The sequence below is a fragment of the Schistocerca serialis genome, chromosome 12 (assembly GCF_023864345.2).
Source record: "Schistocerca serialis cubense isolate TAMUIC-IGC-003099 chromosome 12, iqSchSeri2.2, whole genome shotgun sequence".
NCBI lineage: Eukaryota > Metazoa > Arthropoda > Insecta > Orthoptera > Acrididae > Schistocerca > Schistocerca serialis.
In genome coordinates this window covers 46,830,446-46,974,624 of record NC_064649.1, presented here as the reverse complement: position 1 = coordinate 46,974,624, position 144,179 = coordinate 46,830,446, and positions in this window count along the sequence as shown.

Here is a 144,179-nt window from a genome sequence, read left to right as displayed (position 1 = left end):
GTTTCTGAGAGTAATGCGTCCAATGTGAAGATTTTCAGTTACGTCGATACGAAAACAATGTAGGAAACGTTATGTTTTCTGCGGTTTTTACTACGAATTACCACTTCTCGCATTTTCTCGTGTAATGTGGCTGCCAGAGTTCGGTTCATGCAAAATCGTAAGGTCCTAGGTCAACTACAAGGCAGCAAAAGCAGCCAAAAACTGAATTTTCAAAAACTAAAACTTGAATTTCTGTGCCTCTTTCTTGGTGACTGCAACAACTTAGAAGCTTCTACTTCGTACAGAGTGGTGCGACCGCAAACGTCATCACGCGGCGTTAGTTGCCAGACGACAAATGTAAACGTTTCTGAGAGTAATGCGTCCAATGTGAAGATTTTCAGTTACGTCGATACGAAAACAATGTAGAAAACGTTATGTTTTCTGCGGTTTTTACTACGAATTACCACTTCTCGCTTTTTCTCGTGTAATGCGGCTGCCAGAGTTCGGTTCATGCAAAATCTTAAGGTCCTAGGTCAACTACAAGGCAGCAAAAGCAGCCAAAAACTGAATTTTCAAAAACTGAAACTTGAATTTCTGTGCCTCTTTCTTGGTGACTGCAACATCTTAGAAGCTTCTACTTCGTACAGAGTGGTGCGACCGCAAACGTCATCTCGCGGCATTAGTCGCCAGACGATAAATGTAAACGTTTCTGAGAGTAATGCGTCCAATGTGAAGATTTTCAGTTACGTCGATACGAAAACAATGTAGAAAACGTTATGTTTTCTGCGGTTTTTACTACGAATTACCACTTCTCGCTTTTTCTCGTGTAATGTGGCTGCCAGAGTTCGGTTCATGCAAAATCTTAAGGTCCTAGGTCAACTACAAGGCAGCAAAAGCAGCCAAAAACTGAATTTTCAAAAACTAAAACTTGAATTTCTGTGCCTCTTTCTTGGTGACTGCAACAACTTAGAAGCTTCTACTTCGTACAGAGTGGTGCGACCGCAAACGTCATCACGCGGCATTAGTTGCCAGACGATAAATGTAAACGTTTCTGAGAGTAATGCGTCCAATGTGAAGATTTTCAGTTACGTCGATACAAAAACAATGTAGAAAACGTTATGTTTTCTGCGGTTTTTACTACGAATTACCACTACTCGCTTTTTCTCGTGTAATTTGGCTGCCAGAGTTCGGTTCATGCAAAATCTTAAGGTCCTAGGTCAACTACAAGGCAGCAAAAGCAGCCAAAAACTGAATTTTCAAAAACTAAAACTTGAATTTCTGTGCCTCTTTCTTGATGACTGCAACAACTTAGAAGCTTCTACTTCGTACAGAGTGGTGCGACCGCAAACGTCATCACGCGGCGTTAGTTGCCAGACGATAAATGTAAACGTTTCTGAGAGTAATGCGTCCAATGTGAAGATTTTCAGTTACGTCGATACGAAAACAATGTAGAAAACGTTATGTTTTCTGCGGTTTTTACTACGAATTACCACTTCTCGCTTTTTCTCGTGTAATGTGGCTGCCAGAGTTCGGTTCATGCAAAATCTTAAGGTCCTAGGTCAACTACAAGGCAGCTAAAGCAGCCAAAAACTGAATTTTCAAAAACTAAAACTTGAATTTCTGTGCCTCTTTCTTGGTGACTGCAACAACTTAGAAGCTTCTACTTCGTACAGAGTTGTGCGACCGCAAACGTCATCACGCGGCATTAGTTGCCAGACGATAAATGTAAACGTTTCTGAGAGTAATGCGTCCAATGTGAAGATTTTCAGTTACGTCGATACCAAAACAATGTAGCAAACGTTATGTTTTCTGCGGTTTTTACTACGAATTACCACTTCTCGCTTTTTCTCGTGTAATGTGGCTGCCAGAGTTCGGTTCATGCAAAATCTTAAGGTCCTAGGTCAACTACAAGGCAGCAAAAGCAGCAAAAAACTGAATTTTCAAAAACTGAAACTTGAATTTCTGTGCCTCTTTCTTGGTGACTGCAACAACTTAGAAGCTTCTACTTCGTACAGAGTGTTGCGACCGCAAACGTCATCACGCGGCATTAGTCGCCAGACGATAAATGTAAACGTTTCTGAGAGTAATGCGTCCAATGTAAAGATTTTCAGTTACGTTGATACGAAAACAATGTAGAAAACGTTATGGTTTCTGCGGTTTTTACTACGAATTACCAGTTCTCGCTTTTTCTCGTGTAATGTGGCTGCCAGAGTTCGGTTCATGCAAAATCTTAAGGTCCTAGGTCAACTACAAGGCAGCAAAAGCAGCCAAAAACTGAATTTTCAAAAACTAAAACTTGAATTTCTGAGTCTCTTTCTTGGTGACAGCAACAACTTAGAAGCTTCTACTTCGTACAGAGTGGTGCGACCGCAAACGTCATCACGCGGCATTAGTTGCCAGACGATAAATGTAAACGTTTCTGAGAGTAATGCGTCCAATGTGAAGATTTTCAGTTACGTCGATACGAAAACAATGTAGAAAACGTTATGTTTTCTGCGGTTTTTACTACGAATTACCACTTCTCGCTTTTTCTCGTGTAATGTAGCTGCCAGAGTTCGGTTCATGCAAAATCTTAAGGTCCTAGGTCAACTACAAGGCAGCAAAAGCAGCCAAAAACTGAATTTTCAAAAACTAAAACTTGAATTTCTGTGCCTCTTTCTTGGTGACTGCAACAACTTAGAAGCTTCTACTTCGTACAGAGTGGTGCGACCGCAAACGTCATCACGCGGCATTAGTTGCCAGACGATTAATGTAAACGTTTCTGAGAGTAATGCGTCCAATGTGAAGATTTTCAGTTACGTCGATACGAAAACAATGTAGAAAACGTTATGTTTTCAGCGGTTTTTACTACGAATTACCACTTCTCGCTTTTTCTCGTGTAATGTGGCTGCCAGAGTTCGGTTCATGCAGACTCTTAAGGTCCTAGGTCAACTACAAGGCAGCAAAAGCAGCCAAAAACTGAATTTTCAAAAACTAAAACTTGAATTTCTGTGCCTCTTTCTTGGTGACTGCAACAACTTAGAAGCTTCTACTTCGTACAGGGTGGTGCGACCGCAAACGTCATCACGCGGCATTAGTTGCCAGACGATAAATGTAAACGTTTCTGAGAGTAATGCGTCCAATGTGAAGATTTTCAGTTACGTCGATACGAAAACAATGTAGAAAACGTTATGTTTTCTGCGGTTTTTACTACGAATTACCACTTCTCGCTTTTTCTCGTGTAATGTGGCTGCCAGAGTTCGGATCATGCAAAATCTTAAGGTCCTAGGTCAACTACAAGGCAGCAAAAGCAGCCAAATACTGAATTTCCAAAAACTAAAACTTGAATTTCTGTGCCTCTTTCTTGGTGACTGCAACAACTTAGAAGCTTCTACATCGTACAGAGTGGTGCGACCGCAAACGTCATCACGCGGCATTAGTTGCCAGACGATAAATGTAAACGTTTCTGAGAGTAATGCGTCCAATGTAAAGATTTTCAGTTACGTCGATACGAAAACAATGTAGAAAACGTTATGTTTTCTGCGGTTTTTACTACGAATTACCACTTCTCGCTTTTTCTCGTGTAATGTGGCTGCCAGAGTTCGGTTCATGCAGAATCTTAAGGTCCTAGGTCAACTACAAGGCAGCAAAAGCAGCCAAAAACTGAATTTTCAAAAACTAAAACTTGAATTTCTGTGCCTCTTTCTTGGTGACTGCAACAACTTAGAAGCTTCTACTTCGTACAGAGTGGTGCGACCGCAAACGTCATCACGCGGCATTAGTTGCCAGACGATAAATGTAAACGTTTCTGAGAGTAATGCGTCCAATGTGAAGATTTTCAGTTACGTCGATACGAAAACAATGTAGAAAACTTTATGTTTTCTGCGGTTTTTACTACGAATTACCACTTCTCGCTGTTTCTCGTGTAATGTGGCTGCCAGAGTTCGGTTCATGCAGAATCTTAAGGTCCTAGGTCAACTACAAGGCAGCAAAAGCAGCCAAAAACTGAATTTTCAAAAACTAAAACTTGAATTTCTGTGCCTCTTTCTTGGTGACTGCAACAACTTAGAAGCTTCTACTTCGTACAGAGTTGTGCGACCGCAAACGTCATCACGCGGCATTAGTTGCCAGACGATAAATGTAAACGTTTCTGAGAGTAATGCGTCCAATGTGAAGATTTTCAGTTACGTCGATACCAAAACAATGTAGCAAACGTTATGTTTTCTGCGGTTTTTACTACGAATTACCACTTCTCGCTTTTTCTCGTGTAATGTGGCTGCCAGAGTTCGGTTCATGCAAAATCTTAAGGTCCTAGGTCAACTACAAGGCAGCAAAAGCAGCCAAAAACTGAATTTTCAAAAACTGAAACTTGAATTTCTGTGCCTCTTTCTTGGTGACTGCAACAACTTAGAAGCTTCTACTTCGTACAGAGTGTTGCGCCCGCTAACGTCATCACGCGGCATTAGTCGCCAGACGATAAATGTAAACGTTTCTGAGAGTAATGCGTCCAATGTGAAGATTTTCAGTTAGGTCGATACGAAAACAATGTAGAAAACGTTATGTTTTCTGCTGTTTTTACTACGAATTACCACTTCTCGCTTTTTCTCGTGTAATGTGGCTGCCAGAGTTCGGTTCATGCAAAATCTTGAGGTCCTAGGTCAACTACAAGGCAGCAATAGCAGCCAAAAACTAAATTTTCGAAAACTAAAACTTGAATTTCTGTGCCTCTTTCTTGGTGACTGCAACAACTTAGAAGCTTCTACTTCGTACAGAGTGGTGCGACCGCAAACGTCATCACTCGGCATTAGTTGCCAGACGATAAATGTAAACGTTTCTGAGAGTAATGCGTCCAATGTGAAGATTTTCAGTTACGTCGATACAAAAACAATGTAGAAAACGTTATGTTTTCTGCGGTTTTTACTACGAATTACCACTACTCGCTTTTTCTCGTGTAATGTGGCTGCCAGAGTTCGGTTCATGCAAAATCTCAAGGTCCTAGGTCAACTACAAGGCAGCAAAAGCAGCCAAAAACTGAATTTTCAAAAACTAAAACTTGAATATCTGTGCCTCTTTCTTGGTGACTGCAACAACTTAGAAGCTTCTACTTCGTACAGAGTGGTGCGACCGCAAACGTCATCACGCGGCATTAGTTGCCAGACGATAAATGTAAACGTTTCTGAGAGTAATGCGTCCAATGTGAAGATTTTCAATTACGTCGATACGAAAACAATGTAGAAAACGTTATGTTTTCTGCGGTTTTTACTACGAATTACCACTTCTCGCTTTTTCTCGTGTAATGTGGCTGCCAGAGTTCGGTTCATGCAAAATCGTAAGGTCCTAGGTCAACTACAAGGCAGCAAAAGCAGCCAAAAACTGAATTTTCAAAAACTAAAACTTGAATTTCTGTGCCTCTTTCTTGGTGACTGCAACAACTTAGAAGCTTCTACTTCGTACTGAGTGGTGCGACCGCAAACGTCATCACGCGGCATTAGTTGCCAGAAGATAAATGTAAACGTTTCTGAGAGTAATGCGTCCAATGTGAAGATTTTCAGTTACGTCGATACGAAAACAATGTAGAAAACGTTATGTTTTCTGCGGTTTTTACTACTAATTACCACTACTCGCTTCTTCTCGTGTAATGTGGCTGCCAGAGTTCGGTTCATGCAAAATCTTTAGGTCCTAGGTCAACTACAAGGCAGCAAAAGCAGCCGAAAACTGAATTTTCAAAAACTAAAACTTGAATTTCTGTGCCTCTTTCTTGATGACTGCAACAACTTAGAAGCTTCTACTTCGTACAGAGTGGTGCGACCGCAAACGTCATCACGCGGCGTTAGTTGCCAGACGATAAATGTAAACGTTTCTGAGAGTAATGCGTCCAATGTGAAGATTTTCAGTTACGTTGATACGAAAACAATGTAGAATACGTTATGTTTTCTGCGGTTTTTACTACGAATTACCACTTCTCGCTTTTTCTCGTGTAATGTGGCTGCCAGAGTTCGGTTCATGCAAAATCTTAAGGTCCTAGGTCAACTACAAGGCAGCTAAAGCAGCCAAAAACTGAATTTTCAAAAACTAAAACTTGAATTTCTGTGCCTCTTTCTTGGTGACTGCAACAACTTAGAAGCTTCTACTTCGTACAGAGTGGTGCGACCGCAAATGTCATCACGCGGCATTAGTTGCCAGTCGATAAATGTAAACGTTTCTGAGAGTAATGCGTCCAATGTGAAGATTTTCAGTTACGTCGATACGAAAACAATGTAGGAAACGTTATGTTTTCTGCGGTTTTTACTACGAATTACCACTTCTCGCATTTTCTCGTGTAATGTGGCTGCCAGAGTTCGGTTCATGCAAAATCGTAAGGTCCTAGGTCAACTACAAGGCAGCAAAAGCAGCCAAAAACTGAATTTTCAAAAACTAAAACTTGAATTTCTGTGCCTCTTTCTTGGTGACTGCAACAACTTAGAAGCTTCTACTTCGTACAGAGTGGTGCGACCGCAAACGTCATCACGCGGCGTTAGTTGCCAGACGACAAATGTAAACGTTTCTGAGAGTAATGCGTCCAATGTGAAGATTTTCAGTTACGTCGATACGAAAACAATGTAGAAAACGTTATGTTTTCTGCGGTTTTTACTACGAATTACCACTTCTCGCTTTTTCTCGTGTAATGCGGCTGCCAGAGTTCGGTTCATGCAAAATCTTAAGGTCCTAGGTCAACTACAAGGCAGCAAAAGCAGCCAAAAACTGAATTTTCAAAAACTGAAACTTGAATTTCTGTGCCTCTTTCTTGGTGACTGCAACATCTTAGAAGCTTCTACTTCGTACAGAGTGGTGCGACCGCAAACGTCATCTCGCGGCATTAGTCGCCAGACGATAAATGTAAATGTTTCTGAGAGTAATGCGTCCAATGTGAAGATTTTCAGTTACGTCGATACGAAAACAATGTAGAAAACGTTATGTTTTCTGCGGTTTTTACTACGAATTACCACTTCTCGCTTTTTCTCGTGTAATGTGGCTGCCAGAGTTCGGTTCATGCAAAATCTTAAGGTCCTAGGTCAACTACAAGGCAGCAAAAGCAGCCAAAAACTGAATTTTCAAAAACTAAAACTTGAATTTCTGTGCCTCTTTCTTGGTGACTGCAACAACTTAGAAGCTTCTACTTCGTACAGAGTGGTGCGACCGCAAACGTCATCACGCGGCATTAGTTGCCAGACGATAAATGTAAACGTTTCTGAGAGTAATGCGTCCAATGTGAAGATTTTCAGTTACGTCGATACAAAAACAATGTAGAAAACGTTATGTTTTCTGCGGTTTTTACTACGAATTACCACTACTCGCTTTTTCTCGTGTAATGTGGCTGCCAGAGTTCGGTTCATGCAAAATCTTAAGGTCCTAGGTCAACTACAAGGCAGCAAAAGCAGCCAAAAACTGAATTTTCAAAAACTAAAACTTGAATTTCTGTGCCTCTTTCTTGATGACTGCAACAACTTAGAAGCTTCTACTTCGTACAGAGTGGTGCGACCGCAAACGTCATCACGCGGCGTTAGTTGCCAGACGATAAATGTAAACGTTTCTGAGAGTAATGCGTCCAATGTGAAGATTTTCAGTTACGTCGATACGAAAACAATGTAGAAAACGTTATGTTTTCTGCGGTTTTTACTACGAATTACCACTTCTCGCTTTTTCTCGTGTAATGTGGCTGCCAGAGTTCGGTTCATGCAAAATCTTAAGGTCCTAGGTCAACTACAAGGCAGCTAAAGCAGCCAAAAACTGAATTTTCAAAAACTAAAACTTGAATTTCTGTGCCTCTTTCTTGGTGACTGCAACAACTTAGAAGCTTCTACTTCGTACAGAGTTGTGCGACCGCAAACGTCATCACGCGGCATTAGTTGCCAGACGATAAATGTAAACGTTTCTGAGAGTAATGCGTCCAATGTGAAGATTTTCAGTTACGACGATACCAAAACAATGTAGCAAACGTTATGTTTTCTGCGGTTTTTACTACGAATTACCACTTCTCGCTTTTTCTCGTGTAATGTGGCTGCCAGAGTTCGGTTCATGCAAAATCTTAAGGTCCTAGGTCAACTACAAGGCAGCAAAAGCAGCAAAAAACTGAATTTTCAAAAACTGAAACTTGAATTTCTGTGCCTCTTTCTTGGTGACTGCAACAACTTAGAAGCTTCTACTTCGTACAGAGTGTTGCGACCGCAAACGTCATCACGCGGCATTAGTCGCCAGACGATAAATGTAAACGTTTCTGAGAGTAATGCGTCCAATGTAAAGATTTTCAGTTACGTTGATACGAAAACAATGTAGAAAACGTTATGGTTTCTGCGGTTTTTACTACGAATTACCACTTCTCGCTTTTTCTCGTGTAATGTGGCTGCCAGAGTTCGGTTCATGCAAAATCTTAAGGTCCTAGGTCAACTACAAGGCAGCAAAAGCAGCCAAAAACTGAATTTTCAAAAACTAAAACTTGAATTTCTGTGCCTCTTTCTTGGTGACTGCAACAACTTAGAAGCTTCTACTTCGTACAGAGTGGTGCGACCGCAAACGTCATCACGCGGCATTAGTTGCCAGACGATAAATGTAAACGTTTCTGAGAGTAATGCGTCCAATGTGAAGATTTTCAATTACGTCGATACGAAAACAATGTAGAAAACGTTATGTTTTCTGCGGTTTTTACTACGAATTACCACTTCTCGCTTTTTCTCGTGTAATGTGGCTGCCAGAGTTCGGTTCATGCAAAATCGTAAGGTCCTAGGTCAACTACAAGGCAGCAAAAGCAGCCAAAAACAGAATTTTCAAAAACTAAAACTTGAATTTCTGTGCCTCTTTCTTGGTGACTGCAACAACTTAGAAGCTTCTACTTCGTACTGAGTGGTGCGACCGCAAACGTCATCACGCGGCATTAGTTGCCAGAAGATAAATGTAAACGTTTCTGAGAGTAATGCGTCCAATGTGAAGATTTTCAGTTACGTCGATACGAAAACAATGTAGAAAACGTTATGTTTTCTGCGGTTTTTACTACTAATTACCACTACTCGCTTCTTCTCGTGTAATGTGGCTGCCAGAGTTCGGTTCATGCAAAATCTTTAGGTCCTAGGTCAACTACAAGGCAGCAAAAGCAGCCGAAAACTGAATTTTCAAAAACTAAAACTTGAATTTCTGTGCCTCTTTCTTGATGACTGCAACAACTTAGAAGCTTCTACTTCGTACAGAGTGGTGCGACCGCAAACGTCATCACGCGGCGTTAGTTGCCAGACGATAAATGTAAACGTTTCTGAGAGTAATGCGTCCAATGTGAAGATTTTCAGTTACGTCGATACGAAAACAATGTAGAATACGTTATGTTTTCTGCGGTTTTTACTACGAATTACCACTTCTCGCTTTTTCTCGTGTAATGTGGCTGCCAGAGTTCGGTTCATGCAAAATCTTAAGGTCCTAGGTCAACTACAAGGCAGCTAAAGCAGCCAAAAACTGAATTTTCAAAAACTAAAACTTGAATTTCTGTGCCTCTTTCTTGGTGACTGCAACAACTTAGAAGCTTCTACTTCGTACAGAGTGGTGCGACCGCAAATGTCATCACGCGGCATTAGTTGCCAGACGATAAATGTAAACGTTTCTGAGAGTAATGCGTCCAATGTGAAGATTTTCAGTTACGTCGATACGAAAACAATGTAGGAAACGTTATGTTTTCTGCGGTTTTTACTACGAATTACCACTTCTCGCATTTTCTCGTGTAATGTGGCTGCCAGAGTTCGGTTCATGCAAAATCGTAAGGTCCTAGGTCAACTACAAGGCAGCAAAAGCAGCCAAAAACTGAATTTTCAAAAACTAAAACTTGAATTTCTGTGCCTCTTTCTTGGTGACTGCAACAACTTAGAAGCTTCTACTTCGTACAGAGTGGTGCGACCGCAAACGTCATCACGCGGCGTTAGTTGCCAGACGACAAATGTAAACGTTTCTGAGAGTAATGCGTCCAATGTGAAGATTTTCAGTTACGTCGATACGAAAACAATGTAGAAAACGTTATGTTTTCTGCGGTTTTTACTACGAATTACCACTTCTCGCTTTTTCTCGTGTAATGCGGCTGCCAGAGTTCGGTTCATGCAAAATCTTAAGGTCCTAGGTCAACTACAAGGCAGCAAAAGCAGCCAAAAACTGAATTTTCAAAAACTGAAACTTGAATTTCTGTGCCTCTTTCTTGGTGACTGCAACATCTTAGAAGCTTCTACTTCGTACAGAGTGGTGCGACCGCAAACGTCATCACGCGGCATTAGTCGCCAGACGATAAATGTAAACGTTTCTGAGAGTAATGCGTCCAATGTGAAGATTTTCAGTTACGTCGATACGAAAACAATGTAGAAAACGTTATGTTTTCTGCGGTTTTTACTACTAATTACCACTTCTCGCTTTTTCTCGTGTAATGTGGCTGCCAGAGTTCGGTTCATGCAAAATCTTAAGGTCCTAGGTCAACTACAAGGCAGCAAAAGCAGCCAAAAACTGAATTTTCAAAAACTAAAACTTGAATTTCTGTGCCTCTTTCTTGGTGACTGCAACAACTTAGAAGCTTCTACTTCGTACAGAGTGGTGCGACCGCAAACGTCATCACGCGACATTAGTTGCCAGACGATAAATGTAAACGTTTCTGAGAGTAATGCGTCCAATGTGAAGATTTTCAGTTACGTCGATACAAAAACAATGTAGAAAACGTTATGTTTTCTGCGGTTTTTACTACGAATTACCACTACTCGCTTTTTCTCGTGTAATGTGGCTGCCAGAGTTCGGTTCATGCAAAATCTTGAGGTCCTAGGTCAACTACAAGGCAGCAAAAGCAGCCAAAAACTGAATTTTCAAAAACTGAAACTTGAATTTCTGTGCCTCTTTCTTGATGACTGCAACAACTTAGAAGCTTCTACTTCGTACAGAGTGGTGCGACCGCAAACGTCATCACGCGGCGTTAGTTGCCAGACGATAAATGTAAACGTTTCTGAGAGTAATGCGTCCAATGTGAAGATTTTCAGTTACGTCGATACGAAAACAATGTAGAAAACGTTATGTTTTCTGCGGTTTTTACTACGAATTACCACTTCTCGCTTTTTCTCGTGTAATGTGGCTGCCAGAGTTCGGTTCATGCAAAATCTTAAGGTCCTAGGTCAACTACAAGGCAGCTAAAGCAGCCAAAAACTGAATTTTCAAAAACTAAAACTTGAATTTCTGTGCCTCTTTCTTGGTGACTGCAACAACTTAGAAGCTTCTACTTCGTACAGAGTGGTGCGACCGCAAATGTCATCACGCGGCATTAGTTGCCAGACGATAAATGTAAACGTTTCTGAGAGTAATGCGTCCAATGTGAAGATTTTCAGTTACGTCGATACGAAAACAATGTAGAAAACGTTATGTTTTCTGCGGTTTTTACTACGAATTACCACTTCTCGCTTTTTCTCGTGTAATGTGGCTGCCAGAGTTCGGTTCATGCAAAATCGTAAGGTCCTAGGTCAACTACAAGGCAGCAAAAGCAGCCAAAAACAGAAATTTTCAAAAACTAAAACTTGAATTTCTGTGCCTCTTTCTTGGTGACTGCAACAACTTAGAAGCTTCTACTTCGTACTGAGTGGTGCGACCGCAAACGTCATCACGCGGCATTAGTTGCCAGAAGATAAATGTAAACGTTTCTGACAGTAATGCGTCCAATGTGAAGATTTTCAGTTACGTCGATACGAAAACAATGTAGAAAACGTTATGTTTTCTGCGGTTTTTACTACGAATTACCACTTCTCGCTTTTTCTCGTGTAATGTGGCTGCCAGAGTTCGGTTCATGCAGAATCCTAAGGTCCTAGGTCAACTACAAGGCAGCAAAAGCAATCAAAAACTGAATTTTCAAAAACTAAAACTTGAATTTCTGTGCCTCTTTCTTGGTGACTGCAACAACTTAGAAGCTTCTACATCGTACAGAGTGGTGCGACCGCAAACGTCATCACGCGGCATTAGTTGCCAGACGATAAATGTAAACGTTTCTGAGAGTAATGCGTCCAATGTGAAGATTTTCAGTTACGTCGATACAAAAACAATGTAGAAAACGTTATGTTTTCTGCGGTTTTTACTACGAATTACCACTTCTCGCTTTTTCTCGTGTAATGTGGCTGCCAGAGTTCGGTTCATGCAAAATCTTAAGGTCCTAGGTCAACTACAAGGCAGCAAAAGCAGCCAAAAACTGAATTTTCAAAAACTAAATCTTGAATTTCTGTGCCTCTTTCTTGATGACGGAAACAACTTAGAAGCTTCTACTTCGTACAGAGTGGTGCGACCGCAAACGTCATCACGCGGCGTTAGTTGCCAGACGATAAATGTAAACGTTTCTGAGAGTAATGCGTCCAATGTGAAGATTTTCAGTTACGTCGATACGAAAACAATGTAGAAAACGTTATGTTTTCTGCGGTTTTTACTACGAATTACCACTTCTCGCTTTTTCTCGTGTAATGTGGCAGCCAGAGTTCGGTTCATGCAAAATCGTAATGTCCTAGGTCAACTACAAGGCAGCAAAAGCAGCCAAAAACAGAAATTTTCAAAAACTAAAACTTGAATTTCTGTGCCTCTTTCTTGGTGACTGCAACAACTTAGAAGCTTCTACTTCGTACTGAGTGGTGCGACCGCAAACGTCATTACGCGGCATTAGTTGCCAGAAGATAAATGTAAACGTTTCTGAGAGTAATGCGTCCAATGTGAAGATTTTCAGTTACGTCGATACGAAAACAATGTAGAAAACGTTATGTTTTCTGCGGTTTTTACTACGAATTACCACTTCTCGCTTTTTCTCGTGTAATGTGGCTGCCAGAGTTCGGTTCATGCAGAATCTTAAGGTCCTAGGTCAACTACAAGGCAGCAAAAGCAATCAAAAACTGAATTTCCAAAAACTAAAACTTGAATTTCTGTGCCTCTTTCTTGGTGACTGCAACAACTTAGAAGCTTCTACTTCGTACAGAGTGGTGCGACCGCAAACGTCATCACGCGGCATTAGTTGCCAGACGACAAATGTAAACGTTTCTGAGAGTAATGCGTCCAATGTGAAGATTTTCAGTTACGTCGATACCGAAACAATGTAGAAAACGTTATGTTTTCTGCGGTTTTTACTACGAATTACCACTTCTCGCTTTTTCTCGTGTAATGTGGCTACCAGAGTTCGGTTCATGCAAAATCTTAAGGTCCTAGGTCAACTACAAGGCAGCAAAAGCAGCCAAAAACTGTATTTTCAAAAACTGGAACTTGAATTTCTGTGCCTCTTTCTTGGTGACTGCAAGATCTTAGAAGCTTCTACTTCGTACAGAGTGGTGCGACCGCAAACGTCATCACGCGGCATTAGTCGCCAGACGATAAATGTAAACGTTTCTGAGAGTAATGCGTCCAATGTGAAGATTTTCAGTTACGTCGATACGAAAACAATGTAGAAAACGTTATGTTTTCTGCGGTTTTTACTACGAATTACCACTTCTCGCTTTTTCTCGTGTAATGTGGCTGCCAGAGTTGGGTTCATGCAAAATCTTAAGGTCCTAGGTCAACTACAAGGCAGCAAAAGCAGCCAAAAACTGAATTTTCAAAAACTAAAACTTGAATTTCTGTGCCTCTTTCTTGGTGACTGCAACAACTTAGAAGCTTCTACTTCGTACAGAGTGGTGCGACCGCAAACGTCATCACGCGGCATTAGTTGCCAGACGATAAATGTAAACGTTTCTGAGAGTAATGCGTCCAATGTGAAGATTTTCAGTTACGTCGATACAAAAACAATGTAGAAAACGTTATGTTTTCTGCGGTTTTTACTACGAATTACCACTACTCGCTTTTTCTCGTGTAATGTGGCTGCCAGAGTTCGGTTCATGCAAAATCTTAAGGTCCTAGGTCAACTACAAGGCAGCAAAAGCAGCCAAAAACTGAATTTTCAAAAACTAAAACTTGAATTTCTGTGCCTCTTTCTTGATGACTGCAACAACTTAGAAGCTTCTACTTCGTACAGAGTGGTGCGACCGCAAACGTCATCACGCGGCGTTAGTTGCCAGACGATAAATGTAAACGTTTCTGAGAGTAATGCGTCCAATGTGAAGATTTTCAGTTACGTCGATACGAAAACAATGTAGAAAACGTTATGTTTTCTGCGGTTTTTACTACGAATTACCACTTCTCGCTTCTTCTCGTGCAATGTGGCTGCGAGAGTTCGGTTCATGCAAAATCTTGAGGTCCTAGGTCAACTACAAGGCAGCAAAAGCAGCCAAAACCTGAATTTTCGAAAACTAAAACTTGAATTTCTGTGCCTCTTTCTTGGTGACTGCAACAACTTAGAAGCTTCTACTTCGTACAGAGTGTTTCGACCGCAAACGTCATCACGCGGCATTAGTTGCCAGACGATAAATTTAAACGTTTCTGAGAGTAATGCGTCCAATGTGAAGATTTTCAGTTACGTCGATACGAAAACAATGTAGAAAACGTTATGTTTTCTGCGGTTTTTACTACGAATCACCACTTCTCGCTTCTTCTCGTGCAATGTGGCTGCGAGAGTTCGGTTCATGCAAAATCTTGAGGTCCTAGGTCAACTACAAGGCAGCAAAAGCAGCCAAAAACTGAATTTTCGAAAACTAAAACTTGAATTTCTGTGCCTCTTTCTTGGTGACTGCAACAACTTAGAAGCTTCTACTTCGTACAGAGTGGTTCGACCGCAAACGTCATCACGCGGCATTAGTTGCCAGACGATAAATTTAAACGTTTCTGAGAGTAATGCGTCCAATGTGAAGATTTTCAGTTACGTCGATACGAAAACAATGTAGAAAACGTTATGTTTTCTGCGGTTTTTAGTACGAATTAACACTTCTCGCTTTTTCTCGTGTAATGTGGCTGCCAGAGTTCGGTTCATGCAAAATCTTAAGGTCCTAGGTCAACTACAAGGCAGCAGAAGCAGCCAAAAACTGAATTTTCAAAAACTAAAACTTGAATTTCTGTGCCTCTTTCTTGGTGACTGCAACAACTTAGAAGCTTCTACTTCGTACAGAGTGGTGCGATCGCAAACGTCATCACGCGGCATTAGTTGCCAGACGATAAATGTAAACGTTTCTGAGAGTAATGCGTCCAATGTGAAGATTTTCAGTTACGTCGATACCGAAACAATGTAGAAAACGTTATGTTTTCTGCGGTTTTTACTACGAATTACCACTTCTCGCTTTTTCTCGTGTAATGTGGCTGCCAGAGTTCGGTTCATGCAAAATCTTAAGGTCCTAGGTCAACTACAAGGCAGCAAAAGCAGCCAAAAACTGAATTTTCAAAAACTGGAACTTGAATTTCTGTGCCTCTTTCTTGGTGACTGCAACATCTTAGAAGCTTCTACTTCGTACAGAGTGGTGCGACCGCAAACGTCATCACGCGGCATTAGTCGCCAGACGATAAATGTAAACGTTTCTGAGAGTAATGCGTCCAATGTGAAGATTTTCAGTTACGTCGATACGAAAACAATGTAGAAAACGTTATGTTTTCTGCGGTTTTTACTACGAATTACCACTTCTCGCTTTTTATCGTGTAATGTGGCTGCCAGAGTTGGGTTCATGCAAAATCTTAAGGTCCTAGGTCAACTACAAGGCAGCAAAAGCAGCCAAAAACTGAATTTTCAAAAACTAAAACTTGAATTTCTGTGCCTCTTTCTTGGTAACTGCAACAACTTAGAAGCTTCTACTTCGTACAGAGTGGTGCGACCGCAAACGTCATCACGCGGCATTAGTTGCCAGACGATAAATGTAAACGTTTCTGAGAGTAATGCGTCCAATGTGAAGATTTTCAGTTACGTCGATAAGAAAACAACGTAGAAAACGTTATGTTTTCTGCTGTTTTTACTACGAATTACCACTTCTCGCTTTTTCTCGTGTAATGTGGCTGCCAGAGTTCGGTTCATGCAAAATCTTAAGGTCCTAGGTCAACTACAAGGCAGCAAAAGCAGCCAAAAACTGAATTTTCAAGAACTAAAACTTGAATTTCTGTGCCTCTTTCTTGGTGACTGCAACAATTTAGCAGCTTCTACTTCGTACTGAGTGGTGCGACCGCAAACGTCATCACGCGGCATTAGTTGCCAGACGATAAATGTAAACGTTTCTGAGAGTAATGCGTCCAATGTGAAGATTTTCAGTTACGTCGATACGAAAACAATGTAGAAAACGATATGTTTTCTGCGGTTTTTACTACGAATTACCACTTCTCGCTTTTTCTCGTGTAATGTGGCTGCCAGAGTTCGGTTCATGCAGAATCTTAAGGTCCTAGGTCAACTACAAGGCAGCAAAAGCAACAAAAACCGAATTTTCAAAAACTAAAACTTGAATTTCTGTGCCTCTTTCTTGGTGACTGCAACAACTTAGAAGCTTCTACTTCGTACAGAGTGGTGCGACCGCAAACGTCATCACGCGGCATTAGTTGCCAGACGATAAATGTAAACATTTCTGAGAGTAATGCGTCCAATGTGAAGATTTTCAGTTACGTCGATACGAAAACAATGTAGAAAACGTAATGTTTTCTGCGGTTTTTACTACGAATTACCACTTCTCGCTTTTTCTCGTGTAATGTGGCTGCCAGAGTTCGGTTCATGCAAAATGTTAAGGTCCTAGGTCAACTACAAGGCAGCAAAAGCAGCCAAAAACTGAATTTACAAAAACTGAAACTTGAATTTCTGTGCCTCTTTCTTGGTGACTGCAACAACTTAGAAGCTTCTACTTCGTACAGAGTGGTGCGACCGCAAACGTCATCACGCGGCATTAGTCGCCAGACGATAAATGTAAACGATTCTAAGAGTAATGCGTCCAATGTGAAGATTTTCAGTTACGTCGATACGAAAACAATGTAGAAAACGTTATGTTTTCTGCGGTTTTTACTACGAATTACCACTTCTCGCTTTTTCTCGTGTAATGCGGCTGCCAGAGTTCGGTTCATGCAAAATCTTGAGGTCCTAGGTCAACTACAAGGCAGCAAAAGCAGCCAAAAACTGAATTTTCGAAAACTAAAACTTGAATTTCTGTGCCTCTTTCTTGGTGACTGCAACAACTTAGAAGCTTCCACTTCGTATAGAGTGCTGCGATCGCAAACGTCATCACGCGGCATTAGTTGCCAGACGATAAATGTAAACGTTTCTGAGAGTAATGCGTTCAATGTGAAGATTTTCAGTTACGTCGATACGAAAACAATGTAGAAAACGTTATGTTTTCTGCGGTTTTTACTACGAATTACGACTTCTCGCTTTTTCTCGTGTAATGTGGCTGCCATAGTTCGGTTCATGCAAAATCGTAAGGTCCTGGGTCAAATACAAGGCAGCAAAAGCAGCCAAAAATGAATTTTCAAAAACAAAAACTTGAATTTCTGTGCCTCTTTCTTGGTGACTGCAACAACTTAGAAGCTTCTACTTCGTACAGAGTGGTGCGACCGCAAACGTCATCACGCGGCATTAGTTGCCAGACGATAAATGTAAACGTTTCTGAGAGTAATGCGTCCAATGTGAAGATTTTCAGTTACGTCATTTCGATAACAAATGTTGAAAACGTTGTGTTTTCTGCGGTTTTTACTACGAATTTCCACTTCTCGCTTTTTCTCGTGTAATGTGGCTGCCAGAGTTCGGTTCATGCGAAATCTTAAGGTCCTAGGTCAACTACAAGGAAGCAAAAGCTGCCAAAAACTGAATTTTCAAAAACAAAAACTTGAATTTCTGTGCCTCTTTCTTGGTGACTGCAACAACTTAGAAGCTTCTACATCGTACAGAGTGGTGCGACCGCAAACGTCATCACGCTGCATTAGTTGCCAGACGATAAATGTAAACGTTTCTGAGAGTAATGCGTCCAATGTGAAGATTTTCAGTTACGTCGATACGAAAACAATGTAGAAAACGTTATGTTTTCTGCGGTTTTTACTACGAATTACCACTTCTCGCTTTTTCTCGTGTAATGTGGCTGCCAGAGTTCGGTTCATGCAAAATCTTAAGGTCCTAGGTCAACTAAAAGGCAGCAAAAGCAGCCAAAAACTGAATTTTCAAAAACTAAAACTTGAATTTCTGTGCCTCTTTCTTGGTGACTGCAACAACTTAGAAGCTTCTACTTCGTACAGAGTGATGCGACCGCAAACGTCATCACGCGGCATTAGTTGCCAGACGATAAATGTAAACGTTTCTGAGAGTAATGCGTCCAATGTGAAGATTTTCAGTTACGTCGATACGAAAACAATGTAGAAAACGTTATGTTTTCTGCGGTTTTTACTACTAATTACCAGTTCTCGCTTTTTCTCGTGTAATGTGGCTGCCAGAGTTCGGTTCATGCAAAATCTTAAGGTCCTGGGTCAACTACAAGGCAGCAAAAGCAGCCAAAAACTGAATTTTCAAAAACTAAAACTTGAATTTCTGTGCCTCTTTCTTGGTGACTGCAACAACTTAGAAGCTTCTACTTCGTACAGAGTGGTGCGACCGCAAACGTCATCACGCGGCATTAGTTGCCAGACGATAAATGTAAACGTTTCTGAGAGTAATGCGTCCAATGTGAAGATTTTCAGTTACGTCATTCCGAAAACAAATGTTGAAAACGTTATGTTTTCTGCGGTTTTTACTACGAATTACCACTTCTCGCTTTTTCTCGTGTAATGTGGCTGCCAGAATTCGGTTCATGCAAAATCTTAAGGTCCTAGGTCAACTACAAGGCATCCAAAGCAGCCAAAAACTGAATTTTCAAAAACAAAAACTTGATTTTCTGTGCCTCTTTCTTGGTGACTGCAACAACTTAGAAGCTTCTACTTCGTACAGAGTGGTGCGACCGCAAACGTCATCACGCGGCATTAGTTGCCAGACGATAAATGTAAACGTTTCTGAGAGTAATGCGTCCAATGTGAAGATTTTCAGTTACGTCGATACGAAAACAATGTAGAAAACGTTATGTTTTCTGCGGTTTTTACTACGAATTACCACTTCTCGCTTTTTCTCGTGTAATGTGGCTGCCAGAGTTCCGTTCATGCAAAATCTTAAGGTCCTAAGTCAACTACAAGCCAGCAAAAGCAGCCAAAAACTGAATTTACAAAAACTAAAACTTGAATTTCTGTGCCTCTTTCTTGGTGACTGCAACAACTTAGAAGCTTCTACTTCGTACAGAGTGGTGCGACCGCAAACGTCATCACGCGGCATTAGTTGCCAGACGATAAATGTAAACGTTTCTGAGAGTAATGCGTCCAATGTGAAGATTTTCAGTTACGTCATTTCGATAACAAATGTTGAAAACGTTATGTTTTCTGCGGTTTTTACTACGAATTTCCACTTCTCGCTTTTTCTCGTGTAATGTGGCTGCCAGAGTTCGGTTCATGCAAAATCTTAAGGTCCTAGGTCAACTACAAGGAAGCAAAAGCTGCCAAAAACTGAATTTTCAAAAACAAAAACTTGAATTTCTGTGCCTCTTTCTTGGTGACTGCAACAACTTAGAAGCTTCTACATCGTACAGAGTGGTGCGACCGCAAACGTCATCACGCGGCATTAGTTGCCAGACGATAAATGTAAACGTTTCTGAGAGTAATGCGTCCAATGTGAAGATTTTCAGTTACGTCGATACGAAAACAATGTAGAAAACGTTATGTTTTCTGCGGTTTTTACTACGAATTACCACTTCTCGCTTTTTCTCGTGTAATGTGGCTGCCAGAGTTCGGTTCATGCAAAATCTTAAGGTCCTAGGTCAACTACAAGGCAGCAAAAGCAGCCAAAACCTGAATTTTCAAAAACAAAAACTTGGATTTCTGTGCCTCTTTCTTGGTGACTGCAACAACTTAGAAGCTTCTACTTCGTACAGAGTGGTGCGACCGCAAACGTCATCACGCGGCATTAGTTGCCAGACGATAAATGTAAACGTTTCTGAGAGTAATGCGTCCAATGTGAAGATTTTCAGTTACGTCGATACGAAAACAATGTAGAAAACGTTATGTTTTCTGCGGTTTTTACTACGAATTACCACTTCTCGCTTTTTCTCGTGTAATGTGGCTGCCAGAGTTCGGTTTATGCAAAATCTTAAGGTCCTAGGTCAACTACAAGGCAGCAAAAGCAGCCAAAAACTGAATTTTCAAAAACTAAAACTTGAATTTCTGTGCCTCTTTCTTGGTGACTGCAACAACTTAGAAGCTTCTACTTCGTACAGGGTGGTTCGACCGCAAACGTCATCACGCGGCATTAGTTGCCAGACGATAAATTTAAACGTTTCTGAGAGTAATGCGTCCAATGTGAAGATTTTCAGTTACGTCGATACGAAAACAATGTAGAAAACGTTATGTTTTCTGCGGTTTTTACTACGAATTACCACTTCTCGCTTTTTCTCGTGTAATAGGGCTGCCAGAGTTCGGTTCATGCAAAATCTTAAGGTCTTAGGTCAACCACAAGGCAGCAAAAGCAGACAAAAACTGAATTTTCAAAAACTAAAACTTGAATTTCTGTGCCTCTTTCTTGGTGACTGCAACAACTTAGAAGCTTCTACTTCGTACAGAGTGGTGCGACCGCAAACGTCATCACGCGGCATTAGTTGCCAGACGATAAATGTAAACGTTTCTGAGAGTAATGCGTCCAATGTGAAGATTTTCAGTTACGTCATTTCGAAAACAAATGTTGAAAACGTTATTTTTTCTGCGGTTTTTACTACGAATTACCACTTCTCGCTTTTTCTCGTGTAATGTGGCTGCCAGAGTTCGGTTCATGCAAAATCATAAGGTCCTAGGTCAACTACAAGGCAGCAAAAGCAGCCAAAAACTGAATTTTCAAAAACTAAAACTTGAATTTCTGTGCCTCTTTCTTGGTGACTGCAACAACTTAGAAGCTTCTACTTCGTACAGAGTGGTGCGACCGCAAACGTCATCACGCGGCATTAGTTGCCAGACGATAAATGTAAACGTTTCTGAGAGTAATGCGTCCAATGTGAAGATTTTCAGTTACGTCGATACGAAAACAATGTAGAAAACGTTATGTTTTCTGCGGTTTTTACTACGAATTACCACTTCTCGCTTTTTCTCGTGTAATGTGGCTGCCAGAGTTCGGTTTATGCAAAATCTTAAGGTCCTAGGTCAACTACAAGGCAGCAAAAGCAGCCAAAAACTGAATTTTCAAAAACTAAAACTTGAATTTCTGTGCCTCTTTCTTGGTGACTGCAACAACTTAGAAGCTTCTACTTCGTACAGGGTGGTTCGACCGCAAACTTCATCACGCGGCATTAGTTGCCAGACGATAAATTTAAACGTTTCTGAGAGTAATGCGTCCAATGTGAAGATTTTCAGTTACGTCGATACGAAAACAATGTAGAAAACGTTATGTTTTCTGCGGTTTTTACTACGAATTACCACTTCTCGCTTTTTCTCGTGTAATAGGGCTGCCAGAGTTCGGTTCATGCAAAATCTTAAGGTCTTAGGTCAACCACAAGGCAGCAAAAGCAGACAAAAACTGAATTTTCAAAAACTAAAACTTGAATTTCTGTGCCTCTTTCTTGGTGACTGCAACAACTTAGAAGCTTCTACTTCGTACAGAGTGGTGCGACCGCAAACGTCATCACGCGGCATTAGTTGCCAGACGATAAATGTAAACGTTTCTGAGAGTAATGCGTCCAATGTGAAGATTTTCAGTTACGTCGATACCAAAACAATGTAGAAAACGTTATGTTTTCTGCGGTTTTTACTACGAATTACCACTTCTCGCTTTTTCTCGTGTAATGTGGCTGCCAGAGTTCGGTTCATGCAAAATCTTAAGGTCCTAGGTCAACTACAAGGCAGCAAAAGCAGCCAAAAACTGAATTTTCAAAAACTAAAACTTGAATTTCTGTGCCTCTTTCTTGGTGACTGCAACAACTTAGAAGCTTCTACTTCGTACAGAGTGGTGCGACCGCAAACGTCATCACGCGGCATTAGTTGCCAGACGATAAATGTAAACGTTTCTGAGAGTAATGCGTCCAATGTGAAGATTTTCAGTTACGTCATTTCGAAAACAAATGTTGACAACGTTATGTTTTCTGCGGTTTTTACTACGAATTACCACTTCTCGCTTTTTCTCGTGTAATGTGGCTGCCAGAGTTCGGTTCATGCAAAATCTTAAGGTCCTAGGTCAACTACAAGGCAGCAAAAGCAGCCAAAAATTGAATTTTCAAAAACTAAAACTTGAATTTCTGTGCCTCTTTCTTGGTGACTGCAACAACTTAGAAGCTTCTACTTCGTACAGAGTGGTGCGACCGCAAACGTCATCACGCGGCATTAGTTGAGAGACGATAAATGTAAACTTTTCTGAGAGTAATGCGTCCAAAGTGAAGATTTTCAGTTACGTCATTTCGGAAACAAATGTAGAAAACGTAATGTTTTCTGCGGTTTTTACTACGAATTACCACTTCTCGCTTTTTCTCGTGTAATGTGGCTGCCAGAGTTCGGTTCATGCAAAATCTTAAGGTCCTAGGTCAACTACAAGGTAGCAAAAGCGGCCAAAAACTGAATTTTCAAAAACTAAAACTTGAATTTCTGTGCCTCTTTCTTGGTGACTGCAACAACTTAGAAGCTTCTACTTCGTACAGAGTGGTGCGACCGCAAACGTCATCACGCGGCATTAGTTGCCAGACGATAAATGTAAACGTTTCTGAGAGTAATGCGTCCAATGTGAAGATTTTCAGGTACGTCATTTCGAAAACAAATGTTGAACACGTTATGTTTTCTGCGGTTTTTACTACGAATTACCACTTCTCGCTTTTTCTCGTGTAATGTGGCTGCCAGAGTTCGGTTCATGCAAAATCTTAAGGTCCTAGGTCAACTACAAGGCAGCAAAAGCAGCCAAAAACTGAATTTTCAAAAACTAAAACTTGAATTTCTCTGCCTCTTTCTTGGTGACTGCAACAACTTAGAAGCTTCTACTTCGTACAGAGTGGTGCGACCGCAAACGTCATCACGCGGCATTAGTTGCCATACGATAAATGTAAACTTTTCTGAGAGTAATGCGTCCAATGTGAAGATTTTCAGTTTCGTCGATACGAAAACAATGCAGAAACCGTTATGTTTTCTGCGGTTTTTACTACGAATTACCACTTCTCGCTTTTCTCGTGTAATGTGGCTGCCAGAGTTCGGTTCATGCAAAATCTTAAGGTCCTAGGTCAACTACAAGGCAGCAAAAGCAGCCAAAAACTGAATTTTCAAAAACTAAAACTTGAATTTCTGTGCCTCTTTCTTGGTGACTGCAACAACTTAGAAGCTTCTACTTCGTACAGAGTGGTGCGACCGCAAACGTCATCACGCGGCATTAGTTGCCAGACGATAAATGTAAACGTTTCTGAGAGTAATGCGTCCAAAGTGAAGATTTTCAGTTACGTCATTTCGAAAACAAATGATGAAAACGTAATGTTTTCTGAGGTTTTTACTACGAATTACCACTTCTCGCTTTTTCTCGTGTAATGTGGCTGCCAGAGTTCGGTTCATGCAAAATCTTAAGGTCCTAGGTCAACTACAAGGCAGCAAAAGCAGCCAAAAACTGAATTTTCAAAAACTAAAACTTGAATTTCTGTGCCTCTTTCTTGGTGACTGCAACAACTTAGAAGCTTCTACTTCGTACAGAGTGGTGCGACCGCAAACGTCATCACGCGGCATTAGTTGCCAGACGATAAATGTAAACGTTTCTGAGAGTAATGCGTCCACTGTGAAGATTTTCAGTTACGTCGATACGAAAACAATGTAGAAAACGTTATGTTTTCTGCGGTTTTTACTACGAATTACCACTTCTCGCTTTTCTCGTGTAATGTGGCTGCCAGAGTTCGGTTCATGCAAAATCGTAAGGTCCTAGGTCAACTACAAGGCAGCAAAAGCAGCCAAAAAGCGAATTTTCAAAAACTAAAACTTGAATTTCTGTGCCTCTTTCTTGGTGACTGCAACAACTTAGAAGCTTCTACTTCGTACAGAGTGGTGCGACCGCAATCGTCATCACGCGGCATTAGTTGCCAGACGATAAATGTAAACGTTTCTGAGAGTAATGCGTCCAATGTGAAGATTTTCAGTTACGTCGATACCAAAACAATGTAGAAAACGTTATGTTTTCTGCGGTTTTTACCACGAATTACCACTTCGCGCTTTTTCTCGTGTAATGTGGCTGCCAGAGTTCGGTTCACGCAAAATCTTAAGGTCCTAGGTCAACTACAAGGCTGCAAAAGCAGCCAAAAACTGAATTTTCAAAAACTAAAACTTGAATTTCTGTGCCTCTTTCTTGGTGACTGCAACAACTTAGAAGCTTCTACTTCGTACAGAGTGGTGCGACCGCAAACGTCATCACGCAGCATTAGTTGCCAGACGATAAATGTAAACGTTTCTGAGAGTAATGCGTCCAATGTGAAGATTTTCAGTTACGTCGATACGAAAACAATGTAGAAAACGTTATGTTTTCTGCGGGTTTTACTACGAATTACCACTTCTCGCTTTTTCTCGTGTAATGTGGCTGCCAGAGTTCGGTTCATGCAAAATCTTAAGGTCCTAGGTCAACTACAAGGCAGCAAAAGCAGCCAAAAACTGAATTTTCAAAAACTAAAACTTGAATTTCTGTGCCTCTTTCTTGGTGACTGCAACAACTTAGAAGCTTCTACTTCGTACAGAGTGGTGCGACCGCAAACGTCATCACGCGGCATTAGTTGCCAGACGATAAATGTAAACGTTTCTGAGAGTAATGCGTCCAATGTGAAGGTTTTCAGTTACGTCGATACGAAAACAATGTAGAGAACGTTATGTTTTCTGCGGTTTTTACTACGAATTACCACTTCTCGCTTTTTCTCGTGTAATGTGGCTGCCAGAGTTCGGTTCATGCAAAATCTTAAGGTCCTAGGTCAACTACAAGGCAGCAAAAGCAGCCAAAAACTGAATTTTCAAAAACTAAAACTTGAATTTCTGTGCCTCTTTCTTGGTGACTGCAACAACTTAGAAGCTTCTACTTCGTACAGAGTGGTGCGACCGCAAACGTCATCACGCGGCATTAGTTGCCAGCCGATAAATGTAAACGTTTCTGAGAGTAATGCGTCCAATGTGAAGATTTTCAGTTACGTCATTTCGAAAACAAATGTTAAAAACATTATGTTTTCTGCGGTTTTTACTACGAATTACCACTTATCGCTTTTTCTCGTGTAATGTGGCTGCCAGAGTTCGGTTCATGCAAAATCTTAAGGTCCTAGGTCAACTACAAGGCAGCAAAAGCAGCCAAAAACTGAATTTTCAAAAACAAAAACTTGAATTTCTGTGCCTATTTCTTGGTGACTGCAACAACTTAGAAGCTTCTACTTCGTACAGAGTGGTGCGACCGCAAACGTCATCACGCGGCATTAGTTGCCAGACGATAAATGTAAACGTTTCTGAGAGTAATGCGTCCAATGTGAAGATTTTCAGTTACGTCAATACGAAAACAATGTAGAAAACGTTATGTTTTCTGCGGTTTTGCTACGAATTACCACTTCTCGCTTTTTCTCGTGTAATGTGGCTGCCAGAGTTCGGTTGATGCAAAATCTTAAGGTCCTAGGTCAACTCCAAGGCAGCAAAAGCAGCCAAAAACTGAATTTTCAAAAACTAAAACTTGAATTACTGTGCCTCTTTCTTGGTGACTGCAACAACTTAGAAGCTTCTACTTCGTACAGAGTGGTGCGACCGCAAACGTCATCACGCGGCATTAGTTGCCAGACGATAAATGTAAACGTTTCTGACAGTAATGCGTCCAATGTGAAGATTTTCAGTTACGTCGATACGAAAACAATGTAGAAAACGTTATGTTTTCTGCGGTTTTTACTACGAATTACCACTTCTCGCTTTTTCTCGTGTAATGTGGCTGCCAGAGTTCGGTTCATGCAAAATCTTAAGGTCCTAGGTCAACTACAAGGCAGCAAAAGCAGCCAAAAACTGAATTTTCAAAAACTGAAACTTGAATTTCTGTGCCACTTTCTTGGTGACTGCAACAACTTAGAAGCTTCTACTTCGTACAGAGTGGTGCGACCGCAAACGTCATCACGCGGCATTAGTTGAGAGACGATAAATGTAAACTTTTCTGAGAGTAATGCGTCCAAAGTGAAGATTTTCAGTTACGTCATTTCGGAAACAAATGTAGAAAACGTAATGTTTTCTGCGGTTTTTACTACGAATTACCACTTCTCGCTTTTTCTCGTGTAATGTGGCTGCCAGAGTTCGGTTCATGCAAAATCTTAAGGTCCTAGGTCAACTACAAGGTAGCAAAAGCGGCCAAAAACTGAATTTTCAAAAACTAAAACTTGAATTTCTGTGCCTCTTTCTTGGTGACTGCAACAACTTAGAAGCTTCTACTTCGTACAGAGTGGTGCGACCGCAAACGTCATCACGCGGCATTAGTTGCCAGACGATAAATGTAAACGTTTCTGAGAGTAATGCGTCCAATGTGAAGATTTTCAGGTACGTCATTTCGAAAACAAATGTTGAACACGTTATGTTTTCTGCGGTTTTTACTACGAATTACCACTTCTCGCTTTTTCTCGTGTAATGTGGCTGCCAGAGTTCGGTTCATGCAAAATCTTAAGGTCCTAGGTCAACTACAAGGCAGCAAAAGCAGCCAAAAACTGAATTTTCAAAAACTAAAACTTGAATTTCTCTGCCTCTTTCTTGGTGACTGCAACAACTTAGAAGCTTCTACTTCGTACAGAGTGGTGCGACCGCAAACGTCATCACGCGGCATTAGTTGCCATACGATAAATGTAAACTTTTCTGAGAGTAATGCGTCCAATGTGAAGATTTTCAGTTTCGTCGATACGAAAACAATGCAGAAACCGTTATGTTTTCTGCGGTTTTTACTACGAATTACCACTTCTCGCTTTTCTCGTGTAATGTGGCTGCCAGAGTTCGGTTCATGCAAAATCTTAAGGTCCTAGGTCAACTACAAGGCAGCAAAAGCAGCCAAAAACTGAATTTTCAAAAACTAAAACTTGAATTTCTGTGCCTCTTTCTTGGTGACTGCAACAACTTAGAAGCTTCTACTTCGTACAGAGTGGTGCGACCGCAAACGTCATCACGCGGCATTAGTTGCCAGACGATAAATGTAAACGTTTCTGAGAGTAATGCGTCCAAAGTGAAGATTTTCAGTTACGTCATTTCGAAAACAAATGATGAAAACGTAATGTTTTCTGAGGTTTTTACTACGAATTACCACTTCTCGCTTTTTCTCGTGTAATGTGGCTGCCAGAGTTCGGTTCATGCAAAATCTTAAGGTCCTAGGTCAACTACAAGGCAGCAAAAGCAGCCAAAAACTGAATTTTCAAAAACTAAAACTTGAATTTCTGTGCCTCTTTCTTGGTGACTGCAACAACTTAGAAGCTTCTACTTCGTACAGAGTGGTGCGACCGCAAACGTCATCACGCGGCATTAGTTGCCAGACGATAAATGTAAACGTTTCTGAGAGTAATGCGTCCACTGTGAAGATTTTCAGTTACGTCGATACGAAAACAATGTAGAAAACGTTATGTTTTCTGCGGTTTTTACTACGAATTACCACTTCTCGCTTTTCTCGTGTAATGTGGCTGCCAGAGTTCGGTTCATGCAAAATCGTAAGGTCCTAGGTCAACTACAAGGCAGCAAAAGCAGCCAAAAAGCGAATTTTCAAAAACTAAAACTTGAATTTCTGTGCCTCTTTCTTGGTGACTGCAACAACTTAGAAGCTTCTACTTCGTACAGAGTGGTGCGACCGCAATCGTCATCACGCGGCATTAGTTGCCAGACGATAAATGTAAACGTTTCTGAGAGTAATGCGTCCAATGTGAAGATTTTCAGTTACGTCGATACCAAAACAATGTAGAAAACGTTATGTTTTCTGCGGTTTTTACCACGAATTACCACTTCGCGCTTTTTCTCGTGTAATGTGGCTGCCAGAGTTCGGTTCACGCAAAATCTTAAGGTCCTAGGTCAACTACAAGGCTGCAAAAGCAGCCAAAAACTGAATTTTCAAAAACTAAAACTTGAATTTCTGTGCCTCTTTCTTGGTGACTGCAACAACTTAGAAGCTTCTACTTCGTACAGAGTGGTGCGACCGCAAACGTCATCACGCAGCATTAGTTGCCAGACGATAAATGTAAACGTTTCTGAGAGTAATGCGTCCAATGTGAAGATTTTCAGTTACGTCGATACGAAAACAATGTAGAAAACGTTATGTTTTCTGCGGGTTTTACTACGAATTACCACTTCTCGCTTTTTCTCGTGTAATGTGGCTGCCAGAGTTCGGTTCATGCAAAATCTTAAGGTCCTAGGTCAACTACAAGGCAGCAAAAGCAGCCAAAAACTGAATTTTCAAAAACTAAAACTTGAATTTCTGTGCCTCTTTCTTGGTGACTGCAACAACTTAGAAGCTTCTACTTCGTACAGAGTGGTGCGACCGCAAACGTCATCACGCGGCATTAGTTGCCAGACGATAAATGTAAACGTTTCTGAGAGTAATGCGTCCAATGTGAAGGTTTTCAGTTACGTCGATACGAAAACAATGTAGAGAACGTTATGTTTTCTGCGGTTTTTACTACGAATTACCACTTCTCGCTTTTTCTCGTGTAATGTGGCTGCCAGAGTTCGGTTCATGCAAAATCTTAAGGTCCTAGGTCAACTACAAGGCAGCAAAAGCAGCCAAAAACTGAATTTTCAAAAACTAAAACTTGAATTTCTGTGCCTCTTTCTTGGTGACTGCAACAACTTAGAAGCTTCTACTTCGTACAGAGTGGTGCGACCGCAAACGTCATCACGCGGCATTAGTTGCCAGCCGATAAATGTAAACGTTTCTGAGAGTAATGCGTCCAATGTGAAGATTTTCAGTTACGTCATTTCGAAAACAAATGTTAAAAACATTATGTTTTCTGCGGTTTTTACTACGAATTACCACTTATCGCTTTTTCTCGTGTAATGTGGCTGCCAGAGTTCGGTTCATGCAAAATCTTAAGGTCCTAGGTCAACTACAAGGCAGCAAAAGCAGCCAAAAACTGAATTTTCAAAAACAAAAACTTGAATTTCTGTGCCTATTTCTTGGTGACTGCAACAACTTAGAAGCTTCTACTTCGTACAGAGTGGTGCGACCGCAAACGTCATCACGCGGCATTAGTTGCCAGACGATAAATGTAAACGTTTCTGAGAGTAATGCGTCCAATGTGAAGATTTTCAGTTACGTCAATACGAAAACAATGTAGAAAACGTTATGTTTTCTGCGGTTTTGCTACGAATTACCACTTCTCGCTTTTTCTCGTGTAATGTGGCTGCCAGAGTTCGGTTGATGCAAAATCTTAAGGTCCTAGGTCAACTCCAAGGCAGCAAAAGCAGCCAAAAACTGAATTTTCAAAAACTAAAACTTGAATTACTGTGCCTCTTTCTTGGTGACTGCAACAACTTAGAAGCTTCTACTTCGTACAGAGTGGTGCGACCGCAAACGTCATCACGCGGCATTAGTTGCCAGACGATAAATGTAAACGTTTCTGACAGTAATGCGTCCAATGTGAAGATTTTCAGTTACGTCGATACGAAAACAATGTAGAAAACGTTATGTTTTCTGCGGTTTTTACTACGAATTACCACTTCTCGCTTTTTCTCGTGTAATGTGGCTGCCAGAGTTCGGTTCATGCAAAATCTTAAGGTCCTAGGTCAACTACAAGGCAGCAAAAGCAGCCAAAAACTGAATTTTCAAAAACTGAAACTTGAATTTCTGTGCCACTTTCTTGGTGACTGCAACAACTTAGAAGCTTCTACTTCGTACAGAGTGGTGCGACCGCAAACGTCATCACGCGGCATTAGTTGCCAGACGATAAATGTAAACGTTTCTGAGAGTAATGCGTCCAATGTGAAGATTTTCAGTTACGTCGATACGAAAACAATGTAGAAAACGTTATGTTTTCTGCGGTTTTTACTACGAATTACTACTTCTCGCTTTTTCTCGTGTAATGTGGCTGCCAGATTTCGGTTCATGCAAAATCTTAAGGTCCTAGATCAACTACAAGGCAGCAAAAGCAGCCAAAAACTGAATTTTCAAAAACAAAAACGTGAATTTCTGTGCCTCTTTCTTGGTGACTGCAACAACTTAGAAGCTTCTACTTCGTACAGAGTGGTGCGACCGCAAACGTCATCACGCGGCATTAGTTGCCAGACGATAAATGTAAACGTTTCTGAGAGTAATGCGTCCAATGTGAAGATTTTCAGTTACGTCGATACGAAAACAATGTAGAAAACGTTATGTTTTCTGCGGTTTTTACTACGAATTACCACTTCTCGCTTTTTCTCGTGTAATGTGGCTGCCAGAGTTCGGTTCATGCAAAATCTTAAGGTCCTAGGTCAACTACAAGGCAGCAAAAGCAGCCAAAAACTGAATTTTCAAAAACTAAAACTTGAATTTCTGTGCCTCTTTCTTGGTGACTGCAACAACTTAGAAGCTTCTACTTCGTACAGAGTGGTGCGACCGCAAACGTCATCACGCGGCATTAGTTGCCAGACGATAAATGTAAACGTTTCTGAGAGTAATGCGTCCAATGTGAAGATTTTCAGTTACGTCGATACGAAAACAATGTAGAAAACGTTATGTTTTCTGCGGTTTTTACTACGAATTACCACTTCTCGCTTTTTCTCGTGTAATGTGGCTGATAGAGTTCGGTTCATGCAAAATCTTAAGGTCCTAGGTCAACTACAAGGCAGCAAAAGCAGCCAAAAACTGAATTTTCAAAAACTAAAACTTGAATTTCTGTGCCTCTTTCTTGGTGACTGCAACAACTTAGAAGCTTCTACTTCGTACAGAGTGGTGCGACCGCAAACGTCATCACGCGGCATTAGTTGCCAGACGATAAATGTAAACGTTTCTGAGAGTAATGCGTCCAATGTGAAGATTTTCAGTTACGTCGATACGAAAACAATGTAGAAAACGTTATGTTTTCTGCGGTTTTTACTACGAATTACCACTTCTCGCTTTTTCTCGTGTAATGTGGCTGATAGAGTTCGGTTCATGCAAAATCTAAAGGTCCTAGGTCGACTACAAGGCAGCAAAAGCAGACAAAAACGGAATTTTCAAAAACAAAAACTTGAATTTCTGTGCCTCTTTCTTGGTGACTGCAACAACTTAGAAGCTTCTACTTCGTACAGAGTGGTGCGACCGCAAACGTCATCACGCGGCATTAGTTGCCAGACGATAAATGTAAACGTTTCTGAGAGTAATGCGTCCAATGTGAAGATTTTCAGTTACGTCATTTCGAAAACAAATGTTGAAAACGTTATGTTTTCTGCGGTTTTTACTACGAATTACCACTTCTCGCTTTTTCTCGTGTAATGTGGCTGCCAGAGTTCGGTTCATGGAAAATCTTAAGGTCCTACGTCAACTACAAGGCAGCAAAAGCAGCCAAAAACTGAATTTTCAAAAACTAAAACTTGAATTTCTGTGCCTCCTTCTTGGTGACTGCAACAACTTAGAAGCTTCTACTTCGTACAGAGTGGTGCGACCGCAAACGTCATCACGCGGCATTAGTTGCCAGACGATAAATGTAAACGTTTCTGAGAGTAATGAGTCCAATGTGAAGATTTTCAGTTACGTCGATACGAAAACAATGTAGAAAACGTTATGTTTTCTGCGGTTTTTACTATGAATTACCACTTCTCCCTTTTTCTCGTGTAATGTGGCTGCCAGAGTTCGGTTCATGCAAAATCTTAAGGTCCTAGGTCAACTACAAGGCAGCAAAAGCAGCCAAAAACTGAATTTTCAAAAACAAAAACTTGAATTTCTGTGCCTCTTTCTTGGTGACTGCAACAACTTAGAAGCTTCTACTTCGTACAGAGTGGTGCGACCGCAAACGTCATCACGCGGCATTAGTTGCCAGACGATAAATGTAAACGTTTCTGAGAGTAATGCGTCCAATGTGAAGATTTTCAGTTACGTCGATACGAAAACAATGTAGAAAACGTTATGTTTTCTGCGGTTTTTACTACGAATTACCACTTCTCGCTTTTTCTCGTGTAATGTGGCTGCCAGAGTTCGGTTCATGCAAAATCTTAAGGTCCTAGGTCAACTACAAGGCAGCAAAAGCAGCCAAAAACTGAATTTTCAAAAACTAAAACTTGAATTTCTGTGCCTCTTTCTTGGTGACTGCAACAACTTAGAAGCTTCTACTTCGTAGAGTGGTGCGACCGCAAACGTCATCACGCGGCATTAGTTGCCAGACGATAAATGTAAACGTTTCTGAGAGTAATGCGTCCAATGTGAAGATTTTCAGTTACGTCGATACGAAAACAATGTAGAAAACGTTATGTTTTCTGCGGTTTTTACTACGAATTACCACGTCTCGCTTTTTCTCGTGTAATGTGGCTGCCAGAGTTCGGTTCACGCAAAATCTTAAGGTCCTAGGTCAACTACAAGGCAGCAAAAGCAGCCAAAAACTGAATTTTCAAAAACTAAAACTTGAATTTCTGTGCCTCTTTCTTGGTGACTGCAACAACTTAGAAGCTTCTACTTCGTACAGAGTGGTGCGACCGCAAACGTCATCACGCGGCATTAGTTGCCAGCCGATAAATGTAAACGTTTCTGAGAGTAATGCGTCCAATGTGAAGATTTTCAGTTACGTCGATACGAAAACAATGTAGAAAACGTTATGTTTTCTGCGGGTTTTACTACGAATTACCACTTCTCGCTTTTTCTCGTGTCATGTGGCTGCCAGAGTTCGGTTCATGCAAAATCTTAAGGTCCTAGGACAACTACAAGGCAGCAAAAGCAGCCAAAAACTGAATTTTCAAAAACTAAAACTTGAATTTCTGTGCCTCTTTCTTGGTGACTGCAACAACTTAGAAGCTTCTACTTCGTACAGAGTGGTGCGACCGCAAACGTCATCACGCGGCATTAGTTGCCAGACGATAAATGTAAACGTTTCTGAGAGTAATGCGTCCAATGTGAAGGTTTTCAGTTACGTCGATACGAAAACAATGTAGAGAACGTTATGTTTTCTGCGGTTTTTACTACGAATTACCACTTCTCGCTTTTTCTCGTGTAATGTGGCTGATAGAGTTCGGTTCATGCAAAATCTTAAGGTCCTAGGTCAACTACAAGGCAGCAAAAGCAGCCAAAAACTGAATTTTCAAAAACTAAAACTTGAATTTCTGTGCCTCTTTCTTGGTGACTGCAACAACTTAGAAGCTTCTACTTCGTACAGAGTGGTGCGACCGCAAACGTCATCACGCGGCATTAGTTGCCAGACGATAAATGTAAACGTTCCTGAGAGTAATGCGTCCAATGTGAAGATTTTCAGTTACGTCGATACGAAAACAATGTAGAAAACGTTATGTTTTCTGCGGTTTTTACTACGAATTACCACTTCTCGCTTTTTCTCGTGTAATGTGGCTGCCAGATTTCGGTTCATGCAAAATCTTAAGGTCCTAGATCAACTACAAGGCAGCAAAAGCAGCCAAAAACTGAATTTTCAAAAACAAAAACGTGAATTTCTGTGCCTCTTTCTTGGTGACTGCAACAACTTAGAAGCTTCTACTTCGTACAGAGTGGTGCGACCGCAAACGTCATCACGCGGCATTAGTTGCCAGACGATAAATGTAAACGTTTCTGAGAGTAATGCGTCCAATGTGAAGATTTTCAGTTACGTCGATACGAAAACAATGTAGAAAACGTTATGTTTTCTGCGGTTTTTACTACGAATTACCACTTCTCGCTTTTTCTCGTGTAATGTGGCTGCCAGAGTTCGGTTCATGCAAAATCTTAAGGTCCTAGGTCAACTACAAGGCAGCAAAAGCAGCCAAAAACTGAATTTTCAAAAACTAAAACTTGAATTTCTGTGCCTCTTTCTTGGTGACTGCAACAACTTAGAAGCTTCTACTTCGTACAGAGTGGTGCGACCGCAAACGTCATCACGCGGCATTAGTTGCCAGACGATAAATGTAAACGTTTCTGAGAGTAATGCGTCCAATGTGAAGATTTTCAGTTACGTCGATACGAAAACAATGTAGAAAACGTTATGTTTTCTGCGGTTTTTACTACGAATTACCACTTCTCGCTTTTTCTCGTGTAATGTGGCTGATAGAGTTCGGTTCATGCAAAATCTTAAGGTCCTAGGTCAACTACAAGGCAGCAAAAGCAGCCAAAAACTGAATTTTCAAAAACTAAAACTTGAATTTCTGTGCCTCTTTCTTGGTGACTGCAACAACTTAGAAGCTTCTACTTCGTACAGAGTGGTGCGACCGCAAACGTCATCACGCGGCATTAGTTGCCAGACGATAAATGTAAACGTTTCTGAGAGTAATGCGTCCAATGTGAAGATTTTCAGTTACGTCGATACGAAAACAATGTAGAAAACGTTATGTTTTCTGCGGTTTTTACTACGAATTACCACTTCTCGCTTTTTCTCGTGTAATGTGGCTGATAGAGTTCGGTTCATGCAAAATCTAAAGGTCCTAGGTCGACTACAAGGCAGCAAAAGCAGCCAAAAACTGAATTTTCAAAAACTAAAACTTGAATTTCTGTGCCTCTTTCTTGGTGACTGCAACAACTTAGAAGCTTCTACTTCGTACAGAGTGGTGCGACCGCAAACGTCATCACGCGGCATTAGTTGCCAGACGATAAATGTAAACGTTTCTGAGAGTAATGCGTCCAATGTGAAGATTTTCAGTTACGTCATTTCGAAAACAAATGTTGAAAACGTTATGTTTTCTGCGGTTTTTACTACGAATTACCACTTCTCGCTTTTTCTCGTGTAATGTGGCTGCCAGAGTTCGGTTCATGGAAAATCTTAAGGTCCTACGTCAACTACAAGGCAGCAAAAGCAGCCAAAAACTGAATTTTCAAAAACTAAAACTTGAATTTCTGTGCCTCCTTCTTGGTGACTGCAACAACTTAGAAGCTTCTACTTCGTACAGAGTGGTGCGACCGCAAACGTCATCACGCGGCATTAGTTGCCAGACGATAAATGTAAACGTTTCTGAGAGTAATGAGTCCAATGTGAAGATTTTCAGTTACGTCGATACGAAAACAATGTAGAAAACGTTATGTTTTCTGCGGTTTTTACTATGAATTACCACTTCTCCCTTTTTCTCGTGTAATGTGGCTGCCAGAGTTCGGTTCATGCAAAATCTTAAGGTCCTAGGTCAACTACAAGGCAGCAAAAGCAGCCAAAAACTGAATTTTCAAAAACAAAAACTTGAATTTCTGTGCCTCTTTCTTGGTGACTGCAACAACTTAGAAGCTTCTACTTCGTACAGAGTGGTGCGACCGCAAACGTCATCACGCGGCATTAGTTGCCAGACGATAAATGTAAACGTTTCTGAGAGTAATGCGTCCAATGTGAAGATTTTCAGTTACGTCGATACGAAAACAATGTAGAAAACGTTATGTTTTCTGCGGTTTTTACTACGAATTACCACTTCTCGCTTTTTCTCGTGTAATGTGGCTGCCAGAGTTCGGTTCATGCAAAATCTTAAGGTCCTAGGTCAACTACAAGGCAGCAAAAGCAGCCAAAAACTGAATTTTCAAAAACTAAAACTTGAATTTCTGTGCCTCTTTCTTGGTGACTGCAACAACTTAGAAGCTTCTACTTCGTAGAGTGGTGCGACCGCAAACGTCATCACGCGGCATTAGTTGCCAGACGATAAATGTAAACGTTTCTGAGAGTAATGCGTCCAATGTGAAGATTTTCAGTTACGTCGATACGAAAACAATGTAGAAAACGTTATGTTTTCTGCGGTTTTTACAACGAATTACCACGTCTCGCTTTTTCTCGTGTAATGTGGCTGCCAGAGTTCGGTTCACGCAAAATCTTAAGGTCCTAGGTCAACTACAAGGCAGCAAAAGCAGCCAAAAACTGAATTTTCAAAAACTAAAACTTGAATTTCTGTGCCTCTTTCTTGGTGACTGCAACAACTTAGAAGCTTCTACTTCGTACAGAGTGGTGCGACCGCAAACGTCATCACGCGGCATTAGTTGCCAGACGATAAATGTAAACGTTTCTGAGAGTAATGCGTCCAATGTGAAGATTTTCAGTTACGTCGATACGAAAACAATGTAGAAAACGTTATGTTTTCTGCGGGTTTTACTACGAATTACCACTTCTCGCTTTTTCTCGTGTCATGTGGCTGCCAGAGTTCGGTTCATGCAAAATCTTAAGGTCCTAGGACAACTACAAGGCAGCAAAAGCAGCCAAAAACTGAATTTTCAAAAACTAAAACTTGAATTTCTGTGCCTCTTTCTTGGTGACTGCAACAACTTAGAAGCTTCTACTTCGTACAGAGTGGTGCGACCGCAAACGTCATCACGCGGCATTAGTTGCCAGACGATAAATGTAAACGTTTCTGAGAGTAATGCGTCCAATGTGAAGGTTTTCAGTTACGTCGATACGAAAACAATGTAGAGAACGTTATGTTTTCTGCGGTTTTTACTACGAATTACCACTTCTCGCTTTTTCTCGTGTAATGTGGCTGATAGAGTTCGGTTCATGCAAAATCTTAAGGTCCTAGGTCAACTACAAGGCAGCAAAAGCAGCCAAAAACTGAATTTTCAAAAACTAAAACTTGAATTTCTGTGCCTCTTTCTTGGTGACTGCAACAACTTAGAAGCTTCTACTTCGTACAGAGTGGTGCGACCGCAAACGTCATCACGCGGCATTAGTTGCCAGACGATAAATGTAAACGTTTCTGAGAGTAATGCGTCCAATGTGAAGATTTTCAGTTACGTCGATACGAAAACAATGTAGAAAACGTTATGTTTTCTGCGGTTTTTACTGCGAATTACCACTTCTCGCTTTTTCTCGTGTAATGTGGCTGATAGAGTTCGGTTCATGCAAAATCTTAAGGTCCTAGGTCGACTACAAGGCAGCAAAAGCAGCCAAAAACTGAATTTTCAAAAACTAAAACTTGAATTTCTGTGCCTCTTTCTTGGTGACTGCAACAACTTAGAAGCTTCTACTTCGTACAGAGTGGTGCGACCGCAAACGTCATCACGCGGCATTAGTTGCCAGACGATAAATGTAAACGTTTCTGAGAGTAGTGCGTCCAATGTGAAGGTTTTCAGTTACGTCGATACGAAAACAATGTAGAGAACGTTATGTTTTATGCGGTTTTTACTACGAATTACCACTTCTCGCTTTTTCTCGTGTAATGTGGCTGCCAGAGTTCGGTTCATGCAAAATCTTAAGGTCCTAGGTCAACTACAAGGCAGCAAAAGCAGCCAAAAACTGAATTTTCAAAAACAAAAACTGGAATTTCTGTGCCTCTTTCTTGGTGACTGCAACAACTTAGAGGCTTCTACTTCGTACAGAGTGGTGCGACCGCAAACGTCACCACGCGGCATTAGTTGCCAGACGATAAATGTAAACGTTTCTGAGAGTAATGCGTCCAATGTGAAGATTTTCAGTTACGTCATTTCGAAAACAAATGTTAAAAACGTTATGTTTTCTGCGGTTTTTACTACGAATTACCACTTCTCGCTTTTTCTCGTGTAATGTGGCTGCCAGAGTTCGGTTCATGCAAAATCTTAAGGTCCTAGGTCTACTACAAGGCAGCAAAAGCAGCCAAAAACTGAATTTTCAAAAACAAAAACTTGAATTTCTGTGCCTCTTTCTTGGTGACTGCAACAACTTAGAAGCTTCTACTTCGTACAGAGTGGTGCGACCGCAAACGTCATCACGCGGCATTAGTTGCCAGACGATAAATGTAAACGTTTCTGAGAGTAATGAGTCCAATGTGAAGATTTTCAGTTACGTCGATACGAAAACAATGTAGAAAACGTTATGTTTTCTGCGGTTTTTACTATGAATTACCACTTCTCGCTTTTTCTCGTGTAATGTGGCTGCCAGAGTTCGGTTCATGCAAAATCTTAAGGTCCTAGGTCAACTACAAGGCAGCAAAAGCAGCCAAAAACTGAATTTTCAAAAACAAAAACTTGAATTTCTGTGCCTCTTTCTTGGTGACTGCAACAACTTAGAAGCTTCTACTTCGTACAGAGTGGTGCGACCGCAAACGTCATCACGCGGCATTAGTTGCCAGACGATAAATGTAAACGTTTCTGAGAGTAATGCGTCCAATGTGAAGATTTTCAGTTACGTCGATACGAAAACAATGTAGAAAACGTTATGTTTTCTGCGGTTTTTACTACGAATTACCACTTCTCGCTTTTTCTCGTGTAATGTGGCTGCCAGAGTTCGGTTCATGCAAAATCTTAAGGTCCTAGGTCAACTACAAGGCAGCAAAAGCAGCCAAAAACTGAATTTTCAAAAACTAAAACTTGAATTTCTGTGCCTCTTTCTTGGTGACTGCAACAACTTAGAAGCTTCTACTTCGTACAGAGTGGTGCGACCGCAAACGTCATCACGCGGCATTAGTTGCCAGACGATAAATGTAAACGTTTCTGGGAGTAATGCGTCCAATGTGAAGATTTTCAGTTACGTCGATACGAAAACAATGTAGAAAACGTTATGTTTTCTGCGGTTTTTACTACGAATTACCACTTCTCGCTTTTTCTCGTGTAATGTGGCTGCCAGAGTTCGGTTCACGCAAAATCTTAAGGTCCTAGGTCAACTACAAGGCAGCAAAAGCAGCCAAAAACTGAATTTTCAAAAACTAAAACTTGAATTTCTGTGCCTCTTTCTTGGTGACTGCAACAACTTAGAAGCTTCTACTTCGTACAGAGTGGTGCGACCGCAAATGTCATCACGCGGCATTAGTTGCCAGACGATAAATGTAAACGTTTCTGAGAGTAATGCGTCCAATGTGAAGATTTTCAGTTACGTCGATACGAAAACAATGTAGAAAACGTTATGTTTTCTGCGGTTTTTACTACGAATTACCACTTCTCGCTTTTTCTCGTGTAATGTGGCTGCCAGAGTTCGGTTCATGCAAAATCTTAAGGTCCTAGGTCAACTACAAGGCAGCAAAAGCAGCCAAAAACTGAATTTTCAAAAACTAAAACTTGAATTTCTGTGCCTCTTTCTTGGTGAGTGCAACAACTTAGAAGCTTCTACTTCGTACAGAGTGGTGCGACCGCAAACTTCATCACGCGGCATTAGTTGCCAGACGATAAATGTAAACGTTTCTGAGAGTAATGCGTCCAAAGTGAAGATTTTCAGTTACGTCGATACGAAAACAATGTAGAAAACGTTATGTTTTCTGCGGTTTTTACTACGAATTACCACTTCTCGCTTTTTCTCGTGTAATGTGGCTGCCAGAGTTCGGTTCATGCAAAATCTTAAGGTCCTAGGTCAACTACAAGGCAGCAAAAGCAGCCAAAAACTGAATTTTCAAAAACAAAAACTTGAATTTCTGTGCCTCTTTCTTGGTGACTGCAACAACTTAGAAGCTTCTACTTCGTACAGAGTGGTGCGACCGCAAACGTCGTCACGCGGCATTAGTTGCCAGACGATAAATGTAAACGTTTCTGAGAGTAATGCGTCCAATGTGAAGATTTTCAGTTACGTCGATACGAAAACAATGTAGAAAACGTTATGTTTTCTGCGGTTTTTACTACGAATTACCACTTCTCTCTTTTTCTCGTGTAATGAGGCTGCCAGAGTTCGGTTCATGCAAAATCTTAAGGTCCTAGGTCAACTACAAGGCAGCAAAAGCAGCCAAAAACTGAATTTTCAAAAACTAAAACTTGAATTTCTGTGCCTCTTTCTTGGTGACTGCAACAACTTAGAAGCTTCTACTTCGTACAGAGTGGTGCGACCGCAAACGTCATCACGCGGCATTAGTTGCCAGACGATAAATGTAAACGTTTCTAAGAGTAATGCGTCCAATGTGAAGATTTTCAGTTACGTCATTTCGAAAACAAATGATGAAAACGTTATGTTTTCTGCGGTTTTTACTACGAATTACCACTTCTCGCTTTTTCTCGTGTAATGTGGCTGCCAGAGTTCGGTTCATGCAAAATCTTAAGGTCCTAGGTCAACTACAAGGCAGCAAAAGCAGCCAAAAACTGAATTTTCAAAAACTAAAACTTGAATTTCTGTGCCTCTTTCTTGGTGACTGCAACAGCTTAGAAGCTTCTACTTCGTACAGAGTGGTGCGACCGCAAACGTCATCACGCGGCATTAGTTGCCAGACGATAAATGTAAACGTTTCTGAGAGTAATGCGTCCAATGTGAAGATTTTCAGTTACGTCGATACGAAAACAATGTAGAAAACGTTATGTTTTCTGCGGTTTTTACTACGAATTACCACTTCTCGCTTTTTCTCGTGTAATGTGGCTGATAGAGTTCGGTTCATGCAAAATCTTAAGGTCCTAGGTCAACTACAAGGCAGCAAAAGCAGCCAAAAACTGAATTTTCAAAAACTAAAACTCGAATTTCTGTGCCTCTTTCTTGGTGACTGCAACAACTTAGAAGCTTCTACTTCGTACAGAGTGGTGCGACCGCAAACGTCATCACGCTGCATTAGTTGCCAGACGATAAATGTAAACGTTTCTGAGAGTAATGCGTCCAATGTGAAGATTTTCAGTTACGTCATTTCGAAAACAAATGTGGAAAACGTTATGTTTTCTGCGGTTTTTACTACGAATTACCACTTCTCGCTTTTTCTCGTGTAATGTGGCTGCCAGAGTTCGGTTCATGCAAAATCTTAAGGTCCTAGGTCAACTACAAGGCAGCAAAAGCAGCCAAAAACTGAATTTTCAAAAACTAAAACTTGAATTTCTGTGCCTCTTTCTTGGTGACTGCAACAACTTAGAAGCTTCTACTTCGTACAGAGTGGTGCGACCGCAAACGTCATCACGCGGCATTAGTTGCCAGACGATAAATGTAAACGTTTCTGAGAGTAATGCGTCCAATGTGAAGATTTTCAGTTACGTCGATACGAAAACAATGTAGAAAACGTTATGTTTTCTGCGGTTTTTACTACGAATTACCACTTCTCGCTTTTTCTCGTGTAATGCGGCTGCCAGAGTTCGGTTCATGCAAACTCGTAAGGTCCTAGGTCAATTACAAGGCAGCAAAAGCAGCCAAAAACTGAATTTTCAAAAACAAAAACTTGAATTTCTGTGCCTCTTTCTTAGTGACTGCAACAACTTAGAAGCTTCTACCTCGTACAGAGTGGTGCGACCGCAAACGTCATCACGCGGCATTAGTTGCCAGACGATAAATATAAACTTTTCTGAGAGTAATGCGCCCAATGTGAAGATTTTCAGTTACGTCGATACGAAAACAATGTAGAAAACGTTATGTTTTCTGCGGTTTTTACTACGAATTACCACTTCTCGCTTTTTCTCGTGTAATGTGGCTGCCAGAGTTCGGTTCATGCAAAATCTTAAGGTCCTAGGTCAACTACAAGGCAGCAAAAGCAGCCAAAAACTGAATTTTCAAAAACAAAAACTTGAATTTCTGTGCCTCTTTCTTGGTGACTGCAACAACTTAGAAGCTTCTACTTCGTACAGAGTGGTGCGACCGTAAATGTCATCACGCGGCATTAGTTGCCAGACGATAAATGTAAACGTTTCTGAGAGTAATGCGTCCAATGTGAAGGTTTTCAGTTACGTCGGTACGAAAACAATGTAGAGAACGTTATGTTTTCTGCGGTTTTTACTACGAATTACCACTTCTTGCTTTTTCTCGTGTAATGTGGCTGCCAGAGTTCGGTTCATGCAAAATCTTAAGGTCCTAGGTCAACTACAAGGCAGCAAAAGCAGCCAAAAACTGAATTTTCAAAAACTAAAACTTGAATTTCTGTGCCTCTTTCTTGGTGACTGCAACAACTTAGAAGCTTCTACTTCGTACAGAGTGGTGCAACCGCAAACGTCATCACGCGGCATTAGTTGCCAGACGATAAATGTAAACGTTTCTGAGATTAATGAGTCCAATGTGAAGATTTTCAGTTACGTCGATACGAAAACAATGTAGAAAACGTTATGTTTTCTGCGGTTTTTACTATGAATTACCACTTCTCCCTTTTTCTCGTGTAATGCGGCTGCCAGAGTTCGGTTCATGCAAAATCTTAAGGTCCTAGGTCAACTACAAGGCAGCAAAAGCAGCCAAAAACTGAATTTTCAAAAACTAAAACTTGAATTTCTGTGCCTCTTTCTTGGTGACTGCAACAACTTAGAAGCTTCTACTTCGTACAGAGTGGTGCGACCGCAAACGTCATCACGCGGCATTAGTTGCCAGCCGATAAATGTAAACGTTTCTGAGAGTAATGCGTCCAATGTGAAGATTTTCAGTTACGTCGATACGAAAACAATGTAGAAAACGTTATGTTTTCTGCGGTTTTTACTACGAATTACCACTTCTCGCTTTTTCTCGTGTAATGTGGCTGCCAGAGTTCGGTTCATGCAAAATCTTAAGGTCCTAGGTCAACTACAAGGCAGCAAAAGCAGCCAAAAACTGAATTTTCAAAAACTAAAACTTGAATGTCTGTGCCTCTTTCTTGGTGACTGCAACAACTTAGCAGCTTCTACTTCGTACAGAGTGGTGCGACCGCAAACGTCATCACGCGGCATTAGTTGCCAGACGATAAATGTAAACGTTTCTGAGAGTAATGCGTCCAATGTGAAGATTTTCAGTTACGTCGATACGAAAACAATGTAGAAAACGTTATGTTTTCTGCGGTTTTTACTACGAATTACCACTTCTCGCTTTTTCTCGTGTAATGTGGCTGCCAGAGTTCGGTTCATGCAAAATCTTAAGGTCCTAGGTCAACTACAAGGCAGCAAAAGCAGCCAAAAACTGAATTTTCAAAAACAAAAACTTGAATTTCTGTGCCTCTTTCTTGGTGACTGCAACAACTTAGAAGCTTCTACTTCGTACAGAGTGGTGCGACCGTAAATGTCATCACGCGGCATTAGTTGCCAGACGGTAAATGTAAACGTTTCTGAGAGTAATGCGTCCAATGTGAAGGTTTTCAGTTACGTCGATACGAAAACAATGTAGAGAACGTTATGTTTTCTGCGGTTTTTACTACGAATTACCACTTCTTGCTTTTTCTCGTGTAATGTGGCTGCCAGAGTTCGGTTCATGCAAAATCTTAAGGTCCTAGGTCAACTACAAGGCAGCAAAAGCAGCCAAAAACTGAATTTTCAAAAACTAAAACTTGAATTTCTGTGCCTCTTTCTTGGTGACTGCAACAACTTAGAAGCTTCTACTTCGTACAGAGTGGTGCTACCGCAAACGTCATCACGCTGCATTAGTTGCCAGACGATAAATGTAAACGTTTCCGAGAGTAATGCGTCCAATGTGAAGATTTTCAGTTACGTCGACACGAAAACAAATGATGAAAACGATATGTTTTCTGCGGTTTTTACTACGAATTACCACTTCTCGCTTTTTCTCGTGTAATGTGGCTGCCAGAGTTCGGTTCTTGCAAAATCTTAAGGTCCTAGGTCAACTACAAGGCAGCAAAAGCAGCCAAAAACTGAATTTTCAAAAACAAAAACTTGAATTTCTGTGCCTCTTTCTCGGTGACTGCAACAACTTAGAAGCTTCTACTTCGTACAGAGTGGTGTGACCGCAAACGTCATCACGCGGCATTAGTTGCCAGACGATAAATGTAAACGTTTCTGAGAGTAATGCGTCCAATGTGAAGATTTTCAGTTACGTCGATACGAAAACAATGTAGAAAACGTTATGTTTTCTGCGGTTTTTACTATGAGTTACCACTTCTCGCTTTTTCTCGTGTAATGTGGCTGCCAGAGTTCGGTTCATGCAAAATCTTAAGGTCCTAGGTCAACTACAAGGCAGCAAAAGCAGCCAAAAACTGAATTTTCAAAAACTAAAACTTGAATGTCTGTGCCTCTTTCTTGGTGACTGCAACAACTTAGCAGCTTCTACTTCGTACAGAGTGGTGCGACCGCAAACGTCATCACGCGGCATTAGTTGCCAGACGATAAATGTAAACGTTTCTGAGAGTAATGCGTCCAATGTGAAGATTTTCAGTTACGTCGATACGAAAACAATGTAGAAAACGTTATGTTTTCTGCGGTTTTTACTACGAATTACCACTTCTCGCTTTTTCTCGTGTAATGTGGCTGCCAGAGTTCGGTTCATGCAAAATCTTAAGGTCCTAGGTCAACTACAAGGCAGCAAAAGCAGCCAAAAACTGAATTTTCAAAAACAAAAACTTGAATTTCTGTGCCTCTTTCTTGGTGACTGCAACAACTTAGAAGCTTCTACTTCGTACAGAGTGGTGCGACCGTAAATGTCATCACGCGGCATTAGTTGCCAGACGGTAAATGTAAACGTTTCTGAGAGTAATGCGTCCAATGTGAAGGTTTTCAGTTACGTCGATACGAAAACAATGTAGAGAACGTTATGTTTTCTGCGGTTTTTACTACGAATTACCACTTCTTGCTTTTTCTCGTGTAATGTGGCTGCCAGAGTTCGGTTCATGCAAAATCTTAAGGTCCTAGGTCAACTACAAGGCAGCAAAAGCAGCCAAAAACTGAATTTTCAAAAACTAAAACTTGAATTTCTGTGCCTCTTTCTTGGTGACTGCAACAACTTAGAAGCTTCTACTTCGTACAGAGTGGTGCTACCGCAAACGTCATCACGCTGCATTAGTTGCCAGACGATAAATGTAAACGTTTCCGAGAGTAATGCGTCCAATGTGAAGATTTTCAGTTACGTCGACACGAAAACAAATGATGAAAACGATATGTTTTCTGCGGTTTTTACTACGAATTACCACTTCTCGCTTTTTCTCGTGTAATGTGGCTGCCAGAGTTCGGTTCATGCAAAATCTTAAGGTCCTAGGTCAACTACAAGGCAGCAAAAGCAGCCAAAAACTGAATTTTCAAAAACAAAAACTTGAATTTCTGTGCCTCTTTCTCGGTGACTGCAACAACTTAGAAGCTTCTACTTCGTACAGAGTGGTGTGACCGCAAACGTCATCACGCGGCATTAGTTGCCAGACGATAAATGTAAACGTTTCTGAGAGTAATGCGTCCAATGTGAAGATTTTCAGTTACGTCGATACGAAAACAATGTAGAAAACGTTATGTTTTCTGCGGTTTTTACTATGAGTTACCACTTCTCGCTTTTTCTCGTGTAATGTGGCTGCCAGAGTTCGGTTCATGCAAAATCTTAAGGTCCTAGGTCAACTACAAGGCAGCAAAAGCAGCCAAAAACTGAATTTTCAAAAACTAAAACTTGAATGTCTGTGCCTCTTTCTTGGTGACTGCTACAACTTAGCAGCTTCTACTTCGTACAGAGTGGTGCGACCGCAAACATCATCTCGCTGCATTAGTTGCCAGACGATAAATGTAAACGTTTCTGAGAGTAATGCGTCCAATGTGAAGATTTTCAGTTACGTCGATACGAAAACAATGTAGAAAACGTTATGTTTTCTGCGGTTTTTAGTACGAAATACCACTTCTCGCTTTTTCTCGTGTAATGTGGCTGCCAGAGTTCGGTTCATGCAAAATCTTAAGGTCCTAGGTCAACTACAAGGCAGCAAAAGCAGCCAAAAACTGAATTTTCAAAAACTAAAACTTGAATTTCTGTGCCTCTTTCTTGGTGACTGCAACAACTTAGAAGCTTCTACTTCGTACAGAGTGGTGCGACCGCAAACGTCATCACGCGGCATTAGTTGCCAGCCGATAAATGTAAACGTTTCTGAGAGTAATGCGTCCAATGTGAAGATATTCAGTTACGTCGATACGAAAACAATGTAGAAAACGTTATGTTTTCTGCGGTTTTTACTACGAATTACCACTTCTCGCTTTTTCTCGTGTAATGTGGCTGCCAGAGTTCGGTTCATGCAAAATCTTAAGGTCCTAGGTCAACTACAAGGCAGCAAAAGTAGCCAAAAACTGAATTTTCAAAAACTAAAACTTGAATGTCTGTGCCTCTTTCTTGGTGACTGCAACAACTTAGCAGCTCCTACTTCGTACAGAGTGGTGCGACCGCAAACGTCATCACGCGGCATTAGTTGCCAGACGATAAATGTAAACGTTTCTGAGAGTAATGCGTCCAATGTGAAGATTTTCAGTTACGTCATTTCGAAAACAAATGTTGAAAACGTTATGTTTTCTGCGGTTTTTACTACGAATTACCACTTCTCGCTTTTTCTCGTGTAATGTGGCTGCCAGAGTTCGGTTCATGCAAAATCTTAAGGTCCTAGGTCAACTACAAGGCAGCAAAAGCAGCCAAAAACTGAATTTTCAAAAACTAAAACTTGAATTTCTGTGCCTCTTTCTTGGTGACTGCAGCAACTTAGAAGCTTCTACTTCGTACAGAGTGGTGCGACCGCAAACGTCATCACGCGGCATTAGTTGAGAGACGATAAATGTAAACTTTTCTGAGAGTAATGCGTCCAATGTGAAGATTTTCAGTTACGTCGATACGAAAACAATGTAGAAAACGTTATGTTTTCTGCGGTTTTTACTACGAATTACCACTTCTCGCTTTTTCTCGTGTAATGTGGCTGCCAGAGTTCGGTTCATGCAAAATCTTAAGGTCCTAGGTCAACTACAAGGCAGCAAAAGCAGCCAAAAACTGAATTTTCAAAAACTAAAACTTGAATTTCTGTGCCTCTTTCTTGGTGACTGCAACAACTTAGAAGCTTCTACTTCGTACAGAGTGGTGCGACCGCAAACGTCATCACGCGGCATTAGTTGCCAGACGATAAATGTAAACGTTTCTGAGAGTAATGCGTCCAATGTGAAGATTTTCAGTTACGTCGATACGAAAACAATGTAGAAAATGTTATGTTTTCTGCGGTTTTTACTACGAATTACCACTTCCCGCTTTTTCTCGTGTAATGTGGCTGCCAGAGTTCGGTTCATGCAAAATCTTAAGGTCCTAGGTCAACTACAAGGCAGCAAAAGCAGCCAAAAACTGAATTTTCAAAAACAAAAACTTGAATTTCTGTGCCTCTATCCTGGTGACTGCAACAACTTAGAAGCTTCTACTTCGTACAGAGTGGTGCGACCGTAAATGTCATCACGCGGCATTAGTTGCCAGACGGTAAATGTAAACGTTTCTGAGAGTAATGCGTCCAATGTGAAGGTTTTCAGTTACGTCGATACGAAAACAGTGTAGAGAACGTTATGTTTTCTGCGGTTTTTACTACGAATTACCACTTCTTGCTTTTTCTCGTGTAATGTGGCTGCCAGAGTTCGGTTCATGCAAAATCTTAAGGTCCTAGGTCAACTACAAGGCAGCAAAAGCAGCCAAAAACTGAATTTTCAAAAACTAAAACTTGAATTTCTGTGCCTCTTTCTTGGTGACTGCAACAACTTAGAAGCTTCTACTTCGTACAGAGTGGTGCGACCGCAAACGTCATCACGCTGCATTAGTTGCCAGACGATAAATGTAAACGTTTCCGAGAGTAATGCGTCCAATGTGAAGATTTTCAGTTACGTCGATACGAAAACAAATGATGAAAACGTTATGTTTTCTGCGGTTTTTACTACGAATTACCACTTCTCGCTTTTTCTCGTGTAATGTGGCTGCCAGAGTTCGGTTCATGCAAAATCTTAAGGTCCTAGGTCAACTACAAGGCAGCAAAAGCAGCCAAAAACTGAATTTTCAAAAACAAAAACTTGAATTTCTGTGCCTCTTTCTCGGTGACTGCAACAACTTAGAAGCTTCTACTTCGTACAGAGTGGTGTGACCGCAAACGTCATCACGCGGCATTAGTTGCCAGACGATAAATGTAAACGTTTCTGAGAGTAATGCGTCCAATGTGAAGATTTTCAGTTACGTCGATACGAAAACAATGTAGAAAACGTTATGTTTTCTGCAGTTTTTACTACGAGTTACCACTTCTCGCTTTTTCTCGTGTAATGTGGCTGCCAGAGTTCGGTTCATGCAAAATCTTAAGGTCCTAGGTCCACTACAAGGCATCAAAAGCAGCCAAAAACTGAATTTTCAAAAACTAAAACTTGAATGTCTGTGCCTCTTTCTTGGTGACTGCTACAACTTAGCAGCTTCTACTTCGTACAGAGTGGTGCGACCGCAAACATCATCTCGCTGCATTAGTTGCCAGACGATAAATGTAAACGTTTCTGAGAGTAATGCGTCCAATGTGAAGATTTTCAGTTACGTCGATACGAAAACAATGTAGAGAACGTTATGTTTTCTGCGGTTTTTACTACGAATTACCACTTTTCGCTTTTTCTCGTGTAATGTGGCTGCCAGAGTTCGATTCATGCAAAATCTTAAGGTCCTAGGTCAACTACAAGGCAGCAAAAGCAGCCAAAAACTGAATTTTCAAAAACTAAAACTTGAATTTCTGTGCCTCTTTCTTGGTGACTGCAACAACTTAGAAGCTTCTACTTCGTACAGAGTGGTGCGACCGCAAACTTCATCACGCGGCATTAGTTGCCAGACGATAAATGTAAACGTTTCTGAGAGTAATGCGTCCAATGTGAAGATTTTCAGATACGTCATTTCGAAAACAAATGTTGAAAACGTTATGTTTTCTGCGGTTTTTACTACGAATTACCACTTCTCGCTTTTTCTCGTGTAATGTGGCTGCCAGAGTTCGGTTCATGCTAAATCTTAAGGTCCTAGGTCAACTACAAGGCAGCAAAAGCAGCCAAAAACTGAATTTTCAAAAACAAAAACTTGAATTTCTGTGCCTCTTTCTTGGTGACTGCAACAACTTAGAAGCTTCTACTTCGTACAGAGTGGTGCGACCGCAAACGTCATCACGCGGCATTAGTTGCCAGACGATAAATGTAAACGTTTCTGAGAGTAATGCGTCCAATGTGCAGATTTTCAGTTACGTCGATACGAAAACAATGTAGAAAACGTTATGTTTTCTGCGGTTTTTACTACGAATTACCACTTCTCGCTTTTTCTCGTGTAATGTGGCTGCCAGAATTTGGTTCATGCAAAATCTTAAGGTCCTAGGTCAACTACAAGGCAGCAAAAGCAGCCAAACACTGAATTTTCATAAACTAATACTTGAATTTCTGTGCCTCTTTCTTGGTGACTGCAACAACTTAGAAGCTTCTACTTCGTACAGAGTGGTGCGACCGCAAACGTCATCACGCTGCATTAGTTGCCAGACGGTAAATGTAAACGTTTCTGAGAGTAATGCGTCCAATGTGAAGATTTTCAGTTACGTCATTTCGAAAACAAATGTTGAAAACGTTATGTTTTCTGCGGTTTTTACTACGAATTACCACTTCTCGCTTTTTCTCGTGTAATGTGGCTGCCAGAGTTCGGTTCATGCAAAATCTTAAGGTCCTAGGTCAACTACAAGGCAGCAAAAGCAGCCAAAAACTGAATTTTCAAAAACTAAAACTTGAATTTCTGTGCCTCTTTCCTGGTGACTGCAACAACTTAGAAGCTTCTACTTCGTACAGAGTGGTGCGACCGCAAACGTCATCACGCGGCATTAGTTGCCAGACGATAAATGTAAACGTTTCTGAGAGTAATGCGTCCAATGTGAAGATTCTCAGTTACGTCATTTCGAAAACAAATGTTGAAAACGTTATGGTTTCTGCGGTTTTTACTACGAATTACCACTTCTCGCTTTTTCTCGTGTAATGTGGCTGCCAGAGTTCGGTTGATGCAAAATCTTAAGGTCCTAGGTCAACTACAAGGCAGCAAAAGCAGCCAAAAACTGAATTTTCAAAAACTAAAACTTGAATTTCTGTGCCTCTTTCTTGGTGACTACAACAACTTAGAAGCTTCTACTTCGTACAGAGTGGTGCGACCGCAAACGTCATCACGCTGCATTAGTTGCCAGACGATAAATGTAAACGTTTCTGAGAGTAATGCGTCCAATGTGAAGATTTTCAGTTACGTCATTTCGAAAACAATGTAGAAAACGTTATGTTTTCTGCGGTTTTTACTACGAATTACCACTTCTCGCTTTTTCTCGTGTAATGTGGCTGCCAGAGTTCGGTTCATGCAAAATCTTAAGGTCCTAGGTCAACTACAAGGCAGCAAAAGCAGCCAAAAACTGAATTTTCAAAAACAAAAACCTGAATTTCTGTGCCTCTTTCTCGGTGACTGCAACAACTTAGAAGCTTCTACTTCGTACAGAGTGGTATGACCGCAAACGTCATCACGCGGCATTAGTTGCCAGACGATAAATGTAAACGTTTCTGAGAGTAATGCGTCCAATGTGAAGATTTTCAGTTACGTCGATACGAAAACAATGTAGAAAACGTTATGTTTTCTGCGGTTTTTACTACGAGTTACCACTTCTCGCTTTTTCTCGTGTAATGTGGCTGCCAGAGTTCGGTTCATTCAAAATCTTAAGGTCCTAGGTCAACTACAAAGCAGCAAAAGCAGCCAAAAACTGAATTTCCAAAAACTAAAACTTGAATTTCTGTGCCTCTTTCTTGATGACTGCAACAACTTAGAAGCTTCTACTTCGTACAGAGTGGAGCGACCGCAAACGTCATCACGCGGCATTAGTTGCCAGACGATAAATGTAAACGTTTCTGAGAGTAATGCGTCCAATGTGCAGATTTTCAGTTACGTCGATACGAAAACAATGTAGAAAACGTTATGTTTTCTGCGGTTTTTACTACGAATTACCACTTCTCGCTTTTTCTCGTGTAATGTGGCTGCCAGAATTTGGTTCATGCAAAATCTTAAGGTCCTAGGTCAACTACAAGGCAGCAAAAGCAGCCAAAAACTGAATTTTCAAAAACTAATACTTGAATTTCTGTGCCTCTTTCTTGGTGACTGCAACAACTTAGAAGCTTCTACTTCATACAGAGTGGTGCGACCGCAAACGTCATCACGCTGCATTAGTTGCCAGACGATAAATGTAAACGTTTCTGAGAGTAATGCGTCCAATGTGAAGATTTTCAGTTACGTCATTTCGAAAACAAATGTTGAAAACGTTATGTTTTCTGCGGTTTTTACTACGAATTACCACTTCTCGCTTTTTCTCGTGTAATGTGGCTGCCAGAGTTCGGTTCATGCAAAATCTTAAGGTCCTAGGTCAACTACAAGGCAGCAAAAGCAGCCAAAAACTGAATTTTCAAAAACTAAAACTTGAATTTCTGTGCCTCTTTCCTGGTGACTGCAACAACTTAGAAGCTTCTACTTCGTACAGAGTGGTGCGACCGCAAACGTCATCACGCGGCATTAGTTGCCAGACGATAAATGTAAACGTTTCTGAGAGTAATGCGTCCAATGTGAAGATTCTCAGTTACGTCATTTCGAAAACAAATGTTGAAAACGTTATGGTTTCTGCGGTTTTTACTACGAATTACCACTTCTCGCTTTTTCTCGTGTAATGTGGCTGCCAGAGTTCGGTTGATGCAAAATCTTAAGGTCCTAGGTCAACTACAAGGCAGCAAAAGCAGCCAAAAACTGAATTTTCAAAAACTAAAACTTGAATTTCTGTGCCTCTTTCTTGGTGACTACAACAACTTAGAAGCTTCTACTTCGTACAGAGTGGTGCGACCGCAAACGTCATCACGCTGCATTAGTTGCCAGACGATAAATGTAAACGTTTCTGAGAGTAATGCGTCCAATGTGAAGATTTTCAGTTACGTCATTTCGAAAACAATGTAGAAAACGTTATGTTTTCTGCGGTTTTTACTACGAATTACCACTTCTCGCTTTTTCTCGTGTATTGTGGCTGCCAGAGTTCGGTTCATGCAAAATCTTAAGGTCCTAGGTCAACTACAAGGCAGCAAAAGCATCCAAAAACTAAATTTTCAAAAACTAAAACTTGAATTTCTGTGCCTCTTTCTTGGTGACTGCAACAACTTAGAAGCTTCTACTTCGTACAGAGTGGTGCGACCGCAAACGTCATCACGCTGCATTAGTTGCCAGACGATAAATGAAAACGTTTCTGAGAGTAATGCGTCCAATGTGAAGATTTTCAGTTACGTCATTTCGCAAACAAATGTTGAAAACGTTATGTTTTCTGCGGTTTTTACTACGAATTACCACTTCTCGCTTTTTCTCGTGTAATGTGGCTGCCAGAGTTCGGTTCATGCAAAATCTTAAGGTCCTAGGTCAACTACAAGGCAGCAAAAGCAGCCAAAAACTGAATTTTCAAAAACTAAAACTTGAATTTCTGTGCCTCTTTCTTGGTGACTGCAACAACTTAGAAGCTTCTACTTCGTACAGAGTTGTGCGACCGCAAACGTCATCACGCTGCATTAGTTGCCAGACGATAAATGTAAACGTTTCTGAGAGTAATGCGTCCAATGTGAAGATTTTCAGTTACGTCATTTCGAAAACAATGTAGAAAACGTTATGTTTTCTGCGGTTTTTACTACGAATTACCACTTCTCGCTTTTTCTCGTGTAATGTGGCTGCCAGAGTTCGGTTCATGCAAAATCTTAAGGTCCTAGGTCAACTACAAGGCAGCAAAAGCAGCCAAAAACTGAATTTTCAAAAACTAAAACTTGAATTTCTGTGCCTCTTTCTTGGTGACTGCAACAACTTAGAAGCTTCTACTTCGTACAGAGTGGTGCGACCGCAAACGTCATCACGCGGCATTAGTTGCCAGACGATAAATGTAAACGTTTCTGAGAGTAATGCGTCCAATGTGAAGATTTTCAGTTACGTCGATACGAAAACAATGTAGAAAATGTTATGTTTTCTGCGGTTTTTACTACGAATTACCACTTCCCGCTTTTTCTCGTGTAATGTGGCTGCCAGAGTTCGGTTCATGCAAAATCTTAAGGTCCTAGGTCAACTACAAGGCAGCAAAAGCAGCCAAAAACTGAATTTTCAAAAACAAAAACTTGAATTTCTGTGCCTCTATCCTGGTGACTGCAACAACTTAGAAGCTTCTACTTCGTACAGAGTGGTGCGACCGTAAATGTCATCACGCGGCATTAGTTGCCAGACGGTAAATGTAAACGTTTCTGAGAGTAATGCGTCCAATGTGAAGGTTTTCAGTTACGTCGATACGAAAACAGTGTAGAGAACGTTATGTTTTCTGCGGTTTTTACTACGAATTACCACTTCTTGCTTTTTCTCGTGTAATGTGGCTGCCAGAGTTCGGTTCATGCAAAATCTTAAGGTCCTAGGTCAACTACAAGGCAGCAAAAGCAGCCAAAAACTGAATTTTCAAAAACTAAAACTTGAATTTCTGTGCCTCTTTCTTGGTGACTGCAACAACTTAGAAGCTTCTACTTCGTACAGAGTGGTGCGACCGCAAACGTCATCACGCTGCATTAGTTGCCAGACGATAAATGTAAACGTTTCCGAGAGTAATGCGTCCAATGTGAAGATTTTCAGTTACGTCGATACGAAAACAAATGATGAAAACGTTATGTTTTCTGCGGTTTTTACTACGAATTACCACTTCTCGCTTTTTCTCGTGTAATGTGGCTGCCAGAGTTCGGTTCATGCAAAATCTTAAGGTCCTAGGTCAACTACAAGGCAGCAAAAGCAGCCAAAAACTGAATTTTCAAAAACAAAAACTTGAATTTCTGTGCCTCTTTCTCGGTGACTGCAACAACTTAGAAGCTTCTACTTCGTACAGAGTGGTGTGACCGCAAACGTCATCACGCGGCATTAGTTGCCAGACGATAAATGTAAACGTTTCTGAGAGTAATGCGTCCAATGTGAAGATTTTCAGTTACGTCGATACGAAAACAATGTAGAAAACGTTATGTTTTCTGCAGTTTTTACTACGAGTTACCACTTCTCGCTTTTTCTCGTGTAATGTGGCTGCCAGAGTTCGGTTCATGCAAAATCTTAAGGTCCTAGGTCCACTACAAGGCATCAAAAGCAGCCAAAAACTGAATTTTCAAAAACTAAAACTTGAATGTCTGTGCCTCTTTCTTGGTGACTGCTACAACTTAGCAGCTTCTACTTCGTACAGAGTGGTGCGACCGCAAACATCATCTCGCTGCATTAGTTGCCAGACGATAAATGTAAACGTTTCTGAGAGTAATGCGTCCAATGTGAAGATTTTCAGTTACGTCGATACGAAAACAATGTAGAGAACGTTATGTTTTCTGCGGTTTTTACTACGAATTACCACTTTTCGCTTTTTCTCGTGTAATGTGGCTGCCAGAGTTCGATTCATGCAAAATCTTAAGGTCCTAGGTCAACTACAAGGCAGCAAAAGCAGCCAAAAACTGAATTTTCAAAAACTAAAACTTGAATTTCTGTGCCTCTTTCTTGGTGACTGCAACAACTTAGAAGCTTCTACTTCGTACAGAGTGGTGCGACCGCAAACTTCATCACGCGGCATTAGTTGCCAGACGATAAATGTAAACGTTTCTGAGAGTAATGCGTCCAATGTGAAGATTTTCAGATACGTCATTTCGAAAACAAATGTTGAAAACGTTATGTTTTCTGCGGTTTTTACTACGAATTACCACTTCTCGCTTTTTCTCGTGTAATGTGGCTGCCAGAGTTCGGTTCATGCTAAATCTTAAGGTCCTAGGTCAACTACAAGGCAGCAAAAGCAGCCAAAAACTGAATTTTCAAAAACAAAAACTTGAATTTCTGTGCCTCTTTCTTGGTGACTGCAACAACTTAGAAGCTTCTACTTCGTACAGAGTGGTGCGACCGCAAACGTCATCACGCGGCATTAGTTGCCAGACGATAAATGTAAACGTTTCTGAGAGTAATGCGTCCAATGTGCAGATTTTCAGTTACGTCGATACGAAAACAATGTAGAAAACGTTATGTTTTCTGCGGTTTTTACTACGAATTACCACTTCTCGCTTTTTCTCGTGTAATGTGGCTGCCAGAATTTGGTTCATGCAAAATCTTAAGGTCCTAGGTCAACTACAAGGCAGCAAAAGCAGCCAAACACTGAATTTTCATAAACTAATACTTGAATTTCTGTGCCTCTTTCTTGGTGACTGCAACAACTTAGAAGCTTCTACTTCGTACAGAGTGGTGCGACCGCAAACGTCATCACGCTGCATTAGTTGCCAGACGGTAAATGTAAACGTTTCTGAGAGTAATGCGTCCAATGTGAAGATTTTCAGTTACGTCATTTCGAAAACAAATGTTGAAAACGTTATGTTTTCTGCGGTTTTTACTACGAATTACCACTTCTCGCTTTTTCTCGTGTAATGTGGCTGCCAGAGTTCGGTTCATGCAAAATCTTAAGGTCCTAGGTCAACTACAAGGCAGCAAAAGCAGCCAAAAACTGAATTTTCAAAAACTAAAACTTGAATTTCTGTGCCTCTTTCCTGGTGACTGCAACAACTTAGAAGCTTCTACTTCGTACAGAGTGGTGCGACCGCAAACGTCATCACGCGGCATTAGTTGCCAGACGATAAATGTAAACGTTTCTGAGAGTAATGCGTCCAATGTGAAGATTCTCAGTTACGTCATTTCGAAAACAAATGTTGAAAACGTTATGGTTTCTGCGGTTTTTACTACGAATTACCACTTCTCGCTTTTTCTCGTGTAATGTGGCTGCCAGAGTTCGGTTGATGCAAAATCTTAAGGTCCTAGGTCAACTACAAGGCAGCAAAAGCAGCCAAAAACTGAATTTTCAAAAACTAAAACTTGAATTTCTGTGCCTCTTTCTTGGTGACTACAACAACTTAGAAGCTTCTACTTCGTACAGAGTGGTGCGACCGCAAACGTCATCACGCTGCATTAGTTGCCAGACGATAAATGTAAACGTTTCTGAGAGTAATGCGTCCAATGTGAAGATTTTCAGTTACGTCATTTCGAAAACAATGTAGAAAACGTTATGTTTTCTGCGGTTTTTACTACGAATTACCACTTCTCGCTTTTTCTCGTGTAATGTGGCTGCCAGAGTTCGGTTCATGCAAAATCTTAAGGTCCTAGGTCAACTACAAGGCAGCAAAAGCAGCCAAAAACTGAATTTTCAAAAACAAAAACTTGAATTTCTGTGCCTCTTTCTTGGTGACTGCAACAACTTAGAAGCTTCTACTTCGTACAGAGTGGTGCGACCGTAAATGTCATCACGCGGCATTAGTTGCCAGACGGTAAATGTAAACGTTTCTGAGAGTAATGCGTCCAATGTGAAGGTTTTCAGTTACGTCGATACGAAAACAATGTAGAGAACGTTATGTTTTCTGCGGTTTTTACTACGAATTACCACTTCTTGCTTTTTCTCGTGTAATGTGGCTGCCAGAGTTCGGTTCATGCAAAATCTTAAGGTCCTAGGTCAACTACAAGGCAGCAAAAGCAGCCAAAAACTGAATTTTCAAAAACTAAAACTTGAATTTCTGTGCCTCTTTCTTGGTGACTGCAACAACTTAGAAGCTTCTACTTCGTACAGAGTGGTGCTACCGCAAACGTCATCACGCTGCATTAGTTGCCAGACGATAAATGTAAACGTTTCCGAGAGTAATGCGTCCAATGTGAAGATTTTCAGTTACGTCGACACGAAAACAAATGATGAAAACGTTATGTTTTCTGCGGTTTTTACTACGAATTACCACTTCTCGCTTTTTCTCGTGTAATGTGGCTGCCAGAGTTCGGTTCATGCAAAATCTTAAGGTCCTAGGTCAACTACAAGGCAGCAAAAGCAGCCAAAAACTGAATTTTCAAAAACAAAAACCTGAATTTCTGTGCCTCTTTCTCGGTGACTGCAACAACTTAGAAGCTTCTACTTCGTACAGAGTGGTATGACCGCAAACGTCATCACGCGGCATTAGTTGCCAGACGATAAATGTAAACGTTTCTGAGAGTAATGCGTCCAATGTGAAGATTTTCAGTTACGTCGATACGAAAACAATGTAGAAAACGTTATGTTTTCTGCGGTTTTTACTACGAGTTACCACTTCTCGCTTTTTCTCGTGTAATGTGGCTGCCAGAGTTCGGTTCATTCAAAATCTTAAGGTCCTAGGTCAACTACAAAGCAGCAAAAGCAGCCAAAAACTGAATTTCCAAAAACTAAAACTTGAATTTCTGTGCCTCTTTCTTGATGACTGCAACAACTTAGAAGCTTCTACTTCGTACAGAGTGGAGCGACCGCAAACGTCATCACGCGGCATTAGTTGCCAGACGATAAATGTAAACGTTTCTGAGAGTAATGCGTCCAATGTGCAGATTTTCAGTTACGTCGATACGAAAACAATGTAGAAAACGTTATGTTTTCTGCGGTTTTTACTACGAATTACCACTTCTCGCTTTTTCTCGTGTAATGTGGCTGCCAGAATTTGGTTCATGCAAAATCTTAAGGTCCTAGGTCAACTACAAGGCAGCAAAAGCAGCCAAAAACTGAATTTTCAAAAACTAATACTTGAATTTCTGTGCCTCTTTCTTGGTGACTGCAACAACTTAGAAGCTTCTACTTCATACAGAGTGGTGCGACCGCAAACGTCATCACGCTGCATTAGTTGCCAGACGATAAATGTAAACGTTTCTGAGAGTAATGCGTCCAATGTGAAGATTTTCAGTTACGTCATTTCGAAAACAAATGTTGAAAACGTTATGTTTTCTGCGGTTTTTACTACGAATTACCACTTCTCGCTTTTTCTCGTGTAATGTGGCTGCCAGAGTTCGGTTCATGCAAAATCTTAAGGTCCTAGGTCAACTACAAGGCAGCAAAAGCAGCCAAAAACTGAATTTTCAAAAACTAAAACTTGAATTTCTGTGCCTCTTTCCTGGTGACTGCAACAACTTAGAAGCTTCTACTTCGTACAGAGTGGTGCGACCGCAAACGTCATCACGCGGCATTAGTTGCCAGACGATAAATGTAAACGTTTCTGAGAGTAATGCGTCCAATGTGAAGATTCTCAGTTACGTCATTTCGAAAACAAATGTTGAAAACGTTATGGTTTCTGCGGTTTTTACTACGAATTACCACTTCTCGCTTTTTCTCGTGTAATGTGGCTGCCAGAGTTCGGTTGATGCAAAATCTTAAGGTCCTAGGTCAACTACAAGGCAGCAAAAGCAGCCAAAAACTGAATTTTCAAAAACTAAAACTTGAATTTCTGTGCCTCTTTCTTGGTGACTACAACAACTTAGAAGCTTCTACTTCGTACAGAGTGGTGCGACCGCAAACGTCATCACGCTGCATTAGTTGCCAGACGATAAATGTAAACGTTTCTGAGAGTAATGCGTCCAATGTGAAGATTTTCAGTTACGTCATTTCGAAAACAATGTAGAAAACGTTATGTTTTCTGCGGTTTTTACTACGAATTACCACTTCTCGCTTTTTCTCGTGTATTGTGGCTGCCAGAGTTCGGTTCATGCAAAATCTTAAGGTCCTAGGTCAACTACAAGGCAGCAAAAGCATCCAAAAACTAAATTTTCAAAAACTAAAACTTGAATTTCTGTGCCTCTTTCTTGGTGACTGCAACAACTTAGAAGCTTCTACTTCGTACAGAGTGGTGCGACCGCAAACGTCATCACGCTGCATTAGTTGCCAGACGATAAATGAAAACGTTTCTGAGAGTAATGCGTCCAATGTGAAGATTTTCAGTTACGTCATTTCGCAAACAAATGTTGAAAACGTTATGTTTTCTGCGGTTTTTACTACGAATTACCACTTCTCGCTTTTTCTCGTGTAATGTGGCTGCCAGAGTTCGGTTCATGCAAAATCTTAAGGTCCTAGGTCAACTACAAGGCAGCAAAAGCAGCCAAAAACTGAATTTTCAAAAACTAAAACTTGAATTTCTGTGCCTCTTTCTTGGTGACTGCAACAACTTAGAAGCTTCTACTTCGTACAGAGTTGTGCGACCGCAAACGTCATCACGCTGCATTAGTTGCCAGACGATAAATGTAAACGTTTCTGAGAGTAATGCGTCCAATGTGAAGATTTTCAGTTACGTCATTTCGAAAACAATGTAGAAAACGTTATGTTTTCTGCGGTTTTTACTACGAATTACCACTTCTCGCTTTTTCTCGTGTAATGTGGCTGCCAGAGTTTGGTTCATGCAAAATCTTAAGGTCCTAGGTCAACTACAAGGCAGCAAAAGCATCCAAAAACTAAATTTTCAAAAACTAAATCTTGAATTTCTGTGCCTCTTTCTTGGTGACTGCAACAACTTAGAAGCTTCTACTTCGTACAGAGTGGTGCGACCGCAAACGTCATCACGCTGCATTAGTTGCCAGACGATAAATGTAAACGTTTCTGAGAGTAATGCGTCCAACGTGAAGATTTTCGGTTACGTCGATACGAAAACAATGTAGAAAACGTTATGTTTTCTGCGGTTTTTACTACGAATTACCACTTCTCGCTTTTTCTCGTGTAATGTGGCTGCTAGAGTTCGGTTCATGCAAAATCTTAAGGTCCTAGGTCAACTACAAGGCAGCAAAAGCAACCAAAAACTGAATTTTCAAAAACTAAAACTTGAATTTCTGTGCCTCTTTCTTGGTGACTGCAACAACTTAGAAGCTTCTACTTCGTACAGAGTGGTGCGACCGCAAACGTCATTACGCGGCATTAGTTGCCAGACGATAAATGTAAACGTTTCTGAGAGTAATGCGTCCAATGTGAAGATTTTCAGTTACGTCATTTCGAAAACAACTGTTGCAAACGTTATGGTTTCTGCGGTTTTTACTACGAATTACCACTTCTCGCTTTTTCTCGTGTAATGCGGCTGCCAGAGTTCGGTTCATGCAAAATCTTAAGGTCCTAGGTCAACTACAAGGCAGCAAAAGCAGCCAAAAACTGAATTTTCAAAAACTAAAACTTGAATTTCTGTGCCTCTTTCTTGGTGACTGCAACAACTTAGAAGCTTCTACTTCGTACAGAGTGGTGCGACCGCAAACGTCATCACGCTGCATTAGTTGCCAGACGATAAATGTAAACGTTTCTGAGAGTAATGCGTCCAATGTGAAGATTTTCAGTTACGTCATTTCGAAAACAATGTAGAAAACGTTATGTTTTTTGCAGTTTTTACTACGAATTACCAATTCTCGCTTTTTCTCGTGTAATGTGGCTGCCAGAGTTCGGTTCATGCAAAATCTTAAGGTCCTAGGTCAACTACAAGGCAGTAAATGCAGCCAAAAACTGAATTTTCAAAAACTAAAACTTGAATTTCTGTGCCTCTTTCTTGGTGACTGCAACAACTTAGAAGCTTCTACTTCGTACAGAGTGGTGCGACCGCAAACGTCATCACGCTGCATTAGTTGCCAGACGATAAATGTAAACGTTTCTGAGAGTAATTTGTCCAATGTGAAGATTTTCAGTTACGTCGATACGAAAACAATGTAGAAAACGTTATGTTTTCTGCGGTTTTTACTACGAATTACCACTTCTCGCTTTTGCTCGTGTAACGTGGCTGCCAGAGTTCGGTTCATGCAAAATCTTAAGGTCCTAGGTCAATTACAAGGCAGCAAAAGCAGCCAAAAACTGAATTTTCAAGAACTAAAACTTGAATTTCTGTGCCTCTTTCTTGGTGACTGCAACAACTTAGAAGCTTCTACTTCGTACAGAGTGGTGCGACCGCAAACGTCATCACGCTGCATTAGTTGCCAGACGATAAATGTAAACGTTTCTGAGAGTAATGCGTCCAATGAGAAGATTTTCAGTTACGTCGATACGAAAACAATGTAGAAAACGTTATGTTTTCTGCGGTTTTTACTACGAATTACCACTTCTCGCTTTTTCTCGTGTAATGTGGCTGCCAGAGTTCGGTTCATGCAAAATCTTAAGGTCCTAGGTCAACTACAAGGCAGCAAAAGCAGCCAAAAACTGAATTTTCAAAAACTAAAACTTGTATTTCTGTGCCTCTTTCTTGGTGACTGCAACAACTTAGAAGCTTCTACTTCGTACAGAGTGGTGCGTCCGCAAACGTCATCACGCTGCATTAGTTGCCAGTCGATAAATGTAAACGTTTCTGAGAGTAATGCGTCCAATGTGAAGATTTTCAGTTACGTCATTTCGAAAACAAATGTATAAAACGTTATGTTTTCTGCGGTTTTTACTACGAATTACCACTTCTCGCTTTTTCTCGTGTAATGTGGCTGCCAGAGTTCGGTTCATGCAAAATCTTAAGGTCCTAGGTCAACTACAAGGCAGCAAAAGCAGCCAAAAACTGAATTTTCAAAAACTAAAACTTGAATTTCTGTGCCTCTTTCTTGGTGACTGCAACAACTTAGAAGCTTCTACTTCGTACAGAGTGGAGCGACCGCAAACGTCATCACGCTGCATTAGTTGCCAGACGATAAATGTAAACGTTTCTGAGAGTAATGCGTCCAATGTGAAGATTTTCAGTTACGTCATTTCGAAAACAAATGTTGAAAACGTTATGTTTTCTGCGGTTTTTACTACGAATTACCACTTCTCGCTTTTTCTCATGTAATGTGGCTGCCAGAGTTCGGTTCATGCAAAATCTTAAGGTCCTAGGTCAACTACAAGGCAGCAAAAGCAGCCAAAAACTGAATTTTCAAAAAGTAAAACTTGAATTTCTGTGCCTCTTTCTTGGTGACTGCAACAACTTAGAAGCTTCTACTTCGTACAGAGTGGTGCGACCGCAAACGTCATCACGCTGCATTAGTTGCCAGACGATAAATGTAAACGTTTCTGAGAGTAATGCGTCCAATGTGAAGATTTTCAGTTACGTCATTTCGAAAACAAATGTTGAAAACTTTATGTTTTCTGCGGTTTTTAGTAGGAATTACCACTTCTCGCTTTTTCTCGTGTAATGTGCCTGCCAGAGTTCGGTTCATGCAAAATCTTAAGGTCCTAGGTCAACTACAAGGCAGCAAAAGCAACCAAAAACTGAATTTTCAAAAACTAAAACTTGAATTTCTGTGCCTCTTTCTTGGTGACTGCAACAACTTAGAAGCTTCTACTTCGTACAGAGTGGTGCGACCGCAAACGTCATCACGTGGCATTAGTTGCCAGACGATAAATGTAAACGTTTCTGAGAGTAATGCGTCTAATGTGAAGATTTTCAGTTACGTCGATACGAAAACAATGTAGAAAACGTTATGTTTTCTGCGGTTTTTACTACGAATTACCACTTCTCGCTTTTTCTCGTGTAATGTGGCTGCCAGAGTTCGGTTCATGCAAAATCTTAAGGTCCTAGGTCAACTACAAGGCAGCAAAAGCAGCCAAAAACTGAATTTTCAAAAACTAAAACTTGAATTTCTGTGCCTCTTTCTTGGTGACTGCAACAACTTAGAAGCTTCTACTTCGTACAGAGTGGTGCGACCGCAAACGTCATCACGCTGCATTAGTTGCCAGACGATAAATGTAAACGTTTCTGAGAGTAATGCGTCCAATGTGAAGATTTTCAGTTACGTCGATACGAAAACAAATATTGAAAACGTTATGTTTTCTCCGGTTTTTACTACGAATTACCACTTCTCGCTTTTTCTCGTGTAATGTGGCTGCCAGAGTTCGGTTCGTGCAAAGTCTTAAGGTCCTAGGTCAACTACAAGGCAGCAAAAGCAGCCAAAAACTGAATTTTCAAAAACTAAAACTTGAATTTCTGTGCCTCTTTCTTGGTGACTGCAACAACTTAGAAGCTTCTACTTCGTACAGAGTGGTGCGACCGCAAACGTCATCACGCTGCATTAGTTGCCAGACGATAAATGTAAACGTTTCTGAGAGTAATGCGTCCAATGTGAAGATTTTCAGTTACGTCGATACGAAAACAATGTAGAAAACGTTATGTTTTCTGCGGTTTTTACTACGAATTACCACTTCTCGCTTTTTCTCGTGTAATGTGGCTGCCAGAGTTCGGTTCATGCAAAATCTTAAGGTCCTAGGTCAACTACAAGGCAGCAAAAGCAGCCAAAAACTGAAATTTCAAAAACTAAAACTTGAATTTCTGTGCCTCTTTCTTGGTGACTGCAACAACTTAGAAGCTTCTACTTCGTACAGAGTGGTGCGACCGCAAACGTCATCACGCTGCGTTAGTTGCCAGACGGTAAATGTGAACGTTTCTGAGAGTAATGCGTCCAATGTGAAGATTTTCAGTTACGTCATTTCGAAAACAAATGTTGAAAACGTTATGTTTTCTGCGGTTTTTACTACGAATTACCAGTTCTCGCTTTTTCTCGTGTAATGTGGCTGCCAGAGTTCGGTTCATGCAAAATCTTAAGGTCCTAGGTCAACTACAAGGCAGCAAAAGCAGCCAAAAACTGAATTTTCAAAAACTAAAACTTGAATTTCTGTGCCTCTTTCTTGGTGACTGCAACAACTTAGAAGCTTCTACTTCGTACAGAGTGGTGCGACCGCAAACGTCATCACGCTGCATTAGTTGCCAGACGATAAATGTAAACGTTTCTGAGAGTAATGCGTCCAATGTGAAGATTTTCAGTTACGTCATTTGGAAAACAATGTAGAAAACGTTATGTTTTCTGCGGTTTTTACTACGAATTACCACTTCTCGCTTTTTCTCGTGTAATGTGGCTGCCAGAGTTCGGTTCATGCAAAATCTTCAGGTCCTAGGTCAACTACAAGGCAGCAAAAGCAGCCAAAAACTGAATTTTCAAAAACTAAAACATGAATTTCTGTGCCTCTTTCTTGGTGACTGCAACAACTTAGAAGCTTCTACTTCGTACAGAGTGGTGCGACCGCAAACGTCATCACGCTGCATTAGCTGCCAGACGATAAATGTAAACGTTTCTGAGAGTAATGCGTCCAATGTGAAGATTTTCAGTTACGTCATTTCGAAAACAATGTAGAAAACGTTATGTTTTCTGCGGTTTTTACTACGAATTACCACTTCTCGCTTTTTCTCGTGTATTGTGGCTGCCAGAGTTAGGTTCATGCAAAATCTTAAGGTCCTAGGTCAACTACAAGGCAGCAAAAGCAGCCAAAAACTGAATTTTCAAAAACTAAAACTTGAATTTCTGTGCCTCTTTCTTGGTGACTGCAACAACTTAGAAGCTTCTACTTCGTACAGAGTGGTGCGACCGCAAACGTCATCACGCTGCATTAGTTGCCAGACGATAAATGTAAACGTTTCTGAGAGTAATGCGTCCAATGTGAAGATTTTCAGTTTCGTCATTTCGAAAACAATGTAGAAAACGTTATGTTTTCTGCGGTTTTTACTACGAATTACCACTTCTCGCTTTTTCTCGTGTAATGTGGCTGCCAGAGTTCGGTTCATGCAAAATCTTAAGGTCCTAGGTCAACTACAAGGCAGCAAAAGCAACCAAAAACTGAATTTTCAAAAACTAAAACTTGAATTTCTGTGCCTCTTTCTTGGTGACTGCAACAACTTAGAAGCTTCTACTTCGCACAGAGTGGTGCGACCGCAAACGTCATCACGCGGCATTAGTTGCCAGAAGATAAATGTAAACGTTTCTGAGAGTAATGCGTCCAATGTGAAGATTTTCAGTTACGTCATTTCGAAAACAACTGTTGAAAACGTTATGGTTTCTGCGGTTTTTACTACGAATTACCACTTCTCGCTTTTTCTCGTGTAATGTGGCTGCCAGAGTTCGGTTCATGCAAAATCTTCAGGTCCTAGGTCAACTACAAGGCAGCAAAAGCAGCCAAAAACTGAATTTTCAAAAACTAAAACATGAATTTCTGTGCCTCTTTCTTGGTGACTGCAACAACTTAGAAGCTTCTACTTCGTACAGAGTGGTGCGACCGCAACCGTCATCACGCTGCATTAGCTGCCAGACGATAAATGTAAACGTTTCTGAGAGAATGCGTCCAATGTGAAGATTTTCAGTTACGTCATTTCGAAAACAATGTAGAAAACGTTATGTTTTCTGCGGTTTTTACTACGAATTACCACTTCTCGCTTTTTCTCGTGTATTGTGGCTGCCAGAGTTAGGTTCATGCAAAATCTTAAGGTCCTAGGTCAACTACAAGGCAGCAAAAGCATCCTAAAACTAAATTTTCAAAAACTAAAACTTGAATTTCTGTGCCTCTTTCTTGGTGACTGCAACAACTTAGAAGCTTCTACTTCGTACAGAGTGGTGCGACCGCAAACGTCATCACGCTGCATTAGTTGCCAGACGATAAATGTAAACGTTTCTGAGAGTAATGCGTCCAATGTGAAGATTTTCAGTGACGTCGATACGAAAACAATGTAGAAAACGTTATGTTTTCTGCGGTTTTTACTACGAATTACCACTTCTCGCTTTTTCTCGTGTAATGTGGCTGCCAGAGTTCGGTTCATGCAAAATCTTAAGGTCCTAGGTCAACTACAAGGCAGCAAAAGCAGCCAAAAACTGAATTTTCAAAAACTAAAACTTGAATTTCTGTGCCTCTTTCTTGGTGACTGCAACAACTTAGAAGCTTCTACTTCGTACAGAGTGGTGCGACCGCAAACGTCATCACGCTGCGTTAGTTGCCAGACGATAAATGTGAACGTTTCTGAGAGTAATGCGTCGATTGTGAAGATTTTCAGTTACGTCATTTCGAAAACAAATGTTGAAAACGTTATGTTTTCTGCGGTTTTTACTACGAATTACCAGTTCTCGCTTTTTCTCGTGTAATGTGGCTGCCAGAGTTCGGTTCATGCAAAATCTTAAGGTCCTAGGTCAACTACAAGGCAGCAAAAGCAGCCAAAAACTGAATTTTCAAAAACTAAAACTTGAATTTCTGTGCCTCTTTCTTGGTGACTGCAACAACTTAGAAGCTTCTACTTCGTACAGAGTGGTGCGACCGCAAACGTCATCACGCTGCATTAGTTGCCAGACGATAAATGTAAACGTTTCTGAGAGTAATGCGTCCAATGTGAAGATTTTCAGTTACGTCATTTCGAAAACAATGTAGAAAACGTTATGTTTTCTGCGGTTTTTACTACGAATTACCACTTCTCGCTTTTTCTCGTGTAATGTGGCTGCCAGAGTTCGGTTCATGCAAAATCTTAAGGTCCTAGGTCAACTACAAGGCAGCAAAAGCAACCAAAAACTGAATTTTCAAAAACTAAAACTTGAATTTCTGTGCCTCTTTCTTGGTGACTGCAACAACTTAGAAGCTTCTACTTCGTACAGAGTGGTGCGACCGCAAACGTCATCACGCGGCATTAGTTGCCAGACGATAAATGTAAACGTTTCTGAGAGTAATGCGTCCAATGTGAAGATTTTCAGTTACGTCATTTCGAAAACAACTGTTGAAAACGTTATGGTTTCTGCGGTTTTTACTACGAATTACCACTTCTCGCTTTTTCTCGTGTAATGTGGCTGCCAGAGTTCGGTTCATGCAAAATCTTCAGGTCCTAGGTCAACTACAAGGCAGCAAAAGCAGCCAAAAACTGAATTTTCAAAAACTAAAACATGAATTTCTGTGCCTCTTTCTTGGTGACTGCAACAACTTAGAAGCTTCTACTTCGTACAGAGTGGTGCGACCGCAAACGTCATCACGCTGCATTAGCTGCCAGACGATAAATGTAAACGTTTCTGAGAGTAATGCGTCCAATGTGAAGATTTTCAGTTACGTCATTTCGAAAACAATGTAGAAAACGTTATGTTTTCTGCGGTTTTTACTACGAATTACCACTTCTCGCTTTTTCTCGTGTATTGTGGCTGCCAGAGTTAGGTTCATGCAAAATCTTAAGGTCCTAGGTCAACTACAAGGCAGCAAAAGCACCCAAAAACTGAATTTTCAAAAACTAAAACTTGAATTTCTGTGCCTCTTTCTTGGTGACTGCAACAACTTAGAAGCTTCTACTTCGTACAGAGTGGTGCGACCGCAAACGTCATCACGCTGCATTAGTTGCCAGACGATAAATGTAAACGTTTCTGAGAGTAATGCGTCCAATGTGAAGATTTTCAGTTTCGTCATTTCGAAAACAATGTAGAAAACGTTATGTTTTCTGCGGTTTTTACTACGAATTACCACTTCTCGCTTTTTCTCGTGTAATGTTGCTGCCAGAGTTCGGTTCATGCAAAATCTTAAGGTCCTAGGTCAACTACAAGGCAGCAAAAGCAACCAAAAACTGAATTTTCAAAAACTAAGACTTGAATTTCTGTGCCTCTTTCTTGGTGACTGCAACAACTTAGAAGCTTCTACTTCGCACAGAGTGGTGCGACCGCAAACGTCATCACGCGGCATTAGTTGCCAGACGATAAATGTAAACGTTTCTGAGAGTAATGCGTCCAATGTGAAGATTTTCAGTTACGTCATTTCGAAAACAACTGTTGAAAACGTTATGGTTTCTGCGGTTTTTACTACGAATTACCACTTCTCGCTTTTTCTCGTGTAATGTGGCTGCCAGAGTTCGGTTCATGCAAAATCTTCAGGTCCTAGGTCAACTACAAGGCAGCAAAAGCAGCCAAAAACTGAATTTTCAAAAACTAAAACATGAATTTCTGTGCCTCTTTCTTGGTGACTGCAACAACTTAGAAGCTTCTACTTCGTACAGAGTGGTGCGACCGCAAACGTCATCACGCTGCATTAGTTGCCAGACGATAAATGTAAACGTTTCTGAAAGTAATGCGTCCAATGTGAAGATTTTCAGTTACGTCATTTCGAAAACAAATGTTGAAAACGTTATTTTTTCTGCGGTTTTTACAACGAATTACCACTTCTCGCTTTTTTTCGTGTAATGTGGCTGCCAGAGTTCGGTTCATGCAAAATCTTAAGGTCCTAGGTCAACTACAAGGCAGCTAAAGCAGCCAAAAACTGAATTTTCAAAAACTAAAACTTGAATTTCTGTGCCTTTTTCTTGGTGACTGCAACAACTTAGAAGCTTCTACTTCGTACAGAGTGGTGCGACCGCAAACGTCATCACGCTGCATTAGTTGCCAGACGATAAATGTAAACGTTTCTGAGAGTAATGCGTCCAATGTGAAGATTTTCAGTTACGTCATTTCGAAAACAATGTAGAAAACGTTATGTTTTCTGCGGTTTTTACTACGAATTACCACTTCTCGCTTTTTCTCGTGTATTGTGGCTGCCAGAGTTCGGTTCATGCAAAATCATAAGGTCCTAGGTCAACTACAAGGCAGCAAAAGCAACCAAAAACTGAACTTTCGAAAACTAAAACTTGAATTTCTGTGCCTCTTTCTTGGTGACTGCAACAACTTAGAAGCTTCTACTTCGTACAGAGTGGTGCGACCGCAAACGTCATCACGCTGCATTAGTTGCCAGACGATAAATGTAAACGTTTCTGAGAGTAATGCGTCCAATGTGAAGATTTTCAGTTACGTCATTTCGAAAACAAATGTTGAAAACGTTATGTTTTCTGCGGTTTTTACTACGAATTACCACTTCTCGCTTTTTCTCGTGTAATGTGGCTGCCAGAGTTCGGTTCATGCAAAATCTTAAGGTCCTAGGTCAACTACAAGGCAGCAAAAGCAGCCAAAAAATGAATTTTCAAAAACTAAAACTTGAATTTCTGTGCCTCTTTCTTGGTGACTGCAACAACTTAGAAGCTTCTACTTCGTACAGAGTGGTGCGACCGCAAACGTCATCACGCTGCATTAGTTGCCAGACGATAAATGTAAACGTTTCTGAGAGTAATGCGTCCAATGTGAAGATTTTCAGTTACGTCATCTCGAAAACAAATGTTGAAAACGTTATGTTTTCTGCGGTTTTTACTACGAATTACCACTTCTCGCTTTTTCTCGTGTAATGTGGCTGCCAGAGTTCGGTTCATGCAAAATCTTAAGGTCCTAGGTCAACTACAAGGCAGCAAAAGCAGCCAAAAACTGAATTTTCAAAACCTAAAACTTGAATTTCTGTGCCTCTTTCTTGGTGACTGCACCAACTTAGAAGCTTCTACTTCGTACAGAGTGGTGCGACCGCAAACGTCATCACGCTGCATTAGTTGCCAGACGATAAATGTAAACGTTTCTGAGAGTAATGCTTCCAATGTGAAGATTTTCAGGAACGTCATTTCGAAAACAAATGTTGAAAACGTTATGTTTTCTGCGGTTTTTACTACGAAATACCACTTCTCGCTTTTTCTCGTGTAATGTGGCTGCCAGAGTTCGGTTCATGCAAAATCTTAGGGTCCTAGGTCAACTACAAGGCAGCAAAAGCAGCCAAAAACTGAATTTTCAAAAATTAAAAGTTGAATTTCTGTGCCTCTTTCTTGGTGACTGCAACAACTTAGAAGCTTCTACTTCGTACAGAGTGGTGCGACCGCAAACGTCATCACGCTGCATTAATTGCCAGACGATAAATGTAAACGTTTCTGAGAGTAATGCGTCCAATGTGAAGATTTTCAGTTATGTCGATACGAAAACAATGTAGAAAACATTATGTTTTCTGCGGTTTTTACTACGAATTACCACTTCTCGCTTTTTCTCGTGTAATGTTGCTGCCAGAGTTCGGTTCATGCAAAATCTTAAGGTCCTAGGTCAACTACAAGGCAGCAAAAGCAGCCAAAAACTGAATTTTCAAAAACTAAAACTTGAATTTCTGTGCCTCTTTCTTGGTGACTGCAACAACTTAGAAGCTTCTACTTCGTACAGAGTGGTGCGACCGCAAACTTAATCACGCTGCATTAGTTGCCAGACGATAAATGTAAACGTTTCTGAGAGTAATGCGTCCAATGTGAAGATTTTCAGTTACGTCATTTCGAAAACAAATGTTTAAAACGTTATGTTTTCTGCGATTTTTACTACGAATTACCACTTCTCGCTTTTTCTCGTGTAATGTGGCTGCCAGAGTTCGGTTCATGCAAAATCTTAAGGTCCTACGTCAACTACAAGGCAGCAAAAGCAGCCAAAAACTGAATTGTCAAAAACTAAAACTTGAATTTCTGTGCCTCTTTCTTGGTGACTGCAACAACTTAGAAGCTTCTACTTCGTACAGAGTGGTGCGACCGCAAACGTCATTACGCTGCATTAGTTGCCAGACGATAAATGTAAAGGTTTCTGAGAGTAATGCGTCCAATGTGCAGATTTTCAGTTACGTCATTTCGAAAACAATGTAGAAAACGTTATGTTTTCTGCGGTTTTTACCACGAATTAAGACTTCTCGCTTTTTCTCGTGTAATGTGGCTGCCAGAGTTCGGTTCATGCAAAATCTTAAGGTCCTAGGTCAACTACAAGGCAGCAAAAGCAGCCAAAAACTGAATTTTCAAAAACTAAAACTTGAATTTCTGTGCCTCTTTCTTGGTGACTGCAACAACTTAGAAGCTTCTACTTCGTACAGAATGGTGCGACCGCAAACTTCATCACGCTGCATTAGTTGCCAGACGATAAATGTAAACGTTTCTGAGAGTAATGCGTCCAATTTGAAGATTTTCAGTTACGTCATTTCGAAAACAAATGTTGAAAACGTTATGTTTTCTGCGGTTTTCACTACGAATTACCACTTCTCGCTTTTCCTCGCGTAATGTGGCTGCCAGAGTTCGGTTCATGCAAAATCTTAAGGTCCTAGGTCAACTACAAGGCAGCAAAAGCAGCCAAAAACTGAATTTTCAAAAACTAAAACTTGAATTTCTGTGCCTCTTTCTTGGTGACTGCAACAACTTAGAAGCTTCTACTTCGTACGGAGTGGTGCGACCGCAAACGTCATCACGCTGCATTAGTTGCCAGACGACAAATGTAAACGTTTCTGAGAGTAATGCGTCCAATGTGCAGATTTTCAGTTACGTCATTTCGAAAACAATGTAGAAAACGTTATGTTTTCTGCGGTTTTTACTACGAATTACCACTTCTCGCTTTTTCTCGTGTAATCTGGCTGCCAGAGTTCGCTTCATGCAAAGTCTTAAGGTCCTAGGTCAACTACAAGGCAGCAAAAGCAGCCAAGAACTGAATTTTCAAAAACTAAAACTTGAATTTCTGTGCCTCTTTCTTGGTGACTGCAACAACTTAGAAGCTTCTACTTCGTACAGAGTGGTGCGACCGCAAACGTCATCACGCGGCATTAGTTGCCAGACGATAAATGTAAACGTTTCTGAGAGTAATGCGTCCAATGTGAAGATTTTCAGTTACGTCATTTCGAAAACAAATGTTGAAAACGTTATGTTTCCTGCGGTTTTTACTACGAATTACCACTTCTCGCTTTTTCTCGTGTAATGTGGCTGCCAGAGTTCGGTTCATGCAAAAGCCTAAGGTCTTCGGTCAACTACAAGGCAGCAAAAGCAGCCAAAAACTGAATTTTCAAAAACTAAAACTTGAATTTCTGTGCCTCTTTCTTGGTGACTGCAACAACTTAGAAGCTTCTACTTCGTACAGAGTGGTGCGACCGCAAACGTCATCACGCTGCATTGGTTGCCAGACGATAAATGTAAACGTTTCTGAGAGTAATGCGTCCAATGTGAAGATTTTCAGTTACGTCATTTCGAAAACAAATGTTGAAAACGTTATGTTTTCTGCGGTTTTTACTACGAATTACCACTTCTCGCTTTTTCTCGTGTAATGTGGCTGCCAGAGTTCGGTTCATGCAAAATCTTAAGGTCCTAGGTCAACTACAAGGCAGCAAAAGCAGCCAAAAACTGAATTTTTAAAAACTAAAACTTGAATTTCTGTGCCTCTTTCTTGGTGACTGCAACAACTTAGAAGCTTCTACTTCGTACAGAGTGGTGCGACCGCAAACGTCATCACGCTGCATTAGTTGCCAGACGATAAATGTAAACGTTTCTGAGAGTAATGCGTCCAATGTGAAGATTTTCAGTTACGTCATTTCGAAAACAAATGTTGAAAACGTTATGTTTTCTGCGGGTTTTACTACGAATTACCACTTCTCGCTTTTTCTCGTGTAATGTGGCTGCCAGAGTTCGGTTGATGCAAAATCTTAAGGTCCTAGGTCAACTACAAGGCAGCAAAAGCAGCCAAAAACTGAATTTTCAAAAACTAAAACTTGAATTTCTGTGCCTCTTTCTTGGTGACTGCAACAACTTAGAAGCTTCTACTTCGTACAGAGTGGTGCGACCGCAAACGTCATCACGCTGCATTTGTTGCCAGACGATAAATGTAAACGTTTCTGAGAGTAATGCGTCCAATGTGAAGATTTTCAGTTACGTCATTTCGAAAACAAATGTTGAAAACGTTATGTTTTCTGCGGTTCTTACTACGAATTACCACTTCTCGCTTTTTCTCGTGTAATGTGGCTGCCAGAGTTCGGTTCATGCAAAAGCCTAAGGTCTTAGGTCAACTACAAGGCAGCAAAAGCAGCCAAAAACTGAATTTTCAAAAACTAAAACTTGAATTTCTGTGCCTCTTTCTTGGTGACTGCAACAACTTAGAAGCTTCTACTTCGTACAGAGTGGTGCGACCGCAAACGTCATCACGCTGCATTAGTTGCCAGACGATAAATGTAAACGTTTCTGAGAGTAATGCGTCCAATGTGAAGATTTTCAGTTACGTCATTTCGAAAACAAATGTTGAAAACGTTATGTTTTCTGCGGTTTTTACTACGAATTACCACTTCTCGCTTATTCTCGTGTAATGTGGCTGCCAGAGTTCGGTTCATGCAAAATCTTAAGGTCCTAGGTCAACTACAAGGCAGCAAAAGCAGCCAAAAACTGAATTTTTAAAAACTAAAACTTGAATTTCTGTGCCTCTTTCTTGGTGACTGCAACAACTTAGAAGCTTCTACGTCGTACAGAGTGGTGCGACCGCAAACGACATCACGCTGCATTAGTTGCCAGACGATAAATGTAAACGTTTCTGAGAGTAATGCGTCCAATGTGAAGATTTTCAGTTACGTCATTTCGAAAACAAATGTTGAAAACGTTATGTTTTCTGCGGTTTTTACTACGAAATACCACTTCTCGCTTTTTCTCGTGTAATGTGGCTGCCAGAGTTCGGTTCATGCAAAATCTTAGGGTCCTAGGTCAACTACAAGGCAGCAAAAGCAGCCAAAAACTGAATTTTCAAAAATTAAAAGTTGAATTTCTGTGCCTCTTTCTTGGTGACTGCAACAACTTAGAAGCTTCTACTTCGTACAGAGTGGTGCGACCGCAAACGTCATCACGCTGCATTAATTGCCAGACGATAAATGTAAACGTTTCTGAGAGTAATGCGTCCAATGTGAAGATTTTCAGTTATGTCGATACGAAAACAATGTTGAAAACATTATGTTTTCTGCGGTTTTTACTACGAATTACCACTTCTCGCTTTTTCTCGTGTAATGTTGCTGCCAGAGTTCGGTTCATGCAAAATCTTAAGGTCCTAGGTCAACTACAAGGCAGCAAAAGCAGCCAAAAACTGAATTTTCAAAAACTAAAACTTGAATTTCTGTGCCTCTTTCTTGGTGACTGCAACAACTTAGAAGCTTCTACTTCGTACAGAGTGGTGCGACCGCAAACTTAATCACGCTGCATTAGTTGCCAGACGATAAATGTAAACGTTTCTGAGAGTAATGCGTCCAATGTGAAGATTTTCAGTTACGTCATTTCGAAAACAAATGTTTAAAACGTTATGTTTTCTGCGATTTTTACAACGAATTACCACTTCTCGCTTTTTCTCGTGTAATGTGGCTGCCAGAGTTCGGTTCATGCAAAATCTTAAGGTCCTACGTCAACTACAAGGCAGCAAAAGCAGCCAAAAACTGAATTGTCAAAAACTAAAACTTGAATTTCTGTGCCTCTTTCTTGGTGACTGCAACAACTTAGAAGCTTCTACTTCGTACAGAGTGGTGCGACCGCAAACGTCATTACGCTGCATTAGTTGCCAGACGATAAATGTAAAGGTTTCTGAGAGTAATGCGTCCAATGTGCAGATTTTCAGTTACGTCATTTCGAAAACAATGTAGAAAACGTTATGTTTTCTGCGGTTTTTACCACGAATTAAGACTTCTCGCTTTTTCTCGTGTAATGTGGCTGCCAGAGTTCGGTTCATGCAAAATCTTAAGGTCCTAGGTCAACTACAAGGCAGCAAAAGCAGCCAAAAACTGAATTTTCAAAAACTAAAACTTGAATTTCTGTGCCTCTTTCTTGGTGACTGCAACAACTTAGAAGCTTCTACTTCGTACAGAATGGTGCGACCGCAAACTTCATCACGCTGCATTAGTTGCCAGACGATAAATGTAAACGTTTCTGAGAGTAATGCGTCCAATTTGAAGATTTTCAGTTACGTCATTTCGAAAACAAATGTTGAAAACGTTATGTTTTCTGCGGTTTTCACTACGAATTACCACTTCTCGCTTTTCCTCGCGTAATGTGGCTGCCAGAGTTCGGTTCATGCAAAATCTTAAGGTCCTAGGTCAACTACAAGGCAGCAAAAGCAGCCAAAAACTGAATTTTCAAAAACTAAAACTTGAATTTCTGTGCCTCTTTCTTGGTGACTGCAACAACTTAGAAGCTTCTACTTCGTACGGAGTGGTGCGACCGCAAACGTCATCACGCTGCATTAGTTGCCAGACGACAAATGTAAACGTTTCTGAGAGTAATGCGTCCAATGTGCAGATTTTCAGTTACGTCATTTCGAAAACAATGTAGAAAACGTTATGTTTTCTGCGGTTTTTACTACGAATTACCACTTCTCGCTTTTTCTCGTGTAATGTGGCTGCCAGAGTTCGCTTCATGCAAAGTCTTAAGGTCCTAGGTCAACTACAAGGCAGCAAAAGCAGCCAAGAACTGAATTTTCAAAAACTAAAACTTGAATTTCTGTGCCTCTTTCTTGGTGACTGCAACAACTTAGAAGCTTCTACTTCGTACAGAGTGGTGCGACCGCAAACGTCATCACGCGGCATTAGTTGCCAGACGATAAATGTAAACGTTTCTGAGAGTAATGCGTCCAATGTGAAGATTTTCAGTTACGTCATTTCGAAAACAAATGTTGAAAACGTTATGTTTCCTGCGGTTTTTACTACGAATTACCACTTCTCGCTTTTTCTCGTGTAATGTGGCTGCCAGAGTTCGGTTCATGCAAAAGCCTAAGGTCTTCGGTCAACTACAAGGCAGCAAAAGCAGCCAAAAACTGAATTTTCAAAAACTAAAACTTGAATTTCTGTGCCTCTTTCTTGGTGACTGCAACAACTTAGAAGCTTCTACTTCGTACAGAGTGGTGCGACCGCAAACGTCATCACGCTGCATTGGTTGCCAGACGATAAATGTAAACGTTTCTGAGAGTAATGCGTCCAATGTGAAGATTTTCAGTTACGTCATTTCGAAAACAAATGTTGAAAACGTTATGTTTTCTGCGGTTTTTACTACGAATTACCACTTCTCGCTTTTTCTCGTGTAATGTGGCTGCCAGAGTTCGGTTCATGCAAAATCTTAAGGTCCTAGGTCAACTACAAGGCAGCAAAAGCAGCCAAAAACTGAATTTTTAAAAACTAAAACTTGAATTTCTGTGCCTCTTTCTTGGTGACTGCAACAACTTAGAAGCTTCTACTTCGTACAGAGTGGTGCGACCGCAAACGTCATCACGCTGCATTGGTTGCCAGACGATAAATGTAAACGTTTCTGAGAGTAATGCGTCCAATGTGAAGATTTTCAGTTACGTCATTTCGAAAACAAATGTTGAAAACGTTATGTTTTCTGCGGTTTTTACTACGAATTACCACTTCTCGCTTTTTCTCGTGTAATGTGGCTGCCAGAGTTCGGTTCATGCAAAATCTTAAGGTCCTAGGTCAACTACAAGGCAGCAAAAGCAGCCAAAAACTGAATTTTTAAAAACTAAAACTTGAATTTCTGTGCCTCTTTCTTGGTGACTGCAACAACTTAGAAGCTTCTACTTCGTACAGAGTGGTGCGACCGCAAACGTCATCACGCTGCATTAGTTGCCAGACGATAAATGTAAACGTTTCTGAGAGTAATGCGTCCAATGTGAAGATTTTCAGTTACGTCATTTCGAAAACAAATGTTGAAAACGTTATGTTTTCTGCGGGTTTTACTACGAATTACCACTTCTCGCTTTTTCTCGTGTAATGTGGCTGCCAGAGTTCGGTTGATGCAAAATCTTAAGGTCCTAGGTCAACTACAAGGCAGCAAAAGCAGCCAAAAACTGAATTTTCAAAAACTAAAACTTGAATTTCTGTGCCTCTTTCTTGGTGACTGCAACAACTTAGAAGCTTCTACTTCGTACAGAGTGGTGCGACCGCAAACGTCATCACGCTGCATTTGTTGCCAGACGATAAATGTAAACGTTTCTGAGAGTAATGCGTCCAATGTGAAGATTTTCAGTTACGTCATTTCGAAAACAAATGTTGAAAACGTTATGTTTTCTGCGGTTCTTACTACGAATTACCACTTCTCGCTTTTTCTCGTGTAATGTGGCTGCCAGAGTTCGGTTCATGCAAAAGCCTAAGGTCTTAGGTCAACTACAAGGCAGCAAAAGCAGCCAAAAACTGAATTTTCAAAAACTAAAACTTGAATTTCTGTGCCTCTTTCTTGGTGACTGCAACAACTTAGAAGCTTCTACTTCGTACAGAGTGGTGCGACCGCAAACGTCATCACGCTGCATTAGTTGCCAGACGATAAATGTAAACGTTTCTGAGAGTAATGCGTCCAATGTGAAGATTTTCAGTTACGTCATTTCGAAAACAAATGTTGAAAACGTTATGTTTTCTGCGGTTTTAATACGAATTACCACTTCTCGCTTATTCTCGTGTAATGTGGCTGCCAGAGTTCGGTTCATGCAAAATCTTAAGGTCCTAGGTCAACTACAAGGCAGCAAAAGCAGCCAAAAACTGAATTTTTAAAAACTAAAACTTGAATTTCTGTGCCTCTTTCTTGGTGACTGCAACAACTTAGAAGCTTCTACGTCGTACAGAGTGGTGCGACCGCAAACGACATCACGCTGCATTAGTTGCCAGACGATAAATGTAAACGTTTCTGAGAGTAATGCGTCCAATGTGAAGATTTTCAGTTACGTCATTTCGAAAACAAATGTTGAAAACGTTATGTTTTCTGCGGTTTTTACTACGAAATACCACTTCTCGCTTTTTCTCGTGTAATGTGGCTGCCAGAGTTCGGTTCATGCAAAATCTTAGGGTCCTAGGTCAACTACAAGGCAGCAAAAGCAGCCAAAAACTGAATTTTCAAAAATTAAAAGTTGAATTTCTGTGCCTCTTTCTTGGTGACTGCAACAACTTAGAAGCTTCTACTTCGTACAGAGTGGTGCGACCGCAAACGTCATCACGCTGCATTAATTGCCAGACGATAAATGTAAACGTTTCTGAGAGTAATGCGTCCAATGTGAAGATTTTCAGTTATGTCGATACGAAAACAATGTAGAAAACATTATGTTTTCTGCGGTTTTTACTACGAATTACCACTTCTCGCTTTTTCTCGTGTAATGTTGCTGCCAGAGTTCGGTTCATGCAAAATCTTAAGGTCCTAGGTCAACTACAAGGCAGCAAAAGCAGCCAAAAACTGAATTTTCAAAAACTAAAACTTGAATTTCTGTGCCTCTTTCTTGGTGACTGCAACAACTTAGAAGCTTCTACTTCGTACAGAGTGGTGCGACCGCAAACTTAATCACGCTGCATTAGTTGCCAGACGATAAATGTAAACGTTTCTGAGAGTAATGCGTCCAATGTGAAGATTTTCAGTTACGTCATTTCGAAAACAAATGTTTAAAACGTTATGTTTTCTGCGATTTTTACTACGAATTACCACTTCTCGCTTTTTCTCGTGTAATGTGGCTGCCAGAGTTCGGTTCATGCAAAATCTTAAGGTCCTACGTCAACTACAAGGCAGCAAAAGCAGCCAAAAACTGAATTGTCAAAAACTAAAACTTGAATTTCTGTGCCTCTTTCTTGGTGACTGCAACAACTTAGAAGCTTCTACTTCGTACAGAGTGGTGCGACCGCAAACGTCATTACGCTGCATTAGTTGCCAGACGATAAATGTAAAGGTTTCTGAGAGTAATGCGTCCAATGTGCAGATTTTCAGTTACGTCATTTCGAAAACAATGTAGAAAACGTTATGTTTTCTGCGGTTTTTACCACGAATTAAGACTTCTCGCTTTTTCTCGTGTAATGTGGCTGCCAGAGTTCGGTTCATGCAAAATCTTAAGGTCCTAGGTCAACTACAAGGCAGCAAAAGCAGCCAAAAACTGAATTTTCAAAAACTAAAACTTGAATTTCTGTGCCTCTTTCTTGGTGACTGCAACAACTTAGAAGCTTCTACTTCGTACAGAATGGTGCGACCGCAAACTTCATCACGCTGCATTAGTTGCCAGACGATAAATGTAAACGTTTCTGAGAGTAATGCGTCCAATTTGAAGATTTTCAGTTACGTCATTTCGAAAACAAATGTTGAAAACGTTATGTTTTCTGCGGTTTTCACTACGAATTACCACTTCTCGCTTTTCCTCGCGTAATGTGGCTGCCAGAGTTCGGTTCATGCAAAATCTTAAGGTCCTAGGTCAACTACAAGGCAGCAAAAGCAGCCAAAAACTGAATTTTCAAAAACTAAAACTTGAATTTCTGTGCCTCTTTCTTGGTGACTGCAACAACTTAGAAGCTTCTACTTCGTACGGAGTGGTGCGACCGCAAACGTCATCACGCTGCATTAGTTGCCAGACGACAAATGTAAACGTTTCTGAGAGTAATGCGTCCAATGTGCAGATTTTCAGTTACGTCATTTCGAAAACAATGTAGAAAACGTTATGTTTTCTGCGGTTTTTACTACGAATTACCACTTCTCGCTTTTTCTCGTGTAATGTGGCTGCCAGAGTTCGCTTCATGCAAAGTCTTAAGGTCCTAGGTCAACTACAAGGCAGCAAAAGCAGCCAAGAACTGAATTTTCAAAAACTAAAACTTGAATTTCTGTGCCTCTTTCTTGGTGACTGCAACAACTTAGAAGCTTCTACTTCGTACAGAGTGGTGCGACCGCAAACGTCATCACGCGGCATTAGTTGCCAGACGATAAATGTAAACGTTTCTGAGAGTAATGCGTCCAATGTGAAGATTTTCAGTTACGTCATTTCGAAAACAAATGTTGAAAACGTTATGTTTCCTGCGGTTTTTACTACGAATTACCACTTCTCGCTTTTTCTCGTGTAATGTGGCTGCCAGAGTTCGGTTCATGCAAAAGCCTAAGGTCTTCGGTCAACTACAAGGCAGCAAAAGCAGCCAAAAACTGAATTTTCAAAAACTAAAACTTGAATTTCTGTGCCTCTTTCTTGGTGACTGCAACAACTTAGAAGCTTCTACTTCGTACAGAGTGGTGCGACCGCAAACGTCATCACGCTGCATTGGTTGCCAGACGATAAATGTAAACGTTTCTGAGAGTAATGCGTCCAATGTGAAGATTTTCAGTTACGTCATTTCGAAAACAAATGTTGAAAACGTTATGTTTTCTGCGGTTTTTACTACGAATTACCACTTCTCGCTTTTTCTCGTGTAATGTGGCTGCCAGAGTTCGGTTCATGCAAAATCTTAAGGTCCTAGGTCAACTACAAGGCAGCAAAAGCAGCCAAAAACTGAATTTTTAAAAACTAAAACTTGAATTTCTGTGCCTCTTTCTTGGTGACTGCAACAACTTAGAAGCTTCTACTTCGTACAGAGTGGTGCGACCGCAAACGTCATCACGCTGCATTAGTTGCCAGACGATAAATGTAAACGTTTCTGAGAGTAATGCGTCCAATGTGAAGATTTTCAGTTACGTCATTTCGAAAACAAATGTTGAAAACGTTATGTTTTCTGCGGGTTTTACTACGAATTACCACTTCTCGCTTTTTCTCGTGTAATGTGGCTGCCAGAGTTCGGTTGATGCAAAATCTTAAGGTCCTAGGTCAACTACAAGGCAGCAAAAGCAGCCAAAAACTGAATTTTCAAAAACTAAAACTTGAATTTCTGTGCCTCTTTCTTGGTGACTGCAACAACTTAGAAGCTTCTACTTCGTACAGAGTGGTGCGACCGCAAACGTCATCACGCTGCATTTGTTGCCAGACGATAAATGTAAACGTTTCTGAGAGTAATGCGTCCAATGTGAAGATTTTCAGTTACGTCATTTCGAAAACAAATGTTGAAAACGTTATGTTTTCTGCGGTTCTTACTACGAATTACCACTTCTCGCTTTTTCTCGTGTAATGTGGCTGCCAGAGTTCGGTTCATGCAAAAGCCTAAGGTCTTAGGTCAACTACAAGGCAGCAAAAGCAGCCAAAAACTGAATTTTCAAAAACTAAAACTTGAATTTCTGTGCCTCTTTCTTGGTGACTGCAACAACTTAGAAGCTTCTACTTCGTACAGAGTGGTGCGACCGCAAACGTCATCACGCTGCATTAGTTGCCAGACGATAAATGTAAACGTTTCTGAGAGTAATGCGTCCAATGTGAAGATTTTCAGTTACGTCATTTCGAAAACAAATGTTGAAAACGTTATGTTTTCTGCGGTTTTTACTACGAATTACCACTTCTCGCTTATTCTCGTCTAATGTGGCTGCCAGAGTTCGGTTCATGCAAAATCTTAAGGTCCTAGGTCAACTACAAGGCAGCAAAAGCAGCCAAAAACTGAATTTTTAAAAACTAAAACTTGAATTTCTGTGCCTCTTTCTTGGTGACTGCAACAACTTAGAAGCTTCTACTTCGTACAGAGTGGTGCGACCGCAAACGACATCACGCTGCATTAGTTGCCAGACGATAAATGTAAACGTTTCTGAGAGTAATGCGTCCAATGTGAAGATTTTCAGTTACGTCATTTCGAAAACAAATGTTGAAAACGTTATGTTTTCTGCGGTTTTTACTACGAATTACCACTTCTCGCTTTTTCTCGTGTAATGTGGCTGCCAGAGTTCGGTTGATGCAAAATCTTAAGGTCCTAGGTCAACTACAAGGCAGCAAAAGCAGCCAAAAACTGAATTTTCAAAAACTAAAACTTGAATTTCTGTGCCTCTTTCTTGGTGACTGCAACAACTTAGAAGCTTCTACTTCGTACAGAGTGGTGCGACCGCAAACGTCATCACGCTGCATTCGTTGCCAGACGATAAATGTAAACGTTTCTGAGAGTAATGCGTCCAATGTGAAGATTTTCAGTTACGTCATTTCGAAAACAAATGTTGAAAACGTTATGTTTTCTGCGGTTTTTACTACGAATTACCACTCCTCGCTTTTTCTCGTGTAATGTGGCTCCCAGAGTTCGGTTCATGCAAAATCTTAAGGTCCTAGGTCAACTACAAGGCAGCAAAAGCAGCCAAAAACTGAATTTTCAAAAACTAAAACTTGAATTTCTGTGCTCCTTTCTTGGTGACTGCAACAACTTAGAAGCTTCTACTTCGTACAGAGTGGTGCGACCGAAAACGTCATTACGCTGCATTAGTTGCCAGACGATAAATGTGAACGTTTCTGAGAGTAATGCGTCCAATGTGAAGATTTTCAGTTACGTCATTTCGAAAACAAATGTTGAAAACGTTATGTTTTCTGCGGTTTTTACTACGAATTACCACTTCTCGCTTTTTATCGTGTAATGTGGCTGCCAGAGTTCGGTTCATGCAAAATCTTAAGGTCCTAGGTCAACTACAAGGCAGCAAAAGCAGCCAAAAACTGAATTTTCAAAAACTAAAACTTGAATGTCTGTGCCTCTTTCTTGGTGACTGCAACAACTTAGAAGCTTCTACTTCGTACAGAGTGGTGCGACCACAAACGTCATCACGCGGCATTAGTTGCCAGACGATAAATGTAAACGTTTCTGAGAGTAATGCGTCCAATGTGAGGATTTTCAGTTACGTCATTTCGAAAACAAATGTTGAAAACGTTATGGTTTCTGCGGTTTTTACTACGAATTACCACTTCTCGCTTTTTCTCGTGTAATGTGGCTGCCAGAGTTCGGTTCATGCAAAATCTTAAGGTCCTAGGACAACTACAAGGCAGCAAAAGCAGCCAAAAACTGAATTTTCAAAAACTAAAACTTGAATATCTGTGCCTCTTTCTTGGTGACTGCAACAACTTAGAAGCTTCTACTTCGTACAGAGTGGTGCGACCGCAAACGTCATCACGCTGCATTAGTTGCCAGACGATAAATGTAAACGTTTCTGAGAGCAATGCGTCCAATGTGAAGATTTTCAGTTACGTCATTTCGAAAACAATGTAGAAAACGTTATGTTTTCTGCGGTTTTTACTACGAATTACCACTTCTCGCTTTTTCTCTTGTATTGTGGCTGCCAGAGTTCGGTTCATGCAAAATCTTAAGGTCCTAGGTCAACTACAAGGCAGCAAAAGCATCCAAAAACGAAATTTTCAAAAACTAAAACTTGAATTTCTGTGCCTCTTTCTTGGTGACTGCAACAACTTAGAAGCTTCTACTTCGTACAGAGTGGTGCGACCGCAAACGTCATCACGCTGCATTCGTTGCCAGACGATAAATGTAAACGTTTCTGAGAGTAATGCGTCCAATGTGAAGATTTTCAGTTACGTCATTTCGAAAACAAATGTTGAAAACGTTATGTTTTCTGCGGTTTTTACTACGAATTACCACTCCTCGCTTTTTCTCGTGTAATGTGGCTGCCAGAGTTCGGTTCATGCAAAATCTTAAGGTCCTAGGTCAACTACAAGGCAGCAAAAGCAGCCAAAAACTGAATTTTCAAAAACTAAAACTTGAATTTCTGTGCCCCTTTCTTGGTGACTGCAACAACTTAGAAGCTTCTACTTCGTACAGAGTGGTGCGACCGAAAACGTCATCACGCTGCATTAGTTGCCAGACGATAAATGTAAACGTTTCTGAGAGTAATGCGTCCAATGCGAAGATTTTCAGTTACGTCATTTCGAAAACAAATGTTGAAAACGTTATGTTTTCTGCGGTTTTTACTACGAATTACCACTTATCGTTTTCTCTCGTGTAATGTGGCTGCCAGAGTTCGGTTCATGCAAAATCTTAAGGTCCTAGGTCAACTACAAGGCAGCAAAAGCATCCAAAAACTGAATTTTCAAAAATTAAAACTTGAATTTCTGTGCCTCTTTCTTGGTGACTGCAACAACTTAGAAGCTTCTACTTCGTACAGAGTGGTGCGACCGCAAACGTCATCACGCTGCATTAGTTGCCAGACGATAAATGTAAACGTTTCTGAAAGTAATGCGTCCAATGTGAAGATTTTCAGTTACGTCATTTCGAAAACAAATGTTGAAAACGTTATTTTTTCTGCGGTTTTTACAACGAATTACCACTTCTCGCTTTTTTTCGTGTAATGTGGCTGCCAGAGTTCGGTTCATGCAAAATCTTAAGGTCCTAGGTCAACTACAAGGCAGCTAAAGCAGCCAAAAACTGAATTTTCAAAAACTAAAACTTGAATTTCTGTGCCTTTTTCTTGGTGACTGCAACAACTTAGAAGCTTCTACTTCGTACAGAGTGGTGCGACCGCAAACGTCATCACGCTGCATTAGTTGCCAGACGATAAATGTAAACGTTTCTGAGAGTAATGCGTCCAATGTGAAGATTTTCAGTTACGTCATTTCGAAAACAATGTAGAAAACGTTATGTTTTCTGCGGTTTTTACTACGAATTACCACTTCTCGCTTTTTCTCGTGTATTGTGGCTGCCAGAGTTCGGTTCATGCAAAATCTTAAGGTCCTAGGTCAACTACAAGGCAGCAAAAGCAACCAAAAACTGAACTTTCGAAAACTAAAACTTGAATTTCTGTGCCTCTTTCTTGGTGACTGCAACAACTTAGAAGCTTCTACTTCGTACAGAGTGGTGCGACCGCAAACGTCATCACGCTGCATTAGTTGCCAGACGATAAATGTAAACGTTTCTGAGAGTAATGCGTCCAATGTGAAGATTTTCAGTTACGTCATTTCGAAAACAAATGTTGAAAACGTTATGTTTTCTGCGGTTTTTACTACGAATTACCACTTCTCGCTTTTTCTCGTGTAATGTGGCTGCCAGAGTTCGGTTCATGCAAAATCTTAAGGTCCTAGGTCAACTACAAGGCAGCAAAAGCAGCCAAAAACTGAATTTTCAAAAACTAAAACTTGAATTTCTGTGCCTCTTTCTTGGTGACTGCAACAACTTAGAAGCTTCTACTTCGTACAGAGTGGTGCGACCGCAAACGTCATCACGCTGCATTAGTTGCCAGACGATAAATGTAAACGTTTCTGAGAGTAATGCGTCCAATGTGAAGATTTTCAGTTACGTCATTTCGAAAACAAATGTTGAAAACGTTATGTTTTCTGCGGTTTTTACTACGAATTACCACTTCTCGCTTTTTCTCGTGTAATGTGGCTGCCAGAGTTCGGTTCATGCAAAATCTTAAGGTCCTAGGTCAACTACAAGGCAGCAAAAGCAGCCAAAAACTGAATTTTCAAAAACTAAAACTTGAATTTCTGTGCCTCTTTCTTGGTGACTGCAACAACTTAGAAGCTTCTACTTCGTACAGAGTGGTGCGACCGCAAACGTCATCACGCTGCATTAGTTGCCAGACGATAAATGTAAACGTTTCTGAGAGTAATGCGTCCAATGTGAAGATTGTCAGGAACGTCATTTCGAAAACAAATGTTGAAAACGTTATGTTTTCTGCGGTTTTTACTACGAATTACCACTTCTCGCTTTTTCTCGTGTAATGTGGCTGCCAGAGTTCGGTTCATGCAAAATCTTAGGGTCCTAGGTCAACTACAAGGCAGCAAAAGCAGCCAAAAACTGAATTTTCAAAAATTAAAAGTTGAATTTCTGTGCCTCTTTCTTGGTGACTGCAACAACTTAGAAGCTTCTACTTCGTACAGAGTGGTGCGACCGCAAACGTCATCACGCTGCATTAATTGCCAGACGATAAATGTAAACGTTTCTGAGAGTAATGCGTCCAATGTGAAGATTTTCAGTTATGTCGATACGAAAACAATGTAGAAAACATTATGTTTTCTGCGGTTTTTACTACGAATTACCACTTCTCGCTTTTTCTCGTGTAATGTTGCTGCCAGAGTTCGGTTCATGCAAAATCTTAAGGTCCTAGGTCAACTACAAGGCAGCAAAAGCAGCCAAAAACTGAATTTTCAAAAACTAAAACTTGAATTTCTGTGCCTCTTTCTTGGTGACTGCAACAACTTAGAAGCTTCTACTTCGTACAGAGTGGTGCGACCGCAAACTTAATCACGCTGCATTAGTTGCCAGACGATAAATGTAAACGTTTCTGAGAGTAATGCGTCCAATGTGAAGATTTTCAGTTACGTCATTTCGAAAACAAATGTTTAAAACGTTATGTTTTCTGCGATTTTTACTACGAATTACCACTTCTCGCTTTTTCTCGTGTAATGTGGCTGCCAGAGTTCGGTTCATGCAAAATCTTAAGGTCCTACGTCAACTACAAGGCAGCAAAAGCAGCCAAAAACTGAATTTTCAAAAACTAAAACTTGAATTTCTGTGCCTCTTTCTTGGTGACTGCAACAACTTAGAAGCTTCTACTTCGTACAGAGTGGTGCGACCGCAAACGTCATTACGCTGCATTAGTTGCCAGACGATAAATGTAAAGGTTTCTGAGAGTAATGCGTCCAATGTGCAGATTTTCAGTTACGTCATTTCGAAAACAATGTAGAAAACGTTATGTTTTCTGCGGTTTTTACCACGAATTAAGACTTCTCGCTTTTTCTCGTGTAATGTGGCTGCCAGAGTTCGGTTCATGCAAAATCTTAAGGTCCTAGGTCAACTACAAGAAAGCAAAAGCAGCCAAAAACTGAATTTTCAAAAACTAAAACTTGAATTTCTGTGCCTCTTTCTTGGTGACTGCAACAACTTAGAAGCTTCTACTTCGTACAGAATGGTGCGACCGCAAACTTCATCACGCTGCATTAGTTGCCAGACGATAAATGTAAACGTTTCTGAGAGTAATGCGTCCAATTTGAAGATTTTCAGTTACGTCATTTCGAAAACAAATGTTGAAAACGTTATGTTTTCTGCGGTTTTTTCTACGAATTACCACTTCTCGCTTTTCCTTGCGTAATGTCGCTGCCAGAGTTCGGTTCATGCAAAATCTTAAGGTCCTAGGTCAACTACAAGGCAGCAAAAGCAGCCAAAAACTGAATTTTCAAAAACTAAAACTTGAATTTCTGTGCCTCTTTCTTGGTGACTGCAACAACTTAGAAGCTTCTACTTCGTACTGAGTGGTGCGACCGCAAACGTCATCACGCTGCATTAGTTGCCAGACGACAAATGTAAACGTTTCTGAGAGTAATGCGTCCAATGTGCAGATTTTCAGTTACGTCATTTCGAAAACAATGTAGAAAACGTTATGTTTTCTGCGGTTTTTACTACGAATTACCACTTCTCGCTTTTTCTCGTGTAATGTGGCTGCCAGAGTTCGCTTCATGCAAAGTCTTAAGGTCCTAGGTCAACTACAAGGCAGCAAAAGCAGCCAAGAACTGAATTTTCAAAAACTAAAACTTGAATTTCTGTGCCTCTTTCTTGGTGACTGCAACAACTTAGAAGCTTCTACTTCGTACAGAGTGGTGCGACCGCAAACGTCATCACGCGGCATTAGTTGCCAGACGATAAATGTAAACGTTTCTGAGAGTAATGCGTCCAATGTGAAGATTTTCAGTTACGTCATTTCGAAAACAATGTAGAAAACGTTATGTTTTCTGCGGTTTTTACTACGAATTACCACTTCTCGCTTTTTCCGTGTAATGTGGCTGCCAGAGTTCGGTTCATGCAAAATCTTGAGGTCCTAGGTCAACTACAAGGCAGCGAAAGCAGCCAAAAACTGAATTTTCAAAAACTAAAACTTGAATTTCTGTGCCTCTTTCTTGGTGACTGCAACAACTTAGAAGCTTCTACTTCGTACAGAGTGGTGCGACCGCAAACGTCATCACGCTGCATTAGTTGCCAGACGATAAATGTAAACGTTTCTGAGAGTAATGCGTCCAATGTGAAGATTTTCAGTTACGTCATTTCGAAAACAAATGTTGAAAACGTTATGTTTTCTGCGGTTCATACTACGAATTACCACTTCTCGCTTTTTCTCGTGTAATGTGGCTGCCAGAGTTCCGTTCATGCAAAAGCCTAAGGTCTTCGGTCAACTACAAGGCAGCAAAAGCAGCCAAAAACTGAATTTTCAAAAACTAAAACTTGAATTTCTGTGCCTCTTTCTTGGTGACTGCAACAACTTAGAAGCTTCTACTTCGTACAGAGTGGTGCGACCGCAAACGTCATCACGCTGCATTAGTTGCCAGACGATAAATGTAAACGTTTCTGAGAGTAATGCGTCCAATGTGAAGATTTTCAGTTACGTCATTTCGAAAACAAATGTTGAAAACGTTATGTTTTCTGCGGTTTTTGCTACGAATTACCACTCCTCGCTTTTTCTCGTGTAATGTGGCTCCCAGAGTTCGGTTCATGCAAAATCTTAAGGTCCTAGGTCAACTACAAGGCAGCAAAAGCAGCCAAAAACTGAATTTTCAAAAACTAAAACTTGAATTTCTGTGCCTCTTTCTTGGTGACCGCAACAACTTAGAAGCTTCTACTTCGTACAGAGTGGTGCGACCGCAAACGTCATCACGCTGCATTAGTTGCCAGACGATAAATGTAAACGTTTCTCAGAGTAATGCGTCCAATGTGAAGATTTTCAGTTACGTCGATACGAAAACAATGTAGAAAACGTTATGTTTTCTGCGGTTTTTACTACGAATTACCACTTCTCGCTTTTTCTCCTGTAATGTGGCTGCCGGAGTTCGGTTCATGCTAAATCTCAAGGTCCTAGGTCAACTACAAGGCAGCAAAAGCAGCCAAAAACTGAATTTTCAAAAACTAAAACTTGAATTTCTGTGCCTTTTTCTTGGTGACTGCAACAACTTAGAAGCTTCTACTTCGTACAGAATGGTGCGACCGCAAACGTCATCACGCGGCATTAGTTGCCAGACGATAAATGTAAACGTTTCTGAGAGTAATGCGTCCAATGTGAAGATTTTCAGTTACGTCATTTCGAAAACAATGTAGAAAACGTTATGTATTCTGCGGTTTTTACTACGAATTACCACTTCTCGCTTTTTCTCGTGTATTGTGGCTGCCAGAGTTCGGTTCATGCAAAATCTTAAGGTCCTAGGTCAACTACAAGGCAGCAAAAGCAGCCAAAAACTGAATTTTCAAAAACTAAAACTTGAATTTCTGTGCCTCTTTCTTGGTGACTGCAACAACTTAGAAGCTTCTACTTCGTACAGAGTGGTGCGACCGCAAACGTCATCACGCTGCATTAGTTGCCAGACGATAAATGTAAACGTTTCTGAGAGTAATGCGTCCAATGTGAAGATTTTCAGTTACGTCATTTCGAAAACAAATGTTGAAAACGTTATGTTTTCTGCGGTTTTTACTACGAATTACCACTTCTCGCTTTTTCTCGTGTAATGGGGCTGCCAGAGTTCGGTTCATGCAAAATCTTAAGGTCCTAGGTCAACTACAAGGCAGCAAAAGCAGACAAAAACTGAATTTTCAAAAACTAAAACTTGAATTTCTGTGCCTCTTTCTTGGTGACTGCAACAACTTAGAAGCTTCTACTACGTACAGAGTGGTGCGACCGCAAACGTCATCACGCTGCATTAGTTGCCAGACGTTAAATGTAAACGTTTCTGAGAGTAATGCGTCCAATGTGAAGATATTCAGTTACGTCGATACGAAAACAAATGTTGAAAACGTTATGTTTTCTACGGTTTTTACTACGAATTACCACTTCTCGCTTTTTCTCGTGTAATGTGGCTGCCAGAGTTCGGTTCATGCAAAATCTTAAGGTCCTAGGCCAACTACAAGGCAAAAACTGAATTTTCAAAAACTAAAACTTGAATTTCTGTGCCTCTTTCTTGGTGACTGCAACAACTTAGAAGCTTCTACATCGTACAGAGTGGTGCGACCGCAAACGTAATCACGCTGCATTAGTTGCCAGACGATAAATGTAAACGTTTCTGAGAGTAATGCGTCCAATGTGAAGATTTTCAGTTACGTCATTTCGAAAAAAAATGTTGAAAACGTTATGTTTTCTGCGGTTTTTACTACGAATTACCACTTCTCGCTTTTTCTCGTGTAATGTGGCTGCCAGAGTTCGGTTCATGCAAAATCTTAAGGTCCTAGGTCAACTACAAGGCAGAAAAAGCAGCCAAAAACTGAATTTTCAAAAACTAAAACTTGAATTTCTGTGTCTCTTTCTTGGTGACTGCAACAACTTAGAAGCTTCTACTTCGTACAGAGTGTTGCGACCGCAAACGTCATCACGCTGCATTAGTTGCCAGACGATAAATGTAAACGTTTCTGAGAGTAATGCGTCCAATGTGAAGATTTTCAGTTACGTCGATACGAAAACAATGTAGAAAACGTTATGTTTTTTGCGGTTTTTACTACGAATTACCACTTCTCGCTTTTTCTCGTGTAATGTGGCTGCTAGAGTTCGGTTCATGCAAAATCTTAAGGTCCTAGGCCAACTACAAGGCAAAAACTGAATTTTCAAAAACTAAAACTTGAATTTCTGTGCCTCTTTCTTGGTGACTGCAACAACTTAGAAGCTTCTATATCGTACAGAGTGGTGCGACCGCAAACGTAATCACGCTGCATTAGTTGCCAGACGATAAATGTAAACGTTTCTGAGAGTAATGCGTCCAATGTGAAGATTTTCAATTACGTCGATACGAAAACAATGTAGAAAACGTTATGTTTTTTGCGGTTTTTACTACGAATTACCACTTCTCGCTTTTTCTCGTGTAATGTGGCTGCCAGAGTTCGGTTCATGCAAAATCTTAAGGTCCTAGGTCAACTACAAGGCAGCAAAAGCAGCCAAAAACTGAATTTTCAAAAACTAAAACTTGTATTTCTGTGCCTCTTTCTTGGTGACTGCAACAACTTAGAAGCTTCTACTTCGTACAGAGTGGTGCGACCGCAAACGTCATCACGCTGCATTAGTTGCCAGACGATAAATGTAAACGTTTCTGAGAGTAATTCGTCCAATGTGAAGATTTACAGTTACGTCGATACGAAAACAATGTAGAAAACGTTATGTTTTCTGCGGTTTTTACTACGAATTACCACTTCTCGCTTTTGCTCGTGTAATGTGGCTGCCAGAGTTCGGTTCATGCAAAATCTTAAGGTCCTAGGTCAACTACAAGGCAGCAAAAGCAGCCAAAAACTGAATTTTCAAAAACTAAAACTTGAATTTCTGTGCCTCTTTCTTGGTGACTGCAACAACTTAGAAGCTTCTACTTCGTACAGAGTGGTGCGACCGCAAACGTCATCACGCTGCATTAGTTGCCAGACGATAAATGTAAACGTTTCTGAGAGTAATGCGCCCAATATGAAGATTTTCAGTTACGTCATTTCGAAAACAAATGTTGAAAACGTTATGTTTTCTGCGGTTTTTACTACGAATTACCACTTCTCGCTTTTTCTCGTGTAATGTGGCTGCCAGAGTTCGGTTCATGCAAAATCTTAAGGTCCTAGGTCAACTACAAGGCAGCAAAAGCAGCCAAAAACGGAATTTTCAAAAACTAAAACTTGAATTTCTGTGCCTCTTTCTTGGTGACCGCAACAACTTAGAAGCTTCTACTTCGTACAGAGTGGTGCGACCGCAAACGTCATCACGCTGCATTAGTTGCCAGACGATAAATGTAAACGTTTCTGAGAGTAATGCGTCCAATGTGAAGATTTTCAGTTACGTCGATACGAAAACAATGTAGAAAACGTTATGTTTTCAGCGGTTTTTACTACGAATTACCACTTCTCGCTTTTTCTCCTGTAATGTGGCTGCCGGAGTTCGGTTCATGCTAAATCTCAAGGTCCTAGGTCAACTACAAGGCAGCAAAAGCAGCCAAAAACTGAATTTTCAAAAACTAAAACTTGAATTTCTGTGCCTTTTTCTTGGTGACTGCAACAACTTAGAAGCTTCTACTTCGTACAGAATGGTGCGACCGCAAACGTCATCACGCGGCATTAGTTGCCAGACGATAAATGTAAACGTTTCTGAGAGTAATGCTTCCAATGTGAAGATTTTCAGTTACGTCATTTCGAAAACAATGTAGAAAACGTTATGTATTCTGCGGTTTTTACTACGAATTACCACTTCTCGCTTTTTCTCGTGTATTGTGGCTGCCAGAGTTCGGTTCATGCAAAATCTTAAGGTCCTAGGTCAACTACAAGGCAGCAAAAGCAGACAAAAACTGAATTTTCAAAAACTAAAACTTGAATTTCTGTGCCTCTTTCTTGGTGACTGCAACAACTTAGAAGCTTCTACTACGTACAGAGTGGTGCGACCGCAAACGTCATCACGCTGCATTAGTTGCCAGACGTTAAATGTAAACGTTTCTGAGAGTAATGCGTCCAATGTGAAGATATTCAGTTACGTCGATACGAAAACAAATGTTGAAAACGTTATGTTTTCTACGGTTTTTACTACGAATTACCACTTCTCGCTTTTTCTCGTGTAATGTGGCTGCCAGAGTTCGGTTCATGCAAAATCTTAAGGTCCTAGGCCAACTACAAGGCAAAAACTGAATTTTCAAAAACTAAAACTTGAATTTCTGTGCCTCTTTCTTGGTGACTGCAACAACTTAGAAGCTTCTACATCGTACAGAGTGGTGCGACCGCAAACGTAATCACGCTGCATTAGTTGCCAGACGATAAATGTAAACGTTTCTGAGAGTAATGCGTCCAATGTGAAGATTTTCAGTTACGTCATTTCGAAAAAAAATGTTGAAAACGTTATGTTTTCTGCGGTTTTTACTACGAATTACCACTTCTCGCTTTTTCTCGTGTAATGTGGCTGCCAGAGTTCGGTTCATGCAAAATCTTAAGGTCCTAGGTCAACTACAAGGCAGAAAAAGCAGCCAAAAACTGAATTTTCAAAAACTAAAACTTGAATTTCTCTGTCTCTTTCTTGGTGACTGCAACAACTTAGAAGCTTCTACTTCGTACAGAGTGTTGCGACCGCAAACGTCATCACGCTGCATTAGTTGCCAGACGATAAATGTAAACGTTTCTGAGAGTAATGCGTCCAATGTGAAGATTTTCAGTTACGTCGATACGAAAACAATGTAGAAAACGTTATGTTTTTTGCGGTTTTTACTACGAATTACCACTTCTCGCTTTTTCTCGTGTAATGTGGCTGCTAGAGTTCGGTTCATGCAAAATCTTAAGGTCCTAGGCCAACTACAAGGCAAAAACTGAATTTTCAAAAACTAAAACTTGAATTTCTGTGCCTCTTTCTTGGTGACTGCAACAACTTAGAAGCTTCTATATCGTACAGAGTGGTGCGACCGCAAACGTAATCACGCTGCATTAGTTGCCAGACGATAAATGTAAACGTTTCTGAGAGTAATGCGTCCAATGTGAAGATTTTCAATTACGTCGATACGAAAACAATGTAGAAAACGTTATGTTTTTTGCGGTTTTTACTACGAATTACCACTTCTCGCTTTTTCTCGTGTAATGTGGCTGCCAGAGTTCGGTTCATGCAAAATCTTAAGGTCCTAGGTCAACTACAAGGCAGAAAAAGCAGCCAAAAACTGAATTTTCAAAAACTAAAACTTGAATTTCTGTGTCTCTTTCTTGGTGACTGCAACAACTTAGAAGCTTCTACTTCGTACAGAGTGTTGCGACCGCAAACGTCATCACGCTGCATTAGTTGCCAGACGATAAATGTAAACGTTTCTGAGAGTAATGCGTCCAATGTGAAGATTTTCAGTTACGTCGATACGAAAACAATGTAGAAAACGTTATGTTTTTTGCGGTTTTTACTACGAATTACCACTTCTCGCTTTTTCTCGTGTAATGTGGCTGCTAGAGTTCGGTTCATGCAAAATCTTAAGGTCCTAGGCCAACTACAAGGCAAAAACTGAATTTTCAAAAACTAAAACTTGAATTTCTGTGCCTCTTTCTTGGTGACTGCAACAACTTAGAAGCTTCTATATCGTACAGAGTGGTGCGACCGCAAACGTAATCACGCTGCATTAGTTGCCAGACGATAAATGTAAACGTTTCTGAGAGTAATGCGTCCAATGTGAAGATTTTCAATTACGTCGATACGAAAACAATGTAGAAAACGTTATGTTTTTTGCGGTTTTTACTACGAATTACCACTTCTCGCTTTTTCTCGTGTAATGTGGCTGCCAGAGTTCGGTTCATGCAAAATCTTAAGGTCCTAGGTCAACTACAAGGCAGCTAAAGCAGCCAAAAACTGAATTTTCAAAAACTAAAACATGAATTTCTGTGCCTCTTTCTTGGTGACTGCAACAACTTAGAAGCTTCTACTTCGTACAGAGTGGTGCGACCGCAAACGTCATCACGCTGCATTAGTTGCCAGACGATAAATGTAAACGTTTCTGAGAGTAATGCGTCCAATGTGAAGATTTTCAGTTACGTCATTTCGAAAACAATGTAGAAAACGTTATGTATTCTGCGGTTTTTACTACGAATTACCACTTCTCGCTTTTTCTCGTGTATTGTGGCTGCCAGAGTTCGGTTCATGCAAAATCTTAAGGTCCTAGGTCAACTACAAGGCAGCAAAAGCAGCCAAAAACTGAATTTTCAAAAACTAAAACTTGAATTTCTGTGCCTCTTTCTTGGTGACTGCAACAACTTAGAAGCTTCTACTTCGTACAGAGTGGTGCGACCGCAAACGTCATCACGCTGCATTAGTTGCCAGACGATAAATGTAAACGTTTCTGAGAGTAATGCGTCCAATGTGAAGATTTTCAGTTACGTCATTTCGAAAACAAATGTTGAAAACGTTATGTTTTCTGCGGTTTTTACTACGAATTACCACTTCTCGCTTTTTCTCGTGTAATGTGGCTGCCAGAGTTCGGTTCATGCAAAATCTTAAGGTCCTAGGTCAACTACAAGGCAGCAAAAGCAGACAAAAACTGAATTTTCAAAAACTAAAACTTGAATTTCTGTGCCTCTTTCTTGGTGACTGCAACAACTTAGAAGCTTCTACTACGTACAGAGTGGTGCGACCGCAAACGTCATCACGCTGCATTAGTTGCCAGACGTTAAATGTAAACGTTTCTGAGAGTAATGCGTCCAATGTGAAGATATTCAGTTACGTCGATACGAAAACAAATGTTGAAAACGTTACGTTTTCTACGGTTTTTACTACGAATTACCACTTCTCGCTTTTTCTCGTGTAATGTGGCTGCCAGAGTTCGGTTCATGCAAAATCTTAAGGTCCTAGGCCAACTACAAGGCAAAAACTGAATTTTCAAAAACTAAAACTTGAATTTCTGTGCCTCTTTCTTGGTGACTGCAACAACTTAGAAGCTTCTACTTCGTACAGAGTGTTGCGACCGCAAACGTCATCACGCTGCATTAGTTGCCAGACGATAAATGTAAACGTTTCTGAGAGTAATGCGTCCAATGTGAAGATTTTCAGTTACGTCGATACGAAAACAATGTAGAAAACGTTATGTTTTCTGCGGTTTTTACTACGAATTACCACTTCTCGCTTTTTCTCGTGTAATGTGGCTGCCAGAGTTCGGTTCATGCAAAATCTTAAGGTCCTAGGTCAACTACAAGGGAGCAAAAGCAACCAAAAACTCAATTTTCGAAAACTAAAACTTTAATTCCTGTGCCTCTTTCTTGGTGACTGCAACAACTTAGAAGCTTCTACTTCGTACAGAGTGGTGCGACCGCCAACGTCATCACGCTGCATTAGTTGCCAGACGATAAATGTAAACGATTCTGAGAGTAATGCATCCAATGTGATTTTCAGTTACGTCATTTCGAAAACTAATGTTGGAAACGTTATGTTTTCTGCGGTTTTTACTACGAATTACCACTTCTCGCTTTTTCTCGTGTAATGTGGCTGCCAGAGTTCGGTTCATGCAAAATCTTAAGGTCCTAGGTCAACTACAAGGCAGCAAAAGCAGCCAAAAACTGAATTTTCAAAAACTAAAACTTGAATTTCTGTGCCTCTTTCTTGGTGACTGCAACAACTTAGAAGCTTCTACTTCGTACAGAGTGGTGCGACCGCAAACGCCATCACGCTGCATTAGTTGCCAGACGATAAATGTAAACGTTTCTGAGAGTAATGCGTCCAATGTGAAGATTTTCAGTTACGTCATTTCGAAAACAAATGTTGAAAACGTTATGTTTTCTGCGGGTTTTACTACGAATTACCACTTCTCGCTTTTTCTCGTGTAATCTGGCTGCCAGAGTTCGGTTCATGCAAAATCTTAAGGTCCTAGGCCAACTACAAGGCAAAAACTGAATTTTCAAAAACTAAAACTTGAATTTCTGTGCCTCTTTCTTGGTGACTGCAACAACTTAGAAGCTTCTACATCGTACAGAGTGGTGCGACCGCAAACGTAATCACGCTGCATTAGTTGCCAGACGATAAATGTAAACGTTTCTGAGAGTAATGCGTCCAATGTGAAGAATTTCAATTACGTCGATACGAAAACAATGTAGAAAACGTTATGTTTTTTGCGGTTTTTACTACGAATTACCACTTCTCGCTTTTTCTCGTGTAATGTGGCTGCCAGAGTTCGGTTCATGCAAAATCTTAAGGTCCTAGGTCAACTACAAGGCAGCAAAAGCAGCCAAAAACTGAATTTTCAAAAACTAAAACTTGTATTTCTGTGCCTCTTTCTTGGTGACTGCAACAACTTAGAAGCTTCTACTTCGTACAGAGTGGTGCGACCGCAAACGTCATCACGCTGCATTAGTTGCCAGACGATAAATGTAAACGTTTCTGAGAGTAATTCGTCCAATGTGAAGATTTTCAGTTACGTCGATACGAAAACAATGTAGAAAACGTTATGTTTTCTGCGGTTTTTACTACGAATTACCACTTCTCGCTTTTGCTCGTGTAATGTGGCTGCCAGAGTTCGGTTCATGCAAAATCTTAAGGTCCTAGGTCAACTACAAGGCAGCAAAAGCAGCCAAAAACTGAATTTTCAAAAACTAAAACTTGAATTTCTGTGCCTCTTTCTTGGTGACTGCAACAACTTAGAAGCTTCTACTTCGTACAGAGTGGTGCGACCGCAAACGTCATCACGCTGCATTAGTTGCCAGACGATAAATGTAAACGTTTCTGAGAGTAATGCGCCCAATATGAAGATTTTCAGTTACGTCATTTCGAAAACAAATGTTGAAAACGTTATGTTTTCTGCGGTTTTTACTACGAATTACCACTTCTCGCTTTTTCTCGTGTAATGTGGCTGCCAGAGTTCGGTTCATGCAAAATCTTAAGGTCCTAGGTCAACTACAAGGCAGCAAAAGCAGCCAAAAACTGAATTTTCAAAAACTAAAACTTGAATTTCTGTGCCTCTTTCTTGGTGACTGCAACAACTTAGAAGCTTCTACTTCGTACAGAGTGGTGCGACCGCAAACGTCATCACGCTGCATTAGTTGCCAGACGATAAATGTAAACGTTTCTGAGAGTAATGCGTCCAATGTGAAGATTTTCAGTTACGTCATTTCGAAAACAAATGTTGAAAACGTTATGTTTTCTGCGGTTTTTACTACGAATTACCACTTCTCGCTTTTTCTCGTGTAATGTGGCTGCCAGAGTTCGGTTCATGCAAAATCTTAGGGTCCTAGGTCAACTACAAGGCGGCAAAAGCAGCCAAAAACTGAATTTTCAAAAATTAAAAGTTGAATTTCTGTGCCTCTTTCTTGGTGACTGCAACAACTTAGAAGCTTCTACTTCGTACAGAGTGGTGCGACCGCAAACGTCATCACGCTGCATTAGTTGCCAGACGATAAATGTAAACGTTTCTGAGAGTAATGCGTCCAATGTGAAGATTTTCAGTTACGTCGATACGAAAACAATGTAGAAAACATTATGTTTTCTGCGGTTTTTACTACGAATTACCACTTCTCGCTTTTTCTCGTGTAATGTTGCTGCCAGAGTTCGGTTCATGCAAAATCTTAAGGTCCTAGGTCAACTACACGGCAGCAAAAGCAGCCAAAAACTGAATTTTCAAAAACTAAAACTTGAATTTCTGTGCCTCTTTCTTGGTGACTGCAACAACTTAGAAGCTTCTACTTCGTACAGAGTGGTGCGACCGCAAACGTCATCACGCTGCATTAGTTGCCAGACGATAAATGTAAACGTTTCTGAGAGTAATGCGTCCAATGTGCAGATTTTCAGTTACGTCATTTCGAAAACAATGTAGAAAACGTTATGTTTTCTGCGGTTTTTACCACGAATTACCACTTCTCGCTTTTTCCCGTGTAATGTGGCTGCCAGAGTTCGGTTCATGCAAAATCTTAAGGTCCTAGGTCAACTACAAGGCAGCAAAAGCAGCCAAAAACTGAATTTTCAAAAACTAAAACTTGAATTTCTGTGCCTCTTTCTTGGTGACTGCAACAACTTAGAAGCTTCTACTTCGTACAGAGTGGTGCGACCGCAAACGTCATCACGCTGCATTAGTTGCCAGACGATAAATGTAAACGTTTCTGAGAGTAATGCGTCCAATGTGAAGATTTTCAGTTACGTCATTTCGAAAACAAATGTTGAAAACGTTATGTTTTCTGCGGTTTTTACTACGAATTACCACTTCTCGCTTTTTCTCGTGTAATGTGGCTGCCAGAGTTCGGTTCATGCAAAATCTTAGGGTCCAAGGTCAACTACAAGGCGGCAAAAGCAGCCAAAAACTGAATTTTCAAAAATTAAAAGTTGAATTTCTGTGCCTCTTTCTTGGTGACTGCAACAACTTAGAAGCTTCTACTTCGTACAGAGTGGTTCGACCGCAAACGTCATCACGCTGCATTAGTTGCCAGACGATAAATGTAAACGTTTCTGAGAGTAATGCGTCCAATGTGAAGATTTTCAGTTACGTCATTTCGAAAACAAATGTTGAAAACGTTATGTTTTCTGCGGTTTTTACTACGAATTACCACTTCTCGCTTTTTCTCGTGTAATGTGGCTGCCAGAGTTCGGTTCATGCAAAATCTTAAGGTCCTAGGTCAACTACAAGGCAGCAAAAGCAGCCAAAAACTGAATTTTCAAAAACTAAAACTTGAATTTCTGTGCCTCTTTCTTTGTGACTGCAACAACTTAGAAGCTTCTACTTCGTACGGAGTGGTGCGACCGCAAACGTCATCACGCTGCACTAGTTGCCAGACGACAAATGTAAACGTTTCTGAGAGTAATGCGTCCAATGTGCAGATTTTCAGTTACGTCATTTCGAAAACAATGTAGAAAACGTTATGTTTTCTGCGGTTTTTACTACGAATTACCACTTCTCGCTTTTTCTCGTGTAATGTGGCTGCCAGAGTTCGCTTCATGCAAAGTCTTAAGGTCCTATGTCAACTACAAGGCAGCAAAAGCTGCCAAGAACTGAATTTTCAAAAACTAAAACTTGAATTTCTGTGCCTCTTTCTTGGTGACTGCAACAACTTAGAAGCTTCTACTTCGTACAGAGTGGTGCGACCGCAAACGTCATCACGCGGCATTAGTTGCCAGACGATAAATGTAAACGTTTCTGAGAGTAATGCGTCCAATGTGAAGATTTTCAGTTACGTCATTTCGAAAACAAATGTTGAAAACGTTATGGTTTCTGCGGTTTTTACTACGAATTACCACTTCTCGCTTTTTCTCGTGTAATGTGGGTGCCAGAGTTCGGTTCATGCAAAATCTTAAGGTCCTAGGTCAACTACAAGGCAGCAAACGCAGCCAAAAACTGAATTTTCAAAAACTAAAACTTGAATTTCTGTGCCTCTTTCTTGGTGACTGCAACAACTTAGAAGCTTCTACTTCGTACAGAGTGGTGCGACCGCAAACGTCATCACGCTGCATTAGTTGCCAGACGATAAATGTAAACGTTTCTGAGAGTAATGCGTCCAATGTGAAGATTTTCAGTTACGTCGATACGAAAACAATGTAGAAAACATTATGTTTTTTGCGGTTTTTACTACGAATTACCACTTCTCGCTTTTTCTCGTGTAATGTTGCTGCCAGAGTTCGGTTCATGCAAAATCTTAAGGTCCTAGGTCAACTACACGGCAGCAAAAGCAGCCAAAAACTGAATTTTCAAAAACTAAAACTTGAATTTCTGTGCCTCTTTCTTGGTGACTGCAACAACTTAGAAGCTTCTACTTCGTACAGAGTGGTGCGACCGCAAACGTCATCACGCTGCATTAGTTGCCAGACGATAAATGTAAACGTTTCTGAGAGTAATGCGTCCAATGTGCAGATTTTCAGTTACGTCATTTCGAAAACAATGTAGAAAACGTTATGTTTTCTGCGGTTTTTACCACGAATTACCACTTCTCGCTTTTTCCCGTGTAATGTGGCTGCCAGAGTTCGGTTCATGCAAAATCTTAAGGTCCTAGGTCAACTACAAGGCAGCAAAAGCAGCCAAAAACTGAATTTTCAAAAACTAAAACTTGTATTTCTGTGCCTCTTTCTTGGTGACTGCAACAACTTAGAAGCTTCTACTTCGTACAGAGTGGTGCGACCGCAAACGTCATCACGCTGCATTAGTTGCCAGACGATAAATGTAAACGTTTCTGAGAGTAATTCGTCCAATGTGAAGATTTTCAGTTACGTCGATACGAAAACAATGTAGAAAACGTTATGTTTTCTGCGGTTTTTACTACGAATTACCACTTCTCGCTTTTGCTCGTGTAATGTGGCTGCCAGAGTTCGGTTCATGCAAAATCTTAAGGTCCTAGGTCAACTATAAGGCAGCAAAAGCAGCCAAAAACTGAATTTTCAAAAACTAAAACTTGAATTTCTGTGCCTCTTTCTTGGTGACTGCAACAACTTAGAAGCTTCTACTTCGTACAGAGTGGTGCGACCGCAAACGTCATCACGCTGCATTAGTTGACAGACGATAAATGTAAACGTTTCTGAGAGTAATGCGTCCAATGTGAAGATTTTCAGTTACGTCATTTCGAAAACAAATGTTGAAATCGTTATGTTTTCTGCGGTTTTTACTACGAATTACCACTTCTCGCTTTTTCTCGTGTAATGTGGGTGCCAGAGTTCGGTTCATGCAAAATCTTAAGGTCCTAGGTCAACTACAAGGCAGAAAAAGCAGCCAAAAACTGAATTTTCAAAAACTAAAACTTGAATTTCTGTGCCTCTTTCTTGGTGACTGCAACAACTTAGAAGCTTCTACTTCGTACAGAGTGGTGCGACCGCAAACGTCATCACGCTGCATTAGTTGCCAGACGATAAATGTAAACGTTTCTGAGAGTAATGCGTCCAATGTGAAGATTTTCAGTTACGTCATTTCGAAAACAAATGTTGAAAACGTTATGTTTTCTGCGGTTTTTACTACGAATTACCACTTCTCGCTTTTTCTCGTGTAATGTGGCTGCCAGAGTTCGGTCCATGCAAAATCTTAGGGTCCTAGGTCAACTACAAGGCGGCAAAAGCAGCCAAAAACTGAATTTTCAAAAATTAAAAGTTGAATTTCTGTGCCTCTTTCTTGGTGACTGCAACAACTTAGAAGCTTCTACTTCGTACAGAGTGGTGCGACCGCAAACGTCATCACGCTGCATTAGTTGCCAGACGATAAATGTAAACGTTTCTGAGAGTAATGCGTCCAATGTGAAGATTTTCAGTTACGTCGATACGAAAACAATGTAGAAAACATTATGTTTTCTGCGGTTTTTACTACGAATTACCACTTCTCGCTTTTTCTCGTGTAATGTTGCTGCCAGAGTTCGGTTCATGCAAAATCTTAAGGTCCTAGGTCAACTACACGGCAGCAAAAGCAGCCAAAAACTGAATTTTCAAAAACTAAAACTTGAATTTCTGTGCCTCTTTCTTGGTGACTGCAACAACTTAGAAGCTTCTACTTCGTACAGAGTGGTGCGACCGCAAACGTCATCACGCTGCATTAGTTGCCAGACGATAAATGTAAAGGTTTCTGAGAGTAATGCGTCCAATGTGCAGATTTTCAGTTACGTCATTTCGAAAACAATGTAGAAAACGTTATGTTTTCTGCGGTTTTTACCACGAATTACCACTTCTCGCTTTTTCTCGTGTAATGTGGCTGCCAGAGTTCGGTTCATGCAAAATCTTAAGATCCTAGGTCAACTACAAGGCAGCAAAAGCAGCCAAAAACTGAATTTTCAAAAACTAAAACTTGAATTTCTTTGCCTCTTTCTTGGTGACTGCAACAACTTAGAAGCTTCTACTTCGTACAGAGTGGTGCGACCGCAAACGTCATCACGCTGCATTAGTTGCCAGACGATAAATGTAAACGTTTCTGAGAGTAATGCGTCCAATGTGAAGATTTTCAGTTACGTCATTTCGAAAACAAATGTTGAAAACGTTATGTTTTCTGCGGTTTTTACTACGAATTACCACTTCTCGCTTTTTCTCGTGTAATGTGGCTGCCAGAGTTCGGTTCATGCAAAATCTTAAGGTCCTAGGTCAACTACAAGGCAGCAAAAGCAGCCAAAAACTGAATTTTCAAAAACTAAAACTTGAATTTCTGTGCCTGTTTCTTTGTGACTGCAACAACTTAGAAGCTTCTACTTCGTACGGAGTGGTGCGACCGCAAACGTCATCACGCTGCACTAGTTGCCAGACGACAAATGTAAACGTTTCTGAGAGTAATGCGTCCAATGCGCAGATTTTCAGTTACGTCATTTCGAAAACAATGTAGAAAACGTTATGTTTTCTGCGGTTTTTACTACGAATTACCACTTCTCGCTTTTTCTCGTGTAATGTGGCTGCCAGAGTTCGCTTCATGCAAAGTCTTAAGGTCCTATGTCAACTACAAGGCAGCAAAAGCTGCCAAGAACTGAATTTTCAAAAACTAAAACTTGAATTTCTGTGCCTCTTTCTTGGTGACTGCAACAACTTAGAAGCTTCTACTTCGTACAGAGTGGTGCGACCGCAAACGTCATCACGCGGCATTAGTTGCCAGACGATAAATGTAAACGTTTCTGAGAGTAATGCGTCCAATGTGAAGATTTTCAGTTACGTCATTTCGAAAACAAATGTTGAAAACGTTATGGTTTCTGCGGTTTTTACTACGAATTACCACTTCTCGCTTTTTCTCGTGTAATGTGGCTGCCAGAGTTCGGTTCATGCAAAATCTTAAGGTCCTAGGTCAACTACAAGGCAGCAAAAGCAGCCAAAAACTGAATTTTCAAAAACTAAAACTTGAATTTCTGTGCCTCTTTCTTGGTGACTGCAACAACTTAGAAGCTTCTACTTCGTACAGAGTGCTGCGACCGCAAACGTCATCACGCTGCATTAGTTGCCAGACGATAAATGTAAACGTTTCTGAGAGTAATGCGTCCAATGTGAAGATTTTCAGTTACGTCGATACGAAAACAAATGTTGAAAACGTTATGTTTTCTGCGGTTTTTACTACGAATTACCACTTGTCGCCTTTTCTCGTGTAATGTGGCTGCTAGAGTTCGGTTCATGCAAAATCTTAAGGTCCTAGGTCATCTACAAGGCAGCAAAAGCAGCCAAAAACTGAATTTTCAAAAACTAAAACTTGAATTTCTGTGCCTCTTTCTTGGTGACTGCAACAACTTAGAAGCTTCTACTTCGCACAGAGTGGTGCGACCGCAAACGTCATCACGCTGCATTAGTTGCCAGACGATAAATGTAAACGTTTCTAAGAGTAATGCGTCCAATGTGAAGATTTTCAGTTACGTCATTTCGAAAACAATGTAGATAACGTTATGTTTTCTGCGGTTTTTACTACGAATTACCACTTCTCGCTTTTTCCGTGTAATGTGGCTGCCAGAGTTCGGTTCATGCAAAATCTTAAGGTCCTAGGTCAACTACAAGGCAGCGAAAGCAGCCAAAAACTGAATTTTCAAAAACTAAAACTTGAATTTCTGTGCCTCTTTCTTGGTGACTGCAACAACTTAGAAGCTTCTACTTCGTACAGAATAGTGCGACCGCAAACGTCATCACGCTGCATTAGTTGCCAGACGATAAATGTAAACGTTTCTGAGAGTAATGCGTCCAATGTGAAGATTTTCATTTACGTCATTTCGAAAACAAATGTTGAAAACGTTATGTTTTCTGCGGTTTTTACTACGAATTACCACTTCTCGCTTTTGCTCGTGTAATGTGGCTGCCAGAGTTCGGTTCATGCAAAATCTCAAGGTCCTAGGTCAACTACAAGGCAGCAAAAGCAGCCAAAAACTGAATTTTCAAAAACTAAAACTTTAATTTCTGTGCCTCTTTCTTGGTGACTGCAACAACTTAGAAGCTTCTACTTCGTACAGAGTGGTGCGACCGCAAACGTCATCACGCTGCATTAGTTGCCAGACGATAAATGTAAACGTTTCTGAGAGTAATGCGTCCAATGAGAAGATTTTCAGTTACGTCGATACAAAAACAATGTAGAAAACGTTATGTTTTCTGCGGTTTTTACTACGAATTACCACTTCTCACTTTTTCTCGTGTAATGTGGCTGCCAGAGTTCGGTTCATGCAAAATCTTAAGGTCCTAGGTCAACTACAAGGCAGCAAAAGCAGCCGAAAACTGAATTTTCAAAAACTAAAGCTTGAATTTCTGTGCCTCTTTCTTGGTGACTGCAACAACTTAGAAGCTTCTACTTCGTACAGAGTGGTGCGTCCGCAAACGTCATCACGCTGCATTAGTTGCCAGTCGATAAATGTAAACGTTTCTGAGAGTAATGCGTCCAATGTGAAGATTTTCAGTTACGTCATTTCGAAAACAAATGTTGAAAACGTTATGTTTTCTGCGGTTTTTACTACGAATTACCACTTCTCGCTTTTTCTCGTGTAATGTGGCTGCCAGAGTTCGGTTGATGCAAAATCTTAAGGTCCTAGGTCAACCACAAGGCAGCAAAAGCAGCCAAAAACTGAATTTCCAAAATATAAAACTTGAATTTCTGTGCCTCTTTCTTGGTGACTGCAACAACTTAGAAGCTTCTACTTCGTACAGAGTGGAGCGACCGCAAACGTCATCACGCTGCATTAGTTGCCAGACGATAAATGTAAACGTTTCTGAGAGTAATGCGTCCAATGTGAAGATTTTCAGTTACGTCATTTCGAAAACAAATGTTGAAAACTTTATGTTTTCTGCGGTTTTTACTACGAATTACCACTTCTCGCTTTTTCTCGTGTAATGTGGCTGCCAGAGTTCGGTTCATGCAAAATCTTAAGGTCCTAGGTCAACTACAAGTCAGCAAAAGCAACCAAAAACTGAATTTTCAAAAAGTAAAACTTGAATTTCTGTGCCTCTTTCTTGGTGACTGCAACAACTTAGAAGCTTCTACTTCGTACAGAGTGGTGCGAACGCAAACGTCATCACGCTGCATTAGTTGCCAGACGATAAATGTAAACGTTTCTGAGAGTAATGCGTCCAATGTGAAGATTTTCAGTTACGTCATTTCGAAAACAAATGTAGAAAACTTTATGTTTTCTGCGGTTTTTACTACGAATTACCACTTCTCGCTTTTTCTCGTGTAATGTGGCTGCCAGAGTTCGGTTCATGCAAAATCTTAAGGTCCTAGGTCAACTACAAGTCAGCAAAAGCAGCCAAAAACTGAATTTTCAAAAAGTAAAACTTGAATTTCTGTGCCTCTTTCTTGGTGACTGCAACAACTTAGAAGCTTCTACTTCGTACAGAGTGGTGCGTCCGCAAACGTCATCACGCTGCATTAGTTGCCAGTCGATAAATGTAAACGTTTCTGAGAGTAATGCGTCCAATGTGAAGATTTTCAGTTACGTCGATACGAAAACAATGTAGAAAACGTTATGTTTTCTGCGGTTTTTACTACGAATTACCACTTCTCGCTTTTTCTCGTGTAATGTGGCTGCCAGAGTTTGGTTCATGCAAAATCTTAAGGTCCTAGGTCAACTACAAGGCAGCAAAAGCAACCAAAAACTGAATTTTCAAAAACTAAAACTTGAATTTCTGTGCCTCTTTCTTGGTGACTGCAACAACTTAGAAGCTTCTACTTCGTACAGAGTGGTGCGACCGCAAACGTCATCACGCTGCATTAGTTGCCAGACGATAAATGTAAACGTTTCTGAGAGTAATGCGTCCAATGTGAAGATTTTCAGTTACGTCATTTCGAAAACAAATGTTGAAAACGTTATGTTTTCTGCGGTTTTTACTACGAATTACCACTTCTCGCTTTTTCTCGTGTAATGTGGCTGCCAGAGTTCGGTTCATGCAAAATCTAAAGGTCCTAGGTCAACTACAAGGCAGCAAAAGCAGCCAAAAACTGAATTTTCAAAAACTAAAACTTGAATTTCTGTGCCTCTTTTTGGTGACTGCAACAACTTAGAAGCTTCTACTTCGTACAGAGTGGTGCGACCGCAAACGTAATCACGCTGCATTAGTTGCCAGACGATAAATGTAAACGTTTCTGAGAGTAATGCGTCCAATGTGAAGATTTTCAGTTTCGTCATTTCGAAAACAAATGTTGAAAACGTTATGTTTTCTGCGGTTTTTACTACGAATTACCACTTCTCGCTTTTTCTCGTGTAATGTGGCTGCCAGAGTTCGGTTCATGTAAAATCGTAAGGTCCTAGGTCAACTACAAGGCAGCCAAAGCAGCCAAAAACTGAATTTTCAAAAACTAAAACTTGAATTTCTGTGCCTCTTTCTTGGTGACTGCAACAACTTAGAAGCTTCTACTTCGTACAGAGTGGTGCGACCGCAAACGTCATCACGCTGCATTAGTTGCCAGACGATAAATGTAAACGTTTCTGAGAGTAATGCGTCCAATGTGAAGATTTTCAGTTACGTCATTTCGAAAACAAATGTTGAAAACGTTATGTTTTCTGCGGTTTTTACTACGAATTACCACTCCTCGCTTTTTCTCGTGTAATGTGGCTGCCAGAGTTCGGTTCATGCAAAATCTTAAGGTCCTAGGTCAACTACAAGGCAGCAAAAGCAACCAAAAACTGCATTTTCGAAAACTAAAACTTGAATTTCTGTGCCTCTTTCTTGGTGACTATAACAACTTAGAAGATTCTACTTCGTACAGAGTGGTGCGACCGAAAACGTCATTACGCTGCATTAGTTGCCGGACGATAAATGTAAACGTTTCTGAGAGTAATGCGTCCAATGTGAAGATTTTCAGTTACGTCATTTCGAAAACAAATGTTGAAAACGTTATGTTTTCTGCGGTTTTTACTACGAATTACCACTTCTCGCTTTTTCTCGTGTAATGTGGCTGCCAGAGTTCGGTTTATGCAAAATCTTAAGGTCCTAGGTCAACTACAAGGCAGCAAAAGCAGCCAAAAACTGAATTTTCAAAAACTAAAACTTGAATTTCTGTGCCTCTTTCTTGGTGACTGCAACAACTTAGAAGCTTCTACTTCGTACAGAGTGGTGCGACCGCAAACGTCATCACGCTGCATTAGTTGCCAGACGATAAATGTAAACGTTTCTGAGAGTAATGCGTCCAATGTAAACGTTTCTGAGAGTAATGCGTCCAATGTGAAGATTTTCAGTTACGTCATTTCGAAAACAAATGTTGAAAACGTTATGTTTTCTGCGGTTTTTACTACGAATTACCACTTCTCGCTTTTTCTCGTGTAATGTGGCTGCCAGAGTTCGGTTCATGCAAAATCTTAAGGTCCTAGGTCAACTACAAGGCAGCAAAAGCAGCCAAAAACTGAATTTTCAAAAACTAAAACTTGAATTTCTGTGCCTCTTTCTTGGTGACTGCAACAACTTAGAAGCTTCTACTTCGTACAGAGTGGTGCGACCGCAAACGTCATCACGCTGCATTAGTTGCCAGACAATAAATGTAAGCGTTTCTGAGAGTGATGCGTCCAATATGAAGATTTTCAGTTACGTCGATACGAAAACAATGTAGAAAACGTTATGTTTTCTGCGGTTTTTACTACGAATTACCACTTCTCGCCTTTTCTCGTGTAATGTGGCTGCCAGAGTTCGGTTCATGCAAAATCTTAAGGTCCTAGGTCAACTACTAGGCAGCAAAAGCAGCCAAAAACTGAATTTTCAAAAACTAAAACTTGAATTTCTGTGCCTCTTTCTTGGTGACTGCAACAACTTAGAAGCTTCTACTTCGTACAGAGTGGTGCGACCGCAAACGTCACCACGCTGCATTAGTTGCCAGACGATAAATGTAAACGTTTCTGAGAGTAATGCGTCCAATGTGCAGAGTTTCAGTTACGTCGATACGAAAACAATGTAGAAAACGTTATGTTTTCTGCGGTTTTTACTACGAATTACCACTTCTCGCTTTTTCTCGTGTAATGTGGCTGCCAGAGTTCGGTTCATGCAAAATCTTAAGGTCCTAGGTCAACTACAAGGCAGCAAAAGCAGCCAAAAACTGAATTTTCAAAAACTAAAACTTGAATTTCTGTGCCTCTTTCTTGGTGACTGCAACAACTTAGAAGCTTCTACTTCGTACAGAGTGGTTGCGACCGCAAACGTCATCACGCGGCATTAGTTGCCAGACGATAAATGTAAACGTTTCTGAGAGTATTGCGTCCAATGTGAAGATTTTCAGTTACGTCATTTCGAAAACAAATGTTGAAAACGTTATGGTTTCTGCGGTTTCTACTACGAATTACCACTTCTCGCTTTTTCTCGTGTAATGTGGCCGCCAGAGTTCGGTTCATGCAAAATCTTAAGGTCCTATGTCAACTACAAGGCAGCAAAAGCAGCCAAAAACTGAATTTTCAAAAACTAAAACTTGAATTTCTGTGCCTCTTTCTTGGTGACTGCAACAACTTAGAAGCTTCTACTTCGTACAGAGTGGTGCGACCGCAAACGTCATCACGCTGCATTAGTTGCCAGACGATAAATGTAAACGTTTCTGAGAGTAATGCGTCCAATGTGAAGATTTTCAGTTACGTCATTTCGAAAACAATGTAGAAAACGTTATGTTTTCTGCGGTTTTTACTACGAATTACCACTTCTCGCTTTTTCTCGTGTATTGTGGCTGCCAGAGTTCGGTTCATGCAAAATCTTAAGGTCCTAGGTCAACTACAAGGCAGCAAAAGCATCCAAAAACTAAATTTTCAAAAACTAAAACTTGAATTTCTGTGCCTCTTTCTTGGTGACTGCAACAACTTAGAAGCTTCTACATCGTACAGAGTGGTGCGACCGCAAACGTCATCACGCTGCATTAGTTGCCAGACGATAAATGTAAACGTTTCTGAGAGTAATGCGTCCAATGTGAAGATTTTCAGTTACGTCGATACGAAAACAATGTAGAAAACGTTATGTTTTCTGCGGATTTTACTACGAATTACCACTTCTCGCTTTTTCTCGTGTAATGTGGCTGCCAGAGTTCGGTTCATGCAAAATCTTAAGGTCCTAGGTCAACTACAAGGCAGCAAAAGCAGCCAAAAACTGAATTTTCAAAAACTAAAACTTGAATTTCTGTGCCTCTTTCCTGGTGACTGCAACAACTTAGAAGCTTCTCCTTCGTACAGATTGGTGCGACCGCAAACGTCATCACGCTGCATTAGTTGCCAGACGATAAATGTGAACGTTTCTGAGAGTAATGCGTCCAATGTGAAGATTTTCAGTTACGTCATTTCGAAAACAAATGTTGAAAACGTTATGTTTTCTGCGGTTTTTACTACGAATTACCACTTCTCGCTTTTTCTCGTGTAATGTGGCTGCCAGAGTTCGGTTCATGCAAAATCTTAAGGTCCTAGGTCAACTACAAGGCAGTAAAAGCAGCCAAAAACTGAATTTTCAAAAACTAAAACTTGAATTTCTGTGCCTCTTTCTTGGTGACTGCAACAACTTAGAAGCTTCTACTTCGTACAGAGTGGTGCGACCGCAAACGTCATCACGCTGCATTAGTTGCCAGACGATAAATGTAAACGTTTCTGAGAGTAATGCGTCCAATGTGAAGATTTTCAGTTACGTCATTTCGAAAACAAATGTTGAAAACGTTATGTTTTCTGCGGTTTTTACTACGAATTACCACTCCTCGCTTTTTCTCGTGTAATGTGGCTGCCAGAGTTCGGTTCATGCAAAATCTTAAGGTCCTACGTCAACTACAAGGCAGCAAAAGCATCCAAAAACTAAATTTTCAAAAACTAAAACTTGAATTTCTGTGCCTCTTTCTTGGTGACTGCAACAACTTAGAAGCTTCTACATCGTACAGAGTGGTGCGACCGCAAACGTCATCACGCTGCATTAGTTGCCAGACGATAAATGTAAACGTTTCTGAGAGTAATGCGTCCAATGTGAAGATTTTCAGTTACGTCATTTCGAAAACAAATGTTGAAAACGTTATGTTTTCTGCGGTTTTTACTACGAATTACCACTTCTCGCTTTTTCTCGTGTAATGTGGCCGCCAGAGTTCGGTTCATGCAAAATCTTAAGGTCCTAGGTCAACTACAAGGCAGCAAAAGCAGCCAAAAACTGAATTTTCAAAAACTAAAACTTGAATTTCTGTGCCTCTTTCTTGGTGACTGCAACAACTTAGAAGCTTCTACTTCGTACAGAGTGGTGCGACCGCAAACGTCATCACGCTGCATTAGTTGCCAGACGATAAATGTAAACGTTTCTGAGAGTAATGCGTCCAATGTGCAGATTTTCAGTTACGTCGATACGAAAACAATGTAGAAAACGTTATGTTTTCTGCGGTTTTTACTACGAATTACCACTTCTCGCTTTTTCTCGTGTAATGTGGCTGCCAGAGTTCGGTTCATGCAAAATCTTAAGGTCCTAGGTCAACTACAAGGCAGCAAAAGCAGCCAAAAACTAAATTTTCAAAAACTAAAACTTGAATTTCTGTGCCTCTTTCTTGGTGACTGCAACAACTTAGAAGCTTCTACTTCGTACAGAGTGGTTGCGACCGCAAACGTCATCACGCGGCATTAGTAGCCAGACGACAAATGTAAACGTTTCTGAGAGTATTGCGTCCAATGTGAAGATTTTCAGTTACGTCACTTCGAAAACAAATGTCGAAAACGTTATGTTTTCTGCGGTTTTTACTACGAATTACCACTTCTCGCTTTTTCTCGTGTATTGTGGCTGCCAGAGTTCGGTTCATGCAAAATCTTAAGGTCCTAGGTCAACTACAAGGCAGCAAAAGCATCCAAAAACTAAATTTTCAAAAACTAAAACTTGAATTTCTGTGCCTCTTTCTTGGTGACTGCAACAACTTAGAAGCTTCTACATCGTACAGAGTGGTGCGACCGCAAACGTCATCACGCTGCATTAGTTGCCAGACGATAAATGTAAACGTTTCTGAGAGTAATGCGTCCAATGTGAAGATTTTCAGTTACGTCGATACGAAAACAATGTAGAAAACGTTTTGTTTTCTGCGGATTTTACTACGAATTACCACTTCTCGCTTTTTCTCGTGTAATGTGGCTGCCAGAGATCGGTTCATGCAAAATCTTAAGGTCCTAGGTCAACTACAAGGCAGCAAAAGCAGCCAAAAACTGAATTTTCAAAAACTAAAACTTGAATTTCTGTGCCTCTTTCTTGGTGACTGCAACAACTTAGAAGCTTCTCCTTCGTACAGATTGGTGCGACCGCAAACGTCATCACGTTGCATTAGTTGCCAGACGATAAATGTGACCGTTTCTGAGAGTAATGCGTCCAATGTGAAGATTTTCAGTTACGTCATTTCGAAAACAAATGTTGAAAACGTTATGTTTTCTGCGGTTTTTACTACGAATTACCACTTCTCGCTTTTTCTCGTGTAATGTGGCTGCCAGAGTTCGGTTCATGCAAAATCTTAAGGTCCTAGGTCAACTACAAGGCAGCAAAAGCAGCCAAAAACTGAATTTTCAAAAACTAAAACTTGAATTTCTGTGCCTCTTTCTTGGTGACTGCAACAACTTAGAAGCTTCTACTTCGTACAGAGTGGTGCGACCGCAAACGTCATCACGCTGCATTAGTTGCCAGACGATAAATGTAAACGTTTCTGAGAGTAATGCGTCCAATGTGAAGATTTTCAGTTACGTCAATTCGAAAGCAATGTAGAAAACGTTATGTTTTCTGCGGTTTTTACTACGAATTACCACTTCTCGCTTTTTCTCGTGTATTGTGGCTGCCAGAGTTCGGTTCATGCAAAATCTTAAGGTCCTAGGTCAACTACAAGGCAGCAAAAGCAGCCAAAAACTGAATTTTCAAAAACTAAAACTTGAATTTCTGTGCCTCTTTCTTGGTGACTGCAACAACTTAGAAGCTTCTACTTCGTACAGAGTGGTGCGACCGCAAACGTCATCACGCTGCATTAGTTGCCAGACGATAAATGTAAACGTTTCTGAGAGTAATGCGTCCAATGTGAAGATTTTCAGTTACGTCATTTCGAAAACAAATGTTGAAAACGTTATGTTTTCTGCGGTTTTTACTACGAATTACCACTCCTCGCTTTTTCTCGTGTAATGTGGCTGCCCGAGTTCGGTTCATGCAAAATCTTAAGGTCCTACGTCAACTACAAGGCAGCAAAAGCATCCAAAAACTAAATTTTCAAAAACTAAAACTTGAATTTCTGTGCCTCTTTCTTGGTGACTGCAACAACTTAGAAGCTTCTACATCGTACAGAGTGGTGCGACCGCAAACGTCATCACGCTGCATTAGTTGCCAGACGATAAATGTAAACGTTTCTGAGAGTAATGCGTCCAATGTGAAGATTTTCAGTTACGTCGATACGAAAACAATGTAGAAAACGTTATGTTTTCTGCGGATTTTACTACGAATTACCACTTCTCGCTTTTTCTCGTGTAATGTGGCTGCCAGAGTTCGGTTCATGCAAAATCTTAAGGTCCTAGGTCAACTACAAGGCAGCAAAAGCAGCCAAAAACTGAATTTTCAAAAACTAAAACTTGAATTTCTGTGCCTCTTTCCTGGTGACTGCAACAACTTAGAAGCTTCTCCTTCGTACAGATTGGTGCGACCGCAAACGTCATCACGCTGCATTAGTTGCCAGACGATAAATGTGAACGTTTCTGAGAGTAATGCGTCCAATGTGAAGATTTTCAGTTACGTCATTTCGAAAACAAATGTTGAAAACGTTATGTTTTCTGCGGTTTTTACTACGAATTACCACTTCTCGCTTTTTCTCGTGTAATGTGGCCGCCAGAGTTCGGTTCATGCAAAATCTTAAGGTCCTAGGTCAACTACAAGGCAGCAAAAGCAGCCAAAAACTGAATTTTCAAAAACTAAAACTTGAATTTCTGTGCCTCTTTCTTGGTGACTGCAACAACTTAGAAGCTTCTACTTCGTACAGAGTGGTGCGACCGCAAACGTCATCACGCTGCATTAGTTGCCAGACGATAAAAGTAAACGTTTCTGAGAGTAATGCGTCCAATGTGCAGATTTTCAGTTACGTCGATACGAAAACAATGTAGAAAACGTTATGTTTTCTGCGGTTTTTACTACGAATTACCACTTCTCGCTTTTTCTCGTGTAATGTGGCTGCCAGAGTTCGGTTCATGCAAAATCTTAAGGTCCTAGGTCAACTACAAGGCAGCAAAAGCAGCCAAAAACTAAATTTTCAAAAACTAAAACTTGAATTTCTGTGCCTCTTTCTTGGTGACTGCAACAACTTAGAAGCTTCTACTTCGTACAGAGTGGTTGCGACCGCAAACGTCATCACGCGGCATTAGTTGCCAGACGACAAATGTAAACGTTTCTGAGAGTATTGCGTCCAATGTGAAGATTTTCAGTTACGTCATTTCGAAAACAAATGTTGAAAACGTTATGTTTTCTGCGGTTTTTACTACGAATTACCACTTCTCGCTTTTTCTCGTGTATTGTGGCTGCCAGAGTTCGGTTCATGCAAAATCTTAAGGTCCTAGGTCAACTACAAGGCAGCAAAAGCATCCAAAAACTAAATTTTCAAAAACTAAAACTTGAATTTCTGTGCCTCTTTCTTGGGGACTGCAACAACTTAGAAGCTTCTACATCGTACAGAGTGGTGCGACCGCAAACGTCATCACGCTGCATTAGTTGCCAGACGATAAATGTAAACGTTTCTGAGAGTAATGCGTCCAATGTGAAGATTTTCAGTTACGTCGATACGAAAACAATGTAGAAAACGTTTTGTTTTCTGCGGATTTTACTACGAATTACCACTTCTCGCTTTTTCTCGTGTAATGTGGCTGCCAGAGATCGGTTCATGCAAAATCTTAAGGTCCTAGGTCAACTACAAGGCAGCAAAAGCAGCCAAAAACTGAATTTTCAAAAACTAAAACTTGAATTTCTGTGCCTCTTTCTTGGTGACTGCAACAACTTAGAAGCTTCTCCTTCGTACAGATTGGTGCGACCGCAAACGTCATCACGTTGCATTAGTTGCCAGACGATAAATGTGACCGTTTCTGAGAGTAATGCGTCCAATGTGAAGATTTTCAGTTACGTCATTTCGAAAACAAATGTTGAAAACGTTATGTTTTCTGCGGTTTTTACTACGAATTACCACTTCTCGCTTTTTCTCGTGTAATGTGGCTGCCAGAGTCCGGTTCATGCAAAATCTTAAGGTCCTAGGTCAACTACAAGGAAGCAAAAGCAGCCAAAAACTGAATTTTCAAAAACTAAAACTTGAATTTCTGTGCCTCTTTCTTGGTGACTGCAACAACTTAGAAGCTTCTACTTCGTACAGAGTGGTGCGACCGCAAACGTCATCACGCTGCATTAGTTGCCAGACGATAAATGTAAACGTTTCTGAGAGTAATGCGTCCAATGTGAAGATTTTCAGTTACGTCGATACGAAAACAATGTAGAAAACGTTATGTTTTCTGCGGTTTTTACTACGAATTACCACTTCTCGTTCTTCTCGTGTAATGTGGCTGCCAGAGTTCGGTTCATGCAAGATCTTTAGGTCCTAGGTCAACTACAAGGCAGCAAAAGCAGCCAAAAACTGAATTTTCGAAAATTAAAACTTGAATTTCTGTGCCTCTTTCTTGGTGACTGCAACAACTTAGAAGCTTCTACTTCGTACAGAGTGGTGCGACCGCAAACGTCATCACGCGGCATTAGTTGCCAGACGATAAATGTAAACGTTTCTGAGAGTAATGCGTCCAATGTGAAGATTTTCAGTTACGTCATTTCAAAAACAAATGTTAAAAACGTTATGGTTTCTGCGGTTTTTACTACGAATTACCACTTCTCGCTTTTTCTCGTGTATTGTGGCTGCCAGAGTTCGGTTCATGCAAAATCTTAAGGTCCTAGGTCAACTACAAGGCAGCAAAAGCATCCAAAAACTAAATTCTCAAAAACTAAAACTTGAATTTCTGTGCCTCTTTCTTGGTGACTGCAACAACTTAGAAGCTTGTACTTCGTACAGAGTGGTGCGACCGCAAACGTCATCACGCTGCATTAGTTGCCAGACGATAAATGTAAACGTTTCTGAGAGTAATGCGTCCAATGTGAAGATTTTCAGTTACGTCATTTCGAAAACAATGTAGAAAACGTTATGTTTTCTGCGGTTTTTACTACGAATTACCACTTCTCGCTTTTTCTCGTGTATTGTGGCTGCCAGAGTTCGGTTCATGCAAAATCTTAAGGTCCTAGGTCAACTACAAGGCAGCAAAAGCATCCAAAAACTAAATTTTCAAAAACTAAAACTTGAATTTCTGTGCCTCTTTCTTGGTGACTGCAACAACTTAGAAGCTTCTACATCGTACAGAGTGGTGCGACCGCAAACGTCATCACGCTGCATTAGTTGCCAGACGATAAATGTAAACGTTTCTGAGAGTAATGCGTCCAATGTGAAGATTTTCAGTTACGTCGATACGAAAACAATGTAGAAAACGTTATGTTTTCTGCGGATTTTACTACGAATTACCACTTCTCGCTTTTTCTCGTGTAATGTGGCTGCCAGAGTTCGGTTCATGCAAAATCTTAAGGTCCTAGGTCAACTACGAGGCAGCAAAAGCAGCCAAAAACTGAATTTTCAAAAACTAAAACTTGAATTTCTGTGCCTCTTTCCTGGTGACTGCAACAACTTAGAAGCTTCTCCTTCGTACAGATTGGTGCGACCGCAAACGTCATCACGCTGCATTAGTTGCCAGACGATAAATGTGAACGTTTCTGAGAGTAATGCGTCCAATGTGAAGATTTTCAGTTACGTCATTTCGAAAACAAATGTTGAAAACGTTATGTTTTCTGCGGTTTTTACTACGAATTACCACTTCTCGCTTTTTCTCGTGTAATGTGGCTGCCAGAGTTCGGTTCATGCAAAATCTTAAGGTCATAGGTCAACTACAAGGCAGCAAAAGCAGCCAAAAACTGAATTTCCAAAAACTAAAACTTGAATTTCTGTGCCTCTTTCTTGGTGACTGCAACAACTTAGAAGCTTCTACTTCGTACAGAGTGGTGCGACCGCAAACGTCATCACGCTGCATTAGTTGCCAGACGATAAATGTGAACGTTTCTGAGAGTAATGCGTCCAATGTGAAGATTTTCAGTTACGTCACTTCGAAAACTAATGTTGAAAACGTTATGTTTTCTGCGGTTTTTACTACGAATTACCACTTCTCGCTTTTTCTCGTGTAATGTGGCTGCCAGAGTTCGGTTCATGCAAAATCTTAAGGTCCTAGGTCAACTACAAGGCAGCAAAAGCAGCCAAAAACTGAATTTTCAAAAACTAAAACTTGAATTTCTGTGCCTCTTTCTTGGTGACTGCAACAACTTAGAAGCTTCTACTTCGTACAGAGTGGTGCGACCGCAAACGTCATCACGCTGCATTAGTTGCCAGACGATAAATGTAAACGTTTCTGAGAGTAATGCGTCCAATGTGAAGATTTTCAGTTACGTCGATACGAAAACAATGTAGAAAACGTTATGTTTTCTGCGGTTTTTACTACGAATTACCACTTCTCGTTTTTCTCGTGTAATGTGGCTGCCAGAGTTCGGTTCATGCAAAATCTTAAGGTCCTAGGTCAACTACAAGGCAGCAAAAGCAGCCAAAAACTGAATTTTCAAAAATTAAAACTTGAATTTCTGTGCCTCTTTCTTGGTGACTGCAACAACTTAGAAGCTTCTACTTCGTACAGAGTGGTGCGACCGCAAACGTCATCACGCTGCATTAGTTGCCAGACGATAAATGTGAACGTTTCTGAGAGTAATGCGTCCAATGTGAAGATTTACAGTTACGTCGATACGAAAACAATGTAGAAAACGTTATGTTTTCTGCGGTTTTTACTACGAATTACCACTTCTCGCTTTTTCTCCTGTAATGTGGCTGCCAGAGTTCAGTTCATGCAAAATCTTAAGGTCCTAGGTCAACTACAAGGCAGCAAAAGCAACCAATAAATGAATTTTCAAAAACTAAAACTTGAATTTCTGTGCCTCTTTCTTGGTGACTGCAACAACTTAGAAGCTTCTACTTCGTACAGAGTGGTGCGACCGCAAACGTCATCACGCTGCATTAGTTGCCAGACGATAAATGTAAACATTTCTGAGAGTAATGCATCCAATGTGAAGATTTTCAGTTACGTCATTTAGAAAACTAATGTTGAAAACGTTATGGTTTCTGCGGTTTTTACTACGAATTACCACTTCTCGCTTTTTCTCGTGTAATGTGGCTGCCAGAGTTCGGTTCATGCAAAATCTTAAGGTCCTAGGTCAACTACAAGGCAGCAAAAGCAGCCAAAAACTGAATTTTCAAAAACTAAAACTTGAATTTCTGTGCCTCTTTCTTGGTGACTGCAACAACTTAGAAGCTTCTACTTCGTACAGAGTTGTGCGACCACAAACGTCATCACGCTGCATTAGTTGCCAGACGATAAATGTAAACGTTTTTGAGAGTAATGCGTCCAATGTGAAGATTTTCAGTTACGTCATTTCGAAAACAAATGTTGAAAACGTTATGTTTTCTGCGGTTTTTACTACGAATTACCACTTCTCGCTTTTTCTCGTGTAATGTGGCTGCCAGAGTTCGGTTCATGCAAAATCTTAAGGTCCTAGGTCAACTACAAGGCAGCAAAAGCAGCCAAAAACTGAATTTTCAAAAACTAAAACTTGAATTTCTGTGCCTCTTTCTTGGTGACTGCAACAACTTAGAAGCTTCTACTTCGTACAGAGTGGTGCGACGGCAAACGTCATCACGCTGCATTAGTTGCCAGACGATAAATGTAAACGTTTCTGAGAATAATGCGTCCAATGTGAGGATTTTCAGTTACGTCATTTCGAAAACAAATGTTGAAAACGTTATGTTTTCTGCGGTTTTTACTACGAATTACCACTTCTCGCTTTTTCTCGTGTAATGTGGCTGCCAGAGTTCGGTTCATGCAAAATCTTAAGGTCCTAGGTCAACTACAAGGCAGCAAAAGCAGCCAAAAACTGAATTTTCAAAAACTAAAACTTGAATTTCTGTGCCTCTTTCTTGGTGACTGCAACAACTTAGAAGCTTCTACTTCGTACAGAGTGGTGCGACCGCAAACGTCATCACGCTGCATTAGTTGCCAGACGATAAATGTAAACGTTTCTGAGAGTAATGCGTCCAATGTGAAGATTTTCAGTTACGTCGATACGAAAACAATGTAGAAAACGTTATGTTTTCTGCGGTTTTTACTACGAATTACCACTTCTCGCTTTTTCTCCTGTAATGTGGCTGCCAGAGTTCGGTTCATGCAAAATCTCAAGGTCCTAGGTCAACTACAAGGCAGCATAAGCAGCCAAAAACTGAATTTTCAAAAACTAAAACTTGAATTTCTGTGCCTCTTTCTTGGTGACTGCAACAACTTAGAAGCTTCTACTTCGTACAGAGTGGTGCGACCGCAAACGTCATCACGCGGCATTAGTTGCCAGACGATAAATGTAAACGTTTCTGAGAGTAATGCGTCCAATGTGAAGATTTTCAGTTACGTCATTTCGAAATCAAATGTTGAAAACGTTATGTTTTCTGTGGTTTTTACTACGAATTACCACTTCTCGCGCTTTCTCGTGTAATGTGGCTGCCAGAGTTCGGTTCATGCAAAATCTTAAGGTCCTAGGTCAACTACAAGGGAGCAAAAGCAACCAATAAATGAATTTTCAAAAACTAAAACTTGAATTTCTGTGCCTCTTTCTTGGTGACTGCAACAACTTAGAAGCTTCTACTTCGTACAGAGTGGTGCGACCGCAAACGTCATCACGCTGCATTAGTTGCCAGACGATAAATGTAAACATTTCTGAGAGTAATGCATCCAATGTGAAGATTTTCAGTTACGTCATTTCGAAAACTAATGTTGAAAACGTTATGGTTTCTGCGGTTTTTACTACGAATTACCACTTCTCGCTTTTTCTCGTGTAATGTGGCTGCCAGAGTTCGGTTCATGCAAAATCTTAAGGTCCTAGGTCAACTACAAGGCAGCAAAAGCAGCCAAAAACTGAATTTTCAAAAACTAAAACTTGAATTTCTGTGCCTCTTTCTTGGTGACTGCAACAACTTAGAAGCTTCTACTTCGTACAGAGTGGTGCGACCACAAACGTCATCACGCTGCATTAGTTGCCAGACGATAAATGTAAACGTTTTTGAGAGTAATGCGTCCAATGTGAAGATTTTCAGTTACGTCATTTCGAAAACAAATGTTGAAAACGTTATGTTTTCTGCGGTTTTTACTACGAATTACCACTTCTCGCTTTTTCTCGTGTAATGTGGCTGCCAGAGTTCGGTTCATGCAAAATCTTAAGGTCCTAGGTCAACTACAAGGCAGCAAAAGCAGCCAAAAACTGAATTTTCAAAAACTGAAACTTGAATTTCTGTGCCTCTTTCTTGGTGACTGCAACAACTTAGAAGCTTCTACTTCGTACAGAGTGGTGCGACGGCAAACGTCATCACGCTGCATTAGTTGCCAGACGATAAATGTAAACGTTTCTGAGAATAATGCGTCCAATGTGAAGATTTTCAGTTACGTCATTTCGAAAACAAATGTTGAAAACGTTATGTTTTCTGCGGTTTTTACTACGAATTGCCACTTCTCGCTTTTTCTCGTGTAATGTGGCTGCCAGAGTTCGGTTCATGTAAAATCTTAAGGTCCTAGGTCAACTACAAGGCAGCAAAAGCAGCCAAAAACTGAATTTTCAAAAACTAAAACTTGAATTTCTGTGCCTCTTTCTTGGTGACTGCAACAACTTAGAAGCTTCTACTTCGTACAGAGTGGTGCGACCGCAAACGTCATCAGGCGGCATTAGTTGCCAGACGATAAATGTAAACGTTTCTGAGAGTAATGCGTCCAATGTGAAGATTTTCAGTTACGTCATTTCGAAAACGATGTAGAAAACGTTATGTTTTCTGCGGTTTTTACGACGAATTACCACTTCTCGCTTTTTCTCGTGTATTGTGGCTGCCAGAGTTCGGTTCATGCAAAATCTTAAGGTCCTAGGTCAACTACAAGGCAGCAAAAGCAGCCAAAAACTGAATTTTCAAAAACTAAAACTTGAATTTCTGTGCCTCTTTCTTGGTGACTGCAACAACTTAGAAGCTTCTACTTCGTACAGAGTGGTGCGACCGCAAACGTCATCACGCTGCATTAGTTGCCAGACGATAAATGTAAACGTTTCTGAGAGTAATGCGTCCAATGTGAAGATTTTCAGTTACGTCATTTCGAAAGCAATGTAGAAAACGTTATGTTTTCTGCGGTTTTTACTACGAATTACCACTTCTCGCTTTTTCTCGTGTATTGTGGCTGCCAGAGTTCGGTTCATGCAAAATCTTAAGGTCCTAGGTCAACTACAAGGCAGCAAAAGCATCCAAAAACTAAATTTTCAAAAACTAAAACTTGAATTTCTGTGCCTCTTTCTTGGTGACTGCAACAACTTAGAAGCTTCTACTTCGTACAGAGTGGTGCGACCGCAAACGTCATCACGCTGCATTAGTTGCCAGACGATAAATGTAAACGTTTCTGAGAGTAATGCGTCCAATGTGAAGATTTTCAGTTACGTCGATACGAAAACAATGTAGAAAACGTTATGTTTTCTGCGGTTTTTACTACGAATTACCACTTCTCGTTTTTCTCGTGTAATGTGGCTGCCAGAGTTCGGTTCATGCAAAATCTTAAGGTCCTAGGTCAACTACAAGGCAGCAAAAGCAGCCAAAACCTGAATTTTCAAAAATTAAAACTTGAATTTCTGTGCCTCTTTCTTGGTGACTGCAACAACTTAGAAGCTTCTACTTCGTACAGAGTGGTGCGACCGCAAACGTCATCACGCGGCATTAGTTGCCAGACGATAAATGTAAACGTTTCTGAGAGTAATGCGTCCAATGTGAAGATTTTCAGTTACGTCATTTCGAAAACAAATGTTAAAAACGTTATGTTTTCTGCGGTTTTTACTACGAATTACCACTTCTCGCTTTTTCTCGTGTAATGTGGCTGCCAGAGTTCGGTTCATGCAAAATCTTAAGGTCCTAGGTCAACTACAAGGCAGCAAAAGCAGCCAAAAACTGAATTTTCAAAAACTAAAACTTGAATTTCTGTGCCTCTTTCTTGGTGACTGCAACAACTTAGAAGCTTCTACTTCGTACAGAGTGGTGCGACCGCAAACGTCATCACGCTGCATTAGTTGCCAGACGATAAATGTAAACGTTTCTGAGAGTAATGCGTCCAATGTGAAGATTTTCAGTTACGTCATTTCGAAAACAATGTAGAAAACGTTATGTTTTCTGCGGTTTTTACTACGAATTACCACTTCTCGCTTTTTCTAGTGTATTGTGGCTGCCAGAGTTCGGTTCATGCAAAATCTTAAGGTCCTAGGTCAACTACAAGGCAGCAAAAGCATCCAAAAACTAAATTTTCAAAAACTAAAACTTGAATTTCTGTGCCTCTTTCTTGGTGACTGCAACAACTTAGAAGCTTCTACTTCGTACAGAGTGGTGCGACCGCAAACGTCATCACGCTGCATTAGTTGCCAGACGATAAATGTAAACGTTGCTGAGAGTAATGCGTCCAGTGTGAAGATTTTCAGTTACGTCGATATGAAAACAATGTAGAAAACGTTATGTTTTCTGCGGTTTTTACTACGAATTACCACTTCTCGCTTTTTCTCGTGTATTGTGGCTGCCAGAGTTCGGTTCATGCAAAATCTTAAGGTCCTAGGTCAACTACAAGGCAGCAAAAGCAACCAATAACTGAATTTTAAAAACTAAAACTTGAATTTCTGTGCCTCTTTCTTGGTGACTGCAACAACTTAGAAGCTTCTACTTCGTACAGAGTGGTGCGACCGCAAACGTCATCACGCTGCATTAGTTGCCAGACGATAAATGTGAACGTTTCTGAGAGTAATGCGTCCAATGTGAAGATTTACAGTTACGTCGATACGAAAACAATGTAGAAAACGTTATGTTTTCTGCGGTTTTTACTACGAATTACCACTTCTCGCTTTTTCTCGTGTAATGTGGCTGCCAGAGTTCGGTTCATGCAAAATCTTAAGGTCCTAGGTCAACTACAAGGCAGCAAAAGCAACCAATAAATGAATTTTCAAAAACTAAAACTTGAATTTCTGTGCCTCTTTCTTGGTGACTGCAACAACTTAGAAGCTTCTACTTCGTACAGAGTGGTGCGACCGCAAACGTCATCACGCTGCATTAGTTGCCAGACGATAAATGTAAACATTTCTGAGAGTAATGCATCCAATGTGAAGATTTTCAGTTACGTCATTTCGAAAACTAATGTTGAAAACGTTATGGTTTCTGCGGTTTTTACTACGAATTACCACTTCTCGCTTTTTCTCGTGTAATGTGGCTGCCAGAGTTCGGTTCATGCAAAATCTTAAGGTCCTAGGTCAACTACAAGGCAGCAAAAGCAGCCAAAAACTGAATTTTCAAAAACTAAAACTTGAATTTCTGTGCCTCTTTCTTGGTGACTGCAACAACTTAGAAGCTTCTACTTCGTACAGAGTGGTGCGACCACAAACGTCATCACGCTGCATTAGTTGCCAGACGATAAATGTAAACGTTTTTGAGAGTAATGCGTCCAATGTGAAGATTTTCAGTTACGTCATTTCGAAAACAAATGTTGAAAACGTTATGTTTTCTGCGGTTTTTACTACGAATTACCACTTCTCGCTTTTTCTCGTGTAATGTGGCTGCCAGAGTTCGGTTCATGCAAAATCTTAAGGTCCTAGGTCAACTACAAGGCAGCAAAAGCAGCCAAAAACTGAATTTTCAAAAACTGAAACTTGAATTTCTGTGCCTCTTTCTTGGTGACTGCAACAACTTAGAAGCTTCTACTTCGTACAGAGTGGTGCGACGGCAAACGTCATCACGCTGCATTAGTTGCCAGACGATAAATGTAAATGTTTCTGAGAATTATGCGTCCAATGTGAAGATTTTCAGTTACGTCATTTCGAAAACAAATGTTGAAAACGTTATGTTTTCTGCGGTTTTTACTACGAATTACCACTTCTCGCTTTTTCTCGTGTAATGTGGCTGCCAGAGTTCGGTTCATGCAAAATCTTAAGGTCCTAGGTCAACTACAAGGCAGAAAAAGCAGCCAAAAACTGAATTTTCAAAAACTAAAACTTGAATTTCTGTGCCTCTTTCTTGGTGACTGCAACAACTTAGAAGCTTCTACTTCGTACAGAGTGGTGCGACCGCAAACGTTCATCACGCTGCATTAGTTGCCAGACGATAAATGTAAACGTTTCTGAGAGTAATGCGTCCAATGTGAAGATTTTCAGTTACGTCGATACGAAAACAATGTAGAAAACGTTATGTTTTCTGCGGTTTTTACTACGAATTACCACTTCTCGCTTTTTCTCCTGTAATGTGGCTGCCAGAGTTCGGTTCATGCAAAATCTCAAGGTCCTAGGTCAACTACAAGGCAGCAAAAGCAGCCAAAAACTGAATTTTCAAAAACTAAAACTTGAATTTCTGTGCCTCTTTCTTGGTGACTGCAACAACATAGAAGCTTCTACTTCGTACAGAGTTGTGCGACCGCAAACGTCATCACGCTGCATTAGTTGCCAGACGATAAATGTAAACGTTTCTGAGAGTAATGCGTCCAATGTGAAGATTTTCAGTTACGTCATTTCGAAAACGATGTAGAAAACGTTATGTTTTCTGCGGTTTTTACGACGAATTGCCACTTCTCGCTTTTTCTCGTGTATTGTGGCTGCCAGAGTTCGGTTCATGCAAAATCTTAAGGTCCTAGGTCAACTACAAGGCAGCAAAAGCAGCCAAAAACTGAATTTTTAAAAACTAAAACTTGAATTTCTGTGCCTCTTTCTTGGTGACTGCAACAACTTAGAAGCTTCTACTTCGTACAGAGTGGTGCGACCGCAAACGTCATCACGCTGCATTAGTTGCCAGACGATAAATGTAAACGTTTCTGAGAGTAATGCGTCCAATGTGAACATTTTCAGTTACGTCGATACGAAAACAATGTAGAAAACGTTATGTTTTCTGCGGTTTTTACTACGAATTACCACTTCTCGTTTTTCTCGTGTAATGTGGCTGCCAGAGTTCGGTTCATGCAAAATCTTAAGGTCCTAGGTCAACTACAAGGCAGCAAAAGCAGCCAAAACCTGAATTTTCAAAAATTAAAACTTGAATTTCTGTGCCTCTTTCTTGGTGACTGCAACAACTTAGAAGCTTCTACTTCGTACAGAGTGGTGCGACCGCAAACGTCATCACGCGGCATTAGTTGCCAGACGATAAATGTAAACGTTTCTGAGAGTAATGCGTCCAATGTGAAGATTTTCAGTTACGTCATTTCGAAAACAAATGTTAAAAACGTTATGTTTTCTGCGGTTTTTACTACGAATTACCACTTCTCGCTTTTTCTCGTGTAATGTGGCTGCCAGAGTTCGGTTCATGCAAAATCTTAAGGTCCTAGGTCAACTACAAGGCAGCAAAAGCAGCCAAAAACTGAATTTTCAAAAACTAAAACTTGAATTTCTGTGCCTCTTTCTTGGTGACTGCAACAACTTAGAAGCTTCTACTTCGTACAGAGTGGTGCGACCGCAAACGTCATCACGCTGCATTAGTTGCCAGACGATAAATGTAAACGTTTCTGAGAGTAATGCGTCCAATGTGAAGATTTTCAGTTACGTCATTTCGAAAACAATGTAGAAAACGTTATGTTTTCTGCGGTTTTTACTACGAATTACCACTTCTCGCTTTTTCTAGTGTATTGTGGCTGCCAGAGTTCGGTTCATGCAAAATCTTAAGGTCCTAGGTCAACTACAAGGCAGCAAAAGCATCCAAAAACTAAATTTTCAAAAACTAAAACTTGAATTTCTGTGCCTCTTTCTTGGTGACTGCAACAACTTAGAAGCTTCTACTTCGTACAGAGTGGTGCGACCGCAAACGTCATCACGCTGCATTAGTTGCCAGACGATAAATGTAAACGTTGCTGAGAGTAATGCGTCCAGTGTGAAGATTTTCTGTTACGTCGATATGAAAACAATGTAGAAAACGTTATGTTTTCTGCGGTTTTTACTACGAATTACCACTTCTCGCTTTTTCTCGTGTATTGTGGCTGCCAGAGTTCGGTTCATGCAAAATCTTAAGGTCCTAGGTCAACTACAAGGCAGCAAAAGCAACCAATAACTGAATTTTCAAAAACTAAAACTTGAATTTCTGTGCCTCTTTCTAGGTGACTGCAACAACTTAGAAGCTTCTACTTCGTACAGAGTGGTGCGACCGCAAACGTCATCACGCTGCATTAGTTGCCAGACGATAAATGTGAACGTTTCTGAGAGTAATGCGTCCAATGTGAAGATTTACAGTTACGTCGATACGAAAACAATGTAGAAAACGTTATGTTTTCTGCGGTTTTTACTACGAATTACCACTTCTCGCTTTTTCTCGTGTAATGTGGCTGCCAGAGTTCGGTTCATGCAAAATCTTAAGGTCCTAGGTCAACTACAAGGCAGCAAAAGCAACCAATAAATGAATTTTCAAAAACTAAAACTTGAATTTCTGTGCCTCTTTCTTGGTGACTGCAACAACTTAGAAGCTTCTACTTCGTACAGAGTGGTGCGACCGCAAACGTCATCACGCTGCATTAGTTGCCAGACGATAAATGTAAACATTTCTGAGAGTAATGCATCCAATGTGAAGATTTTCAGTTACGTCATTTCGAAAACTAATGTTGAAAACGTTATGGTTTCTGCGGTTTTTACTACGAATTACCACTTCTCGCTTTTTCTCGTGTAATGTGGCTGCCAGAGTTCGGTTCATGCAAAATCTTAAGGTCCTAGGTCAACTACAAGGCAGCAAAAGCAGCCAAAAACTGAATTTTCAAAAACTAAAACTTGAATTTCTGTGCCTCTTTCTTGGTGACTGCAACAACTTAGAAGCTTCTACTTCGTACAGAGTGGTGCGACCACAAACGTCATCACGCTGCATTAGTTGCCAGACGATAAATGTAAACGTTTTTGAGAGTAATGCGTCCAATGTGAAGATTTTCAGTTACGTCATTTCGAAAACAAATGTTGAAAACGTTATGTTTTCTGCGGTTTTTACTACGAATTACCACTTCTCGCTTTTTCTCGTGTAATGTGGCTGCCAGAGTTCGGTTCATGCAAAATCTTAAGGTCCTAGGTCAACTACAAGGCAGCAAAAGCAGCCAAAAACTGAATTTTCAAAAACTGAAACTTGAATTTCTGTGCCTCTTTCTTGGTGACTGCAACAACTTAGAAGCTTCTACTTCGTACAGAGTGGTGCGACGGCAAACGTCATCACGCTGCATTAGTTGCCAGACGATAAATGTAAACGTTTCTGAGAATTATGCGTCCAATGTGAAGATTTTCAGTTACGTCATTTCGAAAACAAATGTTGAAAACGTTATGTTTTCTGCGGTTTTTACTACGAATTACCACTTCTCGCTTTTTCTCGTGTAATGTGGCTGCCAGAGTTCGGTTCATGCAAAATCTTAAGGTCCTAGGTCAACTACAAGGCAGAAAAAGCAGCCAAAAACTGAATTTTCAAAAACTAAAACTTGAATTTCTGTGCCTCTTTCTTGGTGACTGCAACAACTTAGAAGCTTCTACTTCGTACAGAGTGGTGCGACCGCAAACGTTCATCACGCTGCATTAGTTGCCAGACGATAAATGTAAACGTTTCTGAGAGTAATGCGTCCAATGTGAAGATTTTCAGTTACGTCGATACGAAAACAATGTAGAAAACGTTATGTTTTCTGCGGTTTTTACTACGAATTACCACTTCTCGCTTTTTCTCCTGTAATGTGGCTGCCAGAGTTCGGTTCATGCAAAATCTCAAGGTCCTAGGTCAACTACAAGGCAGCAAAAGCAGCCAAAAACTGAATTTTCAAAAACTAAAACTTGAATTTCTGTGCCTCTTTCTTGGTGACTGCAACAACTTAGAAGCTTCTACTTCGTACAGAGTTGTGCGACCGCAAACGTCATCACGCTGCATTAGTTGCCAGACGATAAATGTAAACGTTTCTGAGAGTAATGCGTCCAATGTGAAGATTTTCAGTTACGTCATTTCGAAAACGATGTAGAAAACGTTATGTTTTCTGCGGTTTTTACGACGAATTGCCACTTCTCGCTTTTTCTCGTGTATTGTGGCTGCCAGAGTTCGGTTCATGCAAAATCTTAAGGTCCTAGGTCAACTACAAGGCAGCAAAAGCAGCCAAAAACTGAATTTTTAAAAACTAAAACTTGAATTTCTGTGCCTCTTTCTTGGTGACTGCAACAACTTAGAAGCTTCTACTTCGTACAGAGTGGTGCGACCGCAAACGTCATCACGCTGCATTAGTTGCCAGACGATAAATGTAAACGTTTCTGAGAGTAATGCGTCCAATGTGAACATTTTCAGTTACGTCGATACGAAAACAACGTAGAAAACGTTATGTTTTCTGCCGTTTTTACTACGAATTACCACTTCTCGCTTTTTCTCGTGTAATGTGGCTGCCAGAGTTCGGTTCATGCAAAATCTTAAGGTCCTAGGTCAACTACAAGGCAGCAAAAGCAACCAAAAACTGAATTTTCGAAAACTAAAACTTGAATTTCTGTGCCTCTTTCTTGGTGACTGCAACAACTTAGAAGCTTCTACTTCATACAGAGTGGTGCGACCGCAAACGTCATCACGCTGCATTAGTTGCCAGACGATAAATGTAACGTTTCTGCGAGTAATGCGTCCAATGTGAAGATTTTCAGTTACGTCATTTCGAAAACAAATGTTGAAAACGTTATGTTTTCTGCGGTTTTTACTACGAATTACCACTTCTCGCTTTTTCTCGTGTAATGTGGCTGCCAGAGTTCGGTTCATGCAAAATCTTAAGGTCCTAGGTCAACTACAAGGCAGCAAAAGCAGCCAAAAAACTGAATTTACAAAAACTAAAACTTGAATTTCTGTGCCTCTTTCTTGGTGACTGCAACAACTTAGAAGCTTCTACTTCGTACAGAGTGGTGCGACCGCAAACGTCATCACGCTGCATTAGTTGCCAGACGATAAATGTAAACGTTTCTGAGAGTAATGCGTCCAATGTGAAGATTTTCAGTTACGTCATTTCGAAAACAAATGTTGAAAACGTTATGTTTTCTGCGGTTTTTACTACGAATTATCACTTCTCGCTTTTTCTCGTGTAATGAGGCTGCCAGAGTTCGGTTCATGCAAAATCTTAGGGTCCTAGGTCAACTACAAGGCAGCAAAAGCAGCCAAAAACTGAATTTTCAAAAATTAAAAGTTGAATTTCTGTGCCTCTTACTTGGTGACTGCAACAACTTAGAAGCTTCTACTTCGTACAGAGTGGTGCGACCGCAAACGTCATCACGCTGCATTAGTTGCCAGACGATAAATGTAAACGTTTCTGAGAGTAATGCCTTCAATGTGAAGATTTTCAGTTACGTCGATACGAAAACAATGTAGAAAACATTATGTTTTCTGCGGTTTTTACTACGAATTACCACTTCTCGCTTTTTCTCGTGTAATGTTGCTGCCAGAGTTCGGTTCATGCAGAATCTTAAGGTCCCAGGTCAACTACAAGGCAGCAAAAGCAGCCAAAAACTGAATTTTCAAAAACTAAAACTTGAATTTCTGTGCCTCTTTCTTGGTGACTGCAACAACTTAGAAGCTTCTACTTCGTACAGAGTGGTGCGACCGCAAACGTAATCACGCTGCATTAGTTGCCAGACGATAAATGGAAACGTTTCTGAGAGTAATGCGTCCAATGTGAAGATTTTCAGTTACGTCATTTCGAAAGCAAATGTTGAAAACGTTATGTTTTCTGCGGTTTTTACTACGAATTACCACTTCTCGCTATTTCTCGTGTAATGTGGCTGCCAGAGTTCGGTTGATGCAAAATCTTAAGGTCCTAGGTCAACTACAACGCAGCAATAGCAGCCAAAAACTGAATTTTCAAAAACTAAAACTTGAATTTCTGTGCCTCTTTCTTGGTGACTGCAACAACTTAGAAGCTTCTACTTCGTACAGAGTGGTGCGACCGCAAACGTCATCACGCTGCATTAGTTGCCAGACGATAAATGTAAACGTTTCTGAGAGTAATTCGTCCAATGTGCAGATTTTCAGTTACGTCATTTCGAAAACAATGTAGAAAACGTTATGGTTTCTGCGGTTTTTACCACGAATTACCACTTCTCGCTTTTTCTCGTGTAATGTGGCTGCCAGAGTTCGGTTCATGCAAAATCCTAAGGTCATAGGTCAACTACAAGGCAGCAAAAACAGCCAAAAACTGAATTTTCAAAAACTAAAACTTGAATTTCTGTACCTCTTTCTTGGTGACTGCAACAACTTAGAAGCTTCTACTTCGTACAGAGTGGTGCGACCGCAAACTTCATCACGCTGCATTAGTTGCCAGACGATAAATGTAAACGTTTCTGAGAGTAATGCGTCCAATGTGAAGATTTTCAGTTACGTCATTTCAAAAACAAATGTTGAAAACGTTATGTTTTCTGCGGTTTTTACTACGAATTACCACTTCTCGCTTTTTCTCGTGTAATGTGGCTACCAGAGTTCGGTTCATGCAAAATCTTAAGGTCCTAGGTCAACTACAAGGCAGCAAAAGCAACCAAAACCTGAATTTTCAAAAACTAAAACTTGAATTTCTGTGCCTCTTTCTTGGTGACTGCAACAACTTAGAAGCTTCTACTTCGTACGGAGTGGTGCGACCGCAAACGTCATCACGCTGCATTAGTTGCCAGACGACAAATGTAAACGTTTCTGAGAGTAATGCGTCCAATGTGCAGATTTTCAGTTACGTCATTTCGAAAACAATGTAGAAAACGTTATGTTTTCTGCGGTTTTTACTGCGATATACCACTTCTCGCTTTTTCTCGTGTAATGTGGCTGCCAGAGTTCGGTTCATGCAAAATCTTAAGGTCCTAGGTCAACTACGAGGCAGCAAAAGCAGCCAAAAACTGAATTTTCAAAAACTAAAACTTGAATTTCTGTGCCTCTTTCTTGGTGACTGCAACAACTTAGAAGCTTCTACTTCGTACAGATTGCTGCGACCGCAAACGTCATCACGCTGCATTAGTTGCCAGACGATAAATGTAAACGTTTCTGAGAGTAATGCGTCCAATGTGAAGATTTTCAGTTACGTCATTTCGAAAACAATGTAGAAAACGTTATGTTTTCTGCGGTTTTTACTACGAATTACCACTTCTCGCTTTTTCTCGTGTAATGTGGCTGCCAGAGTTCGGTTCATGCAAAATCTTACGGTCCTAGGTCAACTACAAGGCAGCGAAAGCAGCCAAAAACTGAATTTTCAAAAACTAAAACTTGAATTTCTGTGCCTCTTTCTTGGTGACTGCAACAACTTAGAAGCTTCTACTTCGTACAGGGTGGTGCGACCGCAAACGTCATCACGCTGCATTAGTTGCCAGACGACAAATGTAAACGTTTCTGAGAGTAATGCGTCCAATGTGAAGATTTTCAGTCACGTCATTTCGAAAACAAATGTTGAAAACGTTATGTTTTCTGCGGTTTTTACTACGAATTACCACTTCTCGCTTTTTCTCGTGTAATGTGGCTGCCACAGTTCGGTTCATGCAAAAGCCTAAGGTCTTAGGTCAACTACAAGGCAGCAAAAGCAGCCAAAAACTGAATTTTCAAAAACTAAAACTTGAATTTCTGTGCCTCTTTCTTGGTGACTGCAACAACTTAGAAGCTTCTACTTCGTACAGAGTGGTGCGTCCGCAAACGTCATCACGCTGCATTAGTTGCCAGACGATAAATGTAAACGTTTCTGAGAGTAATGCGTCAAATGTGAAGATTTTCAGTTACGTCATTTCGAAAACAAATGTTGAAAACGTTATGTTTTCTGCGGTTTTTACTACGAATTACCACTTCTCGCTTTTTCTCGTGTAATGTGGCTGCCAGAGTTCGGTTCATGCAAAATCTTAAGGTCCTAGGTCAACTACAAGGCAGCAAAAGCAGCCAAAAACTGAATTTTTAAAAACTAAAACTTGAATTTCTGTGCCTCTTTCTTGGTGACTGCAACAACTTAGAAGCTTCTACTTCGTACAGAGTGGTGCGACCGCAAACGTCATCACGCTGCATTAGTTGCCAGACGATAAATGTAAACGTTTCTGAGAGTAATGCGTCCAATGTGAAGATTTTCAGTTACGTCGTTTCGAAAACAAATGTAGAAAACGTTATGTTTTCTGCGGTTTTTACTACGAATTACCACTTCTCGCTTTTTCTCGTGTAATGTGGCTGCCAGAGTTCGGTTCATGCAAAATCTTAAGGTCCTAGGTCAACTACAAGGCAGCAAAAGCAGCCAAAACCTGAATTTTCAAAAACTAAAACTTGAATTTCTGTGCCTCTTTCTTGGTGACTGCAACAACTTAGAAGCTTCTACTTCGTACGGAGTGGTGCGACCGCAAACGTCATCACGCTGCATTAGTTGCCAGACGACAAATGTAAACGTTTCTGAGAGTAATGCGTCCAATGTGCAGATTTTCAGTTACGTCATTTTGAAAACAATGTAGAAAACGTTATGTTTTCTGCGGTTTTTACTACAAATTACCACTTCTCGCTTTTTCTCGTGTAATGTGGCTGCCAGAGTTCGGTTCATGCAAAATCTTAAGGTCCTAGGTCAACTACAAGGCAGCAAAAGCAGCCTAAAACTGAATTTTCAAAAACTAAAACTTGAATTTCTGTGCCTCTTTCTTGGTGACTGCAACAACTTAGAAGCTTCTACTTCGTACAGATTGCTGCGACCGCAAACGTCATCACGCTGCATTAGTTGCCAGACGATAAATGTAAACGTTTCTGAGAGTAATGCGTCCAATGTGAAGATTTTCAGTTACGTCATTTCGAAAACAATGTAGAAAACGTTATGTTTTCTGCGGTTTTTACTACGAATTACCACTTCTCGCTTTTTCTCGTGTAATGTGGCTGCCAGAGTTCGGTTCATGCAAAGTCGTAAGGTCCTAGGTCAACTACAAGGCAGCGAAAGCAGCCAAAAACTGAATTTTCAAAAACTAAAACTTGAATTTCTGTGCCTCTTTCTTGGTGACTGCAACAACTTAGAAGCTTCTACTTCGTACAGGGTGGTGCGACCGCAAACGTCATCACGCTGCATTAGTTGCCAGACGACAAATGTAAACGTTTCTGAGAGTAATGCGTCCAATGTGAAGATTTTCAGTTACGTCATTTCGAAAACAAATGTAGAAAACGTTATGTTTTCTGCGGTTTTTACTACGAATTACCACTTCTCGCTTTTTCTCGTGTAATGTGGCTGCCAGAGTTCGGTTCATGCAAAGTCTTAAGGTCCTAGGTCAACTACAAGGCAGCAAAAGCAGCCAAAAACTGAATTTTCAAAAACTAAAACTTGAATTTCTGTGCCTCTTTCTTGGTGACTGCAACAACTTAGAAGCTTCTACTTCGTACAGAGTGGTGCGACCGCAACCGTCATCACGCTGCATTAGTTGCCAGACGATAAATGTAAACGTTTCTGCGAGTAATGCGTCCAATGTGAAGATTTTCAGTTACGTCATTTCGAAAACAAATGTTGAAAACGTTATGTTTTCTGCGGTTTTTACTACGAATTACCACCTCTCGCTTTTTCTCGTGTAATGTGGCTGCCAGAGTTCGGTTCATGCAAAATCTTAAGGTCCTAGGTCAACTACAAGGCAGCAAAAGGAGCCAAAAACTGAATTTTCAAAAACTAAAACTTGAATTTCTGTGCCTCTTTCTTGGTGACTGCAACAACTTAGAAGCTTCTACTTCGTACAGAGTGGTGCGACCGCAAACGTCATCACGCTGCATTAGTTGCCAGACGATAAATGTAAACGTTTCTGAGAGTAATGCGTCCAATGTGAAGATTTTCAGTTACGTCATTTCGAAAACAAATGTTGAAAACGTTATATTTTCTGCGGTTTTTCCTACGAATTACCACTTCTCGCTTTTTCTCATGTAATGTGGCTGCCAGAGTTCGGTTCATGCCAAATCTTAAGGTCCTAGGTCAACCACAAGGCAGCAAAAGCAGCCTAAAACTGAATTTTCAAAAACTAAAACTTGAATTTCTGTGCCTCTTTCTTGGTGACTGCAACAACTTAGAAGCTTCTACTTCGTACAGAGTGGTGTGACCGCAAACGTCATCACGCTGCATTAGTTGCCAGACGATAAATGTAAACGTTTCTGAGAGTAATGCGTCCAATGTGAAGATTTTCAGATACGTCATTTCGAAAACAAATGCTGACAACGTTATGTTTTCTGCGGTTTTTACTACGAATTACCACTTCTCGCTTTTTCTCGTGTAATGCGGCTGCCAGAGTTCGGTTCATGCAAAATCTTAAGGTCCTAGGTTAACTACAAGGCAGCAAAAGCAGCCAAAAACTGAATTTTCAAAAACTAAAACTTGAATTTCTGTGCCTCTTTCTTGGTGACTGCAACAACTTAGAAGCTTCTACTTCGTACAGAGTGGTGCGACCGCAAACGTCATCACGCTTCATTAGTTGGCAGACGATAAATGTAAACGTTTCTGAGAGTAATGCGTCCAATGTGAAGATTTTCAGTTACGTCATTTCGAAAACAATGTAGAAAACGTTATGTTTTCTGCGGTTTTTACTACGAATTACCACTTCTCGCTTTTTCTCGTGTAATGTGGCTGCCAGAGTTCGGTTCATGCAAAATCTTAAGGTCCTAGTTCAACTACAAGGCAGCAAAAGCAGCCAAGAACTGAATTTTCAAAAACTAAAACTTGAATTTCCGTGCCTCTTTCTTGGTGACTGCAACAACGTAGAAGCTTCTACTTCGTACAGAGTGGTGCGACCGCAAACGTCATCACGCTGCATTAGTTGCCAGACGATAAATATAAACGTTTCTGAGAGTAATGCGTCCAATGTGAAAATTTTCAGTTACGTCGATACGAAAACAATGTAGAAAACTTTATGTTTTCTGCGGTTTTTACTACGAATTACCACTTCTCGCTTTTTCTCGTGTAATGTGGCTGCCAGAGTTCGGTTGATGCAAAATCTTAAGGTCCTAGGTCAACTACAAGGCCGCAAAAGCAGCCAAAAACTGAATTTTCAAAAACTAAAACTTGAATTTCTGTGCCTCTTTCTTGGTGACTGCAACAACTTAGAAGCTTCTACTTCGTACAGAGTGGTGCGACCGCAAACGTCATCACGCTTCATTAGTTGCCAGACGATAAATGTAAACGTTTCTGAGAGTAATGCGTCCAATGTGAAGATTTTCAGTTACGTCATTTCGAAAACAAATGTTGAAAACGTTATGTTTTCTGCGGTTTTTACTACGAATTACCACTTCTCGCTTTTTCTCGTGTAATGTGGCTGCCAGAGTTCGGTTCATGCAAAATCTTAAGGTCCTAGGTCAACTACAAGGCAGCAAAAGCAGCCAAAAACTGAATTTTCAAAAACTAAAACTTGAATTTCTGTGGCTCTTTCTTGGTGACTGCAACAACTTAGAAGCTTCTACTTCGTACAGAGTGGTGCGACCGCAAACGTCATCACGCTTCATTAGTTGCCAGACGATAAATGTAAACGTTTCTGAGAGTAATGCGTCCAATGTGAAGATTTTCAGTTACGTCATTTCGAAAACAATGTAGATAACGTTATGTTTTCTGCGGTTTTTACTACGAATTACCACTTCTCGCTTTTTCTCGCGTAATGTGGCTGCCAGAGTTCGGTTCATGCAAAATCTTAAGGTCCTAGGTCAACTACAAGGCAGCAAAAGCAGCCATAACTGAATTTTCAAAAACTAAAACTTAAATTTCTGTGCCTCTTTCTTGGTGACTGCAACAACTTAGAAGCTTCTACTTCGTACAGAGTGGTGCGACCGCAAACGTCATCACGCTGCATTAGTTGCCAGACGATAAATATAAACATTTCTGAGAGTAATGCGTCCAATGTGTAGAAAACGTTATGTTTTCTGCGGTTTTTACTACGAATTACCACTTCTCGCTTTTTCTCGTGTAATGTGGCTGCCAGAGTTCGGTTCATGCAAAATCTTAAGGTACTAGGTCAACTACAAGGCAATTAAAGCAGCCAAAAACGGAATTTTCAAAAACTAAAACTTGAATTTCTGTGCCTCTTTCTTGGTGACTGCAACAACTTAGAAGCTTCTACTTCGTACAGAGTGGTGCGACCGCAAACGTCATCACGCTGCATTAGTTGCCAGACGATAAATGTAAACGTTTCTGAGAGTAATGCGTCCAATGTGAAGATTTTCAGTTACGTCATTTCGAAAACAAATGTTGAAAACTTTATGTTTTCTGCGGTTTTTACTACAAATTACCACTTTTCGCTTTTTCTCGTGTAATGTGGCTGCCAGAGTTCAGTTCATGCAAAATCTTAAGGTCCTAGGTCGACCACAAGGCAGCAAAAGCAGCCAAAAACGGAATTTTCAAAAACTAAAACTTGAATTTCTGTGCCTCTTTCTTGGTGACTGCAACAACTTAGAAGCTTCTACTTCGTACAGAGTGGTGCGACCGCAAACGTCATCACGCTGCATTAGTTGCCAGACGATAAATGTAAACGTTTCTGAGAGTAATGCGTCCAATGTGAAGATTTTCAGTTACGTCATTTCGAAAACAGTGTAGAAAACTTTATGTTTTCTGCGGTTTTTACTACGAATTACCACTTCTCGCTTTTTCTCGTGTAATGTGGTGCCAGAGTTCGGTTCATGCAAAATCTTAAGGTCCTAGGTCAACTACAAGGCAGCAAAAGCAGCAAAAAACTGAATTTTCAAAAACTAAAACTTGAATTTCTATGCCTCTTTCTTGGTGACTGCAACAACTTAGAAGCTTCTACTTCGTACAGAGTGGTGCGACCGCAAACGTCATCACGCTGCATTAGTTCCCAGACGATAAATGTAAACGTTTCTGAGAGTTATGCGTCCAATGTGAAGATTTTCAGTTACGTCGATACGAAAACAATGTAGAAAACGTTATGTTTTCTGCGGTTTTTACTACGAATTACCACTTCTCGCTTTTTCTCGTGTAATGTGGCTGCCAGAGTTCGGTTCATGCAAAATCTTAAGGTCCTAGGTCAACTACAAGGCAGCAAAAGCAGCCTAAAACTGAATTTTCAAAAACTAAAACTTGAATTTCTGTGCCTCTTTCTTGGTGACTGCAACAACTTAGAAGATTCTACTTCGTACAGAGTGGTGCGACCGCAAACGTCATCACGCTGCATTAGTTGCCAGACGATAAATGTAAACGTTTCTGAGACTAATGCGTCCAATGTGAAGATTTTCAGTTACGTAATTTCGAAAACAAATGTTGAAAACGTTATGGTTTCTGCGTTTTTTACTACGAATTACTATTCTCGCTTTTTCTCGTGTAATGTGGCTGCCAGAGTTCGGTTCATGCAAAATCTTAAGGCCCTAGGTGAACTACAAGGCAGCAAAAGCAGCCAAAAACTGAATTTTCAAAAACTAAAACTTGAATTTCTGTGCCTCTTTCTTGGTGACTGCAACAACTTAGAAGCTTCTACTTCGTACAGAGTGGTGCGACCGCAAACGTCATCACGCTGCATTAGTTGCCAGACGATAAATGTAAACGTTTCTGAGAGTAATGCGTCCAATGTGAAGATTTTCAGTTACGTCATTTCGAAAACAAATGTTGAAAACGTTATGGTTTCTGCGTTTTTTACTACGAATTATCACTTCTCGCTTTTTCTCGTGTAATGTGGCTGCCAGAGTTCGGTTCATGCAAAATCTTAAGGTCCTAGGTCAACTACAAGGCAGCAAAAGCAGCCAAAAACTGAATTTTCAAAAACTAAAACTTGAATTTCTGTGCCTCTTTCTTGGTGACTGCAACAACTTAGAAGCTTCTACTTCGTACAGAGTGGTGCGACCGCAAACGTCATCACGCTGCATTAGTTGCCAGACGATAAATGTAAACGTTTCTGAGAGTAATGCGTCCAATGTGAAGATTTTCAGTTACGTCGATACGAAAACAAATGTTGAAAACGTTATGTTTTCTGCGGTTTTTACTACGAATTACCACTTCTCGCTTTTTCTTGTGTAATGTGGCTGCCAGAGTTCGGTTCATGCTAAATCTTAAGGTCCTAGGTCAACTACAAGGCAGCAAAAAGCAGCCAAAAACTGAATTTTCAAAAACTAAAACTTGAATTTCTGTCCCTCTTTCTTGGTGACTGCAACAACTTAGAAGCTTCTACTTCGCACAGAGTGATGCGACCGCAAACGTCATCACGCTGCATTAGTTGCCAGACGATAAATGTAAACGTTTCTGAGAGTAATGCGTCCAATGTGAAGATTTTCAGTTACGTCATTTCGAAAACAATGTAGAAAACGTTATAATTTTTGCGGTTTTTACTACGAATTACCACTTCTCGCTTTTTCTCGTGTAATGTGGCTGCCAGAGTTCGGTTCATGCAAAATCTTAAGGTCCTAGGTCAACTACAAGGCAGCAAAAGTAGCCAAAAACTGAATTTTCAAAAACTAAAACTTGAATTTCTGTGCCTTTTTCTTGGTGACTGCAACAACTTAGAAGCTTCTACTTCGTATAGAGTGGTGCGACCGCAAACGTCATCACGCGGCATTAGTTGCCAGACGACAAATGTAATCGTTTCTGAGAGTAATGCGTCCAATGTGAAGATTTTCAGTTACGTCATTTCGAAAACAAATGTTGAAAACGTTATGTTTTCTGCGGTTTTTACTACGAATTAATACTTCTCGCTTTTTCTCGTGTAATGTGGCTGCCAGAGTTCGGTTCATGCAAAATCTTAAGGTCCTAGGTCAACTACAAGGCAGCAAAAGCAGCCAAAAACAGAATTTTCAAAAACTAAAACTTGAATTTCTGTGCCTCTTTCTTGGTGACTGCAACAACTTAGAAGCTTCTACTTCGTACAGAGTGGTGCGACTGCAAACGTCATCACGCTGCATTAGTTGCCAGACGATAAATGTAAATGTTTCTGAGAGTAATGTGTCCAATGTGAGGATTTTCAGTTACGTCATTTCGAAAACAAATGTTGAAAACGTTATGTTTTCTGCGGTTTTTACTACGAATACCACTTCTCGCTTTTTCTCGTGTAATGTGGCTGCCAGAGTTCGGTTCATGCAAAATCTTAAGGTCCTAGGTCAACTACAAGGCAGCAAAAGCAGCCAAAAACTGAATTTTCAAAAACTAAAACTTGAATTTCTGTGCCTCTTTCTTGGTGACTGCAACAACTTAGAAGCTTCTACTTCGTACAGAGTGGTGCGACCGCAAACTTCATCACGCTGCATTAGTTGCCAGACGATAAATGTAAACGTTTCTGAGAGTAATGCGTCCAATGTGAAGATTTTCAGTTACGTCATATCGAAAACAAATGTTGAAAACGTTATGTTTTCTGCGGTTTTACTACGAATTAATACTTCTCGCTTTTTCTCGTGTAATGTGGCTGCCAGAGTTCGGTTCATGCAAAATCTTAAGGTCCTAGGTCAACTACAAGGCAGCAAAAGCAGCCAAAAACTGAATTTTCAAAAACTAAAACTTGAATTTCTGTGCCTCTTTCTTGGTGACTGCAACAACTCAGAAGCTTCTACTTCGTACAGAGTGGTGCGACCGCAAACGTCATCACGCTGCATTAGTTGCCAGACGATAAATGTAAACGTTTCTGAGAATAATGCGTCCAATGTGAAGATTTTCAGTTACGCCGATACGAAAACAAATGTTGAAAACGTTATGTTTTCTGCGGTTTTTACTACGAATTACCACTTCTCGCTTTTTGTTGTGTAATGTGGCTGCCAGAGTTCGGTTCATGCAAAATCTTAAGGTCCTAGGTCAACTACAAGGCAGCAAAAGCAGCCAAAAACTGAATTATCAAAAACTAAAACTTGAATTTCTGTGCCTCTTTCTTGGTGACTGCAACAACTTAGAAGCTTCTACTTCGTACAGAGTGGTGCGACCGCAAACGTCATCACGCTGCATTAGTTGCCAGACGATAAATGTAAACGTTTCTGAGAGTAATGCGTCCAATGTGAAGATTTTCAGTTACGTCATTTCGAAAACAATGTAGAAAACGTTATAATTTCTGCGGTTTTTACTACGAATTACCACTTCTCGCTTTTTCTCGTGTAATGTGGCTGCCAGAGTTCGGTTCATGCAAAATCTTAAGGTCCTAGGTCAACTACAAGGCAGCAAAAGCAGCCAAAAACTGAATTTTCAAAAACTAAAACTTGAATTTCTGTGCCTCTTTCTTGGTGACTGCAACAACTTAGAAGCTTCTACTTCGTACAGAGTGGTGCGACCGCAAACGTCATCACGCGGCATTAGTTGCCAGACGACAAATGTAAACGTTTCTGAGAGTAATGCGTCCAATGTGAAGATTTTCAGTTACGTCATTTCGAAAACAAATTTTGAAAACGTTATGTTTTCTGCGGTTTTTACTACGAATTAATACTTATCGCTTTTTCTCGTGTAATGTGGCTGCCAGAGTTCGGTTCATGCAAAATCTTAAGGTCCTAGGTCAACTACAAGGCCGCAAAAGCAGCCAAAAACTGAATTTTCAAAAACTAAAACTTGAATTTCTGTGCCTCTTTCTTGGTGACTGCAACAACTTAGAAGCTTCTACTTCGTACAGAGTGGTGCGACCGCAAACGTCATCACGCTGCATTAGTTGCCAGACGATAAATGTAAACGTTTCTGAGAGTAATGCGTCCAATGTGAAGATTTTCAGTTACGTCATTTCGAAAACAAATGTTGAAAACGTTATGTTTTCTGCGGTTTTTACTACGAATTACCACTTCTCGCTTTTTCTCGTGTAATGTGGCTGCCAGAGTTCGGTTCATGCAAAATCTAAAGGTCCTAGGTCAACTACAAGGCAGCAAAAGCAGCCAAAAGCTGAATTTTCAAAAACTAAAACTTGAATTTCTGTGCGTCTTTCTTGGTGACTGCAACAACTTAGAAGCTTCTACTTCGTACAGAGTGGTGCGACCGCAAACGTCATCACGCTGCATTAGTTGCCAGACGATAAATGTAAACGTTTCTGAGAGTATTGCGTCCAATGTGAAGATTTTCAGTTACGTCATTTCGAAAACAAATGTTGAAAACGTTATGTTTTCTGCGGTTTTTACTACGAATTACCACTTCTCGCTTTTTCTCGTGTAATGTGGCTGCCAGAGTTCGGTTCATGCAAAATCTTAAGGTCCTAGGTCAACTACAAGGCAGCAAAAGCAGCCAAAAACTGAATTTTCAAAAACTAAAACTTGAATTTCTGTGCCTCTTTCTTGGTGACTGCAACAACTTAGAAGCTTCTACTTCGTACAGAGTGGTGCGACCGCAAACATCATCACGCTGCATTAGTTGCCAGACGATAAATGTAAACGTTTCTGAGAGTAATGCGTCCAATGTGAAGATTTTCAGTTACGTCATTTCGAAAACAAATGTTGAAAACGTTATGTTTTCTGCGGTTTTTACTACGAATTACCACTTCTCGCTTTTTCTCGTGTAATGTGGCTGCCAGAGTTCGGTTCATGCAAAATCTTAAGGTCCTAGGTCAACTACAAGGCAGCAAAAGCAGCCAAAAACTGAATTTTCAAAAACTAAAACTTGAATTTCTGTGCCCCTTTCTTGGTGACTGCAACAACGTAGAAGCTTCTACTTCGTACAGAGTGGTGCGACCGCAAACGTCATCACGCTGCATTAGTTGCCAGACGATAAATGTAAACGTTTCTGAGAGTAATGCGTCCAATGTGAAGATTTTCAGTTACGTCGATACGAAAACAAATGTTGAAAACGTTATGTTTTCCACGGTTTTTACTTTGAATTATCACTTCTCGCTTTTTCTTGTGTAATGTGGCTGCCAGAGTTCGGTTTATGCAAAATCTTAAGGTCCTAGGTCAACTACAAGGCAGCAAAAGCAGCCAAAAACTGAATTTTCAAAAACTAAAACTTGAATTTCTGTGCCTCTTTCTTGGTGACTGCAACAACTTAGAAGCTTCTACTTCGCACAGAGTGGTGCGACCGCAAACGTCAGCACGCGGCGTTAGTTGCCAGACGATAAATGTAAACGTTTCTGAGAGTAATGCGTCCAATGTGAAGATTTTCAGTTACGTCATTTCGAAAACAAATGTTGAAAACGTTATGTTTTCTGCGGTTTTTACTACGAATTACCACTTCTCGCTTTTTCTCGTGTAATGTGGCTGCCAGAGTTCGGTTCATGCAAAATCTTAAGGTCCTAGGTCAACTACAAGGCAGCAAAAGCAGCCAAAAACTGAATTTTCAAAAACTAAAACTTGAATTTCTGTGCCTCTTTCTTGGTGACTGCAACAACTTAGAAGCTTCTACATCGTACAGAGTGGTGCGACCGCAAACGTCATCACGCTGCATTAGTTGCCAGACGATAAATGTAAACGTTTCTGAGAGTAATGCGTCCAATGTGAAGATTTTCAGTTACGTCATTTCGAAAACAAATGTTGAAAACGTTATGTTTTCTGCGGTTTTTACTACGAATTACCACTTCTCGCTTTTTCTCGTGTAATGTGGCTGCCAGAGTTCGGTTCATGCAAAATCTTAAGGTCCTAGGTCAACTACAAGGCAGCAAAAGCAGCCTAAAACTGAATTTTCAAAAACTAAAACTTGAATTTCTGTGCCTCTTTCTTGGTGACTGCAACAACTTAGAAGCTTCTACTTCGTACAGAGTGGTGCGACCGCAAACGTCATCACGCTGCATTAGTTCCCAGACGATAAATGTAAACGTTTCTGAGAGTTATGCGTCCAATGTGAAGATTTTCAGTTACGTCATTTCGAAAACAAATGTTGAAAACGTTATGTTTTCTGCGGTTTTTACTACGAATTACCACTTCTCGCTTTTTCTCGTGTAATGTGGCTGCCAGAGTTCGGTTCATGCAAAATCTTAAGGTCCTAGGTCAACTACAAGGCAGCAAAAGCAGCCAAAAACTGAATTTTCAAAAACTAAAACTTGAATTTCTGAGCCTCTTTCTTGGTGACTGCAACATCGTAGAAGCTTCTACTTCGTACAGAGTGGTGCGACTGCAAACTTCATCACGCTGCATTAGTTGCCAGACGATAAATGTAAACGTTTCTGAGAGTAACGCGTCCAATGTGAAGATTTTCAGTTACGTCATTTCGAAAACAATGTAGAAAACGTTATGTTTTCTGCGGTTTTTACTACGAATTACCACTTCTCGCTTTTTCTCGTGTAATGTGGCTGCCAGAGTTCGGTTCATGCAAAATCTTAAGGTCCTAGGTCAACTACAAGGCAGAAAAAGCAGCCAAAAACTGAATTTTCAAAAACTAAAACTTGAATTTCTGTGCCTCTTTCTTGGTGACTGCAACAACAGAAGCTTCTACTTCGTACAGAGTGGTGCGACGGCAAACGTCATCACGCTGCATTAGTTGCCAGACGATAAATATAAACGTTTCTGAGAGTAATGCGTCCAATGTGAAGATTTTCAGTTACGTCGATACGAAAACAATGTAGAAAACGTTATGTTTTCTGCGGTTTTTACTACGAATTACCACTTCTCGCTTTTTCTCGTGTAATGTGGCTGCCAGAGTTCGGTTTCTGCAAAATCTTAAGGTCCTAGGTCAACTACAAGGCAGCAAAAGCAGCCAAAAACTGAATTTTCAAAAACAAAAACTTGAATTTATGTGCCTCTTTCTTGGTGACTGCAACAACTTAGAAGCTTCTACTTCGTACAGAGTGGTGCGACCGCAAACGTCATCACGCTGCATTAGTTGCCAGACGATAAATGTAAACGTTTCTGAGAGTCATGCGTCCAATGTGAAGATTTTCAGTTACGTCATTTCGAAAACAAATGTAGAAAACGTTATGTTTTCTGCGTTTTTTACTACGAATTACCACTTCTCGCTTTTTCTCGTGTAATGTGGCTGCCAGAGTTCGGTTCATGCAAAATCTTAAGGTCCTAGGTCAACTACAAGGCAGCAAAAGCAGCAAAAAACTGAATTTTCAAAAACTAAAACTTGAATTTCTGTGCCTCTTTCTTGGTGACTGCAACAACTTAGAAGCTTCTACTTCGTACAGAGTGGTGCGACCGCAAACGTCATCACGCTGCATTAGTTGCCAGACGATAAATGCAAACGTTTCTGAGAGTAATGCGTCCAATGTGAAGATTTTCAGTTACGTCGATACGAAAACAGATGTTGAAAACGTTATGTTTTCTGCGGTTTTTACTACGAATTACCACTTCTCGCTTTTTCTCATGTAATGTGACTGCCAGAGTTCGGTTCATGCAAAATCTTAAGGTCCTAGGTCTACTACAAGGCAGAAAAAGCAGCCAAAAACTGAATTATCAAAAACTGAAACTTGAATTTCTCTGCCTCTTTCTTGGTGACTGCAACAACTTAGAAGCTTCTACTTCGCACAGAGTGGTGCGACCGCAAACGTCATCACGCTGCATTAGTTGCCAGACGATAAATGTAAATGTTTCTGAGAGTAATGCGTCCAATGTGAAGATTTTCAGTTACGTCATTTCGAAAACAATGTAGAAAACGTTATAATTTCTGCGGTTTTTACTACGAATTACCACTTCTCGCTTTTTCTCGTGTAATGTGGCTGCCAGGGTTCGGTTCATGCAAAATCTTAAGGTCCTAGGTCAACTACAAGGCAGCAAAAGCAGCCAAAAACTGAATTTTCAAAAACTAAAACTTGAATTTCTGTGCCTCTTTCTTGGTGACTGCAACAACTTAGAAGCTTCTACTTCGTACAGAGTGGTGCGACCGCAAACGTCATCACGCGGCATTAGTTGCCAGACGACAAATGTAAACGTTTCTGAGAGTAATGCGTCCAATGTGAAGATTTTCAGTTACGTCATTTCGAAAACAAATGTTGAAACCGTTATGGTTTCTGCGTTTTTTACTACGAATTACCACTTCTCGATTTTTCTCGTGTAATGTGGCTGCCAGAGTTCGGTTCATGCAAAATCTTAAGGTCCTAGGTCAACTACAAGGTAGCAAAAGCAGCCAAAAACTGAATTTTCAAAAACTAAAACTTGAATTTCTGTGCCTCTTTCTTGGTGACTGCAACAACTTAGAAGCTTCTACTTCGTACAGAGTGGTGCGACCGCAAACGTCATCACGCTGCATCAGTTGCCAGACGATAAATGTAAACGTTTCTGAGAGCAATGCGTCCAATGTGAAGATTTTCAGTTAGGTCGATACGAAAACAAATGTTGAAAACGTTATGTTTTCTGCGGTTTTTACTACGAATTACCACTTCTCGCTTTTTCTTGTGTAATGTGGCTGCCAGAGTTCGGTTCATGCAAAATCTTAAGGTCCTAGGTCAACTACAAGGCAGCAAAAGCAGCCAAAAACTGAATTATCAAAAACTAAAACTTGAATTTCTGTGCCTCTTTCTTGGTGACTGCAACAACTTAGAAACTTCCACTTCGCACAGAGTGGTGCGACCGCAAACGTCATCACGCTGCATTAGTTGCCAGACGATAAATGTAAACGTTTCTGAGAGTAATGCGTCCAATGTGAAGATTTTCAGTTACGTCATTTCGAAAACAAATGTAGAAAACGTTATGTTTTCTGCGTTTTTTACTACGAATTACCACTTCTCGCTTTTTCTCGTGTAATGGGGCTGCCAGAGTTCGGTTCATGCAAAATCTTAAGGTCCTAGGTCAACTTCAAGGCAGCAAAAGCAGCCAAAAACTGAATTTTCAAAAACTAAAACTTGAATTTCTGTGCCTCTTTCTTGGTGACTGCAACAACTTAGAAGCTTCTACTTCGTACAGAGTGGTGCGACCGCAAACGTCATCACGCTGCATTAGTTGCCAGACGATAAATGTAAACGTTTCTGAGAGTAATGCGTCCAATGTGAAGATTTTCAGTTACGTCGATACGAAAACAAATGTTGAAAACGTTATGTTTTCGGCGGTTTTTACTACGAATTACCACTTCTCGCTTTTTCTTGTGTAATGTGGCTGCCAGAGTTCGGTTCATGCAAAATCTTAAGGTCCTAGGTCAACTACAAGGCAGAAAAAGCAGCCAAAAACTGAATTATCAAAAACTGAAACTTGAATTTCTGTGCCTCTTTCTTGGTGACTGCAACAACTTAGAAGCTTCTACTTCGCACAGAGTGGTGCGACCGCAAACGTCATCACGCTGCATTAGTTGCCAGACGATAAATGTAAACGTTTCTGAGAGTAATGCGTCCAATGTGAAGATTTTCAGTTACGTCGATACGGAAACAATGTAGAAAACGTTATAATTTCTGCGGTTTTTACTACGAATTACCACTTCTCGCTTTTTCTCGTGTAATGTGGCTGCCAGGGTTCGGTTCATGCAAAATCTTAAGGTCCTAGGTCAACTACAAGGCAGCAAAAGCAGCCAAAAACTGAATTTTCAAAAACTAAAACTTGAATTTCTGTGCCTCTTTCTTGGTGACTGCAACAACTTAGAAGCTTCTACTTCGTACAGAGTGGTGCGACCGCAAACGTCATCACGCGGAATTAGTTGCCAGACGACAAATGTAAACGTTTCTGAGAGTAATGCGTCCAATGTGAAGATTTTCAGTTACGTCATTTCGAAAACAAATGTTGAAACCGTTATGGTTTCTGCGTTTTTTACTACGAATTACCACTTCTCGCTTTTTCTCGTGTAATGCGGCTGCC